We start from the raw sequence: 138,637 nt of genomic DNA on the forward strand, positions 1-138,637 counted from the left end.
GGCCATCTTGGATGGTTGGCCGGGTCACCGGACACATTTTTTAAACTAGATACCCCAATGATGATTTTGGCCAAGTTTGGTGTAATTTGTCCCAGTAGTTTCAGAGGAGAAGATTTTTGTAAAAGTTAACGACGCCGGACGACAGACGACGGACGACGGACGCCAAGTGATGGGAAAAGCTCACTTGGCCCTTTGGGCCAGGTGAGCTAAAAACCGATGGCTTGATTTTAAAACAAAAAACAGATATAACAGACAGACAGTAACCAACAACAATAAAATGATGGTTATTTTTTTACACAATTTTCTGGAGACATTTGGTATCCATCATTTCAGTAACAAACCAACACATTTAGGAGTCAGCACACAGTTCATGATATAAATAAGATCTTTGTGAATTGATACCCCAGATTTTTTTTATCTTGATTCTGTCTAAAGAAAAAGAAAAGAAAGACAATAGATTGAAGAATTTATAAATATACTTGTACATTATTTCATAGTTGTAAAATCAAAGTAAAATGCAATAAGTGAAAATTGTAACAATGTGTCATTATGCAAAATAGGTTACGAATAGTAACAACAATCAATAATAAATTATGTAAAATCAATAAAAATAAAATGTGAAATACTCAGGAATTGCATTTAATGCAAATAAGAGGTACACAATAACAACATTAATGCATATTTCCAACACTCAACCAATGAACAAGTGTGATTCATCTATAAATAACATAGACAGCTGACCAGCTCAGAGGTAAGGAGGCATGTTTTCTATATTAGAAGAAAAAAACACTTTGAGCTTGCTCTCATTAAATGCAAGCATTTATTGAAAGTATTAAGTGTGATTGTGTAATGTGGAAACTATCTTTGTCCGTTGTAATACTGATTTAATAGAGTTCTACTTTCTCCAAATTGATTTTATTTGTATTTTTTTCTTTTCCTTCTGCGATTCCATTGAACAAGTTTTAATAAAATCAGGGTCAAGTAATTCAAACAAGGTAAAACAAAGTTTTCCTACAAAAATCTCAGTGGGATTGTTTTAATCAAGAATCTAGTGTATGGTTTTCTTTCATATCTTATGTGTTTTTTTGTTTTGTTGTTCAGTAAATATTTCATTTCTTGACAGTACCCTCCTTTTATTGATAGGCAATATTATGAGCTTTTGTTCCGTAAATACATCATTATTTTTTATTACATCTAATATCCAGAAAGCAAAATATATTAAAATTCACAAAAATAGATGCTGCTGTGTTTGCCTTCACATTGAAGAACTACTGGTGGTCCATTTACCATGTACTGGCCTAAGTATTAACAATGCACTATGGTAGCTGCCATTGAAACATTAAAGTATTTTTTAAACATTTTGTTGTTTAAATGTAACATTTTGTTGACTATTTATCCATATAAAAATATACAGATAGGTTAAAACTTTATGCAATTGAATCATAATAAATAGAAACATAAATTGCAGAACAAAATGGATCTCAATAAAAGGATTAATATTCCCAATTCAGCAGTCATTCATACAACATAATACATCAGGCAAACATAAAGAGTTTGTTTATATAAACATGTACAGCCTCCATTTGACTCTTCTGATCTGATGATAAAAGCATTAACAAAGCCAGCCATGGAGAGCACAGTCCTTTATATAGTTTATAAGTTGTTCCCATAGCAACAAGATATATGTCCTCTAAGTACCACACTCCTCATACTCTAATAATTTACGATTCGGCGTTGAGGTCCAGTTGTTAGGAGTTTGTCCTGAAATGTCGTACATGTACATTTTATTTGGAGAAGGGGGTGTAATATTTATTATTTCATCATCTGGGTCTTTCCGTGATTCTGCCTCATAACCACTGTCTCCATTGCCATCCATCGCTAATTCTTTCTGTTGTTCTAATGCTTGTAAAGGATCAGTATCAGAGCCATCTTCTTGTTTCTACATAAAATAAATAATACTTTAAACTTTGCATACATGTAATTTAATTATAGTCATATGATCCTTTCAATTCAACTAAAAAGACAAATCATGATGGAAAAAACAAACTTACAAGGGAGATAATATCAACTAATCCTGAGAAAAAAAATGTTATAAACCAAATCATTTAACAAAAGCCATGGGAAGGCATCGAAAATATGATGATTAACAACAAACAAATATCACTCTTTCATCTCAATTATTCTACAAGTGCTCCAGGATTCTTGATTATCAAATACACAAATCCGAAAACTTGGTTAAAGTATCTTATTGTCTCCATTTGTCACAGTTTCATTTTTGAATTGAAAGATTTAATGCCACACCAGATCATTCTGTGATCCTACATGATTGATTTTTTTTTATATATAAAAAAGCAGAAGCTCAATCCACACTGCAAATCCTTGACTTTCCTGTCAATCCACACTGCAAATCCTTGACTTTCCTCTAGCCCAACATATTCATCATATTTATTTGAGGATAAGATTTAACTAACTTTGAAATTGGATAGGGATCCAAAATTTATGAATGAAAATTTATAATATTTTTTGCATGAATGAATACAAATATATTTGACTTTTGGTATTAGCCTCAATTCACAAGGAATATGTGTGAACTTAAAAAAAAAGCTTGAGACATTATCAATACTTTTATTTTTCAGTTTAAGGACCTTAAGGTGGTACCTAACACTACCGGGAGATAACTCTGTAAAGTCAGCTAAACGTTTTAATTACGTTGTGTTGTATTGGGAATATGAAGCTTCTTAATGATCAAAATTGGTGTTTGTCAAACTGCTATATAACCAGTGTATTTTTTCTGACAAAAGGCTTGGTTCAAAATTTTTGAAATTTTTATATTTTTGTTAAAGGGTCAAAGTAAATACTTTGTCTAAATTTAATGAAAATTAAACGAGCCAAATTAATTTTAGTGAAAGTGTTGGGTACCACCTTGAATTCTTTATGAATGCTGCAAGAAGCAAGAATCCTATTTAAGCAAAGAAACAGTACTTGTGTTGTTCCTTTTGATTTCAATGTCACAAAGCCTTCAATATAGAGCAAAGGTTCACACCACCCAGCAGATTTAAGACATCTCCTAGCAAAATTGCACACTCTGTTTATTTGCAATAAGAAGTTCAAGAATTCTAAATCTGGATAAATTGAACATTGAAAAGAAATAAATCTAAACTTATTTGTAATTTGTAAACTGAGCATTCATTCTTTGCTTCATGATTTTATTTATATCATAATAATGGTATATTATCTCAAAATGTTAAGTCAGGTCCATTTTATTATTTGGTTTGTAGAATTTGTATTGTTAACACTATAATTGTACATAAACCTCAGATATACAGTAGAAATTATTTCATGATATTTTGCCATTTTATGATTGTTAGTTCAGTTTTAAATTTTTCATTTCTGTATTAGTAAGGGTTACAAATTTACAACCATATAAGGATGAAAATTAAAATTATGATTATTATTATGTAAACGATACTTTGATATTATATAATGGTTGGATTAGTTGTAAATGACAAGACAATAATCAAAAATAAACATTTCAAATAAGTTTAAATCTGGTGAAATAGACACCTGCCCTGTGTGAATCATGAGAATACATTGAAACAATATTTGTAATTTAACCTAAGCAGCTTAATTTTAACAACTTTTTTGTTAAAGGTCAATACTTGATAAGTGCTTTGAGATATTGACCCTCTTTACAAAGTATGAAGATTTCAGTGTCGATGACCAGCTAAAAAGGATGAGAAATACACAAGAGACAGTGACCATATCAAGTTATCATTTTACAAATTATGTTGAACCTGTCATTATGATGATAGTGACTCATTATCTCACAGTCTGATGGCGATGCCTTGTGAACTAATATCTTATCTCTTGTCTGAACACATTATATATCTGAACTAAATGATGGGTTTCTTTTGTTAAAATACCTATGCAATCAGAATTGTGAAAATTGATTTACTGATTCTAGATATCCCCTTCCACAGTATCATACTGATAGAATTCTTAATATTATGATGCAATATAATACTGCAACTCATTTAAAAAAATATTGTTCAACAGAGAGTAAAATTGAGAATGGAAATGGGGAATGTGCCAAAGAGACAACAACTCGACCATAGAGCAGACAACAGCAGAAGGTCGCCATCAGGTCTTCAATGCAACGAGAAATTCTTGCACCCGGAGGCGTCCTTCAGCTGGCCCCTAAACAAATATATACTGGTTCAGTGATAATGAACACCATACTAAACTCCAAATTGTACACAAGAAACTAAAAGTTAAAATAATTCAAGACTAACAAAGGCCAGAGGCTCCTGACTTGGGACAGGCGCAAAAATGTACATGTTTGATGTGGACATTTCAGTATAACTTTTTACAGGGTACAATGCATAAGAATAAATAGGATTTTATAAGGGAGACATATTTCCTATGCTAGATCAAAATCCATAATGTAAATTTTCTTTAAACAAGTCAAAGCAGTCTGTTAAAAATGAAAATAGTTGAAATAAAAAAAAAAATATATAATTCAAAATACAGTAATAATACAGAGAATGTTAAATTTGCTGAAAACAATAATTTGAAAGTCAAATTATGAGAGAACAAAGCATAAGAGATATGTTTTGTAAAACAAGAAAAGAAGACAAAGTAGATCAGCATTCTCCCACAACAACTTCAAGTTTTGTTCTAGGAATCCAATGACCCTGACCTTTAATTTTGAAATAAAAACATATTTGAGTGCAAACTCAATTTTATTTCCTTTGAAGTTTTCTGTTACTTTAATCTTTTAACAAATGCTCAAGTGAATAAAGAGAGAACGGGATATGGAAAAAAAACCCATCAATATCTCCCCTGCTCTGTGCTGCGATGATATACAGACTGAGAACAAACAAAAGATCTATTGTGATTGAAACATGACATCCAAGTTGGATGATCCAACCACATAAAACCTTTAAAAGGATAGGAAAGTAATAGTGTGAAGTTATTACAAGTGCAAACAACTTTTGAAAACGACTAACTACATTGTGAAAAATTAGTATACTGGCACATTCATATTAAAATACTAAGGAAGTTGTTAAACAATACATGAAGGATTTCCTAAGTGTGTGGTGATACACCCATGAAAACGGTCATCATTGAAATCTATATAAAACTATGTGTCTTAATCATTTATGACCACAAATAGATTTCTCATGACACACATTTTAAACATTCATTCAAGAAATGTAATTTATAATTGGTTGAGAACTAATTCTTGTAAAATATCAGCAATCAAAATTTTTGTTACGGAAATATCTAATTTTGGTAAATTGCTGGAAGGGTGGAGCAAGGTTAGCTAGTTTTAATAATAAGCTCATTCTTACAATAGGTCAAAGTTTTATTTGCATGCTATGAACACAAAAGCTTGGGTAAAGCTGAACTACAAATACCGACCTTCATGCTACTGAGAGTACCAAACGTGCTAGCGCTCTCAAGAGACAGCTCCTCAATGTCATCCATAACACTCAAAATAGGTGAGGGTAACATTTGATAAATAAAATCCTACAAAGCATACAACACCAATAACATTCGGTTAAAAATTACTTCATTCAAAAGTTCTTTCCAGACTGTAGACAAACCATAAGACTTAATAATTTTTTTATGGAAAAAGGTATCTCATAAAGTTATCATACAAAAAAAAAAAGTAATTCACTGAACAGTTTGAAAAATATCCAATGCTTTAATACTCCATGAAACTGACTTATTATCAACAAGATACAGTCAAAATCAGGAGAGGAGGTCTCTTTTCAAAGTTATAAACCCAAACAATAATACAGTAAACAAATTGAGCGTTTGGTACTACAGATCAGGAAAAAACAAAGAACAATTTGCCTTGTTTATGAAAATAATAAAAGATGGCTTCAACTGCTAAACTTTATTTACTTGTATTTATACTAGTAATTAAATAAGCAGAAGTCTAAATATTTATTTGACTATTCATAATCAAATAATTGATATAACTTTTTATAAAACTATACAGTTCAAGCCATTTTTTTTAACAGCAATGACGCAATGATTTATTTGAAGCAAATTCACTATGCTTATGTTTACCATTTAAAAGTATAAACATTAAAGGATAAGACTTGCCACAAATTTTTTTTTCTTTTAATATTAATATCCTTGAAAATATAATAAGAACTAGATGTGTCCCAAGTACACAGATGTCCCATCCGCACTATCATTTTCTATGTTCAGTGGACTGTGAAAATGGGGTAAAATATCTAATTTAGCATTGAAATTAAAAAGATCATATCATATGGAACATGTGTGCTAAGTTTCAAGTTGATTGTTGATTGGACTTCAACTTCATAAAAAAAACTAGACCAAAAACTTTAACCTGAAGCGGAACGGACGATTGGAGGCACAGACCAGAAAACATAATGCCCATAAATGGGGCATAAAAAGATATGAGTTATCAGTTGAATGTCAGTATGGTTTACCCCCTCCCTATTTGAAGGGAAACAAGTCCTTTTATGATTAAAAAAAACCAACTAAACTTTAGGCTCTTAAAGAGCCTGTGTTGCTCACCTTGGTCTATGTGCATAATAAAAAAATTACACTGATGGATTCATGACAAATTGTGTTTTGGTGATGGTAATGTGTTTCTAGATCTTACTTTACTGAACATTCTTGCTACTAACAATTTTCTCTATCTATAATAAACTTGGCCCTTTCGTTACAGAGGAAAATATTTTGTAAAAACTTACAAAAATTACCAAATTAATGAAAATTGTTAAAAATTGACTATAAAGGGCAATAACTCCTTAAGGGGTCAACTGAACATTTTGGTCGTGTTGACTTATTTGTAGATCTTACTTTGCTAAACATTATTGCTGATTTCATTTTATCTCTATCCAAAATAATATTCAAGATAATAACCAAAAACGGCAAAATTTCCTTAAAATTACCAATTCAGGGGCAGCAACCCAACAACGGGTTGTCCGATTCATCTTAAATTTCAGGGTAGATAGAAATTGACCTGATAAACAATTTTACCCCATGTCAGATTTGTTCATAATGCTTTGGTTTCAGAGATATAAGCCAAAATCTACATTTTACCCCTATGTTCTATTTTAAGCCATGGCAGCCATCTTGGTTGGTTGGCTTGGTAACCGGACACATTTTAAAAACTATATACCCCAATGATGATTGTGGCCAAGTTTGGATTAATTTGGCCCAGTAGTTTTAGAGGAGAAGAGTTTTGTAAAAGTTAACGACGCAGGACGCCGACAGACGCCTAGTGATGGCCAGGTGAGCTAAAAAGTGTGGCAAGTCAAGATACAAATGACTTTTAGCAAATCTATCATGTAAAAATTATGGATTGACAGTTTATAGCCAGCAAGTGTAAAAATAAATCAATTTACAAAATTTTATAAAAGCTTGTCTATATACAAATAGTTATCACCAGGCAGGAATCAGGCAAGGAAAGTCAAGCAGGTAAAAATTAGGCAAACAAATAAGAAAATGAACAAAAAGACAGACAACAGTAGGCACGGCACAATAGAGTGCTTTATAGATCAAAATACACCAACAGTCAGATGTTTTATAGAAACAAGAATACACACAAACTAACATCAAATAAAATAGAATAAAGATTCAGAAAAGATAACTTAAACACATGATGAATTCCCATAATAAATTGATTCATAAACATCTTTGTAGTAGTTGGTTTCAAATCCCCTTCAGTATACTCAATTTTAAAATTTTTCTTAACACATGCAACAGTAAAATGTTACAAAGTCTGTGCATTTAATGTATTTAATTAACCAATAAATGTAGATTGGTTGCTGTCTCATTAACAACTACACAATATATGTTCTCTTTTTTTTTTAAATAAAATTCTTTATATTTGAATGTTTCAAAATTATCTCCCTTTAATATTGCATGTGTTTTAAGGATTAATGTGTTTGATATGTTAGTAGATAATTGGTGAAATGTCAATTAGTTAAAATGACAATGTAAAAGTTGTTATCACAGATTTGTTGTTGTATAACTTCAAGAAAAATAGTGTTCAATTTGTTAAAAGTAATTATCTCCCTTTGATATAGCATGTTGTTATGGATTGATGTTTTTGATATGTTAGTAGATAATCAGTGAATGTCAATAAGTTGGGATTTGTTGTTATATACTGTCAAGAAAAATGGTGTTCAATTTGTTAAAAGTAATTCATTAATCACACAAAAACGTTTATGTTATAATGACATGTACACATGACAATGAGACAGAGTTCTACAATGGATGCACCCAAACCGACAAGACTTGTGTATACCAACCTCCGATATAGTATCAAACGGTGGAACCTAAAATATTATTATTTAGTAAATATGGATGATAAGTGATATCATTTCTCCTAATGCATAAAAATATACCCATGCATTTAATAATCTAAATAACTCTTTTTTCAGCATTAACACAATGAACCTTTATGAAAATGAATATTAATCCATATCCCAAACTATCACCTCTGTTTAATATTTAGTTATTTATAAATATGAATTACTTCTGTCATAAATATGGACAAACAATAAACTGTTTTAGTTACTAGTAATTCTAATAAAAGTACATCCATTTACCACAAAACAACAATTACAAGACTTCCAATGTATATATTGTATGTTAAGTAAAAAAAAAATTATATTTTGTGTCCATTTTTTTTTTTTTTTTTATTAAAATACAATTTCAAGATTTTTAAAATTTCAGTTGTTTTAATTTTTTAAAAATTTTAATTGATTTTTTTTTATAAAAATTATAAGCCAGACAATTCCTATTACATTTTTAAATATTTTAACTGTAACAGTATACTAACTGTTAAGAGAATCTTATAGGCTGTGTTCTAAGTGTTAGATATAAACCTGTCATAATTATCATTTCTTATAGGTAAAAAGTCCACAGTGGAAGTCTTGTTACATCCAAAAAGTGTGCATTTTATGTGAATAATGTGTACACATACTGATGTTAGAGGTGCTCGGTCATTTAATGGGTCCCATTCTAATTCTCCTCCTTGCTTCTCCTTCACTTCATCATCTGGTCCAGAGTTATCATCACAATCTTAAAAAAAAAATTTAGTAAAAAACTAGAGGCTCTAAAGAGCCTGTGTCGCTCACCTTGGTCTATGTGCATATTAAACAAAGGACACAAATGGATTCATGACAAAATTGTATTTTGGTGATGGTGATGTGTTTGAAGTTCTTACTTTACTGAACGTTCTTGCTTCTTACAATTATATCTATAATGAACTTTGCCCATTAGTAACAGAGAAAAATATTTGGTAAAAATTTACATAAATTTACCAAATTAATGAAAATTGTTAAAAATTGACTATAAAGGGCAATAACTCCTTAAGGGGTCAATTGACCATTTAGGTCATGTTGACTTATTTGTAGATCTTACTTTGCTGAACATTATCGCTGTTTACAGTTTATCGCTATCTATAATAGTATTCAAGATAATAACCAAAAACGGCAAAATTTCTTTAAAAATTACCAATTGGAGGGCAGCAACCCAACAACCGGTTATCCAATTCATTTGAATATTTCGGGGCAGATATATATTGACTTGATTAACAATTTAACTTCTTGTCATATTTCCTCTAAATGCTTTGGTTTTTGAGTTATAAGCCAAAAACTGCATTTTACCCCTATGTTCCATTTTTAGCCGTGGCGGCCATCTTGGTTGGTTGACCAGGTCACGCCACACATTTTTTAAACTAGATACCCCAATGATGATTGTGGCCAAGTTTGGTTCAATTTGGCCCAGTAGTTTCAGAGGAGAAGATTTTTGTAAAAGATTACTTAGATTTATGAAAAATGGTTAAAAATTGACTATAAAGGGCAATAACTCCTAAAGGGGTCAACTGACCATTTCGGTCATGTTGACTTATTTGTAAATCTAACTTTGCTGAACATTATTGCTGTTTACAGTTTATCTCTATCTATAATAGTATTCAAGATAATAACCAAAAACGGCAAAATTTCTTTAAAAATTACCAATTGGAGGGCAGCAACCCAACAACCGGTTGTCCAATTCATTTGAATATTTCAGGACAGATATATATTGACTTGATTAACAATTTAACTTCTTGTCATATTTCCTCTAAATGTTTTGGTTTCAGAGTTATAAGCCAAAAACTGCATTTTACCCCTATGTTCTATTTTTAGCCGTGGCGGCCATCTTGGTTGGTTGACCGGGTCACGCCACACATTTTTTAAACTAGATACCCCAGTGATGATTGTGGCCAAGTTTGGTTCAATTTGGCCCAGTAGTTTCAGAGGAGAAGATTTTTGTAAAAGAATACTTAGATTTATGAAAAATGGTTAAAAATTGACTATAAAGGGCAATAACTCCTAAAGGGGTCAACTGACCATTTCGGTCATGTTGACTTATTTGTAAATCTAACTTTGTTGAACATTATTGCTGTTTACAGTTTATCTCTATCTATAATAATATTCAAGATAATAACCAAAAACAGCAAAATTTCCTCAATTACCAATTCAGGGGCAGCAACCCAACAACGGGTTGACCGATTCATCTGAAAATTTCAGGGCAGATAGATCTTGACCTGATACACATTTTTACCCCTGTCAGATTTCCTCTAAATGCTTTGGTTTTTGAGTTATAAGCCAAAAACTGCATTTTACCCCTATGTTCCATTTTTAGCCGTGGCGGCCATCTTGGTTGGTTGACCAGGTCACGCCACACATTTTTTAAACTAGATACCCCAATGATGATTGTGGCCAAGTTTGGTTCAATTTGGCCCAGTAGTTTCAGAGGAGAAGATTTTTGTAAAAGATTACTTAGATTTATGAAAAATGGTTAAAAATTGACTATAAAGGGCAATAACTCCTAAAGGGGTCAACTGACCATTTCGGTCATGTTGACTTATTTGTAAATCTAACTTTGCTGAACATTATTGCTGTTTACAGTTTATCTCTATCTATAATAATATTCAAGATAATAACCAAAAACAGCAAAATTTCCTCAAAATTACCAATTTAGGGGCAGCAACCCAACAACGTGTTGACCGATTCATCTGAAAATTTCAGGGCAGATAGATCTTGACCTGATAAACATTTTTACCCCATGTCAGATTTCCTCTAAATGCTTTGGTTTTTGAGTTATAAGCCAAAAACTGCATTTTACCCCTATGTTCTATTTTTAGCCGTGGCGGCCATCTTGATTGGTTGACCGGGTCACGCCACACATTTTTTAAACTAGATACCCCAATGATGATTGTGGACAAGTTTGGTTTAATTTGGCCCAGCAGTTTCAGAGGAGAAGATTTTTGTAAAAGTTAACAACGACGACGATGGACGCCGGACGACGCCGGACGACGCCGGACGCAAAGTGATGGGAAAAGCTCACTTGGCCCTTCGGGCCAGGTGAGCTAAAAATGAAACTAGAAATCCATCAAGTATATTATTTAGGCTTTTGTAGAAGTCAGAAATGTTTTAGCGGCAAAACAAGTTATATATGGTGGATTCATAATTTTTTTTTTTGAAAAAACAATTTTTGTAGATTTTATGGTTACAGAGGTAACACATATTTAATTGTTCAACAAATTACTATAGAAATTTATGCACTATACATACATTGTTAAAACCCCCAAATCAAATATATACCGAAAAATACATGTTTACCTCAATCCCTGAAAAATTGGTACCCACTGAAATGAATAAATCCACATTTAAAAATTACTGCTTACTTGTTTCATCAAAACTATTGATTATTTTTTACAAATTAGGTCTCAAATTGCTGCAACATAGAGGTTAAAAAATCCTACCATATTATTTATGTTCAAGTAAAACTAAAAAAAATATATAAAGATGACTTTATGCAAACTGTGGCAAAACCATGTAACTTAGTAGCAACAAAAATATAATTTTCTTCAATCCACAAAAATTGGAACCAATAAAAATTAACAAATCTACATTATACAGTTTCCATGACTTTTTATTTCACCTTTTTCTCTCTTCTGTCTTTCTATTTCTTCTAAAACTTCAGATATTGATGATGCTGGTCTATTCTTCTTCTTGTTATAAAATGTTGACTGTACAGGGTACTCTCCTGGGGACAGGTCACTGTCATTTAACAATGGCTGCAAAATATATCAAAGTTATGTACAGTAGTTGTTTTGTGAACAGTATTAAGGCCATTACCGGTAATTCAGATTACAAATCAGCTACTGTACCCTGCTTCCATAAATACACAAACAACATTTGAAAGTCCTAATTTTTGCTGTATGAAAGGCCTTATATAATTACTTATTATTCAAATCAGAAAATAAAAGTTTCAATGAAATTCACTGCTATGAATTACCATTTAGAAATTCAATTACACTACAGACAACTAAACATTTTACATTCAACATTTGTCCAGAAGATACAAGATAGAAAACATTTCACAAAAAAAATTGCTTATTAAAACTTTGTGGACATGTCATGATGCTTAGTATGGTATACTGATGTGGTATTGACAAAGAAATAGAAGAATATAACTTGTTATTACCTCAGTTCCAGGACCAACTCCGTTTTCTTTTCTTCTTTTAGCTGCAAATGGAAAATTATATCAAAATTAGTTAAAACTTCAAAAGACAGTTCTATTTATAAATATTTACTTCAAAAGACAGTTCTACTTATAATTATTTACTTCAAAAGGCAGTTCTATTTATATATATAATTATATAAATTCATGCATTTAAATTAGAGTTATCTCCAATTAACATATCACAAACAGAAAATTTACTTTTAATCTTTCATTTAAATAAAAAAAAATGTTTTGAGTCATCCCCACTTGCTGTTGAAGTTTTGTAAAGACCTTCAGTGTTTAAAACATTATACTGAGGTTAAATGTTACAGACTTGAAAAGTTTAACTAACTACTAAAACGCATTGCTGAAACATTCACCATACTATAAAACAATTTGTGCTTCATATAACCCACTAAAAATCTAAAGGATATACATCTAAATCTGGCCCGTGACAAAATAGTCTAGTATATCGCCATAAGTCCTTCAACACTTCATGTTTTAGCTCCAAATTTACCATTTTGGACTTGTCTAATATAGACACAAAATTTCTACAAAACTTACGTCCTAATGTTACAGAGATCATGCTGAACTCATCCAGTCTGGCTATATGATCATAAGGTTTCTGACTAGGTGGAGGACTAGCGGCATAGTTCAGAGGTACTTTGAGTTCAAGGTCATCTGGAGGTACTTTCTTCATAACATAGCGTTCACGTTTTCGCTTCTTACACAGGAACAGTGCAATAAGGACAGATATCAACATCAAACCACATATAATTGCCAAGGCAATCACTGGAAAAAAAAAGTTACTTGTAAAATGTTTGAAAAAGGAATGATGGATGCACATGATAAACCATGAATAGAATGAAAAAAAAAAAATTTAGCATAATCAGATATTTATCAAATTTTTTTTGAAATTTAAATGATTATACTGAAAAAGGCAGTATTTTTTTTTTAAGATTTAATTAGAATTCCTAACTGGATAATGCTCAAAGGTAAAAACATAAACTTCAATTGCAAAACAAGAATTATTTTTCAGAAATGCTTATTTTTAGGCATTACTAATTAAATTATGTAAAATAATAATTTCTAAACATGGTAAAAATGAGATCGTAAGTTTGCCAAGTTTCACACATCAGTTATGAGATAAATTTAATGGTATGACTCTTATGTCCTTGACATTGGAATTAGAAAAAGTCTCAGTGATCGGAAACGAAATGCCATCTCAAACTGTATCAAACTTATTGCTTACTAATTTCCAGATCTGTAGCTGTTCCTCCTATTTTAGTGTGACCAATAGCAGATTTTGATACGTTAAGTCTGTCGGTAGTTGATACAGGAGTTCTAGGAATGGTTGGTATGGTCGGTCCGGGTGTTGGTGTTGATAGAGTTGTTGTCGTAACAGTGGTTGTGGATGGTGGAGCATTCAAATAAATAGTTTCTGCTGGACCAGGATTCCAAGGTGGCATGGTTCTATCCTGTTGAAAAAGATTAGATAACAATTTTTGCTTGAGGCATGAAATTTGCATTTATTTCATTGACTATCTAGATTCCTGGACATATTCAAATAAAGTAAACAATAAGAAGTCACATCTTTTATCAAAGTTGCCAGTGGCAGATCTAGGGCATGGTGGATGTTCTGGCTTTGGAACCCCTCTTTTTTTGATGATCAATACATGCAAATGGGGACATATGGTTGGGATCCCCCTAATCTTGAGTTGAGAACCCCAAGCTCTATCTGCCCCTGGCTTTTTCATTGTTTACTGCACATTTCTTCTTGTATTTTAATTTCAAATGCTTTATTCAAGGATGTACTAGCAAACTTAGAAACTAGTGATTTGCCAAATCTGATCTAATGGGTGGGGGGGGGGGGTGGATTGCTGTCTGTCGTATCTGTTTCATTTTCAATAAGGTCATTGTTTTTTGTGTATGTCATTATTTTCATGTTAGGGCCTTTTACAGCTTACTACATGTATCATAAGGTTTTTGTTTTCCTTTCTTCTAAAAACGCTTACATCCGTGTCATTGGATTCCAAGTGATAGTTGTCTTATTGGCAATTATACCACAATTCATAATTTTCATGTATGGCAGTATTTGATCTTTTAAAGCATTGATAAAGCATTGAAACATAAATAATGTACTATGTGAACATCCATTGAACTTTAAGATGGGGGGGGGGGGGGGGGGGGGGGGGGGGTGTTATGTTTTTTTCTAAAAAATATTCTGGCCAAGCAGATGACAAAAAAAAAAATCCAGATTTGCATACCTTCAAGTGTTAAATATGGAAGAAGAAAAATTTGATTGATAGCGTTGAAATATTAATAATAAATATGTTTGGGCTTTGTACAAAACAATTTTCTTGACTCAGACAAAAAACCATACCCCCTTGAAGTTAAATGGTTGTTCCCTAAAACAAACAAGAAACATCAATTATTTTCAAAAAGGTATAAACTTGATACCTGCTCTGTTTTCGATTCTGTAGTAAATGTTGACTCAGTTGTCATTTGTTGGTCTTTGTCACTTTCTAAAGAACAGCCAACAAGCTCATCCCCATGTATAATGAAAGAATCATTATTATCGCTTCTCAATTCTTTTAATGGCTTGATAATGTATGGTTCATCTTTCACTGGTGTAAACAATACCTCTGAAAAAACATGAACCACATAGAAAACTACGATTCTTTTCAATTCTAAATAATAAGGTTAAGATTTATAAAAATAAACATGGATATTTTTTTAACTTTATATCATGACAGCAAACCAACACTATACATGCACTTTAAATATGTAAATCGTATATAAACATTTAATATTTCCAATAAATATGATCTGTGATTACAGGGAGCATGTTAGTCAACCATTGTAAGTCTGTTTCTTCTTTTTTGTTTGTTTTACACCACTATCAGTGACCTTGGCTATATCATATTTTTTGGTGGAGGAAGCCTAATTTCCCACGATGAAGACACAACCTTCACCAGGAAAACTGGTATATCCAATATTTGATAAATATCATAATCATAAACAACTGCAAGCTTGTCAAGAGTGCAATACAAAATCTATAACCACCATTTTAAACAAATTATGTAAGAATTAACTTAAGTAAAACAGCAAATAAAAGTTTCCAATAGTGACGAATCATAAAGTTGTATCAGTTTTCATTATATATGTTTGATGTCTGGTTTGGGGACTTGTATCATATTTAACCTATGTGGTAATGTTTAGATAATTTGTACCAGAAAGACATCCTGAGAAATTAACAAATGTGTCTGTTTTTATATAGCTTGGAATTTTGTCTAGTACCACACCACCAAGCATCATGACATCAAGGTCATTCAAGGAATCCTGGGTATTTGGTACCTTTCCCTCTTCGACATCATCAAGCTGAAAATATATCATATATTCTGTTTAACTACTCAACTAGAGGTCTACTAAGGTCTTGTCTTTTTAAATGATCAAGACCAAAAAGTTTATTAACTTCACATCAAGGTCAAACTATATATATCCAAATAAACAAGGTCAAACTGTATGTAACTGTATAACCATGGTCAAACTATATGTATTAAAAAAACTAAGGTCAAACTATATGTATTCAAATAACTAAGGTCAAACTATATGTATTCAAATAACCAAGGTAAAACTAAATGTATTCAAATAACCAAGATCAAACTATATGTATCCAAATAACCAAGGTCAAACTATATGTATCCAAATAACCAAGGTCAAACTATATGTATCCAAATAACCAAGATCAAACTATATGTATCCAAATAACCAAGGTCAAACTATATGTATTCAAATAACCAAGATCAAACTATATGTATCCAAATAACCAAGGTCAAACTATATCATCCAAATAACCAAGGTCAAACTATATGTATCCAAGTAACCAAGGTCAAACTATATGTACCCAAATAACCAAGGTCAAACTATATGTATCCAAATAACCAAGGTCAAACTATATGTATCCAAATAACCAAGGTCAAACTATATGTATCCAAATAACCAAGGTCAAACTATATGTATCCAAATAACCAAGGTCAAACTATATGTATCCAAATTAAAGAACCTTAGTGAGCACGCTCACATACCCCACGTCCCCACATTGTCATTGGAGAAATTAAATAAGTATAAGAAAAAAAAATAGTATAAGGAAAAATATTGAATAATAATTTCCTGTCAATATACATAGTATGTCCTTATTATCTACAAAATTTCATGAAATTCTGTTGTGTGTTTTCAGAGGAGTTGAGATGACAAACTGTTGCAGAAGTACATTGAAGCAAATAAGTTCAAAGGGGCATAACTCCTAGAAAAAAAATTGAACCGTAATTTCCTGTTGATATGCACATCTACATAGTATGTCCTTATTATCTATAAAGTTTCATGAAATTCTGTTGTGTGGTTTGAGAGGAGTTGCGATGACAAACTGTTGCAGTAGTACATTAAAGTAAATAAGTTCAAAGGGGCGTAACTCCTAAAAAAAAAACTGAATCGCAATTTCCTGTCGATATGCACAACTACATAGTATGTCCTTATTATCTGAAAAGGTTTCGTGAAATTCTGTTGTGTGGTTTGAGAGGAGTTGCGATGACAAACTGTTGCAGTAGTACATTAAAGTAAATAAGTTCAAAGGGGCGTAACTCCTAAAAAAAAATTGAATCGCAATTTCCTGTCGATATGCACAACTACATAGTATGTCCTTATTATCTGAAAAGGTTTCGTGAAATTCTGTTGTGTGGTTTGAGAGGAGTTGCGATGACAAACTGTTGCAGTAGTACATTAAAGTAAATAAGTTTAAAGGGGCGTAACTCCTAGAAAAAAAATTGAATCGCAATTTCCCGTCGATATGCACAACCACATAGTATGTCCTTATTATCTGAAAAGGTTTCGTGAAATTCTGTTGTGTGGTTTGAGAGGAGTTGCGATGACAAGAAACAGGACTGACGGACGGACGGACGGACTGACGGACGGACGGACTGACGGACAGACGGATGGACGGGTCAAAAACATTATACCCTCCGCAACTTCGTTGCGTGGGGTATAATAACCAAGGTCAAACTATATGTATTCAAATAACCAAGGTCAAACTATATCATCCAAATAACCAAGGTCAAACTATATGTATCCAAATAACCAAGGTCAAACTATATCATCCAAATAACCAAGGTCAAACTATATGTATCCAAATAACCAAGGTCAAACTATATCATCCAATTAACCAAGGTCAAACTATATGTATCAAAATAACCAAGGTCAAACTATATGTACCCAAATAACCAAGGTCAAACTATATGTATCTAAATTACCAAGGTCAAACTATAGGTATCCAAATAACCAAGGTCAAACTATAGGTATCCAAATGACCAAGATCAACCTATATGTATCCAAATAACCAAGGTCAACCTATATGTATCCAAATAACCAAGGTGAACCTATATGTATCCAAATAACCAAGGTCAAACTATATGTATCCAAATAATAAAGGTCAAACTATATGTTTCCAAATAACCAAGGTCAAACTATATGTATCCAAATAACCAAGGTCAAATTATATGTATCCAAATAGCCAAGGTCAAACTATATGTATCCAAATAGTCAATACCTGGTCTAACAGATAATGTAATTCACCCTGCACATAACTAAAAATTAATTAATAAACATTAAAAATGAGGGCTAGGACAGGATGTCATTGCTACACTCTCTAAAGATGCCCTTATTCTCCTGTGATGCTCAAATTTACCCCATTCCTCAAGCCCATGATCTTATTTACAAAATTGACTTTTTTTCACTTTTTCTCATCATTATTCGCCAGTTGGTCACCGATCATTAACCAACAACCAACCAATATATGACTGTCTTCCCACATTGGAGATATAAATTAGATGTGAGGCATGTGTCAGAAGAACAACAACACCCAACAACACAAAAAGATATCTAGATGTTTACATACAGTCTTTCACAAAAGATAAAATGTCAAGCTCTAATTTATTCAGTGTCTACAAACATATTTTATATAAAGTTTATTATGTGTAAGTTTTATTTACAAACTTTTTGTTTTTCAACTTAATCTATGGGTTATACAGAAATAATCATAGCATTTAACTGCAAATAAAATTTACATTAAGCCATTCCTTAAAATTTTTCAAAGAAAATTTGATTTTAAAACAGCAATGATACTTTTTAACACTTATTACTTTTATTCTAAAACAAAACTAATTGGAACACATTTTTTATTTTTTACAGTATAAAACAAAACCATTTCAACTACAAAAAAAAAATGGTGGTTTTATTCATGCTACAGGGCTATTGGTCTATTGCATTACAGTAACAACATAAACGAAAATCGGACATGGCAACATAAATGAATGTAATAAAATTAGGTCTTCATTCCGGGTAAATAAAAAATAACAAAAAAGTTCTTAAACAATATAAATGTTGAAATAAACGATGAAAAAAACACAAATCAAAAACAATGTGCTACTATTTTTCTTATTCTGTTACTAAAAAAATGTCACAAACAACTTAAAGAAACACATGAAAGAATTTTAGCATGGCCGTGATCATTCAAACATCTTTACTATGTTAATTGTTATTGTAAAGGTGAAGCTTAATGCTTTTCTTATTCACACACAGTATCTTTTTTACTTATAAACAAATATTTAAAATAGTCAGAACAAGAAGTGTCCATAGTAAACGGATGCCCCACTTCCACTATCATTTTGTATGTTCAGTAGACCATGAAATTGGAATAAAAAATCTAATGAGGCATTGCAATATGAAAGATGTGTACTAAGTTTCAAGTTGATTAAACTTCATCTTCATCCAAAACTACCTTGACCAAAAACTTTCAACCAAAATCTTTAACCTGAAGCTGGACAGATGGACCAACCAACACACAGACCCAAAAATATAATGCTCATAAATGGGGCATTAAAATGTCATGGAAGTGAAAAATTTGCAATTTCCTTGCTTTTAACTTTCAAAATAGTATTTTATTATGATATGTAACTGTTTTATTTACACTTAGACATATACAATACTGATTTTAAGATGTAATGAAGTGTTATGTCTGTCATGAACAATTGTTTATTTTTCAAAGTACACTTTTTTTAAAGTACACCACATATATTATTTTGCTATTTTCAAAGAAGTCATCACCTGAAAGGTCAAGGAACATTTAGTTAGTTGTGTAAAGCAATGTAGGAGAGACACATAGATGTGCAGGATACTTACATTTGAAAGAGGCGATACCTGATTATAAACATACAATATACATAGAAGTGCTATCTGAAGAAACGATAGCAGACTATACAATATAAATCAATACATATGACAGTACTACATATGAAGGAGTGTGTTTTTTTAACCAATTCTAGCTTATATACATTTCATTTGATCGAGATCAGACCTTTTTTTAAATTATAATATAAGCTATTCAAATACATGACCTGGTCACTTATTATCAATTCCAAAAATATGCAACCCTGAATTTTCAAATGCCAAAAAGATCATTATGGAAATGGAGCTCTCTTATCATTGTCAATTCATTGAACTGTAAAGGAAAAACATACTAATTTTACCATGAACAAAGTTCCAAAACTCTTAAATGACATGCCTAAAACTGACAAGAATATTATCATTCCTTCTAACTTGGCGTTTTAATAATATGTTTGTTAGCTATCAAAGACTTCAAATATCCAACCAGATCATACACTAAAAAGTCTAAACTTGTATTGACCAGAATAAATCAATAAAACACCCTCTCGTTTGAAAAACCGTCAATAATCTATTTATAAGTATGATTTCATCAACATTTTATATCCTTAGTGTTTCTGTATAATAATTACTAACGATCGAATCCCAAAAATGACAACTGACCTTTCAACTTTAAGATTAAACTTAAACTAAATTCTTTTTTACAGGGAAGACTTGATTAGTTTAATTAAACAAAATCATTAGTTTATTTTCTAAATTACAAAATTTCATAAAGTTCATATCGATAAAATTGAAGACTAGTTGTTAGAAGTTTACAGCATGCATTGTGCAACATAACAATTTGACCTATTGACCTTACCGTTAAGTACATTGCTCCTCCAAACCTCCAGTATTGTAATTTATGTGGTTTTCCATCAGCAAATTTGCCCTGTATCATTAAATTATCTGAAATGCAAAAAGTAAATAATCAAATATATCAAAAATTTGTAAGGGTTCTGTAAGGGTCCCAGTGTCTCGCCTACTTTTACTGTTAATCGCAGGCTCAACAAAAACTAGAAGCTCTAAAGAGCCTGTGTCGCTCACCTTGGTCTATGTGAATATTAAACAAAGGAAGCAGATGGATTCATGACAAAATTGTGTTTTGGTGATGGTGATGTGTTTGTACATCTTACTTTACTGAACATTCTTGCTGCTTACAGTTATCTCTATCTATAATGAACTTGGCCCAGTAGTTTCAGTGGAAAATGTTAGTAAAAATTTACAAATTTTATAAAAATTGTTAAAAATTGACTATAAAGGACAATAACTCCTAAAGGGGTCAACTGACCATTTCGGTCATGTGACTTATTTGTAAATCTTACTTTACTGAACATTATTGCTGTATACAGTTTATCTCTATCTATAATAATATTCAAGATAATAACAAAAAACAGCAAAATTTCCTTAATATTACCAATTCAGGGGCAGCAACCCAACAATGGGTTGTCCGATTCATCTGAAAATTTCAGGGCAGATAGATCTTGACCTGATCAACAATTATACCCATGTCAGATTTGCTCTAAATGCTTTGGTTTTTGAGTTATAAGCCAAAAACTGCATTTTACCCCTATGTTCTATTTTTAGCCATGGCAGCCATCTTGGTTGGTTGGCGGGGTTACACCACACATGTTATAAACTAGATACCCAAATGATGATTGTGGTCAAGTTTGGTTAAATTTGGCCCAGTAGTTTCAGAGGAGAAGATTTTTGTAAAAGCTAACAACGACAGACGACGATGACGACGGACGACGGACGCCAAGTGATGGGAAAAGCTCACTTGGCCCTGTGGGCCAGGTGAGCTAAAAACAGTAAAATTTCCTTAAAATTACCAATTATGGGGCAGCAACCCAACAACAGGTTGTCCGATTCATCTGAAAATTTCAGGGCAGATAGATCTTGACCTGATAAACAATTTTACCCTAGTCAGATTTGCTCTAAATGCTTTGGTTTTTGAGTTATAAGCCAAAAACTGCATTTTACCCCTATGTTCTATTTTTAGCCATGGCGGCCATCTTGGTTGGATGGTCGGGTCACCGGACACATTTTTTAAACTAGATACCCCAAAGATGATTGTGGCCAAGTTTGGATTAATTTGGCCCAGTAGTTTCAGAGGAGAAGATTTTTGTAAAAGTTAACGACGACGGACAACGGACGCCGGACGCAAAGTGATGGGAAAAGCTCACTTGGCCCTTTGGGCCAGGTGAGCTAATGAGGAAAAAAATTAGTAAAAATATTCCTCTTGATACTATCTTTTGATTGTAAGAAGCTTCTGTCCGAGTTTGGTAAAAATCCAGGATAGTTTATGAATCTAATAAAACTTTAACTGCAGACTGTAAGTAATGTTAGCCGGAAGTAAAACTTTGTCCATTTATAAGTAAAGTACGGAAAAACAGGAACAAAATTTTAACAAAATTTCCTTCTTCATACTAGCTTTTAATCATAAACAAGCTTTTGTCCAAGTTTGGTACAAATCCAGGATAGTTTAAGAAAGTTATTAAAATTTTAAAAACTTCAACCATAGAGTGAATGTAATGTTTCCTGGCAGAAAAACAAAACTAAGCCCATTTATAAGTAAAATACGGGACAAATTGATTTTTTTTAGACAAAATTTACTTCTGAATACTATCTTATGATCACAAACAAGTTTCTGTACAAGTTTGGTACAAATCAGGATTGTTTAAGAAAGTTATCAAAATTTTAAAAACTTTAACCAGAGTGAATGTAATGATTCCTGGCAGAAAAACAATACTAAGATAATTTATAAGTAAAATACGGAGCAAATTGATTTTTTTTACAAAATTTATTTCTGAATACTATCTTATGATCATAAACAAGTTTCTGTCCAAGTTTGGTACAAATCCATGATTGTTTAAGAAAGTAATTAAAATTTTAAAACTTTAACCACAGAATGAACGCAAAGTTTGCTGGCAAAAAAACTGAGTCCATTTATAAGTAAAATACGGAGCAAATTGATTTTTTTTACAAAATTTATTTCTGAATACTATCTTATGATCATAAACAAGTTTCTGTCCAAGTTTGGTACAAATCCAGGATTGTTTAAGAAAGTAATTAAAATTTTAAAAACTTTAACCACAGAATGAATGTAATGTTTGCTGTCCATTTATAAGTAAAACACGAAAAAATAAGATTTTTTTTTACAAAATTTACTACTGGATACTATCTTACAATCATAAACAAGCTTCTGTCCAAGTTTTGTACAAATCCAGGATAGTTTAAGAAACTTATTAAATTTTCAAAAACTTTAACCACAGAGTGAATATTTGGGGACGCCACTGCCGCAGCTGACGATGTAATGTATGATCCCTATATCTGACTTTTTCAACAAAAATGGACCAGAGAATTAAGTTGCTGGGATATACAGATTGTTTCTCATACAATGAGGAATGCTCAATATATTGAAATGTTAAATGTAAAAGTGAGAAAAAAATCTGTAAACAACTCAAAATGTATAGAAGGTGCACAACTTCAGTAATTCTAACCAAACAAATGTTTTCGGTGTGGAAAAAGGTAAACAATTCCATTACAGGAAGTGTTCCACTTAAATATGTGAACTATCATCATGTTAAGACCTCAATTTAAGACTCTAGGGGGAATATTTAATTTAAAATTGAAAATGGTCAAACAGGTGTTTGTGGCATGTACAACATCAAATATTTGTGAACATGAGTTACATGATAAGCTGAAATCTTTCTTTATACCTTCCCTCTAGTAGTTACACATATGGAATATGGATATGATTACACTAAACAGACTGAAATAAATACTTACTAACAATCATTTTCTGACAATGCTTTATATTAACACCATCAGCATTTAACATAAACAATAACATATCATGATCGTTGTGTCTACAAATATAAACAAAAGTGTATCAGTTAACAATGAAAATTTTAATAAAAAATAAAAAAAAATGTGGAAAAATTTATGTTAAATAATCAGTGCCTGCTTCAACAAGTTACAAGAGAAATCCTGTAAATGGCACTTAGTCAAATTTTATAAAAGTCTGAATAAAAACAAGATATACTGTGTTCTATACTCAATATCTTTGCTTTGATCTACTTAACACTGAAAACTGTAACAAAAAAATTCATTGTTTCAGTTCAATTCAAGGAGAATAGATCTTAACTTTTATAAGTTAAAGACATCACTACATTTACAACAACTGATGCTATTCTTTTGACCATCTGCCAAGTGACTACTAAGTTAATGTCAAACAACCATCATGTTTTAAAAACGTTCATACTCCAAGCTTTTGATTAGTTTTTATGTTTCTTTATTTTAAATTCTCATCAAATTTGTTTAGTTGTCTGAAGTAACAACACAACTTACTTAGAACTCATTATAACAGCCAAAATCATCTGTTTCTTCCCAACAACAGCACTACTGGCCTGGAAGGTGAGAGACAAATGCTCACTAGTTGTTTTCTTAGCTTGCGTAGTTTGTAACTCAAAGTTGTATTCCAAAACTGAACTGCCACTGAAATTTTCCGAAGCCTCTGAAAATATAGAGACAAATGAAAAATTAGTAAAAATAAGTACATGATTTTTGTAATTGCTGAACAGTTGACTTCAGGAAATATTGCACACAAAATTTTTTTTTGTTTTTTCAAATGTGAGTTTTTATTTTCTTAACATCCACGGGGTCACAATTTTACATAATGAAAACATCGTAAACATATTTAGTTTTGAAAAGAATAGAAAAGCTGTAATGAATATTTTTTTACCCAAGTCAAACAGTTTTTCCCATAAGAAAGAAAAATCTCCTTGCAAAATAAATTCAGGATTATTTTTCTTAAATTCAAACAGTTTTTCATTTAAACTATAGTCACATTACTTTGTTTTTCACCTTTAAAGGAGGTCCTCAGTGACTCAATGGTTTAATTAGTTCATCTAAATGATTACTAGCTTGTCAAACACTGAGGCTGTGAGTTTGAACCCTGCTCATTTTAGGTGCTCATAGAGGCTGCGAGTTTGAACCCTGCTCCTTTTAGGTGCTCATAGAGGCTTTGAGTTTGAACCTTGCTCATTTTAGGTGCTCATAGAGGCTGTGAGTTTGAACCTTGCTCATTTTAGGTGCTCATAGAGGCTGTGAGTTTGAACCTTGCTCATTTTAGGTGCTCATAGAGACTGTGAGTTTGAACCCTGCTCATTTTAGGTGCTCATATCTTAATTAACAAGGACTGACAGATTTCCTGCCGAAGTTTTGAGGTATTATCTGGGTAATGATGACTTCATGATGATGTTTTGAGGTATTATCTGGGTAATGATGACTTCCTGCCGAAGTTTTGAGGTATTATCCGGGTAATGATGACTTCCTGCCAAAGTTTTGAGGTATTATCTGGGTAATGATGACTTCATACCGATGTTTTGAGGTATTATCCAGGTAATGATGACTTCCTCAAACAATCAAAACTGGTTCAGGATATAGCTAAGAGTGTTGAAAGTTGTGTTCAACACCCACAACCAATTAACCAATCGATCACCTTTCAAGGCAACTCTTTTTTTCTTTAAAGATAATAGCATTCTGTAACAATTAAATAATTGCACCTTAATATAAAGTTGTGTTTAGAAATTCTCAATTGTATTTATATTTATTTTTACATCTATTGTGGATTTACTATTATTTGTGGGATATCAATTTTCATGGATTTCGTGGGTACAGGTGAACCACTAAATTAAATGCTCAACAGATAACAAATTTTCTATAGGCTTGTATGCAGACTTCGGCAAAAACCATGAAATTAAATATCCACGAACATGCAAGTTTTTCTTCACACACGAAAATTGATACCAACGAAAATAAATGAATCCACAGTATGTTTTTTGACTTACCCTTTTGACATTGATCTCCTATAAAATTAGTCTTTCTACAGTCACAATAAAACTTATAATGGTCCCATTTCTCTATACATTTCCCATTATGTTCACAGGGACTAGAAGAACATCCACTCCCACACATCATAGCTACCGCTGAAGAAAAAAATAGTTTTTAATTCACAACAGAATTAACATTTTTTTGGTTTTATGTTTAATAATAAAGTAAAGATTATAGTCAGGAGGAAAGTTTTCAACTTTTAAATAAAATAGTTCAGATTTTAAACTAATAAATTTGTACAGAAATATATAAATAAATAATGTGGCATTAGAAGGCAAATGTGAAAAGAATTTGCAGTATGTCTTATAATTGTTTACATACACTTTATTTTGAACTTTGGTCTCATTGGCTATCATACCTCATCTCCTTATTTTTATAAAGAAATTGCCATGTGAACATCAATGAGACAGCATTCAATTATACGAATAACAAAAAGATATATTGAGGTCAATATACAATCTACAGAAATAAAATTATCAGTCACACTTGGTCCAGTTTATACACCAATAAATTCCTTAAATAGGTGTTTAATCATTACAATTCTTTAAAAATATATTTTTTTCTCATTCGCTACCTCTATCACATGTAAATTGTATATTTATGTCATTGAATAGGGCTAGCTCATGAATATATTTGTTGGTTAAGGCAAAAATATAATTTAAACAAATGTTTTTTTTGTGTATTATCTAATTAAACAAGAAGGGTGCTGTGAAAATAAAATTTGTTAAAGTCGGCTTTATTATCGCCGCCATCTTGTTTACATTTGATACAAGAAGAAGTTCTGTGAAAGTCGTCTACCGAAAAATAACCAATGTCAAGATCAACTACCAGAAGTCCTCTCGACCAATCATATCAATGTTTTCCCTAATATGCAAAGCATATAAGAATTATCATGAAATAAATCAAACCTCGGTTCTGGTAAGCCTCTTGTTGTAAGGCGAAGACTTTATCACCAATTTTCAATCCTCTGATGCAACCTGATAATTGATCTATATCGGATGTATTTTCCAGCGTACCACCAACAAACAATCGATAATATTCGCTCATGAATGTATTGGTCAGACCAGGTGATCTTGGTGGTTTTATAGTTTCTACAATTATAAAATTAAAATATATCATATATCAAGTATACATTTTTGAAGTATGTTTTATTTTAATAAGTTTGTTTTTTATTGTATTTTTCTGTGAATATTCATATTAGTCACTTCAAATATAGAACTATGAAGTCAAAAGTTTTGGGAACTTGATAAAAAGAGTGTTTTTAGATGCAGTTAACTGCTATTTGCCAAATAATAATGGTTTACCAAGTAGATTGATCACATTGTTCTTTAATAAGCTGTTCAAATAGAGTAAGAAATTGTACAATGTAATTTTTTAACTGTATGTCATGGCCGATCCTTCTTGTTATTTTTATTTCAAACTAAAAATTGTCAGAGATTATCCATTGGCCATGCTTGATTGACAATTTACTAAATAATCTTACCATATTTTTTAAATGGAGTATACGAATAAGTTGGTAATTTAAGTCGACTATAAGGTACTATAACCATATTATCCGGTGAGTTGACAAACATTTTGGTCACATGTAAATTATTTTTATCTATCTGTTCATGAATAACAATCTGTTTCCATTCTCCATCATTGAAACCTAAAATTTAGAACGAAATAAGTTGAGTGTTTACATACCTGCCAACTTTTCAAAATGCCTATGGGAGTTTTACGTGCAAGATGGCTCTAAGGAGTCCTGAAAAACCTTCAAGGGGGCCTTCAAATGTATCTTATTAGTGTTGTTTTTTTACTTCACCATACTTTTTTGTGCCTAGAGCCATTGTAAAAATAAATGTTTAGTTTAAAATTGTGGACAAAATTGCTCTTCAAAAATTTCCATTTGAGAGCTTTCATGGGGGAAATCCCACGCAAATAGTGACAGTTGGTAGTTATTTGTTTAATTTTTATATCCTCACTCTTTTTTTTTAATCAAACATGATTGTCAAAGGCAGTTTTCTCATGCTTATTTTTCCCCAAAAAAGAATTTACACTATGATATGACCATAAAAACAATCGTTTCATCTGTTATTTATGTTTCCTTAACAGCGATAACTGAATCAGGAATTCAGATCAGCGTCAGGTAACCTTGTCTGCAGACATGTAGACCTTGCAAGGATCCCATTTACCAATTACAGTTACAAAAAAGATATAACTCAATCAACAAATATAAAATATGCACTAGAAAAAGACTTAACTTGACTGTCAAAAGATTTATACTCACTATTATAAACAAGAGATTCGGATACAATAGTTTTAAAATGATTAAAACTCAATTTTAGTTTGTTTCCTTTCTCAAGTTCCAGCTGTAGGAAGTTATTCATTGCATCATGGATATAAAGTAGAATGGCTTTACTGTCATAAGTTCGAAAGCTGAGGATTATGGTAGAATCTAACAAATTATCTCCCTTGAATCCTTCCAGGTCCAAGAATGAAGTAGCAGTTCCATCAAATGATATTTCATCTTTATTCATGTCTAAAGAAAAAAATGCACCATATCATTTTAAGTCACATCCTTGTTATATTTTCTAGTACAATCATAAAAGATTATCATAAATGAAATTAAAAATGTCCAGCAAAACTGTACTTACTTGATTTGTTTAATAAATGTATAGAAATCAACCAATTTAAAAACAAACTATAGTACATTTAAACATTCTGTTCATGTATATCTTAAAGAAAGAACATACTGGTTGAAGATTCATATACTTTTGTAGAAGTAAAGTGTTAGTTTGGTTAGTTAAATGCTTATAAAAATGATATCATAAAGTTATCATTTCTTGCACACAAAGTCATACATATTTCCTAAAACTGATTAATAGAGCATTGTTGAAGTGATAAAAATGCCTTTTTAAAATTTGGAAATTTTATTAGATATTGTTCTTGTTTCTTGATATTTTCTGTTCATAAGATAGATTCATGTGCTAATATTGGCCTGTTCATTGGTCATCTGTTATGAGCTATTTCACAATTGACCTACGCTGTAACCATCAATACTTAAAGCATTGGTTTATTCACCAAGACCATATGTAGACCTCTTGATACTTTTATTACGTCTACAACTGTTAACATTCTGTCTGAATATGTTTGAACAATTTACATTTCTCATTTCATTGCCTTTAATTGCTTGCTATGAGGTATGGGTTTAACTCATTGTTGAAGGCTGTATAGTGATATATTATTGCTACTCATTGTTGAAGACTGTATAGTGATATATTATTGCTAACTTCTAGGTAGTTTTAAGTGTCTGCTTTCTCCAGTTCTAGTAGAAGGAAGTTATTCGTTGCATCATGAATGAAGAAGTATGGCTCTGCTGTCATAAGTTTGGTCTCTGGTGGAGAGTTAATGCCTCTTTGGCAATCATACAACATCTTCTTATTTTAAATTTTCATCATACTGTTACAGTTCTTACTTCTTTCACAGCTATCACCCCAGTGAGCCCATCTATTGGTACAGATACAGGTATAACTGCCCCAGTGTTCTATACATTTGGCTTGGTTCTGACAGGGATTACTCTCACATGATGCTGTACAACCAGCACTCACTTCTGGTATACTAGAAATTAAAAAAATACATTTCCGATTGATAAATTCTCATTATCAAACATAACACTGAAAAAAATATTATGAGCTGTTTAATTCTAACGCCCAGACTGTTATCTTTAAGATTTCTACATTCAGTTAACTAAAACAGTTATACACACACACTATGCCTATTTTAATTTGGCTGTCTTCCTTAAAATTTATAACTTCTTGTACATGTATATGTCAATCAATGACTATAATGTTTACTGCATTATTTTTTGGTGTGTTATTACTTATATTATAAATATTAATTTGTTTGCAAATAATCATATATCCCTGTTAGGTTTTTTGTAGAAATAAAATCTTGAAAACTTGAAACTTGATTCCTGTCTCGTTGAGGTATACGCCACCTTCACTTTTATTCACATTAATAAATAAGTACAAAGTACATGCCCATGATATCAAACAGTAAAAAAATATCTTCTAATGTGTACAATCTACCTGAAAATAGATTTCTGAGTATGGAAATTCTTTCTTTTTCATTTTCTGAGTATGGAAATTCAAGGTAAATAAAAAAACATTTTCACAAAATAAGAACACATACATTATTCAAATATCCAATACTATTTTCTATTTACCTTGGATCGGTCATTTTAGATAGATCTATATCTTTATCATTATAATGGAATCCTCTCAAACAACCTTTAAGTCCTGACATGGCATTCTCACTGAAAAGTTGGAAAATAATAATGATTAAATCAAAATTGTAAGTTAGTTGCAAGAAGTGGTGTTTTTTTAATTTATAGGAAAATGTCATGTGTGGGTCTGTTGTAGCTTGCTATGCTATATGATTGCTCCATTGCAAAAAAAGCATTTTACATAAGATTTATCATATACTTGAACAAGAATGTGTCCTCAGTACACGAATGCCCCACTCGCACTATCATTTTCTATGTTCAGTGGACCGTGAAATTCGGGTAAAATCTCTAATTTGGCATTAAAATTAAAAAGATCATATCATAGGGAACATGTGTACCAAGTTTGAAGTCAATTGGACTTCAACTTCATCAAAAACTACCTTGACCAAAAACTTTAACCTGAAGTGGGACAGACGGACGAACAGACAGACAGACAGACAGACGGACGGACGAACGGACGGACGGACGAACGGACGCACAGACCAGAAAACATAATGCCCCTCTACTATCGTAGGTGGGGCATAAAAAGAGAAATTATTTTTGAAACTATCTGTAAAGTGGAATAGATCAACATATACATCATGCCACAAACAAAATCTACGATATCCATGAAAGAAGAGTATTGAAGAATATTTTTTCATAATGAAAAAAACTCAAGAAAAAAACTTTACTATGTGAAACACTGAAAAACACTTATGAAGATCTTACTCAATGTATCCTCCAACATACACACTACCATTGAAACTAGGTATCTGTTTACCAGGCATATCTATAATGTGTCTCTTTGCATCAACAGTATATCTAATATTATGTATATCCATTTCAATAGCAACAAAATGCCATTTCCCATCACCAACAGTCATACCAAACTCTATAACAACTTCAAGTGTTTTATTGTTAATTCTGGCAGTAAACTTCACAGATTTCTCTGCAATTATAAATAATAAAATTAACAACTTGTTATTTAGTATATATATGATACATGTACCTCATCTCAAACTATATTGTTTAAATGGTTCACATCATCAATTTAATTTAACATCTATGACAACCTCACTAAAGATATGTTTCATTTTTTTTTTTTTTTTTAAATAAACCAAACAAAACACACATATACAAATGATCTATAAATGAAAATTTCTCAATCCTCATTTTCCATATTTCCTATTTCCTTACAGAATTTATCATTAATATCAAAGTATTTTAAAACAAAGGGCATCAACACGTTTAATTGTGAAACAATGATCTATAAAATATCTAACCTGATATAAGAGCTATAACCAGACTGTTGGAGTTGTCTAATGAAGGGGTTTGGTTTAACAATAAAGCTGTTGTCTGGTGAGTTCTGAACATAAACTGTAGGTTTGAGGATTTCCATGGCGATCTGAGGTGTAGATAGGAAGAAGATGTTTTGAAGGTCACTGCACTGGCAACTTTACTTAGAGCTGTAATGAAAAAAATATTTTCTAATTAATTAATAGCTGCCTTGGCAAATAAATAGTGTGGAGTACACATATTTTTTTTCAAATATTCATGGTGTTTTTGAGAAGCCAAAAAATGTATGATACACTTGATTAAATTTCTATTTTGATTTAAATATAAACCATCTAAAGTAACAAGCTAACTCATGATAATGTCCATGTAACTTAGCAGTTTTGTTATTTCACTGATTAAGATTAAAATACATAGGGTTGAGTTTTACAAATCCAGTCAGTGATTGGGTCTTTAGTTATATTGTAATATGTTTGTTCTTCAGGCAATGTAGTGTTTATGACATATGATATCTTTGATTTTATTCACAACTTTTCTAACCTTTTGGTAATTTAGTTCTTGACATATTTTGGATAGACAGTTTAATGATTTGCTGTTTGTGGCTGTTATCCTTTTATTCATGACTTATGATATAACATATAAAAGAATTGTATTGATTAGGTGATTTCAGAGGTGTCCAACTCTGTCAAAAAGCGAACATAAACAACATCCTTGTCTGTGGGTCTTATTGGTGTCTAAGCGTGACACGGGATTGCCAATTTTTTGTAAGCGTGACACGTGAAAGTCAAATTATTGTGCCATGAAAGATCATGAAAACTGAAAATGAAGTCTAGCGGGACACTGAAAATTACAAAAAAAATGAGAATTGCTTACGTACATAGCAAGGGTCCGGAAACGGTCATATATGCCAGACATGACCGATTCGGACACTCAAAAGTCCTAAATCATTTATTGGGATTTAGGTCAAATTTTATTTTTCAACAGAAATAATTTCGGTCATTTCGTTGAGATTGAGTTTCAAATCGCCATTTTAAACATATTTTTGTTTTGTTATCGATTTTATGTAATTAAACTGCCACTCCAGTAAAGTGTTATAATCCTGAGGGCCCTCCTAATAACTATATTAATGCCTCGGGGAGCTATTGGCTAATGATCGCTAATCTCTTTACCTGTGTTTTCAGTTCACACCTGGCTATTTTAATCACAAGCTCCGAACTAATATTATAAAGAAATTAAAATTCTATACCAACTGTCTTCATTATTTAATTACTTTTCAGCTAAGACAATTGTCAATAATGATTTAAAATTAAATTAAAACTTGATTTAATTTACGGATTTTTTTCACTACTAACACGTGCTTTGTTTACTATGATACGCATGCCTGAAATTCTCTTCCGCAGATTTGACACTAAATCGTAAATTTAAAATGATTTCTTGCTAAATAAAGCAAGTGCAACTATTTTCATTAATACTCTTACACTATTAAAGGTAAATATTAAAAAAAAACGATGTTTTCCTGTGAATTTGATAAACAAAACTAATCCCGGAAATAAGTCCGGAATTGTTCGTTTTAGTATTGTCGTATTACATCCGGTTTGAATTTTGACTTCAGAATCGAAAGAAACGTAAGCGATGACTGAGAAAATTACGATTTTGAGTCATTAAAATCATTTTATTCTCAAACTGTTGCCTTGCCTTAATTGCTTTTGATCGATTTTAGGAAAATGGTAGGATAAATCATGAAGTAAACGCGATGCAACAGTGAAACAAGTTCGTTGATGCTACGAGTATGAGCATACTCGTGCAGTAATGAGATTTTGACAATCTGTTTTTGAAAAGGGGCACCAACTTTTATGTTATATGAAAATGACCGAAATTAGGTGAAAAAATTTCCGGATCCTTGGTACATAGTGTAAGCGGGATGTGGGAATCTGACAAAACAGTAAGCGGGATCCAGGATCAGAACCCGCAATGAGACCCCCTTGTCTATGGTGGTATTTGCAAGAAGTAAATTTGAAAATATATATGAACATTGGTTCCTACTTATTTCAAAAATGTATTTCTTCAATCCCTTATTGTCTGTATCTGGCAAGTCATATGAAAATAAATCAACAGTTGAAAACACCATTTTTTAAGTTAATTTTTACTAAAGTTTCCAAATTTTCTTTTAGTTCCTTTTTCATTTACAATTAACAAAGAGCTTACCATCTCCCCAGCATTTAAGTGGACCCAAACTTAAGTTAGCACTTGTTTGTGGTGCTGGAGACTTGGACTGTAAAATTCTTAACTCAGTGATGGGTAAATGCTGTTTATATCTTATATATCCACTGTCCTTTTCCCACTGTGGATGGCCTAAAAAAATAAATGTTTATTCAAATATATGGAAAACAATTGGTTAGTCTTTATAGTTTGTTTCATAATCCTATTCAACTCATCAAAGATACCAGGACTAAATTTTGTATATACGCCAGACACGCGTTTTGTCTACAAAAGACTCATCAGTGATGCTCGAATCTAAAAAACTTAAAAAGGCCAAATAAAGTACGAAGTTGAAGAGCATTGAATCCACACTGTTATATATTAAGATAAAAAAAATCCTTTTAAATTTTTGCCCAATCTAAACTTATTAATTACATATATCTTTCACAGAGTTGAATAAATAAATAAATAAATTTAATAAAATTTTGTTTTTAAAGGTGTACCATATATATTCAAAACTGAATGATTTATATATGGACAATTAAATCTATTTTGAGAATTTGATGTCTTTACATCTTTGAAATTAATGGTTATACATCAACCAACTTTGATTTTTTTTAAAGAATGAGTAATGACGGTTGACCCTAGGTATACTAGGTATATCGGCTTAAATGAGGTAATTGAGCAATAGACTCTTAATTTGACATAATAATATAAGCATTGTGACACTGGAAATATGGAGGAATATGCACTAATGTGAAAGTTGTCTTTACATTACCTTTATCACATTGACATCTATTCTGAGGACAAGTGCCCTTTCTACAGGAACATAAACTGTCAGCGTCAGTATTATAACGAAGTTCCAATATTTCACCTCTAGCTGATTGAAATATTGTAGATTTGCCTAGTCTGAAATGAAAGAGAATTTCCTATTAATTTTTTGTTGAGGCTCATTTAACATTTTTCAACTTAATCATTTTATTGTCATGTTTTTAAATATGTAAAAAACAAAAATAAAACAAGAATGTGTCCATAGTACACGGATGCCCCACTCACACTATCATTTTCTATGTTCAGTGGACCTTGAAATTGGGGTCAAAATTATAATTTGGAATTATAATTAGAAAGATCATATCATAGGGAACATGTGTACTAAGTTTCAAGTTGATGTAACTTTAACTTCATCAAAAATTACCTTGACCAAAAACTTTAACCTGAACTTCGCACTATCATTTTCTATGTTCAGTGGACCATGCAATTGGGGTCAAAACTATAATTTGGCATTAAAATTAGAAAGATCATATCATAGGGAACATGTGTACTAAGTTTCAAGTTGATGTAACTTTAACTTCATCAAAAATTACCTTGACCAAAAACTTTAACCTGAACTTCGCACTATCATTTTCTATGTTCAGTGGACCATGAAATTGGGGTCAAAACTATAATTTGGCATTAAAATTAGAAAGATCATATCATGGGGAACATGTGTACTAAGTTTCAAGTTGATTGGACTTCAACTTCTTCAAAAACTACCTTGACCAAAAACTTTAACCTGAAGCGAACAGACCAGAAAACATAATGCCCCTCTACTATCGTAGGTGGGGCATAACAATTATCAAGCATAAAACTGTCTGTTTTTTTTCTCACCAAGTTTTTAGCAGTTTTCTTTTGTCATTTGTGTAAAATATATATGAAATATATAATAAAACAATTTTGACCATAACTGAACCAATGCATTAACCATATTCTAACATAGTATCTTTGTCCCACATAAAGATATAACTTACTGTAATGGAGCTCTGTAACAATCGTAAACTACTAACTGTTCACACCAAGTGGATGATTCTGTTAACTTTACAAGTTCTGCTCTTGTCATTTCTCTATAATTGGAAATTTTTAAAGTGTGATATTCCACAAGCTTCTTCACTAAATCTAAATATAGATGTTTTGTTATACAACAGCTTTTTTGTTGTTGTATCAAACAAGATTCAATTAAAATCATACTTATACTTATACTCAAGTCTTTTAAAACACAAGATTTTCATTCAAGTATATATATTGACATCAAAAAGTAAGTGACTGCCTGGTAGACTTGAAAATCACTTATATATTACCACTCATCATAATAAAGTTTGAGACAAATTTCAATCATTCTTTTATACTGAAGCTTTGTAACGTGTAACCAAATAAAATAAGAAGTATAGTTGAGATTATCAATTATTTGTAATCATTTTCCTTTTTAAAGCGAAAATGAAACAAGCATAAATAACTTCTATGGTTAAAATGCTTACCTATATGATAATAGCTTTCTCATATCATACATTCCTGTGCCTCTGACCCGTGTATCTGGTATAAAATTATGGTCTATTTTAGTCATGCCATATTTTTCTCCCTGATACTGGTACTCCATCTCACACCAAACATAAACAGGCTGCAGGGGACCAGTGCTGTCCAAATCAATCTGGTATGCTCCAGACTGTTTATAACCAGCTTGGTAGTAATCGTCACAAGATCCTCTGTATTTTGCTAAAAACATATATTAAGCATGTAGAAGGAAAATTAAACATTATAAAGATACATAAAAAAGACAGATATCAAATCAAATTCAAACTTGAGTCCTCTGCTTTAAAACTTTTACATTGGTTAACCAGGTGATCCATAGGGTGTAGCTTTATACGACCGCAGAGGTTGAACCCTGAACAGTTGGGGCAAGTAATGACACAACATTCAAGCTTGATACAGCTCAGAATTTGGATTGTGATTAAATTTTTGCCACATAGGTTTCTGACACAAAACAAATGTCAAGATCTTACAAATCTATTGTGCAATATGGTGCAATTAAAGATTTTTTCATCAAACTTTTCAAAAATTTGGAATTTGAGAAATTTGAAGAAAGAAATGAAAACTACTACTACCCCCCTTTTTTGGCAATTAGTCCAATACCAGACATTTCTTTATACATAATTTACAAGTAGTGTAAGGGCTTTTAAATTGTCTTAATTGTCCATTGACCAGAAATAACTATTTTCCCTCCTTTTTTTGCCCCTAATTCCAAAACCTTTTGAGCCATAACCCCCAAAAGTCAATACTAACCATCCCTTCATGATATAGAAACTTGTGGTATAATTTCAGAGAGATTCATACACTTAAACACAAGTTATTGTTTGAAAACTACAAAAATACTTATTTTGGGCTCCCTTTTGGCCCCTAATTCCTCAACTATTGGAACCATGACCCCCAAAATCAATCCCAACCTTCTTTTAGTGGTATTGAACCTTCTGGTAAAAATTTATAAAGATCCATTCACTAAAACTAAAGATATTGTCCGGAAACTAAATGTGTCTTCAGACGACGACGACATGATAGCATTATAAGACGCAAAAATTTGTTTGTGGTCGCATAAAAAAAAATAAGAAAGAATAGAATTTGCTATAATTAATTATCTCTTTAAATATCTCATTATTGAACTCCTCTGAGCAGTTATAAATGTAAAAGATTGAAATCACCAATAAAACATTGTTACATTTACATATGGTTATTTTCCCACATTTTATAGAGAAAATCACATATTTCAAATCTCTATTTCAATTTCAATTTTCATCAAATCTGTGAAACAAAATGTTAACAATAGCATGCAATATTTTATATTGGGTATATTTTTGTGTGTTTCTAAAAAGTGTTCTGTATGGTTTGTGTGGTATTTAGGTGCTTTGTAAACCACTAATACATACCAAAATGACATGCATGTCCTTCATATGCAGTAGCAGAACAATCACATGCAACTCCATCCCAGTTTGACAAACATTTACCACCATGTTCACAATGAGGGCCACCTTCACAGTGGGGTACCAGGTGACAACCATCCAGTACTACACCATACACTGCTGAATTTGTCTGCAGTAGGTTGATGGCATCCTTTAATTTGTTTTGTATAGCTAGATTCCTTATACAACCAACAAATCCATCGTTGGCTGAAAAACAAATTGTCAAGCATACAAATACTGTGGATTCATTTATTTTAATGGCTACCATTTTTTGGTGGATAGAGGAAAACTTGTATTTTTGTTGAAATCTGATTTCATGGTTTTCCAAAAGACTGCATATAATCATACCGCAAATTTACTATGTGTTGAACATTCAAATTTGTGGTTTCCCTGTATCCATGAAATCAATGAAAATTGATATCCAACAGTTACATGACTAATGTTTCTATAGATGAAATAGTACATGTATTCCATACATAAGATTGATACAAAAATGAATAAGTACAGGTCTGCTACTATTAAAAGTTAAAAAAAAAGTCAAATGAATAAGTTGAAGACAATTGTCTAATGTAAAACGTTGTTATCAAACATAAACAATAGTTTGGTTGATTTTCTGTGATAAAAATTTTACAAAGTGTCAAAGAAATGTGTTTATTTCTATTTAAAAAAAAATAATTTTTTTTTGACTGACGCAAACAAATATGTTGTTTAATGCTATAAAGATTTTATTCAAGAAAAGTGTCTGGTAAAGTATCATCTGATACAATCCTATCTCCCACAATAATTTCAATCCTACCATCATAAGTCAACCTAGGTCCGTGTCCAATCACCATTTCTCCAGTTAACTCCAGTAGATCTGTATGATTTATCTGGTTAGATCTATCATCTATCTTTATTTTGGTAAACCTATTTAAATAGTATCAATCATTTTTATATACATATACCAAGAAGGTCATTTCAATATCCAAAGTTTGTTCAAATTCATTTAACAGATATTAGAAGATGAGTACCAATGAGACAACTCTCCATCCAAGTCTCAATTTTTATTTGGGAGGTATATATTTGTTACTATTTGAGACTTCCCCTTCACTGGATGATAAGATATTTTAGACCGTATATTTAAACAGCACTTTCTAACTTAGTGGATGTGCAATGACCAATACAGTATTACATGCTCACATAAAAACTAGTACCAAATTTCAAGGATGCTCTGTTCCATACCCCAGAAGGATGGTTTTTCTACAATAACCTAAATGTATTTACCTATCAGTGAAATGTAGATGTAAAGTATGCCATTCGTTGTCATTGACAACATGATCAATGACAATGTCTTTGGATAGATCAGGATTCCTCGTGGAAGGTTCTAGTTGTAAAATAACTTGGTGGTCTCTAATCCAAATCTAAAAATATAAAAAAAAGAAAATATTGTGAACATAAATTTATCATCAGCGGCACGTGTTCTGATGTGTGATTTTCTCAAATAAGTTTCTCTCATACCTGTTCAATCAAATAATTTTCATATTACCAACTATCATAAATTTATTGTTATTTTCTTTTTATCAACAATATCTTTATATTGTTTATAGAAGATGGTGAAGTTCTTGATCAGAAGAAGTTCTAAATAATATATCTGAAATCCCAAATAAATCATTTGGCAGTTGTAAACAGCTAACTTGTTAATATTTCATACCAAATTACACATAGCCACAAACATCCAGGCATACCAACATGATGGTCAGAATTGCTACTTTACAAGAACAACTCTCTTAGCAGTGCTTTTCTTAACTCACCTCAAAGAAACCAATACCATATCCTAGGCTGGAAATAGTCTGGGCATAAAATATAATGGCCACATCACGGACCGTGCGGAAGCCAAACTCTACTTGTAAGTCTGTGTTTGACGGCGTATCTAGAACTATCATGGTTCCAGACTTGGGGAATGATATAGGAACGTCTTCTGTCTTGTGACAACCATAATAAGGTTTGTGACCACCACTATGGATAATTCTGTCGTTATCATGCTTCATTTCGTAGACTAAAGAAACATCGTCAACGTAAACATTCTTCAAACAACCAACAAAATTCTGTGTAACTTGTAAACCTAAAACATAAATCAATTTATAGATTAAAGTAATGAAATTTTAATTCTTTTTAAAACAATTAAAAACAACCAAATTATTTCATAAAGATAAAATACTACAAATAACAGACAAACTAAATAAGCCTCTCATGAACTGTAATGTATTTTCCTGCAGTATTTTTTAGTCTAGAAGATCAGGAGCAGCTAAAATAATATGGAGTTACTTTTTTAATAAGGTAAATGCACTGAGACTGGAAATTCAAGAAAAAAATAATTATCTGAGAGGATTTTCAAAATAACTAAAAACATTTAAGTCCATGGTTCTGACCAGAACCCTTTTCAAGGATAATGCAGCAGAATTTTTTTACTTGAGCTACTAATAATATTCAAAATATCTTCTTTGCCATTGTTATTTGGTTATACTTTGAAGGTACAAAAACTTGAATTGTGAACTAAAGCTTTTTTATGAAGCCCACCCCCTTGTTAGTATTCAAAAGACTGGCAGTTAATGAGTGATGGATGTAACATATACACAAAGTCAAGTACATGAAGGTTAATTCCATATTTCAGAAAAAAAATATTTATAGTTCGGGGGAAAAAATATGACAATTAAGATTTTATACATGGCCATGAAGTACAGTGTATAAGGTAAACTGGAAGCTGATGAGGATGAATCTAAAAATACTTCACACAGTATAGAATGCCAGTACACACATTGTTATTAAGTATAGCATTCTCACAATCATTTTGGTTTTTTGAAGCTTCATTTGCAGTTCCTGATAAAAATGCAACCAAATTTTATGGGACAGACAGACATACAGAAAAACAGGCAGATGTAAACAAGTTGCCCTCCTCCTCTGAGTATATGGGAGTATACTTACACAACCTTACCTTTTGTTATGACAAAATTATTTCCTCCACCAAAGAAGATTTTTGAATCAAGACTGAGGTAGTAATTACTGGTTTCAGTTGTCCTGACCTTGACCTCTTCATCCAAAATAAATGTAACAGTATTCTTATTGTGGACAATGGTCAAGTTATGCCATCTGAAAGTACAAGTTTTGGTAATGACTGTTTCTTTTGAAGGTTAATCCAAAAAAAATACTTGCAATAAATAACTTAAGCAATTTTGTCTTCATTATGCATAAAATGAATGAAAATATGTCACCCTTTTTTAATTCAATTACTGAAATGTTAAACTACAGTACAAAACAATTTTATTAATTGAGGTTTTTAGCCAGATGCTTTCTTACATTATGGAAGTAGTCGTTTTAAATTTATTGTTATTTTATATGTATCAAGTATATCTTATTTATATAAATTAAAAAAAAAAAAAAAAAAAAAAAAAGGGAAAATAAGTTGTTAAAATAAAGCATGTACCAGTATATCAATTGCAATAAATGAATGCATATGTTATATAGTGGGGTCTAAGTATGACAGAAATGTACACAGATTTTCTTTGCCAGATATCTGAATATTATATTCTGGTCTTTAGTGCCATTAACTAATTTAAAGGTATATTTGACCCCGTTCACACTAGCATTTTTTTTTAATCGATCTAATTTGAATCGATCTAAATAAAACCAGTTAGCGTTCACATTATCTTTAATCATAACGATCTCTATCGGTCTAAAACGATCCACTGCGTTCACACTACAATTAAAAACGCAATAGATCTAACCTTTTTACCCGTAAAACTGTAAACAATGTGTATAAATAGAACTGATTTATTATATTCATCTATTAATACTCTGACACACAGACTTGAAAAAAAAAAATGGATAAAGCTATTGTTTCTCCTGAATCAGAAGTTAACATTTCGGTACAGGTGTTATTGCCGTTTTCTTTAATTTTGAAAAAATATCTGTAGTAACGAAGTTACAACACGACGAAATATTGCGGTTCCTGAAAAGAAAAAAAAATCATCATAAGAAAAGAAGACACAGATTTCGCAAATCTATGAGATGGCGAAGACAAAATGTTTTCAGTTTGTTTTAAATGTCTGTAAACAGAGAAACATGGGTTAAACAACAAACCTCTGAGATAGTTTTGGCGCTGTACATGCGCATACGTTATTTTTGAGTCAATCGTACTAGTCTAAACCGATCTCTGCGTTCACATTTAAAGTAAGATCGGTTTACTTTAGATCGATTCAAACTAAACTACCTCTTTTGGTGTTTTAGTTTAGACCAATTGAAGATCGATTCAAAGCGTTCACATTGGCCTTTAAATCGATCTAAAGTGAACTGGTCTAGTTTAAATCGATAAAAATGTCCTAGTGTGAACGGGGTCTTTCTTATTTATATTTAACTTTATATAAATAATTGTTATCACATTGAGCTATAATTTTGAACATTTACATATATATTAATTTTGATTATATATAACAAATATAAACAAAAGATGATATAAATGAGAAAAATTTAAAATAAATGCTGAATTAAACTAAATACTAACATTTAACATTGTGTGATAGAATAAGGTTAATAAAAACAGTGTTAGGGATATTTGCTACAGAAATTCAAAATAATAACATTTTTGTAAAGAAGTAGTTTAAATGAAAGATATTATGACAAAAGATGTGTTGTAAATTCAATCTCTGCTCAAAGCAAACTATGTTAGACTCAAATCTTAATTGACTATATCAGACTACAGGAATGCTAGATTTCCTGCTCTCTAGATACTTCAACATCCTTCACCAATACAAATGTGCCACCATAATAAAGTCAAGGGTGCCTAAAGTGGCATTAACCATCAACAATCAAATAAAATTAAAGAAATAAGGATAAGCCTTAGCGCTTGTTTTATAAAATACAAAGACAAGCATTTGAAAACTCAAGCTTTAGATTGAAAAAGAAATTCATTGTATAAATGAAATTTAATGAAATGATTGAAAGAATGTGAAAAATTTGAGTAGAAATGTTGAGAATTTTAAAACATTAGGTCAGAAGTGTAGTTAAGATGTATGTGCTTTAAATATATATGCTTTTATATAAATAGGATGATAAGCAAATGATTTCAAGGCATTTCCAGCTAAAAACAAGAGAGGCTACAAATTTATAAGAAAAGGTTGAAAAAGATCCATAGCAAACATCCCTAGAACTGTTCTCATTCTATCAGCAATGAAAAAACATTAAATTTGTCACCTCTTTACATGATGCAATCCTACTATATTACTTTACCCTTTTGAAAACAAAAGAAACTAATTAATTAATTGCCCACCCATTGCACAACTTGGCTCCCAGACACAATTTGATAAGTTTGTTAGGCTGTGTTTTTTTTTTTAAATGCAATAGCCTTTAAGGATTGGAAAAAGTATGAACAACCTAAAACTGCCATATTTTGCATAAAAATGTAGTTAAAAAAAATGATAAAAATGTATATGCTATAAGCCAGTCTACTGCAAGTTAGACAAACTATTTCATGATCCTACATCAATGACTTTCATAGCTATGATGAACATGTTCGTTTGAATCAAAAGTCCAGTAGTTCCTGAATATGGAACCATAAGATAAATACTTTTTTTTTGTGGAAATTTAATTCTATAATAATAGGTTTTTGAAAATGCCACTATATTTGTGTTTACACAATATACAAAAGAAACAGCTGATGCTTTATATATCAAAGCATGATTTTATAAGCAGACATATATCATGCGAGGGTAACATGCAATATGAAGCAGGGAAGATGAGAATGTTGCCTTACCCTTCCTTCTGCCTAGAATGATTATGATGTATGTTAGTGAACAACATGTACCTTTCCTGTTTTACATTCATAAAGAATATGGAATTTGTCACTTGCTTGATATACACAGGGAGGAGTGTAATGTTTAGGAAGGGGAGATAATCATAACAGTTTAAACCATATAACTGAATATACTGACGAGATAAGTCTTGTGTAAATTATAAATCATGGTCTTGTATGTAACAACAGTAAAGATTTAACACAACGGGATGGTAATGAATGTTGATGTTTGTGTGAAGATATACGATATGCCATCTATATTTTAGTATTATTCAGTTCTGAGTCAATTTATTGCATTTAAACATATGTTTCAATGGTGATTATCAACAAAGATGACTGCTAGTGGTAATATTTTCTGTTAAAGAGACATGAAGTCAATTTGAATCCATCCCCTCAAACCTTGATTTTTGTTGTTGTTGATTTTTTTCTAACGTACTCATCAACTTAAAAAAAAAATATATCTATCAAAAATTGTATAATATAATATTCGAACTCTCTAATGTCAAAATATGAAAACTTTTTATATATTTCATGCATCCCAAGGGCTGTTCTGGATTTACCTTCACGGGAAACACTCAACTCAAAGTTTTGGACAGAAGGCTGCATACTTGATGAAATATGTCATGGGAAAGTTAGTCTCATAAGTGAAAAGTATTAATGGTTATATCATCTAAACCCCATAGTTTTTCTATGAGTTTTAATTCAAAGATTTTAATGTTTAAGCATTCAAACAAAGGGATTGGATAAAGGCTCAACCTATATAAACCCTTTCCCAAACTGTTTTTCTATGATTTAACTATGTTATAGTTTTTAACAAAAGTTAGAGATACAAATGATTAACCAAAAAACAACAAACATTTCAAGGAAAAGTTTTGAGAATGTTACTTTTAAATGCATAACACACATCACAATTTTATTAGGAACTTAGGCAAAACTCCAATTATTCCAAACCATTTTGTTAGTACACTATGTACCCATAACCACCAATGTTTCATGTATCCATATTTACCTGAAGTCATCTGTAGCAAAACCAAGTTTAGCCTCTAATGTGACATCTTGCTGGAACCCAACTGAGGCTGTAACTACACCCTCATGAACTGAAGCTATCACATGACTGTCATGTGGGTAGGTACCAACGGCATATATCAGGACACCTGAGCCTCTATCTGACTGTAACAGAACAAACTGATGTCATAGTACTTTTTCTACAGCCAAACAACATATTTTCAGACAAATCAGATATAAAGAGAAATCAAAGTAACAAATAGCATTTGACTGATATTTCTTAATCCCTTTTCACTAATTCCAAAAAAAAATAAAAGTTATTAACATTGACATATGATTAAACTGAAGTCTTTGAAGGTACTCATCTTCACTACAAGGCCATTATTTTTAAGATGAAATGCACTTCATGAAATCTGTATTTTGTCATTGACCTATCTATGTCTCTAGATGTTGTCATATTTACTTTCATAATGTTTAAAATAATCTCTTAAATGTTTTACATTACTGTAAATTCAGAAATTATTGTGTGCATTTATTTTTGCGATTTTGTCATTCTAAACTAAAATGTGATTTCAATCTTTGCAATATTGAGAAAAATCCTTTTTAATTTATATAAAGAATTTCTAAATGCTAGTTCAAATTATTGCAATTATAACCCTGTCGCATTATTCGCAATAATAAAATCATAGCAAAAATTTCTGAATTTACAATATAAATTAGAGATAGATATGAAAATTCAATGTAATAAATAAGGCATATTTTCAACAGCTGCTTTTCTCTGTGGTAGATAATTCTTTAAAATTTACCCTGAACTGTAAACTGAACTTATTGTTGTCTGAGAAGACTCTGTCACTTGGTTTATCATAAAGATGATAAGTAATCCATTCATATCCTCTCAGTGTGATTTTAGTAGTACCTGAAATATATATGGGAGATAACTCTGTTAGTCTTATAATTTTAATAATGGGGAGACAACTTTGTCAGTCTTATAATTTTCATAAAGGGGAGACAACTCTGTTATCAATAATTGAAATTTGAAGTTCTTTAAATAAATTGCTGTTGTTTTTTAACAGTTGATTTTAACATCTGTGATTGAATTTGAGCCATCATCATTAAGTAAAACTTGTAACAAAAGCATGGGAATTCTTTTTACACTTCAAACTTGCTAACATCTGTTCACAATATGTTTATATTAACTTTTATAGTACCCGAACTAACTATTATCACTGTACTTTTAATTAAATATTTCGGCAACAAACAGATTTATCTGAACAGCTTTTGATCAATATTTCCCCTATAGTATGTATAATTATACTGCTTTATACCTGACTGATTACAGAATGGTCCCTGCAAATTGGTACCAAAACAGTCACATTTAACATGGGAGTAGAAATTAGTACAAGGTGTTTCAGCATTACACTGGTTCCCTGTTAAACATTTATCCTGGCATCCTGTCTCTACAATACCAGTAACCTCAGGCTGATTTATATTGTTATATGTCCTATTGCCGTCTAAGATTTGGAGATTCTTTAAACATCCACTATACAGATTATCTTGAGATTCAGTACCTTTTCCTAAACAAACAAATAATGTTAGATGTAAAAAATTGAGACTTTTAGATAAATAATTTATGTAAAAACCATTGTGAAGTCAGTTCCAAATGATAAGTAAAATAAATGATTTATGCATGAAATATATCAAATCAGTTTAATAAACATATAAAAAAGGCAACAGATACCGAAGGAATAATAAAGCTCATCAGTCGAAATCAAATTCTAATAAAGCTCATCAGTCGAAATCAAATTCTATCATTGTAGTTGTAGCTAATAAGAAATTCAGACATAGATGATGTGGCCATTTAGAAATTCTGTCAAAGTAATGGTGGTTATAATCATGAAAAAAATTTGGTCATGGCAACAGTAGATATCATTATTTCTTTTGTGTTGTTGGGTTGCTTTTTCATTTAAGTTAACCCCACACCTCCATTGTTTCATACCCATGGGAAATTACTGGAAGAAAAGTTGTGGATGAAGCACTTTGAAAAACTTTGCCAAAAATCATACCATTGCAATGCTAATTTATCAAATTAAATGTAATCATCACTGTATGCTTGCTGGTTCTAAACAATTTAAATGTATTATCTCAGCAATCATTAAAAGTGTAACCATAAATCAATTCTTAAAAGCATTATAATTACATCATATAAATGAAAATATATCATAATTATATAATACGAAAATATATATAACAATTTTGAGATTACATAAGTTTGTAAAAAATCAATTTTCCTTTGAATTTCTAAAAATATAAATAAAACTTCAGATGCAGATGCACAAGATCATACCAATGCCGATTTAATTTTCAGTCATTGTATAATTATCAAAAATAGGAAAGTAATTGGTAGACAGGAAAGATAACAAAATTCTGCCTGAACTAATATATTTAAAGAAACCTTCTCAAAAAAAGCATTGATAAATCCACAAGAGAATATGATGAAAAATATGATTTCAGTAATCTTGCGATGAAAGTTTCCCAAATTTAATAGGTGACTATAGAACATGACTAGGATCTCATACCTCAGAATCTGTTTTATCCACTCTAACTAAAATGCTACATTTTCAGTTGAGGGGTAAGAAAAGGGAATCAGACACTTTCAAAGAACAAGAATTGTTACAGTATCATAGCAGTTTCATTTGACTAAAACTATACTTAGGGACTCTTCAGCTCTATCTTATAAATATATAATTCATAAAGAAATACAAATAACCAATTGATAAATTGAAAGAAAACTGACACAAGGCTATGTGAATATGACAAAATCACAGATAAGGTTAAATAAATGAGTTTGTTTTTATGCTAATTTATACTAAATTGGAAGTGTAATGATTGATATTTTAGTCAAGGAATGCATGATGTATTTATTACTTGTAATTGGCTTTGAACTAGCTTTCAGTTACTATGAGACTTCAGCTCTTCTTCAATACATAATTTGTTTCTTTTGTCTTTGTATAAGTTGTTTTTGTGCTCCATCCTGATTTGATGAGTCCATCCCTTTCCAACTGATGTTTATAGTTTGATCTTAAGATGGGTTGTTAATCCACTGTCGCTGGTTAGGGGAAGGTTAAGTGCTCACAAGATGTTTAACCCAGAAATACTTTATGTGTATGTCCTAAGTCAAGAGCTAGTTATTCAGTGGTTGTTGTTGGTTGCTTTTTGCCATATTTTTTTTTAACATGAATCGATATTTTTTTCGTTTGAACTGCTTCACATTTACCCTGTTAAAGTTAACTATACAGTAAATGTTTTGCTCATTGTTGAAGGGTGAAATGGAACATAAAATTGTTTACTTCCAAGTCATGTGAACATTTATAACACATCTCCATATTTTTATACTGAACTCAGTAAGACAAGATATAGAAATTTGAGTGTGTTTATTGCAGAAACCATATATAAACATGTTGTATACATGTCAAATAGTTTTCTTGGTGCTGGTCAATTGTATTTCTGTACCTTACAATTATTTCAATAGCTCTTGATAATGGACTGAAGTGAAGTTGGAGACAATTGGTTAACACATGTATGTCTTATAGTGTAAAGAATACTGAAATATAGGCAGTAACATTTTGTAAAAGTACTGAGTCAAGTTTCACAAAAAATCTTAAGATTAACATTGATTCAAAGTTATACTGAAATGTGTGTGTCTTAAGATTTTTTGTGAAAAGAGCCACTGACTTCCTTTGGACTAGTCCATACCTCCAAATATAATAACTGATGATAATGTATTCCAATCTAATACTGATACTGGACTACTCAAAGGCTCAGACTGTGAAACATCATCTAAGGTCACTAAAAGGTCACCAGAGGACAGGAGTTGTACTTCTAATGAATGCCATTTATCATCATTTAGTGCTGAAAAAATAACAAACTATAATTAAAAACTTTGTAAATGACTTAAACATTCTAACACAACACAGCAAGTATTGACCACTCCATTGTTACTGAAACAAAATGGATTCTTGAGGGAACCTTTAGGTGGTACCCAACACTTTCACTAAAATTAATTTGGCTCGTTTAATTTTTATTAAATTTTGACAAAGTATTGACTTTGACCCTTTAACAAAAATTTCAAAATTTCAAAAATTTTGAACCAACCTTTTTATCAAAAAAATTACACTGGTTATATAGCAGTTTGAAAAACACAAATTTTGATCATTGAGAAGCTTAATATTCCCTTTACAACACAATGTAATTAAAACGTTTAGCTGATTTTATAGAGTTATCTCCCTGTAGTGTTAGGTACCACCTTAAATGGAAAAAAAACTTGTTAGTACTAGAGTACTGTTGAATTACTTGGTTGGAAATAAAATTTAGAGAACTGTAAACACTTTAAATTCTAATTAACAGTTTCTTATTTTACAGGGGCAATAATTAAGGGCTTATCTTCTAGTGATCTTTAGTCTATCTATCTCAATGGCAACCTCTAATTTTTTTGGCTGATTCTGATTCCTTATCAAGTGTGAATCGAGAATTCATTGATTCCTGTTTTCCATTATTGTAATGCAAGGGGATTAAATCATTTCTACATTACTTAAAGAAAGGATTAGGAACTCAGAAAGGATAAAAACATATTGATAAAAAAATCTAGAAAATGGCTACACCATTAATTATTGCTTCCTGATGCTTTTGGAATCAATTCTTTTTTGTAAAATGGCTACACCAGAAATTATGACATCCTGTGCATTAAAAACAACAATTTCTTGTAAAATGGCCATACCAGAAAATAATGCATCCGGTTGCATGAGAATAATTGCATGGAATAGATTACTCTATTTACATTCATTCAGCATTGATCTCACTTTTGTATTTCCTGAATATGTTGTTTTTTATTTGTTATTTTCTGGCAGCATTTTATTTCTAAGCATATAACGGATAAGTTTTATGTGAGAGCTTATAAAGCCTAAGCTTACATATTCATTATATTCTGTATTATCAAGTTTTTTGTACATAAAACTAACTTGGCTTTGACTATTTTTTATTATGGATTTTTAGGGCTATTTCTATGACATTCCCTAAGGAACTCCACTGTTCTATATGAACTGTACATTAATCTCCCAATTTCTCTTTTAAATAACCTCAGTGCCCTTTCTTCTTTTTTAGTTAATAATTAATCTTCTAAATTTTCTTTCAAATAAATTAGGTTTTATGACTAGGGATGGATTTAACCTATTTACTGGTGTATTATTTTTGTCTGTCAGTATAGGTACGTTCGTTTGATTTTCAATATCATAATTAGTTTCCTTATAATCTTTACAAACAAATACACTGGTATACTATTTCGGTTTCATTTTAATCTGAAACTCATCAATAATTATAGTCAATATCTATGTACTAATTAATGCAAAGGCATGATTTCTATTGAAATTTGTCCAGTAAAACATACCAAATATCTCATCTTTGTTTTTTATGTGGCACTTAACACTGCAAACACTGTTCTGGACAAGAACCAAATCAACAATTTGTATGCAAGAGAATTGCAATAAACCTAACTATTATGCATCTGTGTTTGTCTCATGGGGGAAATACAGAATTCAATTTAATCATACTCTATTGATTAGCAAGATACATAAAAATAAATAACTGACAAATTGGCAAATTAAAGTTTGTTACTTAGATATATTAGTCCAAAAATAGCTTGAAAACCATTTGTTTTATAAATAAAAATGTTAAATGTCCAAATAGAAATGCAACTTAAATACAATTAATTAAAAGACTCAAATTCAAACATAACCATAAATCGCTACATATTTGTTTTTTGTTCATTATTTTGTACATAAATTAGGCAGTTAGTTTTCTCATTTGAATTGTTTTACATTTGTCATTTAATGGCCTTTTATAGCTGACTATACAGTATGGGCCTTGCTCATTGTTTAAGGCTGTTCAGTGACCTACAGTTGTTAATTTCTGTGTCATTTGGACTCTTGTGAAGATTTGTCTCATTGGCAATCATACCACAACATCTTCTTGTTTATATCTAAAGCTAGTATTAAGTTTTTGCACAGATAAAATATGGTGCCCTGTGCATACGTCCTGTACATGTAATACATTTTAATTTAGAATTTGCAAATCCACTCCTGCATAGTGCCCAAACAATATCAAAAGCATGCAGTAGTACCACAAAATGACATGCTGATCAAGTCTGAAAATATTTAAATGGTTATAAAGAAAATTGGGTTGTTGTCATTGAGATATATTACCTACATCCCCTTATTCATATATTATGTACTTCCTATCAGTGATGATTGATTGATTATTGGTGTCTAACAACACTTTCAGCACTATGTCATGGTGGTAATATTTTATTGGTGGTGGAAGCTGCAGTATACAGAGACAACCACCAGCCTTCAGTAGGAAAACTGACGATTCAGTCATTTAAGTTTGGTGTCATGCACAAATGCCACATAAAGGATTCAACCTCAGTGTTCACAGACTAGCTGGGCCACCAAGGCATTATTCGTGATGAAGCATAAGTCAAATTATAATAATAGATTGACTAAAAAAAAAGAAGTTTCTATATAAACCTTAAATAAAATGAAAACAATAAAGGCTAATCTTGAATTGTTTCACATTTTGTCATTTCAGGGCATTTATAGCTTACTATACAAAATGAGTTTTGCTCTAGTTGAACTTTTATGGATTGCTTACATTAACATCCTTTGGTCTCTGGTGGATAGAAGTCTTAGTAATAACAATCATACCACATCTCTCATTGTTTTTACAAATTCAAAGATTGATAGTGTCCTTATATTTGATTGCTGGGACATAACTGTCATAAGAATACTATTCTCTAGAAACAGATAATTAGAGGAGACTTATTACAAACATTGTATTTAAATGGTGGAATGTTAAGAACCAAAGTTTACTGTACATGTTATTGTAATATTATGTAAATTGAATACATAACCAGATGCTCCACAGGGCGCAGCTTTATACGACCGCAGAGGTTGAACCCTGAACAGTTGGGGCAAGTATGGACACAACATTCAAGCTGGATTCAGCTCTAAATTTGGATTGTGATTAAATAGTTGACACAGCATAGGTTTCTGACACAGAATGAATGTGGTCTAATGAACTTAAATTTTTTTTTTTGCCTTTGAGCAATTCACTATGCTGTTGAAAAAATGTTTGAAGAAATTTTCTTTTTATTTATGAAATCTGATATAAGAAAAATTTAACCCCCCCCCCATTTTTTTTTCACACCCCCCTTTCCCTTTTTCTAAAACTGATCTCAATTCAAATTTCTAATGGAGTTTGCAACAATAACTACTCATTTAAATACATCATAAAATATTAAAATGTAAAAAAGTGCTTGTTATCACTGAATGGTAAAGATTGTTTTAATTTATCAGTTGGTAGTAAAAGTGAATATACATTGTATAGTGTATAAAACAATGATTTAAGTTGATTCAACTTCTATTCTATACAAAGAAAGATAACTCCAATTGGATATTTCTTGCTATTGCACAATATTGTGCAATTAGATATTTCTTGCTATTGTGCAATACTGTGCAATTGAAAATACTTGATATTGCACAATACTATGCAATTGAAGATTTCTTGCTATTGTGCAATACTGTGCATTTAAAAATTTCTTGCTATTGCATAATATTGTGCAATTGAAGATTTCCTGCTATTGCTGAATATTGTGCAATTGAAAATTTCTTGCTATTGCACAATACTTAATATAATAATTTTGGATCCTGATTTGGACCAAGTTGAAAACTGGGCCCATAATCAAAAATCTAAGTACATGTTTAGATTCACCATATCAAAGAAGCACACAAATTCAATTTTTGTTAAAATCATACTTAGTTTAATTTTGGACCCTTTGGACCTTAATGTAGACCAATTTGAAAACGGGACCAAAAATTAAGAATCTACATACACAGTTAGATTTGGCATATCAAAGAACCCAAATTATTCAATTTTCAATGAAATCAAACAAAGTTTAATTTTGGACCCCAATTTGGACCAACTTGAAAACTGGGCCAATAATCAAAAATCTAAGTACATTTTTAGATTCAGCATATCAAAGAACCCAAAGGATTCAATTTTTGTTAAAATCAAACTAACTTTAATCTTGGACCCTTTGGACCTTAATGTAGACCAATTTGAAAACGGAACCAAAAAATAAGAATCTACATACACAGTTAGATTTGGCATATCAAAGAACCCCAATTATTCAATTTTTGATGAAATCATACAAAGTTTAATTTGGACCCTTTGGGCCCCTCATTCCTAAACTGTTGGGACCAAAACTCCCAAAAACAATCCCAACCTTCCTTTTATGGTCAAAAACCTTTTGTTTAAATTTCATAGATTTCTATTTACTTATACTAAAGTTATGGTGCGAAAACCAAGAAAAATGCTTATTTGGGCCCATTTTTGGTCCCTAATTCCTAAACTGTTGGGACCTCAATTCACAAAATCAATCCCAACCTTCCTTTTGTGGTCATATACCTTGTGTATAAATTTCATTGATTTCTATTTACTTAAACTTAAGTTATAGTGCGAAAACCAAGAAAATGCTTATTTGGGCCCTTTTTGGCCCCTAATTCCTAAACTGTTAAGACCAAAACTTCCAAAATCAATCACAACCTTCCTTTTATGGTCATAAACCTTGTGTTTAAATTTAATACATTTCTATTTACTTAAACTAAAGTTATAGTGCGAAAACCAAAAGTATTCGGACAACGACGACGCTGACGCCAACGTGATACCAATATATGACCAAAAAATTTTCAATATTTGTGGTCGTATAAAAAACTGTGATCACCTGAGTATTGAAAACAGGAGGCTCTCAAGAGCCTGAATCGCTCACCTTAAATTTTTTGCTTAAATCTTCCATGAATGATTATTTTGGGTTTTCAATTTATATAAATGGTTCTTCGATTCTGTCATATCTTCTTCAAAAGCAAAAACAAGAGTGGACACACTGAAATGTCTCGTTTGTCTCGTGTTCATAATATAATTTATGATGAAAGTATAAAAAAAACATTGTATACCCCAAGCATTACATTATTGCTGTTTACAGTTTATCTACATCTATAATAATATTCAAGATAATAACCAAAAACAGCAAAATTTCCTTAAAATTACCAATTCAGGGGGGGCAACCCAACAACGGGTTGTCCGATTCATCTGAAAATTTCAGGGCAGATAGATCTTGACCTGATAAACAATTTTACCCCATGTCAGATTTGCTCTAAATGCTTTGGTTTTTGAGTTATAAGCTAAAAACTGCATTTTACCCCTATGTTCTATTTTTAGCCATGGCGGCCATCTTGGTTGGTTAGCCGGGTCACCGGACACAATTTTTAAACTAGATACCCTAATAATGATTTTGGCCATGTTTGGTTAAATTTGGCCCAGTAGTTTCAGAGGAGAAGATTTTTGTAAAAGATAACTAAGATTTACGGAAAATGGTTAAAAATTGACTATAAAGGGCCATAACTCCTAAAGGGGTCAACTGACCATTTCGGTCATCTTGACTTATTTGTAAATCTTACTTTGCTGAACATTTTTGCTGTTTACAGTTTATCTCTATCTATAATAATATTCATGATAATAACCAAAAACAGCAAAATTTCCTTAAAATAACCAATTCAGAGGCAGCAACCTAACAATCGGTTGTCTGATTCATCTGAAAATTTCAGGGCAGATAGACCTTAACCTGATAAACCATTTAACCTCGTCAAATTTGCTCTAAATGCTTTGGTTTTTGAGTTATAAGCCAAAAACTGATGTTACCCCTATGTTCTATTTTTAGCCATGGTGGCCATCTTGGTTGGTTGGCCGGGTCACCGGACACAATTTTTAAACTAGATACCCCAATGATGATTGTTGCCAAGTTTGGTTCAATTTGGCCCAGTAGTTTCAGAGGAGAAGATTTTTGTAAAAGATAACTAAGATTTACGGAAAATGGTTAAAAATTGACTATAAAGGGCCATAACTCCTAAAGGGGTCAACTGACCATTTCGGTCATCTTGACTTATTTGTAAATCTTACTTTGCTGAACATTTTTGCTGTTGACAGTTTATCTCTATCTATAATAATATTCATGATAACCAAAAACAGCAAAATTTCCTTAAAATTACCAATTCAGGGGCAGCAACCTAACAACGGGTTGTCCGATTCATCTGAAAATTTCAGGGCAGATAGATCTTGACCTGATAAACAATTTTACCCATGTCAGATTTGCTCTAAATGCTTTGGTTTTTGAGTTATAAGCTAAAAACTGCATTTTACCCCTATGTTCTATTTTTAGCCATGGAGGCCATGTTTTTTGATTAAATGGGAATTAAAACACAAACTTTATTCTAGATACCCTAGGAATCAATCAGATGAAGTTTGGTTTGAATTGGTTCAGTAGTTTCAGAGGAGAAGATCTTTGAAATAGTTTACGACGACGACGACGACGGACGGACGACGACGGACGCCAAGTGATGGCAAAAGCTCACATTTCCTTTTGGAAAGGTGAGCTAAAAACAACTCATTTTTGTGCTTAGACCTATCTAACTGACTTAACCACCATTTATGTTCAGAATTTAAACTTTTTGTTGTTGATGTTAATAAATAGCTCACCTCACAAATACTATAATATTTGATGCATTGTTTATGAAATTCAAGTTTGAGCACAGAATCAGATGGTATTTTAACATGTCAATTAAAAATCTAAAATACAGAAATATTCATTCAAAACTGTATTTGTATAAAGAGATCAAATGTCCTTTACCTAAAATGATATAAATCGGTGATGATGTATAATTTTTCTTGGCATGATTAATAATAAATTTAGCAAGGAAACACAATATTTTCATTTAAATGCTAATTATAAGCTTCATTTTTAAAAATTGATCTGTTTACGGTTTACGTAAAAACACTTCTACCGACGTTTTAAAATTGGTGATCAATACATTGGTTATTAATGGAAAATTACATATTGATATACATGTAACACCGCTATTATATAATTTGCCTGACAACTATAAAAAAACTAATTATAATCTGATACATACTGTATGGTACATTAAAATATCATTTTCTATGAATTATAAATCATTTTTTAACCTATCCATAAAGCAAAATATTGCCTGCCAAGATCAAATCACAAGTATTGTTGGGCCATAATAACATTTATTCTAATTACTACTTCACATTTTTTTTTAGAACTAATAAAAAAACTTTCTATTTCTGGCTATTTTGTTTTATTTTGCAGATAGTTTTGCAAATTGTGGTGAAGATACACAATAAAATTTGCCTGTCCAAGCAAATTTGAAAAAAAAATCAAGAAAAAAAATCAAGAATAAGAATTACAGCTGATAAAAGTTTCAAAATTTCTAAGGGAAAATGTCAATCTTGTACCATTAAACTCAATATAAATTTATAAACAAGAATGTTTCCATAGTACATGGATGCCACTCTTGCACTATCATTTTCTATGTTCCATAAAATGTGAAATTTGGGTCAAAACTCTAATTTAGCATAATTATATCATAGGTAACATGTGTACTAAGTTTCAAGTTGATAGGACTTCTGAACTTCATCAAAAACTAACTTGACCAAAAACTATAACCAAAAAGAACAAACAGACGCACAGACCGAAAAACATAATTCCCTTAAGTGAGGTATAAAAATGGATTTTGTTATACATGTACATTAAATGCATACAGATGTCATCTAAAAAATTGTACACAATCTTACCTTTTCCTATGACAAAAGTTTCTGTATTTCTATTTAACTTGTATGTAATTTTTAATGATCCTTTGTGTAGTTCTCCACAAAATTCATAACTTTCCACTGACAAATGCTCCGTTTGTTTAACTTCCTTTAGAATATGACAAAAAATAACTGCATTTGAGTTTCTAGTCCGGAATGATAATTTGTAATCTGGATTTTGATTTGAAAATATTGCGGGATACACTGCTATATATCCTTTCCCAACGAATGTCCATGAAGAAGGCAATACATCTGACGATGAAGATGAAACTATAGATGATACTGATGACGGTGTTGATGAAAATAATGACGATGAGCTCTGAGCTAAACCCTTGCAACTCCAAAATAATAAAAGTATTAAACGTAATAATAAATGTCCCAGGCACTTTGATAGCTGTAGTTTCTTCATTTTGTGCTGTTCACTAACATCTGTCTACCTGTAATTACAAAAGGAAAATATTTAGATTGATTGATTGATTTGATTGGTAACTGCTTTACACCACATCAGCACAAAAATGCTATATCTTGTTGATGATATTTTAGAACAACATATACGGTATATTAAAGAAAGAAATGTGGTATAAATGCTAAACAAAGACAAAACAGATAAAAAAAAGTAAAAACATGTATCTATATGTCTTAAGATCATTGCAGCCTTCAACAATAAGCAAAGACAAAAATGCCTCAAACAACTCAATAATAATAGGTTGAAAATTCCAATATATGTACATAGTTCTTCATGGTCTGCAGGAGATGTTGATTACACAATTTAGGTAAATTTTGCAACAAAAAGACTGTTTTGAAGTCTAGGAAAATAGGAAAACCACTCAACTAATTCCATAAAAGGAATACAACTCAAATAATTCCATAAAAGGAATACAACTCAAATAATTCCATAAAAGCAGGTAAAAAACTGCAATATGTGTGCTATCTACCATTGTCAAGGATATACTTTTTAGAAAATCCTTCTTTCCCTAAAAAAGATTCAATATTTCACGTCATCATCCAAACATTTCCCTTTAACCTTTACAAACAGTTCTTATTTCAAACATAATTGTTAAGCTATATGTAATTATCTTACATCATACAAGAGAGAAAAACTTTAAAGAAGTATGAAATTTTAAATTAAAAAGGTTTAAATTCATTTAGTGCAGCAGTTAAATTTTATTGATTTACATTTAAACTATTTGATTTAAGTGAAATTCCACCCTATTTGTTAACAATATTACATAAGAGCCATGTACAAAATGTGTGAAAATTAAAACAGAACTATGAAGAACTTGCATATATTTCAGCTTGCCAAGTTCAGTGCATAAACTTTAAGTGCTTTTTGTATATGTTAGCAGATAAATACATTATGTATATATGATAAAGATGTATATCTGATTTTAAATCCACACAAAATTGAAAAGTAGAGATGAAAAAAAGAGAAAAAGAAACTTCTTCTGTTACAATCAATCAAAATTCGTACTTTTAAAATGCACTTGTACATGTCAAATAGAAAGTGAAGGTCAAGCTTGTGAATTATAGTGCACATGCATAGTTGTTTCAGATGAACCTATTGCAAGGAAATATCATTATTTTTGTTTCAGATAAACCCATTGCAAGGAAATATCATTATTTTTGTTTCAGATGAACCCATAGCAATGAAATATCATTATTTTTGTTTCAGATGAACCCATTGCAATGAAATATCATTATTTTTGTTTCAGATGAATCCATTGCAAGGAAATATTATTATTTTATATAGTTGAACATTTTAAAGTAATGTAAAAAACATTTAATGAATGAACAAATCAAAATAACGTCTCCACTTATGTACGGAAATTAGGAAAATAAAAAATTCAACATTTATACAACTATTTCAGCAAAATGAGTGGGTGACTTAACATCAGTAAAATTTACAATAATCACAAGGGGCAATAATAATGAAACACATTTAGTCAAATTTACTTGTCAACAAGTCACTGTCCTAAAGATATGTAAAATTAAAATTGCTTGTTATGGTATGTAATTGACAGGAAACAGGAGTTATCTGCCCTTTATCAGATCAAATGATATAATGATGATTTACATTAATTGACAATGATAACTGTTTATCATTCCCCATCTCCTGGCATTTGTCTGAGTCCACCCTTTCATTGTGTTTACAGTATATAATTAGGTGAAGGTTACTGGCACACAACTAATGATAGATCACACAGTACACAAATGTTTACAACAGAATCTTCCAGTAAGATAGTAAGGATACAGTCATATGAAAAACGTGAGATGTTTGGTATACTAAATGCTTGTTAGCTACATTGGCTATATCATAGCAGCCAGTTGATATTGGTGGAGAACTGGTAATCATTGAGGGTTGTAAAGGGGGGTGCTTGCCAAAAAAAACATGAAATAAGACATAATTTCACGTTGAACGTGAAAATTTTTCTGTAATGAACGTTTCACAAAAAATAAATACTTTTATGTGAACCTTTTGTGACTGAGTATTTGTCTTCTTGTATATATTAACTCTTTGTTTTACTTGATATTCCCGATTTAGTATACACATTTTATGATATAATTGGTTTACGGCTTTTAAAAAGGTATTTCTTGACGATCCCTGCCAAGTGTTTGAATTTTATTTGAAAAAACCGAGCACGCAAAATAAGACTTTGAAAATCACGATGCACGTAAAATTAAATAAGCAGGACACGTTGAACAAGGCATCCGTCTTGCACGACTGAACGTCAAATAAAAAAGTAAAAACATGTTGAACGTTAAATAAAACACGGCGATCACTTTGCACGAAAATAACCCTATACCACCCTCATCATTGTCAATTAAGTAAGAAGTCAAACCTATTTTGCCACAACTGATGAACTAATTAGACCACAAATTCACATTTAATGAGAGAGAAACTCATCTTCCATCCCCCCTCTAAAAAGAAAGGACTGACAGATGGTAAGACAGACAAGGTAATTACAATAAAGCCCCCACTTTTAAGGTGAGGGTAGACCAAAACAAAAATCTAAAAATCCCCATATGGGTATTCATTAATAGAAAATTGTCTATATAGTATGCCAATCTCTAAATACTCCTTAGTCTAGACAAGTAATGAAAAAATTTAGCTGATCTGCCATCAAGAAAAGATTCTTAAAGATCAAAAAACAATAAGGACAACCACTGATTTGTTATCTCATGAATAAAGTCCATGCGTTAAAGAAGCATTACATAGACAGGTTGCTATGATAAAACAGAATTTTGTTTTCAGAGAAATTCGTTGTTGGGACTGAATGCTATTTTTGTACTCTTAGACTCTGAAAGACAGGTGAAATTAGACAAACTATATACATGTACAATTTTCAATTGATAACTTTTTATCATATTTGAGTATAGATCTTGTAAAATCATTCAACTGTTCTATAATGTCAATAGAATTAGTACCAATGACAGAAAATGTGGAGAAGCTGAATTTTCTTGAAAATCTATATGAATGTAAGCTTGATGACTAATCAAAATTTAGTGACTTTATTTTGAAACAAAGAATTTCATATAGTAAAGTATGCTTCATAACTTGACTTACAATTAGAAATTGGCAATGTTGGTCAGTTAAGACTAAACTAATCCTTTCAATTTTCCCATTATGAACTTTTTGCTTCTGTGTAGCAACATTCCAACAGTGCCTGCATATGGGGCTTTATGCCTCATACATCTTCAAGTTTACACACAAATCCATTTCTTGCAGTTTTTATTATGATTTCCTAACACTGAAATAGAGCACCTAATGGTTATGTTGAAATCATCCCTTAAAAAGTTTTACAGATGCAAACATTAAGGAAAATCTGGGTTACAAATGACCACAGATATGTTCTATCTGTAGTACATGTAGTCACAATCAAAATGGTCTCCCTATTCTCAATTGTGACATTATCAAAATTTTACTTGCCATGAACAGCAGAATGGGTGCAACTAGTTGAGAAGACCTGCTCACCATTCTGAAACACGTAGCTAATCAGTAATCACCCCCATTGCTGAATCTTTAGTTGTCTTTGTATTGCTTTGTTGACTGATATTTGTATTTTTGGCCACAGTGTTGTTTATTTTTCTTTCACTTATAGCTTTTGATCTCTCCCTTTATAAATATCCCCTATTTTATCCAAATGGCATTGTCAGTTTATCTATATTTATGAGTTTTGAAAGTTCCCCTGATTTATTCAGCTTCTTTTTTAAAGATCTTTTTTAAAGATTAAAGAAACATTAGGGAAAGAGTCAGTGCAATTAGTCTCAGCCAACCTGATTTCTCCATAATGGTAGTCATCTGAATCAAGCTATTTCACCACAGCAATACTGACTTCAATACTTGACCATTGTTAAATTGATTGTTGGTGTTTTAACACCACTTTAAAGCGCCACTTTGGGGATATTTCATTGACGCCAGTTTTTCTTGGTGGAGGAAGCAGGAGTGCCGGGAGAAAACCATGACCTTTGATAAGGAAACTGACAACCCTAGTCAATTAAGATTGGAGTTAGTGCACCAACATGAGCCTTGACCATAGATAAATCATTTATTAATCATAAACAAATATGTATGGTTTGTGCATTAAATGAAGCAAAACTAATAACACAGGCACCAAAAGATACCTGATACTAATATAACATGTATCATTAAAGAATTTAAACATTGTGGTGATTAAAAAAACAACTTTCTATGCTACCTAAATGTGAATTATGAATGTTTGTACATGAATGCTGCAATCTTGAACAAACATGCCAGTACCACCACTTGATGACGTAATCCTTTTCTTTTTCAAAAAATAAATAAAATCAATTCCAAAGTAAACATCGCTCTTCTGTATACAGCATAAATTGTAGAAAACGACACTGAAAGTAGGATCTTAAATAAATGATCTGAATCAATGGTTGTAGAAAATGACAGTGAAAATGGGATCTTAAATAAATTATCTGAATCTATGTATTCTGTCTGGAAAGGAGATTGTGTTTTGTGAAAATTGATCCCACAGATGATTTAATAGACAAGCGATCTGCCTAATTTTCCTGCTCAAGATCTCAGCAAACTATTTAATAGTTATTGAGCATTATTAAATCCTGGGTTAGTTCAGTACAGATTGATATGTCAGGCCTACTGAACAAAACATTGTTAGTTTTAGATCAACATGCCATTTCAATTTATTGTAACTCCTGTACTTCTATTTCTGTCTTGTATTTCTGACAATTATTGCATATTTTTGCTAAAAATAACTAGAGGCTCTAAAGAGCCTGTGTCGCTCACCTTGGTCTATGTGAATATTAAACAAAGGAAGCAGATGGATTCATGACAGAATTGTGTTTTGGTGATGGTGATGTGTTTGTACATCTGAACATTCTTGCTACTTACAATTATCTCTATCTATAATGAACTTGGCCCAGTAGTTTCAGTGGAAAATGTTAGTTAAAATTTACAAATTTTATGAAAATTGTTAAAAATTGACTACAAAGGACAATAACTCCTAAGGGGTCAATTGACCATTTCCGTCATGTTGACTTATTTGTAAATCTTACTTTGCTTAACATTATTGATGTTTACAGTTTATCTCTATCTATAATAATATTCAAGATAACAACCAAAAACAGCAAAATTTCCTTAAAATTACCAATTCAGGGGCAGCAACCCAACAACAGGTTGTCAGATTCATCTGAAAATTTCAGGGCAGATAGATCTTGACCTGATAAACAATTTAACCACATGTCAGATTTGCTCTAAAAGCTGCGGTTTCAGAGTTATAAGCCAAAAACTGCATTTTACCCCTATGTTCTATTTTTAGTCATGGCGGCCATCTTGGTTGGTTGGCCAGGTCACGGGACACAATTTTTAAACTAGATACCCCAATGATGATTGTGGCCAAGTTTGGTTTAATTTGGCCCAGTAGTTTCAGAGGAGAGGATTTTTGTAAAAGATAACTAAGATTTACGAAAAATGGTTAAAAATTGACTATAAAGGCCAATAACTCCTAAAGAAATCAACAGACCATTTTGGTTTTGTTGACTTATTTGTAGATCTTACTTTGCTGAACATTTTTGCTGTTTACAGTTTATCTCTATCTATAATAATATTCAAGATAATAACCAAAAACAGCAAAATGTCCTTAAAATTACCAATTCAGGGGCAGCAACCTATCAACGGGTTGTCCAATTCATCTCAAAATTTCAGGGCAGATAGATCTTGACCTGATAAACAATTTTACCATATGTCAGATCTGCTCTAAATACTTTGGTTTTTGAGTGATAAGCCAAAAACTGCATTTTACCCCTATGTTCTATTTTTAGCCATGGCGGCCATCTTGGTTGGTTGGCCAGGTCACCGGACACAATTTTTTAACAAGATACCCCAATGATGATTGTGGTCAAGTTTGGTTTAATTTGGCCCAGTAGTTTCAGAGGAGAAGATTTTTGTAAAAGATGACTAAGATTTACGAAAAATGGTTAAAAATTGACTATTAAGGGCAATAACTCCTAAAGGGGTCAACAGACCATTTTGGTCCTGTTGACTTATTTGTAGATCTTACTTTACTGAACATTTTCGCTGTTTACAGTTTATCTCTATCTATGATAATATTCAAGATAATAACCAAAAACAGCAAAATTTCCTTAAAATTATCAATTCAGGGGCAGCAACCTATCAACGGGTTGTCTGATTCATCTCAAAATTTCAGGGCAGATAGATCTTGACCTGATTAACAATTTTACCCCATGTCAGATTTGCTCTAAATGCTTTGGTTTTTGAGTTATAAGCCAAAAACTGCATTTTACCCCTATGTTCTATTTTTAGCCATGGCGGCCATCTTGGTTTGTTGGCCGGGTCACCGGACACAATTTTTAAACTAGATACCCTAATAATGATTGTGGCTAAGTTTGGTAAAAATTGGCCCAGTAGTTTCAGAGGAGAAGATTTTTGTAAAAGCTAACGACGGACGACGACGACGACGACGACGGACGACGGACGACGGACGACGGACGACGGACGCCGGACGCCAAGTGATGAGAAAAGCTCACTTGGCCCTTCGGGCCAGGTGAGCTAATAACAACAGCTCAAGTTGCTGAACAACTGTTAGTACAATAAATCATCTCCTTTGACTATAGTGTCTATTGTAGCCTAAGTTCAACAGAAGACACACTTCTTCTAATTTAAAAGGTTCCTAAATACCCTTTTCAAGACTATTATGAATGAATGTCCAAAATCCATTTTCTTTAAAAGGACAAGATTATTTTTTTTAATGATATTGCTATAAACATATAAAAATCTAAAAATGCAATTTAAACAGAGACATCTTCTTGTCTGATCAAAATAAGTGTGGCTTACCTTTGTTTCATATGTAAAGAATGCCACAAATACAAAGCTGCTTGTCCTGATATGACAATAACATAGGCATTTGTCTACTACAAAAGCAGAACTCACGATTTTTCATTGGGTTCCACAAATGATTCTAAGTAAATATTTACGCCAGGAGCAATCCCTGGTATTTTCAATTCATAAAAACAACTTAAACAACTTATAAATTACATCATTTATATCTTGAAATAATTTGAAGAGAACAGTAAACTGAAAACTAACCTTTCCCCTTGTATGTATGTCATCCTTTATGCATTTTGTACAATCTAAAATCCAATCTATGCTGTATATATATAATGCTATTCCTACATGCAATTTAAGAAACTATGATCTCAACAGATAGGAAATGAATTACAAGATCAGTGTTCCTCTTAATGTCAAAAAGACGTAATACAAAATGATAAATCTTTTCTCTTGTTAAAATACACCTTAAGATTTTTTATTGTGATAGTCAATTTTTTCGTCATTGATAATGAAATTTTTGATAGGTTTACACCTGTTTTATGATATAATTGATAGATATTATGCTAAAAGGGAATACTGAATTGAGCATGATTAATTTTCATGCAGTTTTACAGCCTGATGTATGAACAGGAATACTTCTATTTTTAAGATATTCAAATCCTTATAAACACGGACTTAACAGGAATCAAATAACACAGAAAACATATTGCAATGGGACACGATTATTGTTCTGCCGAAATAAGTCTTGATTTTTAGACCCTGATTTATCAAGATCAACGTTTTACAATCATCTATACAAAAATGTGATTTTGAGTTCAAGGCATTGTAAAATTTGTAAAAAAGAAAAGCCCTAAATCGCAACAAGTCTAGACATGTTGTTTGTAAAATAAAAAGAGAATTACAAAGACCAGAGCTTTCAACACAAAATTCCTTAGAAGACCAAGACAATCATCAATCAGGTTCCTGCCTTGGGTATTGTTGGATTATAGTAATCAAAATTTGGCCTGAGTAAACGAATGCCCCACTCGCACTATCTTCTTCTTCTTCAGTGGAACATGAAATTGGGGTCAAAACTCTTATTTGGCATTAAAATAAAAAGATCAGGGAACATGTGTGTTAAAGTTTAAAATTGATTTAGGACTTCAATTTCATCAAAAACTACCTTGATCAAAAACTTTAACCTGAAGTGGATAGATGAACAGACAGACGAACAATCGAACACGCAGACAGAAAAAGATAATGCCCCTAGGTAGGGCATAAAATGAATCCACCTTTGTTTCAGAAGTTGACTCTGGTATAAAAAGTATGATTGACTTACAGCCTGATACTTAACTGTTTTGATGTATGATGTACACAAGCACTTCATCTTTCAGTCTGACATTAAATGTCCCTATAATGAATATCAGCTTTTACCATAAACCTGATGACAAAAGACATATTATCAATCCTTTTAAGGTGCTTCACAATATTACCTAATGAATCAATATTCAATCAGGAAGCGTTACCAAGGTAACTTGTTTACAAAAACAAACCAATTTAATTGCATTACTTAGTTAAAATGTTTACCTTCAACCTAAATACACACAAGCAAATAGAATTTAGCTTTGTCATTGCTTCTATGTTTTGTCAGTTTTTAAAAGAGGCGAAAGATACCAAAGAAAGAATCGGAACTCATAAGTCAAAGAGAGACTGACTAAATTATGGCTAAAAAGGAAAACCTGTGACAATTACAAGTCCACAAAACACTATATAAACAGACTGAGCATCACAAACCTAAACAAAAACCTCAGGTGTTCTCAGGTGTTGTGTAAGGGTACAGTAGATCATATTCCACATGTACAACCTATCTAAATTACTAAAATTCACAGAAATCTATTGGTTTTTTTAATTGACTGCCAACAAATTTAAATATTGTTTTTAACAAAAGAAGAAAATTTGATGGGATAAACAATTTCCTCTGAAATATGTAATGTGCAGATTCCTTCAATCACTGCTTTGAAGTATACAAGAGAAGTACTTGAAAACTTCATTAAATGCAAATTCTAACATTTGCTGTTCGGAAGCAAACATTGTTTTAATTACTATTATACAAAATTACCCATATGGGTAAACCATAATGATGAACACAATGTTTATTGAAGGTTCACCACAAGCAATATTTGTGTCAAAATGTCATCATTGCTTGCATGATAATATAGGAGCAAATCGCTTTGTACCAAGGGAGTTCGCTTCTCAATTTCAAAATAATTAACTTTTCAAAACACTAGTTTATATTGATAGGGGATAAATAAAGGAATCCAAAGAGCAAATAAAATACATAGGTCACCGTGCTTGTTTTCGAGATATTAGCCATTGAAATTTTGGTGGGAAACTATTCTCTCTTGACTTTTCATAGCTTTATCATTGACAAGTTTAACTTCTAAAAAACTATTAAAAAATAATTAAAATTTTATAAGACTTTTACAGATGGCTTATTATTATACATGTAAAAGATTTACAAAAAGAAAAATGGGGGTCACCAGGCAAATTTTTTCAAGGCATTCAAAAAGTTAAACCAGAGGATTCCGAAAATCTGACAAAAAATCCAAAACATGACAAGCCAGCTTCCTTAAACAGAACTCTGACTGTTTTAATAAATAATTGTTTTCCTCTGACACTGTTTTAAGAACCATCAGTTTCCACTGAGCAATAAAATATCTGCAAAATAGATAAGCCTATATTTGGATGATTAAAACATGTATATGTCTGTCTAGCAGGACTCATATGACCTTGACCTCATTGTTGTGTCTGACACAGTGCAATTAAAACGGTCCCTGATGTCCAAGAACAGGTATAAACTAAAGTCAAATATGATTGAAAAATAAGAAATTAATCTGAGTTTATTTGTAGTTTGTAGAATCAACCTCCTTCAATAAACTCTATAAGGAAATTCACCAAAAAACCCAAAATGAAATGGTTCAAAATTGTAGAAAATAACCATTTCACATCACAAGGAGTAAAAAAATATATCTAAGCTCATTTTACACTTGACTGCCAGCATCCCTATTTACACTTGAATAACTTTTATGAGAACCATTGTATTTAAATTTTATGATGCTCGTTAACTAGTTATTGCAAAGTTACCATTGTGTATACAGGATGGGCATCAATGATTACAGCATCATACCATTATGAAACCCAAACCCCACCCAAAACTGTGTGGCTGCACAAAACTAAAGACGCCAGTATTATAGAACTTAAAATCCATTATTCATACATGTATTAATAAAAAATAATTTTTAATGTTTATCAATTAGTTCAAAAGACCTTCATCGCTCAAATATGAAATATTTTACAAACGTAAGTGAACCAACGCCAGTTGAATCTGTAGTATGAAATATGAAAGATGTATAAAAAAAATCTTTTTTAATTGTAAAATATTTCAAGTGTTCAAACCTTGAATTCAATGTTTTTAATAAATTAAACTCTAGAAAATTTACCTTTCTGTTGAATAGCAAAAACCATTTTTAGTCCTAAGAATCAACAAATGTCTGATTTCAACAGTTGTTTGACACAACTTTCCACATGAATTGGTCCTATTAGGAAATTAAAATTCTCTTTCAATCTTATTGCATCTGCCTTCAGGCAAATTGCAAGATAAATGACACTGTTCAGCGATCAAATACACAACAACGCAATTATATAACTAAACACTTGATATTGATTCTATGGTAATAGTGCACATTGTTTTTTTTCAAGTGAGTTTTCAAAGATAGCCCAGGGAATCATGAAAAAATCAATCACATTTGTAAAGAACAATTGAATTGAATATAATCTCATGTCTGGGATATCTTTGGTGCCAAACATGACATTATATATATTCATGGGACGGCTTTATTTATTACTTTACTAGAAACAAGCCTAGATTTGAAATTAGCTGGATTGTGATTTGTCAACACAAATGTCAGACAGTTAGATTCTGCAACTTCAGCAAGAATAAAATTGCCTATATAAATCTTAGTTATATATTGTTTCCTATTTCTAAGTATTCTGGGTTTTGCATCTTTTGAAATGCAATCCTATTGTATTACCCATGTACAATTGCTGAGGGAGAATTCTGAACATTAAGAGATTACAATTTCTGTTTAAAAATATTTGAATCTTATGACTTCAAATTTGCATGAAATATCCATTTTAACAAGTCAAATATGTCCCCAAAATTGGTTTTAATCATAACTAGAGGCTCTAAAGAGCCTGTGTCGCTCACCTTGGTCTATGTGAATATTAAACAAAGGAAGCAGATTGAAAATTGACTACAAAGTTCAATAACTCCTACAGGGGTCAATTGACCATTTCGTTCATGTTGACTTATTTGTAGATCTTACTTTGCTGAAAATTATTGCTGTTTATAGTTTACCTATATCTATAATAATATTCAATATAATAACCAAAAACAGCAAAATGTCCTTAAAATTACCAATTCAGGGGCCGCAACCCAAAAACAGGTTGTCCAATTCATCTGAAAATTTCAGGGCAGATAGATCTTGACCTGATTAACAATTTTACTTCATGTCAGATTTTCTCTAAATTATTTGGTTTTTGAGTTATAAGCCAAAAACTGCATTTTACCCCTATGTTCTATTTTTAGCAGTGGCGGCCATCTTGGTTTGATGGTCAGGTCACCAGACACATTTTTTAAACAAGAAACCCCAAAGATGATTGTGGCCAAGTTTGGATCAATTTGGCACAGCAGTTTCAGAGAAGAAGATTTTAGTAAAAGATATATAAAATTTACGAAAAATGGTTAAAAATTGACTTTAAAGGGCAATAACTCCTAAAGAGGTCAACTGACCATTTTGGTCATGTTGACTTATTTGTAACTCTGACCTTGCTGAACATTATTGCTGTTTACAGTTTACCTATATCTATAATAATATTCAATATAATAACCAAAAACAGCAAAATTTCCTTAAAATTAACAATTCAGGGGCCGCAACCCAAAAACAGGTTGTCCAATTCGTCTGAAAATTTCAGGGCAGATAGATCTTCGCCTGATTAACAATTTTATCCAATGTCAGATTAGCTCTAAATGCTTTGGTTTTTGAGTTATAAGCCAAAAACTGCATTTTACCCCTATGTTCTATTTATAGCCATGGCGGTCATCTTGGTTAGTTGGCGGGGTCACCGGACACAATTTTTAAACTAGATACCCCAATGATGATTGTGGCCAAGTTTCAAATAATTTGGTCCAGCAGTTTCAGAGTAGAAGATTTTTCTAAAAGATTACTAAGATTTACGAAAAATGGTTAAAAATTGACTATAAAGGGCAATAACTCCTAAAGTGGTCAACTGATCATTTTGGTCATGTTGACTTATTTGTAGATCTTTCTTTGCTGAACATTATTGCTTTTTACAGTTTATCTCTATCTAAAATAATATTCAAGATAATAACCAAAAAAAACAAAATTTCCTTAAAATTACCAATTCAGGGGCAGCAACCTAACAACAGAATGTCAGATTCATCTGAAAATTTCAGAGCAGATAGATCTTAACCTGATTAACAATATTACCCTTTGTCAGATTTGCCCTAAATGCTTTGGTTTTTGAGTTATAAGCCAAAAACTGCATTTTACCCCTATGTTCTATTTATAGCCATGGCGGCCATCTTGGTTAGTTGGCGGGGTCACCGGACACAATTTTTAAACTAGATACCCCAATGATGATTGTGGCCAAGTTTGGTTAAATTTGGCCTAGTAGTTTCAGAGAAGAAGATTTTTGTAAAAGTTAACGCAGGACGACGACGGACGACGACGGACGCCGGACGCCAAGTGATGAGAAAAGCTCACTTGGCCCTTCGGGCCAGGTGAGCTAAAAAGGGACAAAGAGACAGGACAATCATAAAAATAACCTTTTCAGTTTTCTTAATGACTCATAAAATACATTTCCAATAAAAGTAATGGTCACTGTTATTACACCAAGAAATAAATCACATTTATGAATTAATTTGTGAATAATGGCTTAAGTTATTATTCACACTTAAGAAAAGCACATTCACAGCTTATAATGATAGAAAATAGAAATAATAGTCCTAAAGTACTCGAAATGATCAAGAAATGTGCGAATAACATATAAAATCTTTACAACTGTCAGTTTCTTTTCAATATCGGACAACTTTTATGAATGGTTTTTAAAAGGATAATGCATTTGTTGAGTACTTATTGAACACAAAATATGTCCCACTAACAACAGTAGAATCTTTTAAATATTGTGTCATTAATACAAATCTTGACAGTGGTCCTTGAATTGAAGATAATCCATCTTCTTAAACATGAAAGTAGCATGTTGAACGAGGGTATAAACAAACAGAGTCAACTGCAGTTCACATATTTCCAAATATAGTGATCCCCACTATATATTGGAACTTTACTCTTGTTTTTATTGCAAAAGATTAACAGATTTAGTACAAAAATAACAAAACTCCAAATCCTTATAAGATTTTATCTTTTAAATCTCCAACGTCAAAACCAAGCCTTTGCCATTTACATTTCAGGATTTATCTAAAGTACCATTTATTCAAATATATCATATATTCATATAGTATCAATAAAAAAACATGCTAAATGTACCACATGTATGGTTTGGGTTGTTAAACATGTTTTTACATTGCTGTGTTATTTCTGTGGTGACAAAAACAATGTATAATAAGAAAATAGCCATTTCAAGCATATAAACTATTTCAATCAAAAATTGACATTGATATAGCATTATTTTGCATAAAATAAAGAAAATATATTATCTTTGAGAGTTCCATGTTATATATCATAGTATGTAACATAAAAATTGTCACTCAAATGGACCTCTGATTAAACCAAGTAGAACTGTGATAACATCATTGGATAATGACATCCTGCTTCCGGAAGTTAAAAAGAAAAGACTCTGAAAACACATTAACTGTAAAGCATGTTCACATGCAGCCAGACAATAGATTTCAGGAAGCTCTTATTTTTTAAAGCTCCCTATATAATCGGGAACAAAATGTCATACAATCCCTGTATGTGTTAGAATAATATATAAATGTTTGGTAAACTGGAAGTAGATGAGCAATTAGTCTTAAACTGTGTCACACAGTTTTATAGCATACTGAGAAAAACATGAAAAATGCAACAGAAATTTCAGGGGAAGAACAGACAAGGGTAAAACAGTATACCCCACCCATCTTCAGAGGGTATTTCCTAAAATTGGTGTAAATCTAAATATCAATATGTTTTTTTCCCCAAGATTCAAGATTCAACGTTTTATTTAGAGTCGATATTCAATGTTGTCTCATATATTTTTTATAAGGATGAGTTTCATTTCACTTCTGTATTGATCAGTGTTGTTATTTTGTATTTCTTTATCATTCTTTTTGTTTGTTCTTTTCATTTCTGAAATTCCTTTTAACACTGATTCTTTGCAAATCTTTTCAATGCCTTTGAAAAGACCACTAGTCTCAAGCACAAAACAGGATTAAATTCACCTACAAGTGCTTAAAAATAACATTAAAACTGTATATATATCACCTTTAGGTAAGGAAGGGATATTATCTTAATAATTGTATTATTTCACTTATCTAAACATCACATAAAATTTAATCTGATAAACTCAAACATCAAACACAGGAATGAAAATCCTGCGGACAATTAAAAAATATATTTTGAATTTAATAAAAATATTTAAACTATAAAATTTAATGGACATCATCTGATCTTGTTTACATAATTTCTTTGAAGCTTTATTTTGGTGAAAATAATCTTTGATCCTTTGCCAGTTTATCCCACAATTGTATGTTTGACTTGTAAATTATTAATATAAATAAAACTTCACCCAACTTGTCACCCGAAAAATAATTCTTGAAGGTAAATGACATTTTCTCCATAAGATGTTAACACACCTATGTAAGACTGGCCTTAATTGCATGAATACATCCTTTAAGTGATCCAGAATAAATTGAATCATTCATTATCAGTTTAAAGATTCATATTAACTTAGAAGGGAAATTTTCATTACAAAAATACCCAAAGTGTTATTGAATATTGGAAAGTTGAAAATCAAAACTTTATAAGCATTTTTATTAATGCATTAAATACTCTGAGATTAAATATAGCCAATCTAATTGAAATTAAATCTCTCACTCGCTATTTTTTTTATTCTTGGTCCCACGCAGCGACAAAGAATAAAAAAAATAGCGAGTGAGAGATTTAATTTCAATTAGATTGAAATATAGCATGCCACATTCAGTATGTGCCAATCACAAGTTTAAATTGTTTACAATTGTCATTTCAGGGTCTTTTTCCAGCTGATTATGGCACTGTATGGGCTTTGCTCATTATTGAAGGCCATATGGTGAACTATAGCTGTAAATTTCTGTGTCATTTGGTCTCTTGTGAAGAATTGTCTCATTGGCAACCTTTTTTTATACTTATTCAAAATCATCTAAAATCTATAATGCATTACTGTGTATTAATATTCCACAAGAAGAAGCCAAATTACTTACAGTCAATCAAATTCCTTGTCATATCAGCACATGCAGATGATCAGAAAACTCGTCTTATCTGAAAAATGAATTAAAAAACTATAAAACCCAATTGTTTCTGTAAATGAATTCAATTCTAAATTTGGCAACCATTACTTGAAACAGTCAACATATTGTTTAGTCAACTATTCTTTGGTTTGTAATTTCTTTCTTCTGTTCGTTTTACAGCTTTTACATTAATGCTAGCAAGACAAATCTTTGTTTGGCTTGCTTGCTTTGTTTGCATCAATGTTTGCTCAAGCATGGCAATTAAGATAGGCGGGGTTTCAGCTTGTATACATCATACTTAAATTTTATTGGACGCTATGTTTGAGGTTAAGGACATTAAATTTTCAAACATCACATGACAAATATTCTCACATGTTGCCTTACCTGTAAATATACAATATAGGCAGGATTCTACTTCGTCAAAAATTATCTCCCCATTAAGCCAGTTCATTTTCACAAGCCAATTTTTTTTTTTTTTTTTGAAGATATGCATTTTCATCATCCAACTTAAAGAGTGTCGTCAAGTACTTTTAGTAAAATAGCTATTCGAACACACCTACTCTGATTTTGTGATTCATTGAATAGGTATTTCATCTTTTAGTACTGTGATTTTTTTTATGTTATAAAGTCAACCTGTAGCTTTGCTATATAAAACTGATAGAATTTGAAGCGAGATGATGTATCAAATACTCTTGCTTTGTACGTTTTCAAGACAAAATATTCATCTCAAACACACCCTAACATATTTTTTCTTGAGTCACTTAATGGAAGGGCAGACACGGTTTTAAACTGAACTAATAGATTGATCTGTTATAAAAAAAAAAACAATATTAGGTCAATGTCACAAAAATATTAAAAAAAAATTGTACTCGGCGCAAAACTGGAAGGCCAGTTTCAAGAAAAAAGTTTGTATTTTTACAGGTGAGGAAACATGTGAGAATATTTGTCATGTGATGTTTTAAAATTAAGTGTCCTTAACCTTAAACATAACGTCCAATAAAATTTACGTATGATGTATACAAGCTGATTAAGCCCCGCCTATCTTAATTACCATGCTTGAGCAAACATTGATACAAACAAATCAAGCAAGCCAAACAAAGAATTGTCTTGCTAGCATTAATGTAAAAGCTGTAAAAGAATCACCACTTTGTTCATACTATTTGTACTCCAGTCTCATAGTAAATATTACCCAGTATGTGGAAACAACTTTTAAAATGTGAACATCAGCTTTGAATATTTGTTGCATAAAAGCTTTTTAAATTTAAGGACAAATAACAGATCTAGGCCACCATTAAGATACCACCTCAGAGTGTTCTAGGATCACAGAAATCTGAAATTTGGTCACGATTTGTGTGCAGTATCACAAGTTGTCATTTCTTCACCTTCACTAGTGTTAGTTGTCAGATCCTGCAAATGTCATAAACGTACACCTACCAGAAGTAAGGTGATGAATTCTAGCGTTGAGAATCAATAATTTAGCAGGAACAATTGACTGGGTTATAGGTGGAGTTGATCCAACATTGATTAATTCGGTGATTGACATGATGACAATTAGACTAGAATTACCACAAGAGTTACCACAATCGGTAATCATTATTTTAAATTTTAGAAATCAATTTAACAAATAGAAGTTTAAAATTGTATAATGGGCACCGTGTGTCAACACAGACATTTTATTATCTTACTCTTTAACATTCTTGACCCTGAACAGATCTAGATTGGTTTGTTCAGCGGGGTCCGTCTTAATTGTGGCCCTGCATTCAATTGCCACTTTCTAACAACCCCTGATTATATCACCGAGACTATGGTCTTAAAAACTTAATTAAACTCCAATTAAAACTGTTATAACTGTATTGAAAATGGTGTGGCAGGTCACAAAATTTTAAACAAAATTACTACAATGTGGAAGGACCAAATGACTTTTAACAATCAGAAATCTTGGTATTGTATTTTTGGGGGTTCCTGTCTTGCAGTATTTAATTTTTATGTGATTTTTTCGAAATACATTTTTAATATTCAAAAGGAAAGTTATTCTAATACCTTCACTTCAATCCTCAAACTGGATAACCCACTTCATAATTTTTAGGTATCAATAAGATAAAATATCAATAAGCAAATGTCTTTTAAAAGTTAGACAGCAACCCAATACATGCTAACATTTGTAAATGACAGAGTTAAGGAGTATTGTAAGGGATCAGTTAAATAATATGCTAAAAGAATATAAGTATACATATTATTTTTGCAAAGAATTCATCTGAAGCTGATCCTAGGGAACGTCAGTGAGGTGATTTTTTTTTATCCATGTTGAAGGCCTCACTTTGAGATGAAGAACAGCAATAAAAGCGCTGCTCCTTTGCTTTTCATGTTTCTTTTTTTTTCTGTGCATGTTTTGATTTTGTGGCATGGATGGATACCCCCCATATCCTTTTTTTTTTAATTATAAACATTGATAAAGGTTTTGCATAATGTGTATATATCAATAAGACTTATTTTTATTAAGAAACCTAAATGTATATCTTTACGAAAAGTTATATTTAGAATCTGTATTCAACATGATTAATGAATTAAAATTTCTCGTCACTAGCAAAACAAGAACTTACTGTATATAAGGACATTTATCCAAAGTCATTTATTCACACTGTAATAAAACAACACAGGAATTGGAATTTATCCTTAAACTCCAGTCTCCAAATAATCACATAATCCAAGACTGTCAACAACTTATACTGGTTCCTGAGCAATATTAATCTCTCTGTAGTATTTAGACTAGATAACTATTCGTCCTTATAAACAAACAAATATAACCATGCCTTATTAACCACAGAAAATCAACCTTTTTGTTCAAATAACCTTTTACAAATCGGGCAATCCCATTACATGTATAACTGCAGAAGGTTTGAATATGACAATTTAAAATGTATGGATGCGTACTTCCCATGACTATTTATACCCTGTATTCTCTTAAATCAGACCAAAGTAATAAATGACTTCATTTCATTTCAGTTCATTTGTAAATAAAGACAACAGACAGAAAAAAAAATGCCATTTATGCAAATAAATAAATTTCAATTCAATCGTCAAAGTGCATCAATCTAAATTACATGTATTTTAAAACACGTAAATATGTCATTTGTCATTTTAATATGTATCTATTGTTTTACTCATACTAAAGTTTTCAACAAATACACTAGTTATTTGGTTTTACCTCATTTTCTAACCTACAGAACATCAACATATCTTAAAGTAAGAATCTTGCATGGATGCCATGATGATAATTGGAACTTTGTTTTAGCTGCAAATATTTCAAACTGGACAAGGAACAAGTCTACTGTACAATCATTGCCTTTGTTTTATCATGAACTACTAACTTTTATCAATATCTGTGTCACATTTGCAAAAAAGGATAAACTTCAAGGCAACCTGTATACCAATATGTGTGTTTATCAACCCTTAGGCCCCTTCCCCTTTTCCACCCAACCAACCATCACTATACATAACATTGATAGGCATAAAATCCATGAACTTTTAATGAATTATATTACTGATGAATTAAGTAGAACATAAAAACTTAAAAACAGGAATATTACCAAAAGTATTGGATGATGATGGTACAAGTTGACAGACCACATAAACCTACCCAATAACTACCAAAAGTATTGGATGCTGATGGTACAAGTTGACAGACCACATAAACCTACCCAATAACTACCAAAAGTATTGGATGCTGATGGTACAAGTTGACAGACCACATAAACCTACCCAATAACTACCAAAAGTATTGGATGCTGATGGTACAAGTTGACAGACCACATAAACCTACCCAATAACTACCAAAAGTATTGGATGCTGATGGTACAAGTTCACAGACCACATAAACCTACCCAATAACTACCAAAAGTATTGGATGCTGATGGTACAAGTTCACAGACCACATAAACCTAACCAATAACTAACTCCTGCAAGAAAAAAGCATACAGCAATAAAAAAAACATGTGTTCAAAATTGCCTGCAACATGGAGTATAATAACTATTAAGATCAGTTTTCCTTTTCAGAATAGAATGTTGTTATGGACATTGATTCCTATACAATAATTGATTACAAATTGCATGTCACCCTGGCAAGGCTATTTATGTGTTAGATTGACCACATGGGCAATGGTCAAGGAAATCTAAAGTGTTACAATTATCTTAGGAGTAAATAATTCATGATTAATATCTATAAATCTCACTTTTATTGAAGTGTCCAACCCTATATTTCATTAGAAAATTAGATTTTAGTGGCAGAAACTGAAATGTATTTCAAGAACTATCTCTCCAGTTTATCAAATCAATATTGAAGATGGACTCAATGATAGTATTAACAATAAACAGAAATTGCTAGCACAATAATTATTGACAACTTAATTGAGGAACAATTAGTCATGCTATCTGTTACAAAAACCTTTAAAAAATCTTACATATAAAAATACAGAGATGTGACATGATAGTCCATGAGATAACTATATCCATAGATCAAGAACACAATGAGACAAACAATTATAATAGGGTTTCTCCGGAATAATAAACATATAACAATCAAAAGAAATACAAAACAAAGTACATCAAAAATTGAAAAAAAATGATAGATAAAAAGATAACCTGAATTTGATGTTATAATTTGCCACCAACAATTAAATGGCTTTTTTTTAATCATAGCAGTAACAATCCTAAGCTGAAGGACAGTGTTTTACTGTAATTGATGATAGATACTCACATTGTTGTAAAAGACCAAAATAGAGAAGATAAACATTTTCAATTTGTTATTTAAAATGTTTCTGACCAGTGAAAATATATCTTTATTTACAAATGTACTGAAATGTTTAAGATATCAGATTCAGTAAGTCCAATACTGGTTAACTTGTTATGAATTGTTGTGTGATGTTGTGACATCGGTACATCAGTACTATTATAGATTAAAACAGAAGTGGAAAACAGCATAGGGATATTCAAACTCATAAGTTGAAATCATGACAAATAACAACCTTTATAAACAAACAAAAGCATAAAAAAATAACATAGAAAACTAAAAACTGAGCAAATGAACCCCACCAAAAACCAGGGGTGTTTTCAGATGCTATGCATTTGAAGATCGATAAAATGATATATGAAGAAAAGAAAAAGACAAAAGAAACATTTCTGTAATAAAAGAAAACATTGTTTGTTACTGCAATACAAATTTTCAATGCTGTACATCATGTTTAGTTATATCTTGGTCAGTCTGTCTATTGCAGGTTCCACCTTCTCTATACTAGTCCAACCTAAATTGCAACATTCTTCTGTGAAGCCAATAAGGCTACAAAAACTGACATCCAGTTTATATTTACATTCCTAAAGCCCAAAAATACAAGCAACCGCATTCCTAATGTTTAAACAAGCTGTCCCATTATTACATTTATAAGGTAAAAAAAATTAGCAATTTATGGTTGCTGGGAGCCGTTTTTTAATTAAAAAATACGGATAATTAAATATTTATAAATCAAATAAACAGTGATCTAATTTTAAACCTTACCTGAAAGTGTGAATTTATAAAATAGAAGTATTGATTTTACTTAAGCGCTGCATTCATCTTCCATGTCATAAACCCGACAGTCGATCAGAAAATGCTTGCAATGCAATTTACTTTTAGACTTATATAGACTTAATCATGCTTCTTGTCAGTTACAGGAACCTTCTGATTGATTTCAAATAAAATCATGGCCAATAAATGCAATTTTTCATACACCATTAACTAACTATAGCATGTAATATACCCACAAATCTTTAATAAAAAGTATGAATGATCTGGCAAAAGGATATACCGTAAATATAACAGTAGTTTATGGGCATAAGATATAAATCTAAGATTGAAATAACAAGGGCTGAAAATTTGCTTTTTCATTATCGACTCCTAGGAGTCGATATTAAGAATTGAACGATGGACAGTCAGTGCGTGAATTTTTCTTGCTACCTGATTGGAAGATATTACGAGACGTGAATAATCAAAGTTTATTGATTGGTTAGGACAATCCAGACCTAGTAAATGTCCTTCAATCCCGTAGAGTATCGGATTTGTCCTCTCTATTTTAGCAATCAGATTTTGCCTGGTCATTAATCATGTATATTCATGATATTGGTACACAGGTAACTTTTATCTATAAATAGTCGAATCTTCTAGAGTTTCGTAAACAACAACGTTAAACGATATATACTACTTCATAACGTGTGACCTCACGTGTGTGGTAAAATTTGTTGATTGATGCACGTGGCTATTCTAGTAAATGAATAAATCTACAAAGCGAGAGCACTTTCCATTTTCATCAGCTAAGAGTCGACTTAGCCCTTTTTGAAAGGCTAATGCTTGTCTCATTGACTTGTATTGACTTTTAACCAAAATCAAATACTTGAAACAGTACTTAAAAAATTTGTAGCTTATCATAGTTTGGTTTAATTGTGTTAGCTTGTGTGGTATAATAACAACCAAATTAGGCTAATAATCTTGGCAGAAATCACCGGAAATGTAAATCATTATTTCCAATTCAATATAATTTTCTGCTTTCTACATTTAAAGGTCAATCCTACAAAGTAAATTCTTTATTCTCCAGGAAACACTGGAATTTTGTATTGTGTAAAAGTGAAAACATATTGTTCAAATGTATAAATGAAGTCCAAATAGTTGTAGCAGACAGACTATAATGGTCCTTCTTATGTAATATAAATGTATTTTCTTTAAAATTGAGACATTTTTGAAACATTTGATTCATTACATTCTTATTCTAAAATACAATGAAGTACAAATGAAGTAAAATTCAATATATAAAAGCTGAAAGACAAAGTAATGGAATGTCAGATACATTATCATAGGCTTACCCGAAATATCTTAAATAGTTCCATCAATGAAAAGTTTTTTTGTCAATTTTACAAACTACTAGTATTCAAACTTTTCCCAAAACATTTGCATATACTTTCTGATCTTAACACAATTGGTATTCTGTGGATAATTATCCCTTAAAATGCCAGTTGTAATTTATGTCTCACTGGTAAACACTGTCTATCATCAGGTATCATTATTTTCAATTTCTCAAGCATAAAAAATTCTGGATTAAGTAATCTTAACAAAATTCTAATTGGAAAACAGAAAAATTACATTTACATCTGAGCCATAAAATTGTACATTTCCTGAAAAACCACAAAACAGAACCAATGAAATCTGGAAGTTCTTCAAATTCCAATGTTTCTAAACAATGCTGTGCATCATTATCCCTTCAAAAAGAAATGAGAGGTTTAAAGGCCAATAAATGAGGCATGGTATGGGTTATGATACCCTCAATGACAGACATAGCTTCACACTTTCATGGTAATAATGTGGAATATTACATTAAATGTTAAAACAATCCTACTTCAAAGAAAGTATTTTAATGAAGTAATCCCTCAGAAACAGGAAGTTATAAGAGTTTAGCATCAGTTTACTAGAACATCTATCAAAACAAGTACCAGAGCAAGTGATCTTTATACTGGTTTACTCTTAAGTGGTTAGTAATTAACAAAGCCAGGATTAAATGAGTTCTGTCTTTCGTTTGTCTATTTACAAATATTTTTACAGAAACATCATCATTTTTGTTTATATTATATATATTGGATCTCAGTAATATCAATAAAGCAAGTTGTCAAAAATAGAGAGAAATATTTATCTGTAGACACCATGCCAAAATGAATAATTCAAAATATACAACATGAGATTTACAGAGAAGCTTTTTATAAATAAGCAAATTAATAAAAGAAAACAAGGTTAGAATTCTTAAGAGTACATCATTCAGAGATTAGAAACTGGATTAACTATAAAAAAGAAGATGTGGTATGATTGCCAATGAGACAACTCTCCACAAGAGACCAAAATGACACAGAAATTAAGTTGAGATATACCTAAAATAAACAACTTTAATTAAGACAAGGTACAAGGTACGTAATGCTGATTTATCCATGTGCCAGGAAAATTAGTCATTTAGTAATTTTAGTATTTTAAGCCTTAGTGTATTAGTTTATGAAACTCAGTGTCAGTTGTTGCGTCTATGTCATATCTTTGAATTTTTCGAAATACTAAGGACTTTCTAAACTTGGTATATATTACTTTGGCTGGATTTAATTTCGGTTCCTTGATGCTTATCAACTTCCTACTTTAAATGGTCCTTTGCCTTTTCTGATTAGAGAGTCACTGGTGATTCTTTTGTACAGTAGACAAATCCATGTCTGGCATATACAATTTTAAGCTTGGTTCTTCAATTAGTGTACTGGTTCTACAATTATAATGTGTTTCATTTTTTTTTTTTTTTTAAATGCTCGGCTCAACAAAAAGACAGATATCCAAAGTGATTTCTCACCCACTCCTAATTATTCACATTTTTTGAGGTTAACAATTAATAGAAAGAATGTTATAGATACATTGAATATTCAAAATAATATGGAAATCATTAAAGTTATTTATAAATATTTTAATATTCTTAAATATTTATGCAATGATGGAGAAAAGTTTTGAAGTAGAATCCATGCCATGAATCCCAGAAGAGACGGACTACTATTGATTTTACTATAGTTTACTCATCTGTGCACATGGTCTGTAGAGAGAGCTTCATCACTTCTAAATATACCATCTAATAAGATTGCAGAATAAAAGGATATTTAATTCTGCTAATGGATATACCTCCTCAACTGTAAGATACTGAATATTAATGAATTCAATAAATTTCTGAGAAATTCTGGTTGTGTAAAACTATGCATACAGACATGATAAATTGTAGGAAATATTTTCCTAATTTGGATTCCATCGACTAAAGTATTATAATCTGTTGATCTTTGTAGAAATTTATCAGTCTGGTAAAGCAAATCATATAATACCAATAAAAGAAAGTGAGATATAAATCAATGAGACAGCAACTAAGCAATTCAAATGACCAAAATGCATTGAGAGCGCTGAGTATATTCTTCCACCAAAACAAATGGTATTAGACAAACAATTCTAATTAAATTTACTACTAACACAAAGGTTCCTGGTTCGATTCCCATTTGGGATGAAAAATTTCAGGAAATCAATTTTTGGCTCTCCCTTGACACCATCTGGGAGTATGGTCTTGAGGAAATGATGATAGTCCGTTGGAAGGGGACGATAAATGGCTGACCCGTGTTAAGAGAGAGCCATATCTCTTGCACGTTAAAGACACCCTTGTAGACTTCGAAAAAGAGTAGGCTAATGCCGCTACAAGGCAGCACTCACACCCGCAAAGTGGAAAGGGATTAATATAAAATGCAAAACTTGTTTCCCAATCCACTATAAATAAATATGTTTAAACTAAACTATCAAATTTACGATTGCTCTTGTATCTTTTGAACTCACAAACGCGAGCACATCACCATGATGGTTATGCAAAGTTACTTGTAGAGTTGACAACCTTCATGTTAAGAAGGTTGGATTTGAAACTAACATTATAAATTTACTTTAGAACTCTCTATAACTTGAGAAGTTCTTGAAAGCATATAGAGATAGAAACTATTTTCTGGGATAGTCTTAAAACTCACACCATATATATTACTGCTATCACATCACAAAATACAAAAGAATATGTGTTTTAGATTGCCAAGAACAATTGTGTACAGCAAATTGTGATCAGTATATTCATTGCATCTGTATCATACCCATAGCAGGAAATAGGGTGTGGTCATTGGTGTGGTCAAGTTTTCAAAGCACAACTGAATGAAACAACAAAAACCTATTCATGAAAAAACAAATATTTTGCATCACTGAATAAAACAGCAATATATCAACAAAAAAAAACACAAATATTTTGCCATCTTTTTGTATCGAAATTAAACACTGAAATATGACAACTCCAATAAAATTTTGGAGGAAGTCGATTCATATCTGGTATGTATCTATAATTAAAGATGAGGTCCATAGTAAAATACAATACATATACTGTTATTAAAATTATGCAACATAGACAATTGAATCGAATAAAGTGTTCAACAATAATTCTTCATGACAAAACATAAAAACGTAATACAAAAGCTGCAGTAAAATCCATTATTCTAATGTAATATCTATGCAGTATAATCAATCTGAAACTGATATTAAATATTGGGATTGAGAACAAGTGAAGATAATCAAATATTACAATTTATAAGTATGGAGTGGGGTGAAGCAAAAAATATAATGGCATGTTATATGCAAGGAAAACAACTATTTAAAATCAAATTGAATTACTTGATGTAGGAATCACTTTTTACAGCGTTTATACCACTGTGTCTCTGTGTGACTTTATTGCAGAGTGCTTATATATATAGTGCTTATATATAAAATGATCAGGCATTTGGTTAAAAAACTTGAAACTAATGGTAGCACAGGACTGAAGTCATCCTTACAAATTCAATGACATTGATACCAATAGCCACACTCTAACCAACTCCAGGAACCATTTAAATCTTATAACATAAAATGACCATTTTCAGGATATTCATTTGGTAAAAATCTTTTTTGCCTTCAATAATCAGCGCTCTAGTTTTTTTGGACATTTTAATAAAAACATTAATTTCAGAGTTCTTTGCTTTTTTAAAACCTATTTCCATTTCTAAATTTTCTTACCTTTTCATGCATAAGTAAAAATCAAATGGTGGCATGTCTATATTACAAAAAAAAAAAAATACTCATAAAAAATTATGTGCTTTACAATAACATTTCTTAAGACAGATTTCTTACATAATGCTATTATGGAAGTTATAAAAGTCTATCATAAATTGTAATCATCAGTGTATGACAGTGCATTTAAACCTTACTAAGTCTTTAACCTTCAGTTTTTTTCTTCTTCCACATAGGTAATATATTACTATCAATTTTGACAAGTTTAACCTATGTCGCCGTAATTTATGATCCTAATTCATCAAATATTTTATTTATTTGATCTTTTTTTTTCATTTCTTCCCATAATTTAGAGAAAAATAACAGGGATGCTATAAAATATTGTTAAATTTAATGTAAATCCCTACAGGTAGTATGTTAACTTTAACAGAGTTACCATGAAATTCAATTAACTCAATGTGCACAAAATGCATTGGTTCATTAAACAGTGGGGCCACCCAAACTTTAGTGGAGTAATTACATGTAAAAGAATCCATGAGACTTTTATGGAATAAAAAATATAAGTACCATGCACTCTGATAATAAAAAAAACCCAAATGATTACAATCTGACATCAACTTAAAAAAAATATAAAAAATATATTTAAAAACATTGCCTTTTGGCATTTGTAGTTAGTAAACCAAAGAATAAAAGGGACCTAAGGTATATGTCAATAAGACACTGAAGTCAACCACAAAAAGTATCAAAAGACAACATTTTTCTCTTATATACAATGTTATTGCCTTAAATGTTGACAACTGCATATATCTTCAATTCATAAAGACAGTAGTATTCTTATTCATTCAATGGTAAATTTGTTGACAACTGCATATATCTTCAATTATAAAGACAGTTATATTCTTATTTAAATTCAATGGTACATTTCAATAATTTCTAAACTTGTTGATATAATCGCTTACATAATCTGTACCATAGTTCCAAGGTACATATGTGGACAGATAGAATACTACAAGGTTAAATCTGAATTATGTATTCATATTCACATCCTTGATGTAAGATATGCACTCCAAGGTGTAGCCAAGAAAAAAATATGTTTTGTACTTTTAATCAGAAGGACACAGTCACTAACTTCTTGATAATGATGGAGGAAAGTTTAAATTGTAGGGAATCATGTCTAAAATATAATGTTGTTGGATTTCCCACAACTATCCATCATCATGATTTAAGCAACTATTTGGTAAAGTTTTATCATTCACCATGTACCCACTATCTGATACTCAGCTAAAAAAAGGCCCAGACATAACAAAATGTGAACAAATTCAAAAGGAAAAACAATCCTCAGAGACGTGATTTCTGTGTCATTTGGTCACTTGTGAAGAACTGTCACATTGGCAATCACACCACATCTTCTTTTTTGTATGACAGACAGCAACCAAAGATGATCACTCAGTCTGAATGAAGCCTCCTGCCTTGAAACAAGCACATAAAGAAGTTCATTTTTTATAAATACATTTTGGAAAATGTAACATCACTAATTATATATGGTTATTTTGTAACACATTGTACTTACAAAAAGCTATCAATATCAGGAGAATTCCTTCCCAGTATCAGTGGCCATCTAGAGAAAATGTTTTATCTTTGGAGGTGTTAAAGTGTTTAAAGGAGACATAAATAGATAATTAAGGTAAATAAAGTAACTGTTTCATGATCAATGGAAATAAGAACTAATGTCCCATTGGAAACGTGTCAATAGTCCACATAAATCACAAAGACGTACAATCAGTGATACCTGTAGCTCTAGTCTTTGATGTTACCTGAATACAGGTAGTACAATACCTGAACCCTCCCCCAAAACATCAGTGGGGATAATTATTACAAATTGACCACTTTGTTCACAAAATATGTTTAAAGTAATAGTTTAAAGTTTGTATTGTATTCAGAGATACTTATTGTTAGAGTCAAGTTAGTATTATACAATAACAGTAGTTAGATTAACTGATGGAAAGTTTATATCTTTATTTTATGTTCATGATTTTATGTTGGGTTTTAGGGGAAAACCACATGACACCATCATTATATATTTTATAGGATAATTTTAAAATCTATCTTGTCTTCAATAGGTCACAGAAATTTAACATTGTCAGTTATTTAAATTGTAGAAATTTTAATGATATATGCTCTAGTTTACATAAATTACCACATAATGTTCTGTTCAAATATTTTCTTTATTTAATTCACCACAAAATATCCAGCAAAAAAGAACTATTCAAATCCTGCAAATAAAAAAATTATGCTTAATCATCAAGTTTTGAAATGAGGTAGATTTATAAATCATAGTTTTAAATAGATATATTTGAATTAAAAATATATTGTTGGACTTCATTGCTTATGAAGTAATAAAAATGTGATTAACCATTCTGATCTCTGTAAGATTGGTCACATTTGCATTTCAAAGTTTAATATGGAATTAATGGTAATTTTACTCAGTTAACATTTGTGAAAACCGTGATACGATGAACTAAATATGGATAAAGCTTTTAAGCTATATAATAAATCTTAACTGTCACTAAAATCCAAGTGAAACTGAAGGCCAAATTGCCTGTAAACAGCTCTGTATGCCTGGTCCTGCTGTTTGCCCATCTTATATAGAGTTCATAAATAGATTATGACCATTTATATAACAAGGACAATAGTAATAAGGGCTTCTTCTTATTTTTATATTTACATGAATATACACAAACAACAATAAAACTACAAAAAAAAACCTATCATGAAATGAAATTGGTATTAAAAGTTGCTTTTTCAATGTTTGAAATATATGAAAAAAAATAATTTGATAAAATGATGCAGAACTGTTGCTCTAATCATGTAATTACATCTAATAAATATCAAAAACTTTATAAAAAAAAAAAAAAAATAAAGTATACCTTACAGTTGTGTTGTTTACCTAAAATGAAGCCATAACAGTACAAATATTTTATTTAGTCTTCAACTTTGTATTTTATTTGGTTTTTTCAACTTATTTTGATTCAAGCGTCACTGACAAGTCTTTTGTAGACGAAACAGAAACACGTGTCTGGCACAATTACAAAATTTCAATCCTGATATCTATGATGATTTTATTCACAGGATCTTTTGTTATCTTATTTCTTTTAATAACAATAACATGTTTGTTCCTCTATTGCTATTTTAACAGGAAAAAGTCTGCTGGAAAAAAATTTGAGGCATTTGTAAATACCTGAATTGATCATTACTAAAAATGAACTCTTGATTTGAAATGTCAAAACTTCTTGTAATGTAAAATATTTCAGTTATCGAGTTAATAAGTAGTTCAGCTTCTTCAATTAGATCCAGGTACAGTGAACACTATGTAAATTTTGCACACACAATGAGAGGGGGAAATCTTGCATGGAGCTACTTTTCAATTACCAACAGTCATGACAGTACAAGATATCATTTGACTTTATTTATGTAAAGGGTATGTGTTAATTTAATAAATAAAATTTCTGATATACCCAATAAGAAGTTATTCATTGCATGAATGAAAAGAAAATATATATCATTTCACTTTTACCTGGTTATAAAACACCTGTCACACGTTACGAAGATCAAAAGGTCCTCATTAATAGAAAACATGAACCACTTACACAACAATACAATAAAGCTTGAGCTGTGAACCTAAAAAACTTGTCTGAGGAAAGTTAAAATATGTGAAATTTAAAGAAATTGCATTTGAAGTTTTAAATTGTGTATTGAATAACTATCAGTATTTGTTAACGTAGTGTTAAAGATCATTCATTGCTTGACTGTCTAACGAAAGAAAACTGATTCCAAGATGCATGAAAGTTAACACAAAAAATAGCCCCAAAGCATTTAATCAGTAGATTCTAGGAAAAAAGTTGAATCACATATTCCTTATGCTATTTAATTGCATGATTCTGTTCTGTATAATTTCCAAGATGCATGAACATAAACACAAAAAAGAACTCAAAAAAGCATTTAATCAGAAGATTCTAGGAAAAAAGTTGTATCACATATTCCTTATGCCATTTAATTGTACGAATCTGTTCTGTATATAATTTCTCCCATTTCTATGAAGATTTATACAGTAAGATGGGACAATTTCTCTGTTTCATTGCTTACCATTAAGCAGAAAATTGTCTCTAGTAGACAGACCAATTATACTTCCTTGACAAATACATATCAACTATTGGTGATCTTTAGACCTATGGACATCTGTTAGTAAATTGTAACAATATATCAATAGATAGCTATTATAAACAGAACAGCAAAACTATAATAGAGTTGCATGATTAAAATAGTTTTAAAAAGCTATATTGAGTGTGTTGGTTTACAATTAAAGAAATGTCACCTACAGATTTTTTGATACACTTCTACTGAACTATTTGTCACAAGTTTTTGACAAGAAATATTTTAAAACAATAATTTGTTTGTATTTTATAAACAACCTCCATAATCTGTTCCTTGATGATGGTTATTTCTGCAATTTCAAATGGGTATTTCAGGCTTTTAAAGCTCACATTCACGACTGGCTCTTTTGTTCTGATAAGTTATGGACTTAAATTACATACCCTGTTTAGTGGCAAGTATTACATGCATATCAGGACTACTTGATGTAAATGTGATAAGATTTTAAAATCTGCTTTGTACTTGACGAACATTCTAACCAATATTTCTCAAATTCTGTCAGTAGTAACCCAAATACAAACACTAATAACTTTTTATGACAAATTCAAATTATTTGTTTACAATATAGGCTGGGTACAATATGAATTTCAAAATCAATGATATTTCTAACTGTAACATCTAATTATATGGATTGTCCATGTTATATTCTATATAATCAATATAATTAGTAGATAACCAAATAAAGGGTAGATGAAACACAATGACATAAAAGTAACCAATGAACAATAAGGAAGAAAAGAAGAAATTAATATATACAACAATAACCTAGGAAGAAATGTCAAAATAACAAGCTGTGGAGCCAGAACAGATGTTAACATATTTGGTGATGAATAATAAATTGTATCCATAAACAAGTTACAAATAGGAGTATGAAAACTTATGAAAGGGAGGAGCAAGATAATGAAGAGATCAAACAGCCGAGGGCCAGCTGTCTCATTTTGGTCAGTAGGCTGATTGATTCCAATGTTTGGTCTAATTATATTTGCATGGTCATTTAATGAAGTATGCCACATTTATTGACACAAGTTAGAGAGATTTTTATTTGATTTTCGTACAATGCCAAATTTTCTGCCCCATGGAACATAGCTAATTTATAAAAGTATGCTGGAATGATTTAGAAGTTGAAGAATTAATTCTTTTTCATTTAAATTATGTGTATCCATGACAACTCTAAGACCGAAAGATTGCCACAAGAAGGTTAAAAGTCCATGTCTTTGAATTTAAAAGTGAGACCAAGATGGAAAAGTCACTTTCTTTGAGATAACAAAAATAGTGATAAAAACTGCCATTTTTAGAAGATGAATGTATCAGAATAAAAGACTAATCAAACTTCAAAAATGTATGAAATCGATCTGAGGTATAGTCAATGAAACAGCAACTCAACCGCAATAGGGCACATATCAAACCAAAAGAAAATATGGTATGTTTGAAACACGTAATTGAAGAATACATAGTAATTCATTGAGATAAACAAAATTTGCTCTCATTTTTAAATGTGATTTTATTTATCGATGACAATTCAGTCAACAACTTTAACTTCTGAATGAAAGAAAAGAGTTTACATACCACAGTCAGACACTTGTTCTGTTTTGACCTTAAGGATCATAGGAAATTTATCTAGACCGGTACTTAGTCTACATGTATTCCCTACATACAAACATTTCTTCTCTTTTCTATCTGAACGAAAAAGAACTATTGCATAATCTTTATTGGACGAACATTTCTTCTCTTTTCTTGCTGAAGGAAAGAATTGTTACATAATCTTTATTGAATAAACATATCATTGCTGCATTTAGGGAGATAAAATAACTGCAAAACAAATTGAAATTACAAGCAGAAACTTAATTGGCAGATCAAAGATACCTGACAGGTGTAAAAATAACCTAATTACAGGTAGACCACCTACAAAACACTGGGACGCATTACATACTTCAATGGTAGATTTATACCCTTGGTGTTTTCTTTGGCACATTAAACATAAACATGAACTTGATGAATCCCTGTCACCCATTTTTCAAACAATACTTCAATTTTACTAGTAACACATACACGATTTCACAATTTTAAGCTAATGTAGAGATGGTCTGTTGAAGAATTGTAGATCAATTTAACATACTAATTTGTTTTTATAATTTAAATAGACTTAACCTTGACATTATCCTTGTTTCATATTTTGTGAATACATTCTGTTTTGTTGAATTATAGATTAGAAAAAGTTCCTACACAAAACAGCTAAAACGGTGGTGGATAGTTGTCTCATCAGGGGCGGATCCAGTCATTTAAACCAGGTGCTCCGCAGGGTGCAGCTTTATACGACCGCAGAGGTCGAACCCTGAACAGTTGGGGCAAGTATGGACAAAACATTCAAGCGTGATACAGCTCTGAATTTGGATTGTGATCAAATTTTTGACATTACATGGGTTTTTTTTACACAAAACAAATGTCAAGATTTTACAAATCAATTAAAGATTTCTTCTTCAAACTTTTTAAATCTAAAATTAGATAGTTGATCATGACATAGCATAGGTTTCTGACACAGAACAAATGTGGCCTAATGAACTTAAAAGTTTTTTTTTGCCTTTGAGCAATTCACTATGCTGTTGAATATTAATCCTCTCAAAAAAATGTTTGAAGAAATTTTCTTTTTATTTATGAAATCTGAAATGAGAAAAATTTAACCCCCCCCTTTTTTTCACATCCCCGTTTCCCTTTTTCCAAAACTGATATCAATTCAAATTTCTAATGGAGTTTGCAACAATAACTACTCTTTTAAATACATCGTAAATTTTAAAATGTAAAATAAAGTGCTTGTTATCACTGAATGGTAAAGATTGGTTGGTAGTAAAAGTGAATATACATTGTTTATTGTATAAAACAATAAAAAAAACTTCATCAGCAACATTTTATATTGGCAAATTTCCAATGAAGTTATTTACATAAAGTTATTGGCAAATAAAAATAGAAAATGACATCATAGTCATGTCTGGCAAATGTCCACCATACATTATCTAAAAACATTTTAGATAAGATAAGGAAAAAAAGCTTCATCAGCAACATTTTATATTGGCAAATTTCCAATGAAGTTATTTACATAAAGTTATTGGCAAATAAAAATAGAAAATGACATCATAGTCATGTCTGGCAAATTTCCAACATATATTATCAACTACTATTCTATACAAAGAAAGATAACTCCAATTGAAAATTAATTGCTATTGCACAATATTGTGCAATTAGATATTTCTTGCTATTGTGCAATACTGTGCAATTGAAAATTTCTTGCTATTGCACAATACTTGATATGGAATCCTGATTTGGACCAACTTGAAAACTGGGCCCATAATCAAAAATCAAAGTACATATTTAGATAAAGCATATCAAATAAGCCCAAGAATTTAATTTTTGTTAAAATCAAACTTAGTTTAATTTTGGACCCTTTGGACCTTAATGTAGACCAATTTGAAAACTGGACCAAAAATTAAGAATCTACATACACAGTTAGATTTAGCATATCAAAGAACCCATTTATTCAATTTTTGATGAAATCAAACAAAGTTTAATTTTGGACCCCCATTTGGACCAACTTGAAAACTAGGCCAATAATTAAAAATCTAAGTACATTTTTAAATTCAGCATATCAAAGAACCCCAAGGATTCAATTTTTGTTAAAATCAAACTAAGTTTAATTTTGGACCCTTTGGACCTTAATGTAGACCAATTTGAAAACGGGACCAAAAATTAAGAATCTACATACATAGTTAGATTCGGCATATCAAAGAACCCCAATTATTCAATTTTTGATGAAATCACACAAAGTTCAATTTTGGACCCTTTGGGCCCCTTATTCCTAAACTGTTAGGACCAAAACTCCCAAAATCAAACCCAACCTTCATTTTATGGTCATAAACCTTGTGTTTAAATTTCATAGATTTCTATTTACTTATACTAAAGTTATGGTGCAAAAACCAAAAATAATGCTTATTTGGGCCCCTTTTTGGCCCCTAATTCATAAACTGTTGTGACCTCAACTCCAAAAATCAATCCCAACCTTTCTTTTGTGGTCATAAACCTTGTGTTAAAATTTCATTGATTTCTATTTACTAATTATACTAAAGTTATTGTGCGAAAACCAAGAATAATGCTTATTTGGGCCCTTTTTTGGCCCTTATTTCCTAAACTGTTGGAACCAAAACTCCCAATATCAATCCCAACCTTCCTTTTGTGGTCATAAACCTTGTGTCAAAATTTCATAGATTTCTATTCACTTAAACTAAAGTTATAGTGCGAAAACCAAGAAAATGCTTATTTGAGCCCTTTTTGGCCCCTAATTCCTAAAATGTTGGGACCAAAACTCCCAAAATCAATCCCAACCTTCCTTTTGTGGTCATAAACCTTGTGTTAAAATTTCATTGATTTCTATTCACTTTTCCTAAAGTTAGAGTGCGAAAACTAAAAGTATTCGGACGACGACGACGACGACGACGACGACGACGACGACGACGCCAACGTGATAGCAATATACGACCAAAAAATTAAAATTTTTGCGGTCGTATAAAAAGAGGGGTTCCCAACCCAGGATGAAGGGGGTCCAACCACATGTTACCATTCAAATGGATTGATCGGCCAAAAAAAGGGGACCTTCCCCCTGGATCCGCCACTGGACATCTCATTGTCAATCATACCACATGCCCTTCTTGTTATATGGCTTCTTTTTTTTACCTACTCATTTTATATACTAGTCTGTTAGAAATATTAAAGGGACCTTCCCCCTGGATCCGCCACTGGACATCTCATTGTCAATCATACCACATGCCCTTCTTGTTATATGGCTTCTTTTTTTTACCTACTCATTTTATATACTAGTCTGTTAGAAATATTAAAATAAGGTCAGCAAGTTTATTACTGTAGCTATTAGAAAAGCTAGCATGGCAACTCATACCTTTATTCTAGAGACAAAATATATGACTCTCAGTTGATCAATTTCATATTACAGCTATTGTTAATGCTTTGAGATCATGTGTGCTTACAAGATTTTAAGAGACTTTTCCCATGATTTACCATACAAAACAATAAATATTGAAATTTTGAAATCTGGATTCACATAAAAAGACAAAAATAGATAAGGTTGACATTTTTAGTTTTATGCCAAGAATTCTTTACTCTGAAAATGTAAGCTACACTATCATAAAAATTGTGTCGTACAGATATCTGTACAGAAACTATGCGGTAAAAACATGAGTGTTGTTGTCTTTATTGTCGACACATTCTTTATTTTCAAGATGACTGTGAATACCTAGCGGTATCCACTCGTTTTTACCCTACCGCACGATCACCGCTTCAGGTGTTGGTTCACTCGTATTTTTATTTATCATAAAAATTGTATGAGAAAACATGATATTACAAGAACAAGAACGTATACATGATTTGTAGTGTCCAATCATGAATATTATAAATGTCTACAGGTAAAAACATCCTCATATCAAAGCTTTAATATATTCCATATTAAAACAGATATTCAAAGAATTATGTTTATCCATATTTTCTGTTTGTAATATTTATTTCCTATGTTTTATTCCTAAGATTTCATGTTTAGTACTAGTTTATGTCTTTCTTTTCATAAGAACCATTCTACTTTGCTTCTACAGATTTTTATCAATAGAAAACAGCCATAAATGCAAAATGCCAAATCTATAATTTTGTAATAATTCTCGAAGTCAAGCAGAGAAATTGTATATTAAAGGATTTAATCCTTGTTAATCTGCCATACATCAAGCAACTTGTCAATGAAACACCGAATATGAAAAGGGAATAACGCTGGAACAATGATTCATCCATAATGTCTTTTGAAAGACAGAAACAAGACAGCTTTAAGCTTAAATTGGTCAGCTTTCTGGAAATAATGTATTTTATTGTCCAAGAGAATTATCTGAACCTTAGATCACAAATTATTTGATATATTCCCCAAAAGAATCTATATCTCAAAGGGGCGAAAATTACAAGGAAGTATTGACTACAAAGAAATGATACTGATATCAATTCTACATAATAATAAAAGAAGTGAAAGAATACATGCAACCAACAAAGTTTTAACTTTTCAGTATTACTGCTAAACGTTCATGTTTCTCAGAGACAATGACCCCAAAATTTTCAGTATTACTGCTAAACGTTCATGTTTCTCAGAGACAATGACCCCAAAAAATCAAAATTAGGCAACTAAAATGACCAAATGATTAGTGGTCATATCTGAAGCCAAACTGTAAGTAACGCTCAGTCTAGACTTTAGACTGCATTATATGAAGAATTTACATAAAATCATTAGAAACACTTTATTGTATTTTGCTAAGGAGTAATACTTTCAACAGAAAAGAGAAAACAGAAAGATTGCCAACAAACTTTTTATTTTCTTGTGAATATGTATGAAATACCTGCCACTAGAAATTTAACAAGAATTTATTTATGTTCGTATTTTAGCATCCATATCACCAATTTTTACAGGGTAACATAGCTTTAACTTATCTAAGACAAATATATTTGGAAATTAACTATTATTCTTTGAATTCTTTATATCTATATGGACATTGCCTTCCTATAACAGTGGGGTCAGCAGGGGCAACAAGTTTTTTGTCCAGACATAGCATTAAGAATAGCAGTGGAGAGACAACACAGCCAGGTCCGTGTTCTCAGAGAAGTCAAGTTGATATGAAATCGCACTTAAGGATGGACATTGTGGTATACTAACGCTACCAGTATTTAGTAAGACTCGGTACATGAAAAAATTTCTACAGATTTATAAATGACTGCATTGAAACCACTAATGAAAGAGCCTCTTTGAAAAACACATGCATGAAGCAAAATTATGTCAAAACATGCTTTGTAGAAGAATTTATGTGTTGCTTAGTGACATATGTTTTACTCTAATAAACCTCAAAATCAACTTACTTCCATAGATCCTTTCAATTATTCATCAAAAACAATTGTCTTCATCTAAGCCAGACTCTTAGACATGGTATTCAAAATAGGTTCTATTTTGGTTCTCCCAATTTAATTAATATAAGGATCACAAAGAAAGCAGGCAATAATATGCAGATTACACCAATAAATCTCCATAGGTTCACCATCAGTCCAAATTCATCAACATAAAGTGTCCTGACAATGTTATATTAACCTTATATGTCCTCTTTGGGATACACATAATTAGTTAATAAAGAAAACAAAGGTCAACCAGAAAGCAAACCAATTACAGCTGCTGGATGTCAGAAACTTTCACTAGAATACCTTGAAATGTAATCAAACGAGTTAAATAAGACAGCAGAAAACTTAAGGTGCTGTATAAACAGCCTTTGATATTGATGAGCACAAAACATAACAATTACATCCATCAGTTATCATTAAGTCATTGAAAGAATACTTAAATCATGTGTGTGCTCCTATCAGTAAAAATATTGAATTTCTTTTACATTGAATAGTACGATGGCCGAAGTGAGCCGACAAAAATACTATTTAAACTTTGTATAGTACTGTACAGAAAGTTTGTACATAATACTTTCTTGTTGTTTTACTTCCTGATTGAAAGATAGTACTCTGTACAGAAAGTTTGTACAATGTACTATCTTGTTGTTTTACTTCCGGGTAAGAAGATAGTACTCTGTACAGAAAGTTTGTACAATGTACTATCTTGTTGTTTTACTTCCGGGTAAAAAGATAGTACTCTGTACAGAAATTGTGTACAATGTACTATCTTGGTTTTTACTTCCGGGTAAAAAGATAGTACTCTGTACAGAAAGTTTGTACAATGTACTATCTTGTTTTTTACTTCCGGGTAAAAAGATAGTACTCTGTACAGAAAGTTTGTACAATGTACTATCTTGCATTTTAATTCCGGGTAAAAGATGGTACTCTGTACAGACAAGTTATGGCAGATCTGCCATTATCAGGGGTCCAACTGTCAATTTGATAATAAAGTCTTTAACTTTGATCTACTAAGCATATCTCCAATACGTTTATGTTTGCTATACGCAACTATTGGTGCTGTATTGAATACTTGTACACGATCTTCGTCAAACTGTACGTATATATGGATTATATTTAGTTATAAAAACTAACGGAATATATTGTTTTCTTCTGATTTCTTTTGTTGTAATAAATCAGTACGGTCAATTGATCAAGCATCAGTGATACTATCATCTATCTCCACGTTAGGGGGCGACCATTTGATATTCTAGGGGGGGGAGGGGGTAGGAGGATTTTGAAAATAAATAACTCAGCCTTGATAATCACAAAAATAAATGGTTTGTTCTGTGGTAGTCTGAAAATAAATTACCTGACTTGCAATGTATTGAAAATAAATAACTCAGCATAAATTCATCTTTTTCCCCAAAAAACAATTGGGAAACACTTCCAAATCTTTTTAATAATATACCTGCCAACTTTTGAAAATGGCCATTGGGGTTTTTGTGCGCGGCACCATTTTTTAGGGTAGAATTTTTCGCGGCATTTTTTCGTGTGATGATTTGGCTCCTAAAAGTGTCTGACATACTTCTTTTTTGGGGGTGATAGTTGAAGATGCTATTATAACCTATCTTTTTTTAAATTGTTTGATTGTTGTATTCTTTTTGTTGAGATAAACACCAGTAAGATGACTTTATGTTTGTCTGATACATTGTCAAGAAATAAAAAAAAAGTAATAATTCTAATAATTTAATAACAAAAAAAAAACAACAATATATGAGGGTCTGGAAATGGGGGGGGGGGGGGGGGGGGGGGTCTGTTGTTCTGTAAACATTTAATTTTCACCCCTTTTTTCTCTAATCTTCAAGTCCCTTGCTTTAATGAAAATGAAAAATCTTGCTTCAATAGTGCAGAAAATGAATAATCTGTCCTCTTATAAAAAAGAAGATGTGGTATGATTGTCAATGAGACAACTATCCACAAAAGACCAAAATAACACAGACATTAACAACTATAGGTCACCGTACGGCCTTCAACAATGAGCAAAGCTCATACCGCATAGTGAGCTATAAAAGGCCCCGATAAGACAATGTAAAACAATTCAAACGAGAAAACTAACGGCCTTATTTATGTAAAAAAATGAACGTTTACAAAAATAAATAACCGATCAAAAACAAATCCTACTGCCCCCCCCCCTCCCCACCCCCCAGAATATCAAATGGTCGTCCCCTTATCATAACCCCTATCTAATAATTTCACTATGAAATTAGTTAAGATTTTTTATTAATTTGTTATGGTCACTTGTGTTTCTAGTTTGCCGTATTGCTTTACCTTTATAAATCCTCTGAATACATGCTGTGAGTGACAGCTATTTTTGTGCAGAAACAGATAAGAATTTGTGTCTTAAAAATGACTTTGAATTTCAAGGTCAAGAATGCTATATGTTGTAAATCTTTGACCTTTAATTACATCAACATCTAAGAACGACATTTTATCGTTTTTGATTTTTATTAGGGGTTTTAATTATTTGTTAGACGAAAAAAATCTATTATTTCATCTGATGTTCCCTGATATGTTCCATTATATATCATGAATCCATCACCTCTATATCTGCCATGGTAGAATATTTTATCTCTATATTAAAATGCATATTAAATAATTTGATTCATTATTTCGAACATGTCACAGATTTCCGGTGAAGGAACTGCACCAACTAATTGCCGTACCTATTATTTCCTGATCCCATAAAAAGATAGTACACTTACAAACTTGTATGTACAGAGTACTATCTTTTACCCGGAAGTAAAACAAAAAGATAGTACATTGTACAAACTTTCTGTACTGAGTACTATCTTTTTACCCGGAAGTAAAACAACAAGATAGTACATTGTACAAACTTTCTGTACAGAGTACTATCTTTTACCCGGAAGTAAAACAAAAAGATAGTACATTGTACAAACTTTCTGTACAGTGTACTATCTTTTTACCCGGAAGTAAAACAACAAGATAGTACATTGTACAAACTTTCTGTACAGAGTACTATCTTTTTACTCGGAAGTAAAACAACAAGATAGTACATTGTACAAACTTTCTGTACACATGGTACAGTACTATACAAGTTTTAAATAGCATTTTTGTCGGCTCATTTCGGCCATCGTAGAATAGCGACAGACTATTGATATACAATTGCTTAGTATCAGAAAAAATATCAGGTTTGTTTAAAGGAAAGGAAATAGAAATTAAAGAAGTTCATTGATCATGTTCAATATCCAACACTTTTAACAAATTGGTTGTAACTTTTACTGAATTGTTTTTTACTTTTATGCATGTAATTTTTTGTTGTAAAATTGTTCATGAATTGGCTTTCATGTTCTGTGCAATAACCCACTGTAATTTGTACTAATAATATCACTGCCTTTAGAAGAAAGATTGAGACTTGGATTGTAATATCTTCCTGAAAATGCATGAAATATTTATCACTGGACAAAAAGCAAACAACAATGAGCCAATGGAAGAAAATCAAATTCCAGGAAAAGGGTGCAAACACGATTTAACTTCATCTATAGGTTTACATAATTTCCTGTATAAAATCAGGAAAAAAAATAATAGACAATTGTTTTATTTTAATAATGATAGAAAGGTAGATAAAGGTTTGTGGCAACAACTTTATGTTTGGGGCGTAAGAATGGAGCAGGTTACCTGCTATAAAGCTACAAAACAATGCTGATTTAGAGGGATTATGAAGATTTTGTATTGAAAAAATTAGTGGTGGCCATTTTGTTCAACATTTTGATCAAACCACCACAATAAGTAGTAATTAAAGGAATGTAAGCATAAAGTATTTGACAACTTCTGTGTTAGAAAAAGTGCATATATATGAATTAAACAAACAGCATTCCTTCAAATATATGAAGCAACAGCTTGTGTTTGTGTGGTAAGTCATCTAGGTTTCTAATGATGTAACTTTATTTTCTCTCATACCAACAAATTCCCATGCTGAGAACAATTACTAGAGACATATTTTGTATTATAAAAAGTCAATAAATATTTATGACTTATTATTTGGAGAAGGTGCAGTACAAACTTTGTACACCTGTTTGTTATGTGCATACTTCTTTTACAGATTTTTTGTTATGCATGAAAATATAACCTAAAAGATCTTTTTTTCTTTTTTTTTTGAACTTTTTCATCAAAGTCCCCATTCAATAATGACAAACAGAATAAAATCTCAAGTTCGTGACCTGAAGCTGAATTTGGTGAAATAAAATAATAATCAAATCAAGCTATCTTTATTTGACAGATTAATGCTAGGGGAACTGCTCTTTAATTATAAAATATGTGGTTTATGATACTAAATGTTTACAAACATTACTGTCATTGTTTACTATAGGTCACACGATGTATACAAATCATTAGTAGTCAATCCAGGATCAATATGCTTAGCAAATATTCTGTTAGGAACGCTTAAATAAATCTATAAGTAACAAACTTAGCAATTTTTTTTAATGAGGGGATACCCCAGGCAAGGGACAAAATACCCTAAAAGACTAATTAGTCCTAATAATCATGAACATCGTCTTAAAAGGGCCCAATAAAGTAACAGCGATGATTTTAAAATATTGTTGATTTATCTATTTTCTTGCATATCATTTTTTGTGGATAGAGGAAAATAGTTATTTTCTATGGGGAAAAATACAGTCAGAGCAAACTGCCTTGAATTTATGTTTTTTAATTCATCTAAAAATGTCTCTAGTTGAACTTATTCATTAATCTTCTTTACAATTCTTAAGATGTACTTTTCAAACATTGGCATAACCTTATCCCATTCACAAATAAATACACAAGTCATATCATATTAAATAAGTTGGACTCAATATCAACAAACCAATCAAAGAGTTATCTAATCTTGATTCTATTATCTGATTACTCAAGAGATATAACAGTAAATTGTTCAGTCAATTGGAAATTGACCAATCAGAATGTTATTTCTGTGACAGCTGTTGATTACTAAAACAATCATAATCCTATCCTTAGACAATTAGACATCAAATAGTTTAGTCACTACCAATTAACTCAAATATGTACTTTTTGTTAACATTTTGGACTAAGTCTACGATAAAGACTACAGAAATATTCAGAAGGAAGTATGAATGAAGAAAGCTAAACAATGGCAGTTAAAACTGATGTATATATATGTATTTAGAGTTTGACAAATACTTTTAGGAAGTGGTACTAGGTAGTCAAAAGGGCTTGATAAATTAAAAATAAGAGTCCTTCAAGAACCTAAATAATCTTGCTTAGAAAAGGTAAAGGACCTTTATACTCTTGCATAAAAAAGGGAATAGCTTTGACAAAATCATTTCCAAAGTTACAAAGGCAAAATAAATACATTTCTTACCGTTCCACGCTACTTGAACAATGACTATTGTACTTAAAAGTTCTAATTTCTATCCATGTTATTTTTCACAGCTATATGTATATTAATTGTTGAGAAATATAACCAATCATAAATTCCAAGGTTCCAGTGTTATTTCTATTCAACTTATGATCCAAGTCAAATTACAATATTAAAAGTGAAAAAATAAGGTAGAATTTCACATTGTATTCATCAACAAAATCATATAAATTCTATTAAATTCCTTTTCAAACTTGGCAAACATATTGTTCACTGGATATAAAAATCTTATATAACACTTAACGTATTTATGATATAAGCTGTACGCAAATTAGTACATTCGAAAAGGTAATACAAATAAATAAAAGTATATAAATACAGGTACTATCCAAGTTTTATTATAGTTATATAAATGAGTGCAATTTGTTTTCAAATAGATAATCTAAATTCTTTCCCTCAATACTTCCATAACAAAGTAATAATTTTTTTTCTCATATGATTTTCTTCATATTTAAGTTTCATAAAAAATTAAAATTAAAAGTAAATATAAATCCTGTTAAAGTAAATACACTCACCTTTGGTGATTTAATGTCCAACAAGCCTTTATGTGATCAATATTTATTCACTGTACAACATATAAAGTCTTCACTGTATTCCGGTAGCTGTAAAAATCCAATAAAAGATTACAAAAGTTTATCCACTGGACAGACATGAACCTATGCTAAGGTGTGTTAAAGGGCCGATATGACTACTGGTAATTACACACAGGGCAATATTAGTTATTATACAAATGTGATAATGATATATCTCTGAGGGTCAGAGTCTTGTGGGATAATTATGCACCAGGGACAATTCTATCACACCCCCTTTCATTCAAATGTTACAGTTTAATCGAAAAAATATGTTGGTTAATAGGGAAACTGTCATTAATATTTTTGAAAGAAATTACAAGTTAAACCTTTAGGTTCAATGCTATTTACATAAACTCTTGAAATTCTGTGCTGTTTGCAAATGTCACTTAATCAGGGGAAAAAACGTGACCTCTAATGGCCAGTGTTCATATCACAATTGATCGATCGTAGAATATATGGATTATTGGAATTATGTTTTTGACCGATTAAAAATTGAAAAGTAAGATTTGGCTGAGACATACCTCGCTAGATTTTAAAATCAACCCTGTCAATATAATTATATGACCTGAACAACACTACACAATCAAAGTCATTCAAAAAGTGCTAAATAAACCTTGTCTAAGAAGATTAGCAAAAATATCTACTCACTTATACTTAATATTAGATCATTTTAATCCAGCTTAAAATCACTAGAATAAAAATATTGCTTTAAACCATCATTTTCACTTACATAATAAAAATATTTCACTAACATATTCTAAAATAATTTGAACTTATTAAACTTTTCCGTTATTTAAAGTTTATGTTAATGGAATGCTATATCATTTAAAATTTCAAGTCATTGCAATTTAACTGCTTTTCATCACCTCAATGAATAATGGTAAAACCTCCTACACCTACTTGTTAGCGATCAATGGAACCAAAATGAAAACCACAACATAGGATGTCAATCAAATATGTACGAATAAAATTCCCGGGTAATAGATTTGTATACACCTACATCTACTACTATATCCTTATAAAGAGGGGCGTAAAGGGGGGAATCGTAACGGAGATACGCGAAATAAAATTTTCTTTTTACCAATTTCACCAAACACAGTGAATAACGAACCTTTTTTACGGCTGCACGTAATATAAAAATGGCAAAACATGTTGCACAAAAATAACCCTTTACCACCCTCTATAAAGCGTCACCCCTAATTTGATCAAGTTGCATACCAAGCAGTCTTAGGTCCTTTTCTCGCATAAATCCGGGTTTAACTAGCTCTATCTTGATTAGAAGGTGAATTATAAAGCTGGTGAGGAGTTAACCATTGAAGAATGAGGGTGACACCTATTATTTTTTTTTTTTAAAGATTACTGACGAAATAGGGCTGTTAGATCTTGTGTAAGGTTCAAACTGCTTCCACAAGTGAATCCCCAAATAACGACCCAAAATCTTCAAATAAAATACTTGTTCCTATACTTATACAATACTCGAGATGCAATATAGAAGAAACATTTTCACTCAGCCTTGAAAAGGTATGAAATTAAAATATAATAAAATTCATGAAGTATTGTAATAGATTTTGGTGCATAAATGTCATGGCCAAACATGATGTCATTTGAAAGAAAACTTACATTCATGCTTTAGCTATCTGCACCTTTGCTTTGATTAAATTTTGTATAAATCATATTAAAACTGTTTTTGAGGTTGATATGAAACCTCACTCAAGATGAACAATAACTGGGTAAAAGTTTGATATATACAATTCAAAGGTTATTGAGACTTTTCAAGTCATAATCATATCCTTTAGTTCATTAAATTTGTTTCAACATTTCTTAACTATAGACAATTTAAAGCTGGACACATTATATAAACACTTATTTATTAAATTTGTCGAAGATTGCTGCTGACCTCTATATGTCTTTTGGTCATTGGGTTGCTGTCTCATGGATGTTCTCCAAATTTACTTTTATCAAAATAATCATAAAGATTGTTTAACAAATTTTTGTTTTGAGAAACTAAAACAGCTCTTATTTAATGTAACTGGTAATTATGATGAAGTAAGTTTAGGGTATATGGAATTTCTGTTAGTATTTTTACACTCTTATAACTAACTTAATAAAAAGTAATGATTTCTTTGCTTTACATATTCATTATTATGATATCATTTGAACAGTTTTATTACTATTTTTTTTACGAAAGTTAACTTGTTCATTTAAGGTTAGAAAAACAATTTCTACATGTCCATGGAACCTTATGTTGTCCATATTTACTGATCAATGTTTGACTTCATATGTTAAATCTGGTAATTTTATTATATTTAATTTTTAAATATATCTATCAGGCAGATCAATGCATGTTTCCTGCAAATATTTATTATTTCTACTAGTCAAATTCTGAGTGATAATATTCATTCCATTTACCCACAAATATCATTTCCTCATACATCAGATACCCCTATAAAACTTGTATTTTGATAAAGACGGATCCCAAATTAATGAAAACCAGTTAAAATTGCTGAAGGATAGAATATCCTTAAATATGTTTTTTTTTAATTTATATTTTCTGAGACACTGATACAGGAAGTGTCTTTATACCATCCAAAACATAAATACCCACATTGTAAGCACTGTATTGTAATTGATCCCTGATTAATAGGAGACATAGGGTAATAAACAATGTGACAGCCATTATAGACATTACCAGTAAACTTAAAGATGATATTGGGAGGTCAACACATGGTCTTAGTAATGGAAAAACATCCATAATTATCTATCCAGCTCTAAATTGTCTGATGTCTAGACAAAAGACAGACAAGAGATACCAAGGGAATAATCAAACTCTCAAGTCAAAAAACTGACAGTGCTATGTAAAAAAAACTAAAAAAAAACAAACCAAAAGACAAACAGTTCTCAAAAACGCTAAAGACTGAGCAACACAAACTCTACCAAAAACTGGGGGTGATCTCAGGTGCTCTGGGAGATAAGCATATCCTGCTCCACACAAGGCACACATCAACAAGTCAAGAATGAATTGAATGAAAATTACCAGATTTGGGGAAGGTTGGGTGACTGCAAACATGTTTAACCTGTCACATTCTGTATGTGCCTGTCCTAATTAGGAGGCTGAAATTCAGTGATTGTTGTTTGTTGCTATACATCATTAATTAGGTCTGTTTTCTTAAATTTTTTTACATCTTGTTATGATGGAGCCTTTTATAGCTTGCTATATAGTATGGGTGTTGCTCATTGTTTAAGGCTATATGGTGACATATAGTTGGTAACATATATATCATTTGATTTCTGGTAGAAAGTTGTCTCATTGGCAATCATACCACATCTGTCTATTCTATATGAATAGAGATTACTGGTAATAACCTGGGTGATCTTTTCTAGTTTGCTTGCCTCAGGAGTAAAAGTCTGGGACTGTGATCCTTGGTGGAGATGCTGCAAATATTCATTTAAAAGCCTATAGTTTGAAAAAAGTTCAGAACGACACCAATGACTTCTTGCACTCAAGATGAGGTACCATAAGACCCCAAAGGCATTTACAAGATGGATTAGAATTCTCAATCTACCCGCATAGAAACTATTTCAAGAATCAATTAAATCCATAAAAGTGTTCAGTACTACCCATAAAACTATTTTACAGCATAAACATCTTTGAAATTAACCCTGGATGATCTGAAATATTACTATCAAGATAGAACTTAAATCATTTAATATAATAATTTCATGAACTTTTCAACTTGACACTAGAATTTTTTTTCTCTGTTATTGTACCAGTTGGTAATTAAAAAGTTACTTAATCCATTAAATAAAATTTCAGACTAAATAGCTTAATGAATAGCTTACCAGAAATAGCAGTATGATCCTTACAAGAATATCTATGTATGAAAGCATAGCTTGTGAAATGTAAATCAATATTTTATGAGGACTTTGTCTACGGAAGCAAAAGTTAATTTATATGACACATTTTTATAATGCAATCTAGACAACACAGTATATTTCAAGGGTATCAGGGAGGCCTATTGAGGATGTTACTGGACATTCATTTGACCAGAGGAAACTTGATACCCCTGATTAAAGTCTTATTTAGTAACCAAAACAAAAAGTCACAGGTCTGTTAAATATGAGCTCAAAGGTTAAACAGACAACCACTTGAACTGAAACTTCATTATATTTTAAATATAATTGAGAATGGAAATGGGGAATGTGCCAAAGAGACAACAACCCGACCATAGAAATAAAGTATTGATTGTAAAAAACACATCCCAACAATTTAAAGACAGAAAATTTAAATTGTTTATAGATTTTTCAAGAGTTTTAGCATACAAATGTAAATGATAGTGAGTTGATTGTAGGTTTTTCAGAAATTGCATCATATGGATCATTTTCAGAAAGCAGTTTGACAGGATCGGAGAATTAGATATTCTATTTTAATGCACGCATTCTACTTTCCTTTCAGTACTACAGCACTTTTCTGAATGACAGCTATACATGCAAATTAACTATGTACATGTACATGTATTTCTATCCTATGTGCATGTTAATTATATACATGTATTTCTGTCCTTGTGTAACCCCAAATTAACCTTGTCCCAACAGACACTGTAATACTTCTGATCAATAGCTCTCAATTAACTATCATATATTCTTTCTTACCTGGTTCTCTACCTGTGTTTATTTATCCATGGTGCATCAAGTTCCATCAATTGTGCAACTATACAAATCTGCAATAGACAATATTTTAATCATCCCATTATCAACTACCTTAGAGTCAGTGGTATTTGACTGTTAGAAGTGAATGTTTTCTAACATTGGCTAGCAGTTAGGTTAAACCTTATAATGAAGATAAAACATAAATAATTGATTAGTAATTTATTTGAGGTACAGTACACAGCAAAGTTGTCAATAATCGTTCGGAATTAAATTACTTAAATAAATTTACAGGTAATCTCTATTCCCGTTCAAAAAAAATCCAAGCATAGGACAAGTTGTAAATGTCTAACAATATCTTTGATACAAACACAGATAGGGTGTACATCTATGAGACATAGTGGCGGATGCAGGGGTGGTTTCCGGGAGGTGAATCCCACTTTCTTTGTGGAAAATCAATGCATTTGAATGGGGACATATGGTTTGAACCCCCCTTTTTTCCTGGGTTGGAATTTACCTCCCTTTTGAAAATGACTGGATCCGCCCCTGAAACAGCAACTTAAAGATGCAATTAACAAAAAGTTACCTTTCATTTTAAATTTGTATTCCAAATATCTCAACAAAAATAATCTATAATGAGATATCAACTTCATCAAGATGGACCAAAACTACAAAAGTTCTTTGAAAACATGTGTATATCATTATCATTAATATCAATATCAGTGAACCAAACAGAATGGCTGAAACAATTGTAAGTATTCTGGACATGTCACTAAGATGTACACTCTGTGACAGTTAAATATGCCAAGTATATACTATTGCCACCTGGTTAAAAAAAAAACGATGGACACAAGCATTTTGGTCAATCTAAGATTTATATTCTTTGACAGTAAAATATGCCAAGAATATACTATAGTCACCTGGCTAGAGTACAGAAATTGGTAGTAAACCGATCAAGGTGACATAAAACATATATTATACTTGTTAGCTATGCATTCCTAAGTTACTAACATAGCTTACTATGTTTTGTTGGAAGTACTTCATCAACCTGTTTACCTGGCAAGGTACCAAGTCTTATTTTACTCGTACAAGCTATTACTGGTAACGAATTGATGTAAAAATATGCTACAAGTAACATATTTTCTGTTTCAGATTTCTTCATGCTGTTAAAAATTACAAGTATAAGCAAGAAAAGTACAAATGAGAAGTCAAAACATTTAAGCATGTTTAGCAGATCGATTGATATTTAACGTCACTTTCAGCACTATCGACTAAGCTCATAAAGATGTTTTACAATTAGCCTAATTAGCATTGAAAAACTAAATTAATACTGAAGAAAAAATATTGAAACCAGATCTCCTTTTTTATATACAAGCTTTTGTCTTCTTTCAAATGTAAATTGTTGCAAATGTAATAACCCACTACAAAGCCTCAGATATTGGGACCATGTTACTTGTACATCATATTGTCAGATGAATTGGATATTGTGGATAGTGTGGTTTGTTTTACTGAGTAAAGTCTTATATTTTTGGATTTACTGTTATCCTTTTATCTATTTTCAAAATTTATATCAGCAGATCGAATAGGCCATGGTTTTGGCACAATTTTAAGTATTAAAAGTTACATATATCCAGCTTCAGTTTTGAAGTCATGCAAAAGAAAATACATCACAAAAAGAGGACACTGACTAACGTCTCCATTGGAAGACTAGAGGAATTATCATTTTATTGCTTTTAACTTTCAGAAGTTTGCTACCCCTTCCCTAAACTTTTCAGTCCACTCCTATGCTCCTGCTGCACTTGGATTGCTGTCTAGACTGCATTTTCTCAGTGGTTATCTCTAGTATAACAAGCTATTCTACAGTTTTAAGTATTGACAACCAAATTGCTGTTTTAGTAGTAGAAGCCCATTTGTCTTTCTTTCATCAGGTTAAGTAGGAATATAATTACTGACAATATATCTGAAGATTTATGTCAGGTGACATGCTACTTAATTATAGGTATAGACAGGTAAATGATGGTTAGCAGCTTAGTTAATGTAATCTATTACTGAAAGATGACACTCATTATTAGAAAAGTCATCATTTTTTATTTTAAATTCATCACTTACATAATACTATCTTATACAAAAATTTCTGATTCCATGTCTGACAGACCCAACAAAATCCAGGTGAAAATAATCTAATAAATGCTGAATGCTTTTATGATTTTTTTATAGTAAAAACAAGTTACATGAAACATCTTCTCTACTAAATTACTTTTCTCATAAAATTTGAAAATAGAGTGATTACATTGTTAAAATTCATTAGCTATCAGTGCTTTTGCTTGAAAATAAGATACTAATATACTGTATATTCAGAAATTATTGGGAGCTTTTTATTATTCCGAAAAATACCACAGAGTTGTAAATGCAATAATTTAATCTGGCTTTTTGAACTATTTCATATGTTTTAAAACAGGATTTTTCACAAAATTGTATAAATTAAAATCACATTTTAGTCTCAAATGACAAAATTGCAATAATAAATGTACGCAATAATTTCTGAATTTAAAATTCTATATCAACATTGTTGTTATAAAAATAAACAATTTTCTAAATTAAAAGTTGCATCACATTTAGAGGCTGTACCTGTCAGTCTACCTAGTATTAATTAATTAGTACTACTGAGAATACACTAGTATTTTTAGTACAAACATTTTAAGTAACCACCAATGATGATATAATCACAGCATGGAAATGGTTAGAGCTCATTTACCATACCTTCATTAACCAGAATTACACTTAAGTGGTGCTGATGATGTAATACCGAGGAATTTTCATCACTTTTCATATTTTCTACGCTGAACATGTTTATTTATTACGCATCAAGAAAATCATCAAGTTACAGTAAAATATCAAACATTATTAAATGCTGCGTTTTGGCGTAATTAGGCAGAAACAATTACCATACTTAATCCCTTGTTTAAAACCAAATCTCCTAAATATATTAGGGGTATTAAAGTATTGCTAGTAGTGCTTACATATTAAAGCTCAACTGAACGGAGGATTAAGGGGGTGGGTTATTTCTTGCCAGCACAACCCTAAACCTGGCTCCTGCCAAAGTGTGGGATATATATAGATACATGGAAATTAAAAGTTTAAATGAATAAAGAAATAGGACCTTTCACGCAACATTGATGCCATGTTAGATTAAAATAGATCAAGCAGTTTAAGAGATGATAAAAATCTAATTTTCTATAAGAGTTGCCATGTGCCAACAATGCAGCCATGTATGTGCACTGATCAATAAATGAACATTAAATAACATTTGTTTGTAAGGGGTCTGTCAATCATCAATCCCCCTCAGTAGCAAAATATCCTTGTAGTTTCATTTCAAATGATTTGTTGAGAATTTTTAAACAAAATTAAAGACTGTGATTTTTATCCCCATAAACCAAATGATGTCCTTCAATACATTTTGGTTGCAATTAACCATGAAGACTTAGAAACCAAGATGTAATGGAGAGGTCAATAAGATTTTCCACTAGCTTTCAGTGAAAACTATATGCCACTGTTAGCCATTTGACAAAGTTTAAGAAGATCACTGTTCAATTTCCTCAAATATCAAAACATTTAAACTTATGACAATAACTTATATAATAATACAGGACAAGTGAGCCAAAAAATTTTAACAAAAAGTAGCAATTACATTACCAGATTTCTTAAACATACATAGGCCAGACTGATGGACAGTACTTAATTTACTTGTAGACATATGCAAACAAAATCAACCTTTATTGAGTTGCTATGCTATTAAAGCTTTGAAGAGTACAGGTCAATGCAATATTTATAATTGGTTGGTCTGACATAATAATACTTATACAATATCAGTCATATATGTTTTGTATAATTATGCAATGTACTTTGTATTTGTCGTCTATGGATTGTTATAATTGCATTTGTGCAAAAAAATTTGTCTTTTGTCTATTGTATAATACTAACAATAAATAAGGATAGGAAAAATCAGGAATTTCACTGTCACAGAATTAAATCTCCCATAGTAACTGGGAATTGGAATCCTGAAATTCTATCAAAAAAAGGATGATGGGATAAACATCTCTTTTCCAAGACCTCTACGAAAAAAAATGTTTATTACCTTCAATTTGATTAATGTACTACTTTAAAGTCATCAGTTTTATGACAAAATTAACATTAAAGAATTATGTATACTGTTAAAAGTCATGTATATTTATCAACAAATTCATATTTCTCATAATAAAATAATTATTTAAGATATTTGTTGTCAATATATATACTAGAAGGAAGAATTGTCAATAAGTCAAAATGTCAAAACATGGTCATCGTTCATTTTTCTTTTGATTGATTGCGTTTTTGATAAAAAATTAAATAACTGATATAACTTACCTGAAAGTTGAAAAGGTAACTTAAAGGTAAGGTCAGGTACGGAATTGATCACTTAATCCTTCAGCAAAAACAGTAATCCTGCAAAATATCAATCATAATTTCTTCATTCATGAAATACTTCACTATTTACAAGTACTTTAACGATATTTATGTTTTTAAATCCAGAAGTGACAAATTCTTCTGACAGCTGTTTCAATTGGCCCATGTAATAGGTTAATATACAATTTGTGCACATCAAACAGAGATAGGTGATAGGAAATGATCTTACATTGATGGTTTATGTCTTGTATTCTGTAGGTGTTACCTGTTCAATAATAGCAAGAATTAATCAACCTGTGGAGATCAGTGCTGTGATGCTTGAATAAGAAATCATTTTTCTTTTAAAACAGGGCAATTTATTCATTTTTCTATAAATAGCCAATAAATTATGCAACAGATTGGTCATATAGCTTTGTAAGAATTATGACAAACAAAAGAGAATATTTAATCACCACAAAATGCTTTTCAAGAATACTTGAAAAACAGGCAGGTGCTTCTGGTTTCTTTTTTCTCTTACTTTGGCTAGTTTGTTCTCCTCTTAACTCACCAGGAGAAGACTTTGTTGTAAATTCAATATCTGGATTAAACAGCTGCAGTTTAAAATAGTGCTTACAAATTTGAACCTAAAAATCCCCTTCATTCCAAAAAAAATTCTTCAATGATATAATTTTTAAAAATATTTTCTTATCTCCTTTTTTGTAATTGTTTAAATTATTCAGTATTAAATATCTTATCTAATGGCTTAAGGCTTGATCTGTATATCAATTGTATTTCAAAAAGAAAAGAAAAAACAATTTAATATATATTTGATATAATATACAACATCTGGTTTCATACATCACACAAGAGATATGTCAAATTAATTTTGAAACGTTTTCAATAATCCATGGTAATTCTAAAGATTCAATTATCTTTAATAATGAGTTTCAGACATATGCAATTCATCATTGTTAAATAAGTGACAATTTATATAAATATTATTTTCATTCCTCATTTTATCATAATAAATTATCTTTTACATAATAATAAAATGATCTTTTATTAAAGTTAGAAAGGTGGAAAGCTGTTAATGCAATTAAATTCATGTTATACAACAAATGGAAGTTTTTAACGACCTTGACTGGCTATACATGTTATAGGAAATGTTTCAAACCCACACAAATCATCTAAAAGGTGTTTTCCAAAATTAGTTAAAATAAAAAGAAGTTTGGATTGTCTCAATTGTTATTAGTCTTGTTAACTTTTTCACATCAATTCAAAGCTGCAGTAATTTTCTCAATTAGTTATTATATACAGACAAAATATACTAACCCTTCGATGATAAACTCATTCAAGCTGATTAACTAGGCTTCAGACAGTTCATCATAGTCCTTTGGCTATTTTGTATCATGTTCAATATGAACGATCTTTCTTGGTAGGTGGTCATTTTAACATGTTCTTCAATTCTTTGTCTGTTTAGAAGACTTCCATATTCTAGGTACTGTATAAATTAAATTTTCTGGAATTTACCATTACCCTGAAAGGCTCTTTAAAAATCCAGTTCATTGCAAAATTTTTAAGACTTCATTTAAAACAGCACAAATGGTCAATATTTTCAAATAGAATATGTCCAATAGCTTTGTTGAAAGATTGTTTGTTTACACAAAATAATTGTGGTGCTCATGTCTAGCCACATCAGAGAACTTAACCATCTGCAAATGACCATTGCCAAATGTTGAGGACTCCTTCTACATAAGACAAAGAACAGCAATAAATCCATTTCCTTTGTGCCTTGTATCAAGATCTTAGTAAGAAACAGTACCTTATTCAACATCTTTGTAAAATGACAGCATTCTAATGAAACTATGTTAATTTGAAATCCTGTTGGTTTCATTTAAAAACAAATGTTGAACTTCTGTAAACCATCTTATTTTTGACGACTTATTGTATGGTGTTTCGCCTTTTTCAGCAAATTCCTTTTCAAGATTTTCCAATTTTGATTAAGTATTTATATAAGAGATATTCCAAGTTTAACACAATCTCTTTTCATAGATTATTCTTCTACTCTTGAATAAATTGCTCATGAACAAAAGTAGTTTCAAAACTAAAAGAAATTAGATAAACAATTTTTTTAGCAATCTGACACTTGGACACCAAACAGATGTAAAATGAAGACTATCACTACAAATTGTGCAAGTAGGGGAATACAAACAGGCACCATATCAAAAAGGTCCAAACTTTACACAAGGGTTTCATAACCTTTTCTCACGAGCGTTGAACGAGTATAAACTAATTGCCTAAAAATGTTGCTTCATTATTTATTGTTATATTGGTCTAATGGTTAGTTAGCACCATTGGACTACAGTGGATTCAATGTATACGTTGGATATCAAATTTCCTGGAATTTGTTGGATTACCCACACCACAAATTCAAACATTCAATGAGAAGAATTTTTTTAAAGACCTGTCAATGGCAACTTTGGCAAATCAACGAATTCAAGTTTCCACGGAAATACGATTTTTTTCATCTATCCAAGAAAATTGATACCATCAAACACAAATGAATACAGTATACTTATACTATACAGTATAATAAGTTTATAGAGGGTAACATTATTGATTAACTATGTGCTTTGAACAATTATATAAACAGAATGTTAGGCAACCTAGGACAGGTTTTTTTTAAGACAAAACATATTTTTCAATGACATAATGTAGCCATGTTCATATCTATGTCATCTTAAACTTGATTGTGAAGTTCTGTTTTGGTGATGATGAAGGCCTCACTGTAGTTTAAAGATAAAGAACCAGATGGTAATATTTTAAAAGAATAAACCACTTGTAAGAAAATTGGAATACTTGTGCATGATTTTGAATAAATTTTTAGTATTCTCAAAAAGACAGTCACAATATATTCTAAAGAAATGATCTTGAAAAGTCCTTTTTAATCTATTTTATTGCTAATTGTATAATTTGCTGACAAGATGTTAATAAATTGAAAATGTACCAATTGACATTATCAAAGAGCACAATAGTCAAGACAAATAGCTTCTTTTTCACCTCATGTCTGTGCACTTTAATTTGTTCAATCTACTTTGTGCAGAAGGATAGATCACATCTACCAACGTCATCATAAATAATCTTAAGAAAACATTTGTGTGTTACATAATTTGTTTACATCACTCATGCAACACTTGAATAACTGTTAATACAATGTAAATAATCTGGTGTTAAACCCTTCTTTATTTCTTTTCAATGAATATTACAAATTAATATACGAAGGGAGATAACTCATTTGTCCAACGGTATTTTTCTTTTGATTTAAGCAATAATCAATGCATAAATGTAAGTTTTCATATCTACTCAAATTTATTTAAAGCTTAAATAAAGATAAGTGTTAAACATAGTTACAAATCTCTTTAGGTGGTTTAAAAATTGATATTGGGATTCTATTTCATAGACACATTTCCTTGGTTTCATATATTCAACTAGAATACATTTTATGTAGCAATAATGAGTTTTCCTTTATTTTCCTAATACATGTATTTTTATACTTTTATACAATAATCTTAAAGTAAGAGCCATTATTCATAACTTTTAAAATGACCTGCACTTGTGGACTTTAATTTTACTCTAGAAGTTTATCAAATTGAAGGACCCAGAGTCTTATTTATGACTTTTTATGGGAAACTACAAAAACAGTTTTGACGAAAATTAAAAAGGTGCCTAAAAGTATTATAGAGTACAGATTCAGAGAAAGGTTAGAAGTTGTGGATACAAATGGGTACCCCCAAAGTAAAGCATTTGGTCAGGGAAACCCCAAATATAGTTCAGATCAAACACCAAATATGCCGACAATGGCATTATATGGTAACCATTCTTAGATTTTTGTTTCATTTATTTTCAGATTTTGGATAAAGGAGAAAAGTGCATACTTGTGTACTATAGTGTGGAGATATGAGGAAGTCTATGCAGATGAAACAAGAATGTGTCCCAAGAACATGGATGCCACGTCCGCACTATCATTTCTATGTTCAGTGGACCGTGAAAATCGGATAAAATCTCTAATTTGGCATTAAAATTAGAATGATCATATCATAAGGAACATGTTTACCAAATCTCATGTTGATTGGACTTCAACTTCATCAAAAACTACCTTGACCAAAAACTTTAAGGTGAAGCAGGATGAACGGACGGATGAACGAACAAACAGCTGGACAGACCAGAAAACATAATGCCCATAAATGGGACATAAAAATGAAATAAGAGGTGTGAAATGCATCATGTAAGTAAGTTTTAATGAACAACTCATAAAATTCTGTCATATATATATAATATAGTTCAAGAGCAGATCATATACAAATCATTGAGTGTTCAAAAATAAATGTTATCTAAGTTTATTTTGTTTTGCACTTCACATTATAATTTAATCTCTGAAATAAATTTCTCCATTATTATTAAACTACAATCTTAGACATGATCAAGTTAAGTGTAAGTGATAGCACTAGTGAGTTTGAGGAGAAATTTGTTCTAACCAGCTGTAGTCTTCACAGATGAGAGCATGACAGATCACAATTCTTCTAATAAATTATCTTCCAATCCTATCAGCTTGTTAAAATCCTAACCAGTTCTAGGAATTTAACTTTGTTAATGAATCTGCATACTGAAATTCTTTACTCTGTTCATATTCAGACATGTCTAAAGCAACAACACAACTTTCTTTAACTACTCTCTCTTTGTCCTGTAGATATTGCTCTAAAATCTTCGTACATTCTTCAGTAGCTATAGCTCCTAAGGCCTCAGCACATTCATGTCGTACCATGGGATTCTCTTTCTCGTCACATAAATTTTCTTTCAGTTCTTGTACACATGCCTCATGTTGCATTTGACCTAATACATAGGCAATTTCATGTCGGAACAATGCACTTGAACATTTTAGTCCTGAAAATAATTTCAAACAGTTAGAGAACTGTAGGATAATAGTTCAATTTCCATTTTACAAATTTCTTCAAATTAACCCATGTAAACATATTTCAAATTTAACAGAATCCATGGCCAATTTTAATGGGTTTTTTTAACACAAAGTTTTTTTTTGGTATCTAACTCTGCAGTATCATAATAGTAACATTATTTGATGGCACCATTATTTGCGTTTTATTTGCACTGTGAACTTGAAATAAATAATTCTTTACAAGAGTCACTCCTTTTTCAGTTTCAGCAAAAAATATAGTTTGAGATATCTCTTTAAAAGTGTAAGTCTTTGAGAACAAATAGAAACTATATCTAACATGTTTTAAAAATACAACCAAGTGAGGAACCTCATTAGCTGTTGCTTTCAATTGTATGTTTAATGTTATTTAAAGAGTTTTGTGTTGATGGTAGTATATTCACTTCTTTTCAAGACTCTGAACTTTTTGAGTTTGGCATATTATTTTTTTGTACATAACCATTAAGTATCATTGAAGATCATATTATGTTGACCTCTAGATAATAACCAAATATGTAATGTGAGATATTTAAATGTAAATCTGTCTTTGAAATGTATAGCTGACTTTGCAGTTGCAAATTGTAGATGGCTGTACGGGGACCTTTAGTTCTTAATTTCTGTGTCATTTAGTCTCTTGTGGGGAGCTGTCCCGTTGGCAATCATACCACATCTACTTTTTTATATTATATAGATACTTGTACCTTATTTCTTACAATAATTTTAATATGTAATTGTTATAACCAAACAGATAATATACCTTGAGCCAAAGCTTGAACAGCTTCTGTTGTTCCTATATTCCTCAGAGAAAACATAGCTCTGTATCTGTGAAATAAAGTTGATTTTTCGTCCAGTAATTGTGTTTTTAAATTGTTAATGTCCATGTTTGTTGATGGAGGTGCTGGATCAGTAGAAAAATATGGATTCTCTGATAATTTTTCCCTTTCTTTATCTTCACTTTGAAGCCATTCAATTCTTTCTAAAGCAAGCTGACATGTTTCTGCAACCTGATAAGATGTAATAAAATTATTACAATTATAATACAAAATATTTTTTTAATAAGATGTACGCATATTTGTGAAGACTTTCAGAATCATAGATACTGATATGAAAATATTTTTAGATGCAGAGATGAAAAGAATTTTTAACAGAAAATAAATTATTATCAAAATGATCATATAATAATATTCAATATTTATCAGAATTTCTTTCTGTTCCACTTTGAAATATATATATGTATATATATAAATAAAAAACCACAAACAAAGAAAGATTACACAAGTGTTTTTTAATCAAAAGAGATTTAAACATATACATGTATGGAAATATAGAACAATGAGAATCTGTGTGCCAGGAGGCCAGGAGGTATGATTTAATAAATGTATTTGAGGTCTATTTTGAAAAATAATGATCAAACAATACCTCAATGACACTATCATCCTTATATTTTTCTAAGATTGGAACTGCATCTACACAACCAATGGCTCCCAACGCTTCACCTGTAAGTTTGAAATTATAAAGAATATTAATTCAATCAACCACTTCTTCAAGTTATACATATCAGTATGAAATTTAGGCAATATTCAATAAATTCTAGTTCAAACTTCAGTCTCAATAATGTGATATCTTATTTTATCTGGTGCCAAAATACAGCTGATGATAATATTCTTGTCAATTATTGAAAAAATGTATATATTCATACAAATGCTGATGAAATTTTCACTGTCCATGAATTGGACATTGTACTTTTATATTTATAGTAAAGACAATCTGAATCAGAATCAATTATACTCTCTGTTGAAGCAGTGTAGCTACAGGTATGTAAAATACATCCAAGAAGAGAATATGGTTAACTTAATTATATCAAACCAAGGACTTATATCTGTACATGAATTAAAAACCAGGTGCTCCGCAGGGCACAGCTTTATACGACCGCAGAGGTCGAACCCTGAACAGTTGGGGCAAGTATGGACAAAACATTCAAGCGTGATACAGCTCTGAATTTGGATTGTGATCAAATTTTTGACATTACATGGTTTTTTTTTACACAAAACAAATGTCAAGATTTTACAAATCAATTAAAGATTTCTTCTTCAAACTTTTTAAATCTAAAATTAAATAGTTGACACAGCATAGGTTTCTGACACAGAATGAATGTGGTCTAATGAACTTAAAAGTTTTTTTTTGCCTTTGAGAAATTCACTATGCTGTTGAATATTAATCCTCTCAAAAAAATGTTTGAAGAAATTTTCTTTTTATTTATGAAATCTGAAATGAGAAAAATTTAAACCCCCCCACCCCCCTTTTTTTTTCACATCCCCGTTTCCCTTTTTCAAAACTGATATCAATTCAAATTTCTAATGGAGTTTGCAACAATAACTACTCTTTTAAATACATCATAAAATATTAAAATGTAAAATAAAGTGCTTGTTATCACTGAATGGTAAAGATTGGTTGGTAGTAAAAGTGAATATACATTGTTTATTGTATAAAACAATAAAAAAAACTGCATCAGCAACATTTTATATTGGCAAATTTCCAATGAAGTTATTTACATAAAGTTATTGGCAAATAAAAATAGAAAATGACATCATAGTCATGTCTGGCAAATTTCCAACATATATTATCAACTACTATTCTATACAAAGAAAGATAACTCCAATTGAAAATTAATTGCTATTGCACAATATTGTGCAATTGGATATTTCTTGCTATAGTGCAATACTGTGCAATTGAAAATTTCTTGCTATTGCACAATACTTGATATGGAATCCTGATTTGGACCAACTTGAAAACTGGGCCCATAATCAAAAATCAAAGTACATATTTAGATAAAGCATATCAAATAAGCTCAAGAATTTAATTTTTGTTAGAATCAAACTTAGTTTAATTTTGGACCCTTTGGACCTTAATGTAGACCAATTTGAAAACTGGACCAAAAATTAAGAATCTACATACACAGTTAGATTTGGAATATCAAAGAACCCATTTATTCAATTTTTGATGAAATCAAACAAAGTTTAATTTTGGACCCCCATTTGGACCAACTTGAAAACTAGGCCAATAATTAAAAATCTAAGTACATTTTTAAATTCAGCATATCAAAGAACCCCAAGGATTCAATTTTTGTTTAAATCAAACTAAGTTTAATTTTGGACCCTTTGGACCTTAATGTAGACCAATTTGAAAACGGGACCAAAAATTAAGAATCTACATACATAGTTAGATTCGGCATATCAAAGAACCCCAATTATTTAATTTTTGATGAAATCACACAAAGTTCAATTTTGGACCCTTTGGACCCCTTATTCCTAAACTGTTAGGACCAAAACTCCCAAAATCAAACCCAACCTTCCTTTTATGGTCATAAACCTTGTGTTTAAATTTCATAGATTTCTATTTACAATGTACTTATACTAAAGTTATGGTGCAAAAACCAAAAATAATGCTTATTTGGGCCCCTTTTTGGCCCCTAATTCATAAACTATTGTGACCTCAACTCCAAAAATCAATCCCAACCTTCCTTTTGTGGTCATAAACCTTGTGTTAAAATTTCATTGATTTCTATTTACTTATACTAAAGTTATTGTGCGAAAACCAAGAATAATGCTTATTTGGGCCCTTTTTTGGCCCTTAATTCCTAAACTGTTGGAACCAAAACTCCCAAAATCAATCCCAACCTTCCTTTTGTGGTCATAAACCTTGTGTCAAAATTTCATAGATTTCTATTCACTTAAACTAAAGTTATAGTGCGAAAACCAAGAAAATGCTTCAGTGTTCCAGCTAGGCCGTTTTCAGAGGGCGCGGCGCCCGCCCTTTTCCCAGTGGCGCCCTGTGCCCTTTTTACAGTTTCCAGGGCGCCCTGCCTTTTTTGAAGATCGATTGCATATTAATTTGTGCGTATTGATATGATACGCTTATTACTAAATTTTACCTGGGGAAAAGTGTATGACTTTGTTTACGACCCCAAGCTGATCAATGGTTACAACTGGTGTCATAATCTGTTGTTATAGGTAATCCGTTTATCGGATGGGTCATTAATGATCATCAACATTAATTCATTCAAATAAAATCGGTCAGTCGGCAATTATCTTTGAAGAAATGTGCATACAACAACTTGGGCACAATTTGCGATGTTTACCGTAGTTTCATGGAGGAAACGTAATGACAGTAAGTTGGAAAACCATAATAAACTCGTTGAAGACATTGTTTTTCTTGTTTTCCGTAAAATAAACAGAAAATTCAGACGTATTTGTCATTGACTGCCTTCATTTTTGATACGAAAATAACAAAATCAGCCGCCATATTGTGATCATTTTACATCATATTTACGTACTGTTTATAATCCTCCAAAGAAGGAGCACACCCGAATAAAGAAAGATAACTCAATCTGATTTTTTTCCTAGCATTGAGTAACCCATTTACATATTCTAAAATATGTCTACATGTATCTTGCTTAAGAATATATATGTTTAGGTATTTATTTCGAGTTATGGGAAAACTTAAAGAGGGTCTTAGTAACAGTGTTGGTAGGGTGCCTTGGTCATCTTTTTCTGTATTCTTTATTTTTGATACAATTTTTCACTGTTGCTTTATATCCTAAAATTGTGAATTTACTGAGCGCAGTTGTTTTGTGCTGTATTGCCATTAAGCACAGCAGGGGTAGAAAGGTGAAACTGGTAAAATGTGGCAGACCACAGAAACAGTATAAAACAGGTCACCTTTCAAAACATACTGCTTATAAAGTTCAACTGTGCCAAGCAATGATAAAAAAACTTGTGTGACAAGCTGGTTGACAAGTTTTTCAGCCTTAAAAGTAGAAAGATAGAGTTCTATATGGGCTACTGATGTTGTTCTTGCATAACCTGTGATTCAATGAATAAACACAAATGTTTGATTAACATCTTTTATTAAAATATGCCCTTTTCATATTATCATATCGCGCGTTAAATGCCCTTTTTCAGGATTGGCACCCTGCCCTTTTGAAAACCTAGCTGGAACACTGTGCTTATTTGGGCCCTTTTTGGCCCCTAATTCCTAAAATGTTGGGACCAAAACTCCCAAAATCAATCCCAACCTTCCTTTTGTGGTCATAAACCTTGTGTTAAAATTTCATTGATTTCTATTCACTTTTACTAAAGTTAGAGTGCGAAAACTAAAAGTATTCGGACGACGACGACGACAACGACGCCAACGTGATAGCAATATACGACCAAAAAATTAAAATTTTTGCGGTCGTATAAAAATTATAATCAATGGGAGATAACTCTACTTCAAAAATTAGTTACCAGTACATATTTACCTTACAAGTACAAATGATTAAGTATAGTGGATAAAGTGATCAAACAAAAAGTACAAAAACAAAAAGGCCATATTATCATTTTATAAATTGATTTCTTAGGTTCAATTCTAATTCTTAACTTTTAAACATCTTATAGTCTTAATTTATCCTTATCATGAGGATTTTTTCTGATTTTGCTGCAAATCCATGAAATCAATTCCTTATTCAGCCTGTTTAACTATATAGTCAAGAATATTTCTCATATCAACTTGTACCTTTGAAACCATGAACAAGTGTATTTTACACAGAGAGCATCATACTTAACACTTACCATATTCAGTTACAATTTAAAGTTTATGAAAAAAATTTTGGGTCACTTTGTTTTCAAGTGTTATTGACAAAAACTATATCTGGAAAGCCTGATTTGCTGCACATCTTTGGACCTTTTCTGTGGAGTTGATATTTTTGGTTGATAAATGGTCAGATACAGTGTAATAGTAGGCAGGTTTTGGTCTAAAAGGTTATTGGTACACATATATATGCATTATGCCACTAAAATGCTTCTTCAGACATGTCAGATAAGACTAAGTGTAACATGTATATTAGACTTCAATAAACATTTATACATTTTTCTGGGTTCTAATTTAAAACTGAATTTGCTATGATTGAATGATCATTAAGGCAGAGTTCGCGAAATCTTTTTTTCTCTGGTAGTCCTTGAAGAAAATCTACTGGTCCTCACTATTACTTCTGTTATGAAAATGCTAAAATTTCGTAAGTAGTTTTAAGTTCTTCTTTCAATTTTTTTTTTGTTTATTTATCACTAAAATTCAAAAGACAGTGACAACATTGAAAGAACAGTAAAAATTCTGGTCATATTTGAAGAATCACAGTAAAATTTAATCAAATTTGATGATAACTGTACCTGAAAATGACCGTTTGATGCCTGACAGTGAGAGCTAGTACCCTCTATTAGTATTATATACACCTTATCGCTAATTTGGCTGACCTGGGCCGCTTGAACTTTTGACGCATACAACAATCACTTTTCCATTGTGGCGTCAGATATTTTGTTTTGTGACGTCAAATTTTTACGGGAACCTGTGTGATATCCAGTAATGGCAGACAAATAGCGATAAGGTGTATTAAAATTAATAATATAAATCATGAATTTTACATTTTAGTACCTGCTTCATGTCGAACCATTGGTTCCTGTTCTGTATTTTCTAAAACCTCCACTAGTTTAGGAACAGCATAAGGGTTTACCATTTGACCTAAACAATAAGCTAGTTCATGTTTGAGAAGAGCAGACGAATCTGAAAAGTTATTTGAAATGCAATCAATCGCTTGTTTACCACCTATATTTTTCAGTGTAAAAAGAGCCCTAAAACGTTCTTTCAGTGGTCTAGAAGGGTCAGATAAAACATTCCCTATTTCCTGTACATTCGAATTCGGAGTTTTACCGCTCATTATTATTTCATATGTTCATAAGAGCCAGGTTACACAATCACACGTGCACACAGCAGATTTTTATTTATCCGGAAGTGGACTTTCGGATTTCTGTACATTCGGAAGGCCTTGTTATTTTACCATTCTAACAATTATCCAAGTTTGTTGGAACTTGCCAGTGTCATCACTCAGGTAGCTCTCTAAATTCTCACTTGTTTACATCCCTAAAATATATTCAAAAGTCCTGAAACTTTCTTCTTCGGACCATTATTGAAACCTCTTCTGTTAACATCTTGTGAGGTCAGCTGATTACAGCTGTTGTTCTCTTCAGTCTCAAACAACCACACTCAAACCAAAACATTGTTCATAAAACTAAAAGTTATTATTTTAAATCACAATCGATATATATATAATTACTTCAGCTGTTATAAAATTATTATTTGTGTAAATTTCATGTTAATCTATTGCACAGCAACATGCATGCATTCAACACTTTTCTTAGATATAGGTTATGCGGGGCATAAAGGTGTTTATCTGCATGGAAGAACTTGAAATAACATTGCCATTTCACGATGAAAGAAGAATTAAAAATGTCTTGCACATGGATCTTTTTATTGATTTCACGAAACACTGTGAAAAATGAACCTTTTTCATGGCTGCACATGAATTAAAAATGGCAAAACACGTTTCACGAAAATAACCCTTTACCACCTTCGTCTAAAGATCTTATCGCTACTTAGAAGTGAACTACTGACATCATACAACAATCATTTTCCATTGTGATGACATTAAAATTTTACAGGAACCTTTGTGATGTCTTACATGTTACAAGGCAGACAAATGATGATATTGTAACGTTTTCGCAAACCAGTGAGAACCTTTCTAACCAACCAAACCAACCATCAGATCAAACAGACACCAACAACGAACCAAAAGAATTTTACAGGAAATATGAATGCTCAAAATGATTACTACTACTGCCACTGCATACTGCATATCATATAAACATAGTTGCTAGGATCGCGTATAGTCCTTTTTATGCGTGTGTGTGTAAGACATGATGTTCTGAAAGTAAACACAAAATCACTTCAATTGTTATTCACCAGGCATAATATTAATAACAACTGGAACACAAATTAACCGTGAGATATAAATCTCTTAAAGCAGCAATCAACAATTAGTTATCAACATTCTGTATAACTTAGACGAACAGATAATACTACATACAAAGATATAACTAAATGTACAACATGTTCAGTATAGTCTAAAAATTATACGATTTCTATTGACATTATATTTATAACAATGCCCGTTACTTCCGGTAAAAGCGAAAGTGAAAGTAACATACAATTGATCAAAAGTTGTTGGTCAGAAAACACACACGTTTTCTGTCATTCTGAACATACAATATTAAAATGATTATACAATAAATAGGTACATTTAATAATGAAATAAAATACATGCATTTACTACTATAATACAATAATAGAAAATACAGTTTGCAGAAATATAGACAAAACTATGTAGACAATATCAATAAAAATTAAAGCACTGCTATCTGTCAAAATCATCATAATATATAAGGTCTTTTGAAGCCTTATTGTCTTCTAAATTATGACTTATCATTTTAAATGTCATCACAGTCAAAAATTGATATAGCCTTTCAAGACATCATATTTATTTGGACTATGTTGACAAAGTAAGGGATATATACTTTTATGTATTAAACACAAATAAGATATCTGTCTGAAAATTTATAGGGGTACAGTTTTATGTTGCAAATTGCAAGTACTTGGACATTTGGTGCAGTTACATTGTACAGGCTGAAAACGACTAGAAAAAGTGTAAACATGTAATTGTGTATTAAACTGCACCAAAAAATTCATCTGAAAACTATTTTTTTACAAAAAAAAAATAATCAATTTGTTATATTTTTTGCTTACAGCTTCATATACATTAGAATGGTAGAGAAACTGACTAAAAGGTGAATGAACATAGAAGCAGTTATGAGACAAGACTGGTCAACAGAGATCTTGGATCGTGGAAGCATTATTATACTTTTTGTGAATTACACATTCTTTGCCATTGTTTTTCTGATTTTTCTGCTGTTTGTTTTGTGTTTTTACCAAACTACGTCAGCACCTTCTGATATAATAACATCGTTGCTATTAGTGGCTTTTAGTTTTCTGATTGCAAATATTGTAATAGCAGACTATGTGGTTTATGTTTTAAAATCGAACAAGGAATTAAAACCTATATTATAAATTTGAAATCCAAAAAGGAATTAAAACCATAAAGATACAAAATGTATATTGAAGACATGGATATAATAATAATATACTTCTAAAAAATGAATATTATGCAGTTATATTTTAATTAATTTTGTATATTCATGTTTTAAAATGACAAGCGAGTTATCAAAATCCCGGAGTTTAAAGATAATAAAACGACCAAATGTAGACATAGGAATCATAGAAGTGAATACAAAAGACAATCTTGATATCAATAAAGAATTATCAGGAAGTCTTTCTCCAACGACACCATCATCAAAGTTTTCTACATCACTGATTAAAACATCAAATTACAGTATTATAGATGGAATTTTTCTAAGTCACTGGGACAACATATTAGGACCTAGGATTGATCATCTATGGACATTTCCAAACAAACCCCATTACTCTCATGTAGTTTTGAAGAAAGTATGTAGCCAGTCACTAAGTGGAGAAATTTGCCGTGAATTTGACAATTGTTTTATTGATTATAAGTTCTTTTCTAATGCTGACGATGGAACCGTTGTACCAGTGTTCGTATTCACAGCAAACACGACGATGGGACCAGCAGTTCATTCTTTATCACTTATTATAAACAAATGTGATCTTACATACTTCCTACAAATACAGCATCTAGTCATCAGATGTATGGAGAGACTGGTCGGAAAACTGAGGATTCTTTTACACAAGGTTTGATATATTAAGAATCAATAAGTGTTAATTATCTGATACTCAATAAAAAAAAAGCCCACACAGGCAGTACCAAGGGTACGGTACATTCAAAATCATAAGTTGAAGAAAATCTGACCACTCCATTGCAAAAAAAAGGATAAACGATGCAAAGTCAAACAAATCTACAAACACTGCATAGAAAACTAATGATTGATCAAGAGGAACTTACCAAATTAACACTGAATATATAACTTATGCTCTATCACGCCTGGTAAACCATCTAATCTCAACCAAATGTTGAGACGGTAAAAAGTATTCTGGCACTTCCTGTTGAGCTTTTCTGGTTCAAAATATCCAAAATAAACATAGGGTAGGTCGACTTTTCGTCAATTTACTGAAAATCAATGATTGTTTTGTAAAATAGTAGAATGTCATGCCATAGATAAATGATAATTGTAACTAATATGTCTCTTCTTGGTTCAAAATATCTGAAATTGAATTCATAATCACTTTTCTCCTACGGATTATCATGTTTACTTTCTTTGAATCCGATAGAACTGCTATGATATTAATGATTTAGCAAGAAAATATGTCAATTATTTGTGTTTTTTTAATGCTTTACGATAACCACTTCTGTAAATTGCAAGAATATTTGATTGTCAAGCCTAGTCTTAGCACAGAAATGAAAAATAATAAATGGTTGAGATATAAAGGTATTGGTTGAGTCTTTCTGTCACAATGTTGAGACTTTCTGGTTACTTTGTGTCATGAAATATATTACTGTTAAAACGTTGGCACTTAGGTTTCAAAGTTTAAATTAAATATGACTGGCAACCCAACATGCGTGCATTATTATTATATAAAGATAAAAACTATTAAAATAGCTATGCTAGAGTTTATTTCAACTAATCAAAATGTAATTTCTATTGTAAAAATATAGTTATTTCCCAAAATGAACAAAGAAACTTTATCAGTGCGCGATACTTTTCGAGTTTACCTTTTTAACGGTTAACTTGATTTATGTTTTCTGTCTGTGGCAAGTTAAAATCTAAATACAGATACAATTTTAAGAATTGCCGATAGAAAAATGCATGCCTTTCAAGTATAAATAAGATTAGTTTATAATATATAAATATTAATATGATTTGGAAGAATTCGATTCCTAACAGACATTGTTCAATCATTGCCGAAAATGCATACCTTTATAAAGAAATAAAATTGTTAAAAACTAAACAATCGAACATGACCCCCTTCTCTAGGTTTGTTTTTTGTACACATTATTTCAGGATGAGTTCTCACTCTAAAAGGTGGTGATCATTTATTTGTGAGGAAAATATGTTATTTTTGTCATTATAATACTTATCACAAAACAAGATATGATTCGATTTTAAAACTGCTTTGCAAGTACTGTAAGTGACTTCCAACTTAGTGTAATCACACGTGTTGTATTGAAATAATTATAACTTAGATTGATTGTTCACAACTGCATTCAGGGCACATCCTTAATATTTGGTAATATTCAGCAACATTTATATTATACCCCGGACCCCGTCACACTAGGCCAAGATCGCACCCCGATCTCTAAAAAAAATAATGCTTTTGACGATCGTAGTGCAATCGTGTAGATCGCAGTATCAGGCGGAAACGGGCAGTTGAAATACAACAAAAAAATCGAAGCTCTTTGTTAGAGTAGGCGATAAATGCTTACTGAATTGTTTACTGTAGTAACAAAAATTTTGTTAATAGAAACAAATAAAATGACATTTTTCTTCTCTATTACGAAGTGTTTTATTTTAAAAACACAATTTGCATAAGTTTTCAATTTACCTATAACATAGTTAAGCAGAACAATTATGTATCAAGTCCACGACATGGGTATCTATCAAGATGGATGTAGAAAATGCATAACCTCCGATTTATTTGGAAAATTACCACGAACGGAGAACATCAATCTATTAGTAACAGTTCAGTAATATTCGTGTCTGCCCTTCCATTAGGGACAACATAAAAAAATCAATGAAGGATAAAAAAAACAAAATACGGCTTACAGACATGAACGATTTCAAAAATAGAAGTTATCGGTTCGTCGTCCGTTCGCGCTATCTGGTAAGGTGTAACCGGAGTTTTAAGCACCAGTCACACCTAATTGGATAGCGCAAACGGACGCCGAACGGATAACTTTTTTCAATCCGTTCATGTCCGTTAGAAATTCCTAAGTTTTCGTTTCATGTCCGTTCAGCATCCGTTTTATCCATCAATGTCCCTTCTGTCCGGTGGAAAATTTTGAGCATGTTCAAAACTTTGAATTAAGGGACGTTCAACAGATGAAGTGTCCGTTGTACATCCGGTAGGCGTCCATTTTTTACGGTATGTGTCCGTTCCGTTTCCGTTTTTAATCCGTATCTTCATCAACGGACTCCCAACGGATATCAATTTTGTCAACGGAGACCCTTCTCTTTTATCCGTTAGGCGTCCGTTCGTGCTATCTGGTACGGTGTGATCACAGCTGAAGTGAGAAGTGAACACTTCTAGGCTTAGATTTAGAATAATGTGTTCTTAAAAAGGGACAAATATTAACTGCGGGACAATACCTTGTGTATACTATAAATATAGATATAAATCAAGATGTGGTATGATTGCCAATGAGACAACTCTCCACAAGCGAACAAAATGACACATAAATTAACAACTATAGGTCACCGTACGACCTTCAACCATGAGCAAACCCCATACTGCATAGTCAGCTATAAAAGGCCCTAAAATGACAATGCACAACAATTGTAGCGAGAAAACTTACGGCCTTATTTATTAAAAAAAAAATGAACGAAAACAAATATGCAACACATAAACAAACGACAACCACTGAAATACATGGTCCTAACTTAGGACAGGCACATACATACATAATGTATGTGGCGGGGTTAAGCATGTTATAGCGAGATCCCAACCCTCCCCTAACCTGGGACAGTGGAATAACAGTACAACATCAGAACGAATCATAAAAATCAGGCTTAACTCATCAGAAGTACACAAATACAAGTGGGCGTGTATACCAATTTAATTTCAAAATAGATATAGGAAGATGTAGTGTGAGTGCCAATGAGACAATTAATTTTAAAAAAGTAAACCATTATAGGTCAATGTTCAACACGGAGCCTTGGCTCACACCGAACAACAAGCTATAAAGGGCCCCAAAATTACTAGTGTAAAACCATTCAAACGGGAAAACCAACGGTCTAATCTATATAACATAAAAAAAAAACCCGAGAAACGAGAAACGCGTATAAAGTAGATAAACAAACGACAACTACTGTAAATCAGATTCCTGACTTAGGACAGGTGCAAACATTTGCAAACAAAAGCACACACGGCGTGTCAATCTAGTACAAAGGAGGGTTTATATTCGTGCGCCATTTTCATGTACTCGTCTTGAATATGCATGTAGTTAGACAATGGGTGTTAATGACTCATTCAAACATCAATACTACTATCTTTGCAGTTTTACTCCTGTTCATGTTGATTATAAACATAGAAAAAACGTTATAGAAAAAAACTGACCCACTGACATTTACTTTGGTGAAATTGCTACCCGTTGAAATATAATTTGACAATGAAAAAGAGACCCATTCATGTGGCACGTCTATGTATTCTTTATAAAGAAGGAACCCCATACCACGACATGAGGCTGTCAGAATAAAGGTCTAGTGTTGAAGATTCACAGTTAAGCACTGATTATGTAAATATAGCGCAGGGAATGCAAATTGTCCCGTGCTAACGATTTTTAAAACAAAGTTCTGTAGATAAAGTGTAGTGTTGATGTTAACACCAGCACTGCAAATGTAAAGTATAGCGATGTAGATATCAAAAAGCTAGCTATTGAGATGTTAAGATAAGCGATGTAGGAATAAATTCTAGCTTTTGGAGATGTCAATTACACCAATATTGACTTTCTAGCTTCTGTGCAAAACTGCATCTCAAAAGCTAGACTATTAATCTCCAGCGCTAGAACTTTAATACTTTAAAAACACACAGTTGTTTACTATTTAGACTCTATTACAACCAAAGGTCTCTTTAGAAGCTGCTGTCATAACTACAGACAAGATTTAAATGACTGTAGGAATGTTTTAACGGTTATTTATGTAATTAATACTAAGCTATAGTTGAAAGTTTCATTCACCAGAAGATCTCAACATTGTTCCAGAATATCTCAACCGATACCAGAAAATCTCAACATGACATACTTTATACCATATTTTGCTTAATGCAATTATATAAGTAAAGAAAAAGAACAAACTGTAATTTTATGTTTATAAGGTTTTAGAAAAATACTAATTCACTGATATATACGTTAGTTTATCAATAATATCGCTGTCATTTTGTCAATAGCTGACTGCACTGGCCACATTTACCTGCTGGAGAAAAGTCATTCCGATGTCATTTTAAATCATATTGGTCCATGTTATACACGTGTAGATTATTGCGTTGCGTTGTGTATTTGATCGTAAGTTAACTAAGTCTAAGGCGATAAAGATATAACTACGTCTGCCATTATACGTTTCTATTCAATACAACATAAAGTATAACAATTACGCGACGTCACAAAGATAGCGGCCGTACCGCAAAAAGGTACGTTAATATTAGCGCAATTCTTAACATTCTGGGGCCGCAGAAAATGATATTTAACTTAAATTTGAAATACAATATGAAAATTTCGTAAATTGTGACATAAAAAGAAATAAAATCATATTTAAAGTCTCTCAATAGTATTTTAACTGTTCACGTCTGAATAATTTAACACTTTTACAAGTCTATATAATAACTGGAGTTAATTGAACAGTCTATACATCCACTAATTTCTCCAGGGCAGAAAAGTTCTCCAGGGCAGAAAAGTTCTCCAGGGCAGAAAAGTTCTCCAGGGCAGAAAAGTTCATTCACTGTCATCATGTGTACTGCGTATTTCCAACGGATAGAGCTTCACAATCGGACGGTTGGTGATTCCTGTGTCGGTCTTGATAACAGCTGATCGAATGAGTCCATCCTTTCCACGAACTAAATCTTGTACAACTGCTAATTTCCACATTATACGATTTGTGTCATTGTGTACTTGTACAATGTCACCTATTTGTATTGTTTGTTCGTTTCTTCCAGATGTACGGTGAAATTCACGGAGTGACGTCAGATATTCGTGTTTCCATCTTGAGCGAAAATGGTTGATTAGTTCATTATTTCTCTGTAAATTTTTGTTGAGTTTCACGTGCAAATCTTCGGAAGTAGCACTGTCAATATTCTGTTCCGATTGGTTGTCAAGTCGACGACCATATAAAAGGTGCGCTGGCGTCAGCGGTTCGGGATCTTTAATATCAGTAGAAATGTGAGTTATCGGACGATTGTTTAGAGTTCCCTCGATTTCGATTACAATTGTATTCAACATTTCCGTAGTGACACATGACTTTCCTAGTATTGCTTTAATTGACTTTTTCGTGAGTCCAATTAGGCGTTCCCAAAAGCCTCCAAACCACGGTGCTCGGTTGGGTATGAATTTCCACTCCGTTCCTTGATCAGCAAGTTTTTCTTGTATTCGGTTGTCTTTGCTTGATCTTGTAATCTTTTCGGCGGCTGCCTTGAAGGTTGTTGCATTATCGGACAACATAATCCTTGGTGTAGATCTCCTACCGACAAATCTTTTAAAAGCAAGCATGAAAGACTCCTCGGTTAAATCTGTGACTATCTCCAAGTGTATAGCTCGTGTAGCGGCGCAAGTGAATAAACAAATATATGTTTTGCTTAATTCGTTGTGTTTTCCTTTTGTATACAAAGCTCCTGTGAAATCAACGCCGGTTACTGAAAAAGGATAATCGTAGTTGACTCGATCTTTAGGTAGCGGTGGCGGATCGGGTGCGCTATAAGACATTCCTGATATTTTAATGCATTGAACGCATTTACGAATTTGTGATTTTACGCACTGTAACTGCATATTTGTACATTCTAAAGCGTACTAATATCTCCGTCAAATCAGTCATAATTGGTGGATATGTTGCTAGGCAATCGTTAAGACAAGGACTACTGGCATTCGCTCTACAGCTACAGTTATATACTATGCGTATCGGGGTGGTGACTGAATCCTTTTTTACGGGATGATGCGGAATGTAATGAACCTTGTTTGTGCATGTACTTTCATCACATACCTTTTCAATGAATCCTCTTTGTTCTTGGTCTGTAATTATCTCACCATACTTTCGGAACATCTCGGGATCCTTCTTAAGGCGACGAATAACGCTTTCCGTTCTGCGTTTTGCGATGTCTTCATTTGTCGGTAGTTCTGGCGCATTCTCTCTCCATGATAATTTCGTAATATACTTATCATTTTTCTTCGTAATAGAGGTTTGTAAGTAATTTTCAATTGATTCAGCTAGGTCTGGATCATTTTGTTCTTTAGCGTCAATTCCCAACGATTCAAGCTGCCAAAATTTTTCAAGATCGCACTCTTCTTGTTTGTGACATACTAGTATATTCATCATTAAGAAAGATGCATTACTGGTTCTTGTAGGGACAGGACCGGAAAGTAAATATCCAATTTTCGAGCTAACTACAGTTGGACCGTTTCCACGCACTATTTTGTCTTGAACTATGTCCCAGTAGAAATCACCTCCAATTAATAAGGATATTTCAAATTGCTCTCCATCCATGACTGGGTGTGCTAATTGTAGACCACGTAAATATGAAAACTTCTGCGTTATTCCTATGTTGTGAGTTTGAAGTGGTGAAGCAATGGTTGGTACAATTAAAACTTTAATAGGAATTAATTCTCCTTCAGTAGACTTAAGATTAATTGTTGTTTTGTCAAGATTTCTCACCTTTTTCGTAGTACTTCCAAATGTAGCTATACTTAATGTTTCAGACCCTTCTTTTTTAATGTCCAATTTAGCTGCTAGTTCTTCGGTTATAAACGAGCGTTGAGCTCCCTCGTCAAAGAGTATTCTTGCATCTATACATGTATTTTTGTAAACGACTGGACTGAATGCCGTTTTCAGTAAAACAGTGGACCTTTCTTCGCTAGCGGTACACAACATAGAAGTTTCTGTGTCTACTTTATTTTGCGATTGTTCAGTTTCAATATGATGTTTATTTGAGTACGAGTTCTGTTTACATAATGAAGAGTGATGCTTCCGGTGGCAACACTTACACGTATTCTTGGATTTGCAATCGGCTATTTTATGCTTACCTAAACAATTAAAGCATAACCTCTTTTCTTTTATAATGGCTACTCTTTTATCGTGATCTATGACATCTTTACATTCGTTTGGCCAGTGGTTTCCGTCACAATATGCGCATTGTTTCTTCCGGTTCGAGTTTAATGATTTGTCCTTTGTGTTTATCGGACGGGTTTTATCTGTAGTTACTCGTTTAACGCCAGTTATGAAATTTGCGCTAGGGGTTGCGGTTGAATACGTCTGTGTATAATCTCCGTATCCGGACTCTTGAATAGAAATCTCTTTACCTATCGCAATTCTAAGCGATTGAATATTCCAACTGTCGCTCCCGTTTTCTCGTGTTATATTTTTTCGTACTTCATGCGGTATCTTCCCGAGAATTACTGGTATCAATAACGATCCGTACATTTCCTGACATTGTCCGAGAGACTCTAGACCCCGTATGTAGGCTTCCGATTTGTCATGAAATGTTCTCAAACTTTCTAATGTATCATGTGGTGCGGGTATATCAAGTAGTGCTCTCATATATGCATTAATGATTTTATGTGGTTGCCCATAGCGGTTTCTCAATAATTCAATTGCTTTGTGGTAGTTTGGATTTGTCATGGTCAATCCTGAAATTACGTTTGCAGCTTCAAATTGAAGCAATGAGTTCAAGTACGAAAATTTCTGAATGTCAGTTAATGTGTGATTGTGATGAATCGTGGTCTCGTATGAATCCCAGAAATATTGCCATTGTAGAATGTCTCCATTAAAATTGGGAAGAGATAGCTTTGGTAGGCGATGGTTATTACTTGAGGTAGAACTTGACTGAGATAATGGCTGACTTGTGTGAGTAAAGGGGTTTGTGTACGGAACAAACTCTGGTGCGTTTGAATCTAGTATAGAAGATGTTGCGTTTGTTACGGGCTTTAAGAACTTCTTAAATTTTCGAATTTTACCCTCTAAATCTAAATAATACTCATCTGTTTCAAGAATTTCATTTGTAATATCTTCTGATTCGACTGCATTTAATATCTGTTCATCTATTGAGGCTAACGTCTTCTTTTTCTTCTCAATTGCTTCGAGCAATGTTGATACTTCCTCCGTGTCTATTTGTGAATCTCCGATGGCTTCCTCCAGTTTTTTAAAAACTTTTGTTACTGCTGCTTTGTTCCCCGCTCTCAAGGATTTTAATCGGCTGATGTCCATTCTCTCCGTTTGAAGTCACGGCACCAATGTAGATTATTGCGTTGCGTTGTGTATTTGATCGTAAGTTAACTAAGTCTAAGGCGATAAAGATATAACTACGTCTGCCATTATACGTTTCTATTCAATACAACATAAAGTATAACAATTACGCGACGTCACAAAGATAGCGGCCGTACCGCAAAAAGGTACGTTAATATTAGCGCAATTCTTAACATTGATATATACGTTAGTTTATCAATAATATCGCTGTCATTTTGTCAATAGCTGACTGCACTGGCCACATTTACCTGCTGGAGAAAAGTCATTCCGATGTCATTTTAAATCATATTGGTCCATGTTATACACGAGAGAACCCCTAATTCAATTATCTATGGCATGACATTCTCATATTTTACAAAAAATGCATTGATTTTCAGTAAATTGACGAAAAGTCGACCTACCCTATGTTTATTTTGGATAATTTGAACCAGAAAAGCTCAACAGGAAGTGCCAGAATACTTTTTTCCGTCTCAACCATTTGGTTGAGATTAGATGGTTTACCAGGCGTGTCTATAGAACCACAGCGGTAATGGAATTGTAAGGACAGTTATCATGTTAAACATGCATGTTCAGAAATTGCTTTAAATGGCTGCATATTATCATAACTAATACAATTTTGCATATTTGCATTTTATCTTGAAAAATGCCTTATACTTCATATACTTCTGCAATGTAAATTCATTTTGTTAGTGCTAATTTTTTGCTTTCAGCCATCAGTTCCTGCTAGTGATATCCTGGATTCTTTTTTCATTCTGAATGATGATTGTATTAATTGTCTGTCACTGATCAAAACCAATGCTTTACCTACCAATGTTAAGGTTAGTATTCATAAATATATTTGAAGGTAATACCCTTGTGTGTAGCAGTCTCAATATAGTATTCATGGAAAGTAAAGGTTAACTGAGGTCTTCAACAGTTTTTTGCTGAATACAAAAATGTAAATATTTTAAATCAATGAACTCATATGTAGTTTTATAAGTTTTATAAAACTATATATGTGTTCAATGATTTTAAATGAAGTAAATATTTTATTTATAAATGGACTTTTAATTTTTTCTATCAGTTAGCATTACATTCACTCTGTGGTAAAGTTTTTAAAAATTTAATAACTTTCTTAAACTATCCTAGATTCATTCCATGTTTGGACAGAAGATTGTTTTTATGATCAAAAGCTAGTATCTATAAGGAAATTTCTTGTTTTTCAGAATATTACTTATAAATGGACTTACACATGTAGTTGTTCTTCTAGTTAACATTACAAACAGTCAGCAGTTAAAGTATTTAAAACATTCATTAGATTCATAAACCATCCTGGATTTTTTCCAAACTTGGACAGAAGCTTCTTTCAATCAAAAGATTGTATGGAGGAAAATTTTTCATAATTTTTTAGAGGCCCCCATTTTTGTTGAGCCTGCGACTAACAGCAAAAGAAGCCGACACAGTGCGTTTCATGGAACCCTTACAAATTTTGCTAAACCTGTCCTATCACTCACCTCTTTAGATTTTTGTTTATCATTGCAAAATTTTCGAATTTACTGTATTTGTATCCATAAATGCATCTAGAAATGAATTGCTCAGACTATATTATTGCCAATATTTGCAGACGGACATTTTGTTTGTTGAAAATGACTTTTACCTGTATGTTATAATTTCTTTTCAGCTAGGAGAAACTTATTTTTGTCCATCTCATACATTAGAGAGAGAGTTTCTACATAATTGTATAGTATCACATTTGATGACCTTTGGTAAAACCCTAGTAATTGGTGACAAGGAAGAGAATATTAATGCTGTAAGAATTATATCTGTAAATGTGACTTTATTACCTATTGCAGTTCATTCAAACTTTTGACCAAAGTACAGTTTGTTTCTCAGTTTAAACCATTCATCTGGTCAGAAATTTTACTGAAAACTGCTGTAGAAGAACCAGTCAAGTCATCAATGTAAGCACACAAATTTCTAATTAAAAAATCACTTAAAATCCTATTAGATTTTAAGTCCACATCGGTCATTCATGTCATTGAAATTGTAACAGATAAATGTCTGTAAACATATATCATTTGTCATATGAAAGGTAGTGCAATTTTATTTGAAATGCAATAATAATGTCTCATTTAATGTGTTCAAATTATCTATTTTGAAATTCCAGTGTGAGGTTGGCTAACTGCTTTTGAACATAAGTAGATTAAAAAAGTACTGATTAAGTTTATCATTAGGTCCGAGACCACAATTATTTCGTAGTGCATTTCTTTTGTGCTAATTTTAAACCTTTTTCAGCTGGACCAAATCACTACTTTCCTTTAAAATTCTGAACCTAAATTTTTTTACAGTGTAATTTCACCCCCTTCTTGCAATTTGAGGCATTAAACATGGAGAAATAAATTTGGAAGGGGTATAAAAATTAATGCAAGTAACCCACTGTCAATGCTAGGGATTATATTTGTGAACAACGAAAATCAAGGGATGACAATTGTGGTCTCGGACCATTACATTTTTTCAAGAGTAAAAATGTAAAATTCTACACCATTATTGGTTAGTCTTTAGTTTTGGTTTTAATCATTAACTTTTGTAACCATTAAGAGATGCAAGTACCAGTATGTATAATATCTAACAGATAATTTTTTTCCCTATTTGTACTTTTATGCTAATATTAATGTTAACTTTATGTTGTAGATGTTGTACACACTGTGTCTGTTTAACACTGAAGAAGAAAGAAAATGTTCATTACTGTATAGTGGAGAAGAGAAAATAACATATCACCATGATGTTTGGTTACAAGGAATGATAAGGGTAAAGATCTACAAAAGATGCTTCTGTTAATTTTAAATCCAATCTAATTAAAATTAAATCTCCACACTTACTCCTCGTTGTTTATATGTCATGCGTGCGACATATAAACAAGGAGGAGCAAGTGTGGAGATTTAATTTTAATTAGATTGTATTAAATCTGTATAGTGTTGGTGAATAGGACATTTTTTTCACTCAACATAAAAATATAATGAGCATAATGTTTAAACCTTATACCCTGTTGGTCAATCAATAATTCAGTTAATTTAATTTTCATAAGTTCTGTGAATATATTTTTTAAAACCCATAACAGAACGTATTTCACTAATTTTTCTGATTGACTTTTACTAGGGTACCAATGGCTCCTGACTTGGGACAGTGGTGTAACTGCAAGACATAAGAATAATCTAAAAAAAACAAAAAAAAACAAGGTTCTACAAAGATGGTCAACTTGGAGGAATGGTTAAACATCGCCACTAATTTCTTAAAAAAGAGTAGATTTTGTGGGGGTAAACATTTTGACAAACTTTTTTCAGGCCCTAATGCAGGTGAAATGTTGAGGGTATATTTGATATATCTTTTAAAATAATTGTGTTATTGATTGAAAAAAATACCTGGTTTTGATATTCAACTTATATACATATCTACAGTGCTTTCTTTATGTTCACAGAAACCACATCAAAGAATAAAATTACCAGTTCATGAATTATTGTATAGCAAGTATCCATCAAGTGTTATAGACATAACAGCTATGGATATCAAACAATCTCCAAATTTTTCTGATCACATGGTACACAGTCATAATGCACAAAGAAATGAACTACTGTCTATAATGGGAGGAGAAAACACAGTCATTCCACACCCTACAGGGTAAGCATAACTTTATACTTAGTTTAATAGTTACTTTATGGGCCAGATATAGGGTTTGTAAACTTCTTATACTGCTTATTACCACCAAACACCGATCAAATTAAAATTTGGGAGGTGTCACTTTCATTCTATTTGATTATAGTCACTTTATAAATGAAAAAAATGCTGAATTAGCCAAATGTTATACTTATACACAATGCTTATCACCAAACACAGATCGAGTTATACTTATATACAATGCTTATCACCAAACACAGATCAAGTTCAAATTACGGATGTGTCACATTCATCTTTCTCAAATTATGTCCTTATAAAATGGTAAATTTGTCATACATTTACAAGCAGGGACATCTGTGTCCCATGGACTCGGTCTTTTTTAATTATTTGTAATGATATAAATAGCAGTGTAATATGGGCAATTTATTTGTTATAACAATTTAAAGAAAAATCATGTAGGATAACTAAAGGGAGAATATCTAGTGCAATCCATTTGAGAAGCAAATGCCTCACTACTTTGATTAGATTCATGGGGAGAGCGAAATTGACTAGGGAGTATGTAGAAATTTTCCAATAAGAGAGTGAAATCCACTTTTATGAAAGTATTCAGGAAGAAACTGTTAAATCCTAAAAGACTAACATGCAAATATGTAATTTAACGTTTTAAAAGTTCAAAACAATCCATTATATATATTTTACATATTTCATGATTTATATTATAGTGACATCCTTACTTCAGTTTCTTACACGGAGACACTGGTACACAGCCTTCTAGAAGATGTAAGTATACACTTACTGGTCATACTAAATGCACCTTTGAAATAGGGGGAATAGTATATACCAGTAGTAGAGCCTCACCAATTTAGCAACCAAAGATCTATAGAATTCAACTAGCCTAATACCTTATGCATCTGTTAATATGATATTCATAGATTATTTGATTTGTTAACATACTGGTTCCCAGATATGATCTCTATTCTTCATTTCATAGAGACATAATTTAGAACTCTTACCAGTACAAAATAATATTTGTTGGGGTGAAAATTTAATTCTGAAGTAGGCTTACATTGGAGGCAGGGGTAGTACAGAATTTAAGTATATGAGTTTAAACGCTAACAAGTACGGGGCATATAAATATGCTACACAGCTCTACTTTTGGACCGTTGAATAAAATAGTAGTACATATGAACATTCCATTCTAGGATACAATTTTTTGAGAACTTCATAGAAAAAGTAGCACAGTTTTAGCTGCAAAACCGAGTTCCTATGGAAAATTGCTTTGTCTATATTTACAGAATTGCAACCTATTAAGTATGCAGTTAAAGAGCATTGAGGACCAAAGAAATTTTTTATGCTAAAATGCTGTCATTTTTTTCTCAACTATATCATCATAAATGTTACTTTGCTTCCAGGATAAAAAAAGAATCACATTCTTCTATTTGTAATGTTAGTCTCCTATCACATTTATTGATAAAATCTTAATATATTAAATAAGGACATATGGTATGATTGCCAATGAGAAAAATATCAACCAAAGTTCAAATGGCATAGATTTTAGCATAAATGGGTGGAGAATGTCTCATTGGCAATCATACCACATCTTCTTATTTGTATGCCCCACCGTAGCAGAGGGGGGCATTAAGTATTTCCCTTGTCTGTCTTTAAACAATAAACAATAAGATGCCCTTATAAAGTTGATTTCCCTTCTCTAACTTTAGTTTGCCTCAACCAAAAGTTTTGAAACTTGTACATAATGCTTATTACCACAAAACACAGATCAAGTATGAATTTTGGTGGCCTCACTTTAATCTTTTTAGAGTTATGCCCCTTTACAAATGGAAAATTGCTTAATTTTTAATTTCTGTTCTTTAACTTAAGTTAACCTCAAAAAATTTTTTTGAAACTTAAATACTATACTTATTACCACAAAACACAGATCAGGTTTAAATTTCGAAGGTGTCGCTTCTATGGTTCTAGAGTTAAACCCCTTTCCACTTTATTTTTCGTTTCTGTTCTTTAACTTAAGTCACCTCAAACAAATGTTTTGAAACTTAAACACAATGCTTATTACCATAAAACATAGATCAAGTTTGAATTTTAGTGTCATCACTTCAACGGTTCTAGAGTTATGTCCCTTTACAAATGGGAAAAATTGCTGAATTTTTCAGTTCAGTTTTCTTACTTGAGTTAGCCTCAACCAAATGTTATGAAACATGTCTAATGCTCCGTACCACAAAATACAGATCAATTATGAATTTCGGGGTGTCACTTTTTCTGACTTAGAGTTATGCCCCTAATAAAATGGAAAAAGTTTCTGTTCTCTAAACTAAATTTGCCTCAACTAAATTTAATGAAACTTATACACAATACTAACTACCAGAATATTCAGATCAAGTACAAATTAGGGTCGCATCACTTTTACTGTTCTTCAGTAATGTCACTTTATACCCTTATATGATATGCAAGGGGGAACATCATCTGTGTCCCATGGACACATTCCCTATTTATTAATTCATTGTAAAAAGCATTTAATTTTCATATAAGTTGCTTGTCAAATAAAGTTTATTATCTTTCAGCTTGACAAATTACCACCTACTTGTGGAGTTAGAGAGGCATTTATATCTCAGTTTATGAGGACAATCCATATGAAAGCTTTGTGCCTTATCAAGTATTTGGAGGGTGAAACGTAAGTTATTAGTCCCCTTACCGACGAAGTTGAAGGGGACTTTAGGTTCACATGCGTCTGTCTGTCCATCCATCAGTCCGTCAAATAAGTTTGCCACACTTTTTTTGTCATGCTTAAAGATATGGATTTGAAAATTGGTGTATGGTTTTATCATGACAAGTTCAAGTTTGAATTTTGTTCTGGTCTGATGATTTTGTGCAGTTCTTGGACTTTAATTCAAGTAAATCAGTTTTCTACACTTTTTTTTCGTCATGCTTAAAGATATTGACTTTATATTTGTAATAAAGTTTACAATATGACAATTTATAGATCAAGTTTGAATTTTGTTCCAAAACACTGATTCTTTAACCATTAGGGGATTATGTATTGCCATGCAATACTCACAGAATGCTTGTTAGTTACATACAGTTACTGGTGTTTTGCCAACATAATTCTGTGTAAACTGTAATTTACTTTCAAGGTGGTTAATTCAATAAATTTTTAATCACTTCAACACAATTTATACTTAAAATACGAAAGATGCGGAAATTGAGAAATTCAGGTAGTGATTGTTTTTCCAGTGCCAGCGGTGGTAGTGGCGTCAACAATTGTAAAGTTATCTGCTTAAGTAAGTTTGATAGGAACTACTTGGG

The 138,637-nt window shown here is 31.4% G+C and overlaps 3 protein-coding genes across 13 annotated transcripts in view; 1 reads left to right on the forward strand and 2 right to left on the reverse strand.

Moving 5' to 3' along the window:
• Positions 1 to 453: 453 nt before the first annotated feature.
• LOC143068172 (axotactin-like) lies at positions 454 to 108,669 on the reverse strand. 11 transcript variants are annotated; one of them, XM_076242032.1, is made up of 41 exons: positions 108,554 to 108,668; positions 104,156 to 104,223; positions 99,449 to 99,535; positions 84,519 to 84,594; positions 71,653 to 71,710; positions 55,793 to 56,244; positions 47,786 to 47,941; positions 45,358 to 45,606; positions 44,839 to 44,948; positions 44,037 to 44,197; positions 40,175 to 40,329; positions 38,994 to 39,304; positions 38,467 to 38,603; positions 38,000 to 38,109; positions 37,171 to 37,410; positions 35,731 to 35,965; positions 35,227 to 35,319; positions 34,218 to 34,348; positions 33,446 to 33,592; positions 31,231 to 31,413; positions 30,677 to 30,896; positions 29,909 to 29,998; positions 29,159 to 29,301; positions 27,971 to 28,222; positions 27,185 to 27,349; positions 26,610 to 26,792; positions 25,659 to 25,796; positions 24,157 to 24,322; positions 23,596 to 23,675; positions 20,627 to 20,712; positions 19,786 to 19,803; positions 15,786 to 15,933; positions 15,013 to 15,197; positions 13,805 to 14,030; positions 13,117 to 13,344; positions 12,535 to 12,575; positions 11,989 to 12,124; positions 8,981 to 9,078; positions 8,304 to 8,330; positions 5,425 to 5,532; positions 454 to 1,939 (listed from the first exon to the last, which is right to left on the reverse strand). In XM_076242032.1, exons 6-41 carry the CDS (start codon positions 56,214 to 56,216, stop codon positions 1,691 to 1,693), a joined length of 5,829 nt encoding a protein of 1,942 aa, XP_076098147.1. In that variant the 5' UTR covers positions 56,217 to 56,244; positions 71,653 to 71,710; positions 84,519 to 84,594; positions 99,449 to 99,535; positions 104,156 to 104,223; positions 108,554 to 108,668; the 3' UTR covers positions 454 to 1,690. The 11 variants fall into 11 exon arrangements, with proteins under 11 accessions (XP_076098147.1, XP_076098133.1, XP_076098197.1 ...); XM_076242018.1 differs by lacking the exon at positions 84,519 to 84,594; XM_076242082.1 differs by lacking the exons at positions 8,304 to 8,330; positions 84,519 to 84,594 and having other exon boundaries at positions 108,554 to 108,669.
• A 4,179-nt stretch (positions 108,670 to 112,848) lies between these two features.
• LOC143068228 (deoxyhypusine hydroxylase-like) lies at positions 112,849 to 120,391 on the reverse strand. Its single transcript, XM_076242126.1, has 4 exons — positions 120,024 to 120,391; positions 114,978 to 115,054; positions 114,316 to 114,562; positions 112,849 to 113,512 (listed from the first exon to the last, which is right to left on the reverse strand). Exons 1-4 carry the CDS (start codon positions 120,304 to 120,306, stop codon positions 113,202 to 113,204), a joined length of 918 nt encoding a protein of 305 aa, XP_076098241.1. The 5' UTR covers positions 120,307 to 120,391; the 3' UTR covers positions 112,849 to 113,201.
• An 8-nt stretch (positions 120,392 to 120,399) lies between these two features.
• LOC143068218 (guanine nucleotide exchange factor C9orf72-like) overlaps positions 120,400 to 138,637 on the forward strand; it is an 18,704-nt gene continuing 466 nt past the window's right edge. Inside the window, exons 1-8 of the mRNA XM_076242113.1 lie at positions 120,400 to 120,477; positions 122,231 to 123,245; positions 132,379 to 132,486; positions 133,329 to 133,457; positions 134,339 to 134,455; positions 135,123 to 135,322; positions 136,042 to 136,099; positions 137,896 to 138,005. Coding sequence (XP_076098228.1) covers positions 122,688 to 123,245; positions 132,379 to 132,486; positions 133,329 to 133,457; positions 134,339 to 134,455; positions 135,123 to 135,322; positions 136,042 to 136,099; positions 137,896 to 138,005 — 1,280 coding nt within the window. The 5' untranslated portion in view covers positions 120,400 to 120,477; positions 122,231 to 122,687. The remainder of the gene's footprint in view (positions 120,478 to 122,230; positions 123,246 to 132,378; positions 132,487 to 133,328; positions 133,458 to 134,338; positions 134,456 to 135,122; positions 135,323 to 136,041; positions 136,100 to 137,895; positions 138,006 to 138,637) is intronic.

This window comes from Mytilus galloprovincialis, chromosome 1 (assembly GCF_965363235.1).
Source record: "Mytilus galloprovincialis chromosome 1, xbMytGall1.hap1.1, whole genome shotgun sequence".
NCBI classification, from domain to species: domain Eukaryota; kingdom Metazoa; phylum Mollusca; class Bivalvia; order Mytilida; family Mytilidae; genus Mytilus; species Mytilus galloprovincialis.

Bases quoted from the DNA above. Each gene is read 5' to 3' on its own strand.
- LOC143068172 (XM_076242018.1), bottom strand. From the start codon at position 56,216: ATGAAGAAACTACAGCTATCAAAGTGCCTGGGACATTTATTATTACGT. The intron at 38,110-38,466 runs GTAAATACATTT...CTATTTAAATAG, and splicing joins CATCTACATTTCACTGATAG to GTTTACCAAAATAAAGATAG. The intron at 20,713-23,595 runs GTAAGTATTTAT...TTTGCATTTCAG, and splicing joins TTGTCAGAAAATGATTGTTA to ATAATTTAATGATACAGGGC.
- LOC143068228 (XM_076242126.1), bottom strand. From the start codon at position 120,306: ATGAGCGGTAAAACTCCGAATTCGAATGTACAGGAAATAGGGAATGTT. The intron at 115,055-120,023 runs GTACTAAAATGT...TCAAACTTACAG, and splicing joins AATGGTTCGACATGAAGCAG to GTGAAGCGTTGGGAGCCATT. The intron at 114,563-114,977 runs GTATTGTTTGAT...ACATCTTATCAG, and splicing joins AGGATGATAGTGTCATTGAG to GTTGCAGAAACATGTCAGCT.